This window comes from Danio rerio, chromosome 2, assembly GCF_049306965.1.
Source record: "Danio rerio strain Tuebingen ecotype United States chromosome 2, GRCz12tu, whole genome shotgun sequence".
In the NCBI taxonomy this organism is placed as follows: Eukaryota; Metazoa; Chordata; class Actinopteri; order Cypriniformes; family Danionidae; genus Danio; species Danio rerio.
Genome location: NC_133177.1, coordinates 31291109 through 31435287, shown reverse-complemented (window position 1 = coordinate 31435287; position 144179 = coordinate 31291109). Strand labels below are relative to the sequence as shown.

Here is a 144179-nt window from a genome sequence, read left to right as displayed (position 1 = left end):
AACACTTTTCATATTGCAAATAGTAGGTACACTGTTAACAATTTCCTGTAGATTCTACAGTAACTTACTGGCTGCAGTTCGCCACTGCATTGTAACTTACTGTAAATCAACTACAGCAAAAATAGTGTATTTACATTTATAGCACATTTTATCTTGCACTATATATATAGTGGGGGTGGGGGGCTAATATTAGTCATTTTATTATATTTTTTTGTGGTCACGTTTTATTTTTTTTAGAAATTTGTAAAAAGAAAATGAAACATTTACAAACCTTAATTCTCTCTTCCAACTCGATTCAATAATAGTTCTAATATTAAAGCAAGAAAGTATATTAAGAAAGTCGTGACAATAAATGTTACATGCACTACAAAAAGATAAAACAATTATTTCTCAGTAGGTTTATTTTCCAGTACAAATTTCTAAGTATCCAAAAATCAAGACACATATAATTGAGATGTGAAATAATGAGAGTAAGTCTTGTTAAGTTCATGTTAAAAAGAAGAACAATTGTCTTTTATGAAAATGACTTAATTTCTGCTTAATGCAGTTGATTTTTCTGAGCCCAATGGCAGATATTTGTTGTTTTAAAAATTATTTCTGTATTCTGTCTTTCAAACCTCAAGCTATGTTTGGTAAAAAAAAAAAAAAAAAAATTAAATTAAATTAAATTAAAGCAAAGAGATTGGTAAAAAGTTGTATTCTAAAACTTGAAATTGTTACTTAGTTTTTATCCTTTTACATTTACAAGAATGGATATATTGTTTTTTCCTTGAAATATGTAAAAAAATATATATTTATTTCAGCAGTCTTTAAAGGGTCATGAAAGCCCTCACCCCCCATCTCAGCAGGGTGTTTTTCACACCTCTAGTTTGAAAAAAAGTCAGGAAAGTGGTTGAGTGCTGCTCAAGTGGCAAAAGAGGGAAGGGTTTGCATGGAAAAGGGAGTTTCATTACATGCACTACAGCTGATTATCAAACCGGCAACACAAACACAGATGCGGGGGAAAATAGACAATGAATTGCAGCATTTACAGTTGATCTGAGAGCTGTGTTGAAGTGGAGAATTTTCTGTCCATAATATTGTAACGATATTACTGTAAACTTAGTAACTTAATCATTTTGACTAAGGTATGTCCACAAAAACTGGAAGAGGACTGCTGACGATACTAACTTCCCTTGCTATCTGAATAAATATAAACAAACAACATTGAGTACACACTTACCAAATCTATAGAGACAGGACAATCAACACTAACTGGAACCGTGTCTCTCGGGTCAAAAATATTCCTTACAAACATATTATTGTCACATGTTAGTAAACTAATTCACACATGTGGGTCCACACGCAAACTGTGATCTTATAGCAGGGAAATGGAAACAAAACCTTCATTGCAGCACATTTATAAATGCAACGCAAATGACCCATATCTCCAAAAAATTTTTACTACAATACAACATGGCATCTCTCTAAATACTGTAACAGGAAAAATTTAGTCTTCAAAGCTATATCATGCATAATGAAGTTGCATCTGCTTCACAATATAGGGGAATGATTGGTTCGAACCAAGTTTTTCCTTAGAATTTATGAGCAGATGTCCTGAAAACCTAATGATGTAACTTTGTACCTGCCGGTACAGACAGCCAATCTTCACGCTGGGATTTATACAATGATCTCATTTCCATGACGTAGCTTAAAAATGTCTTTTTAAGCCGGAAGAACAAATCTGCTCCAAACAAAATAAAAACAACCAATTTTCACTTTTTAGTGAAGTATACATATAGTTTTTGTTGCAACGTGGGACATAAATATGACAGTCAACATCTCAAAAAATGTGTTTTGGTGTTTCGTGACCCTTTAAAAAGTAATATGATTGGTCATATAATAACTTTTAAAACCATAGAAATATTTTAAACATGACGTATCGGCATGTTTTAAATTTAAGAGTTATAAGAACAGAAATATTAATAATAAATATATCAAACAAATTGAAAATTTGTCTGAAAGTCTTTCAATGTTACTTCTAGTTTCTTTCTAGTTAAATGAAATGTTTCTTAGCCACTTTTCCCCCCCAGTATAGTCATTATTGGATCACCATGTTGAACTTGTAACCAATTTGTGAATGAATCATTCAGACTAAATGAACTGAGGTCAGCTGTCTTCTTTTAGTTTTTTGTACTTTCATTAGCCATGGGCAAGAGCACATAAGTACATTCTTCATATTTCCTCAGTTTGTTTTGAGTGGAAATTGAAAGTCATAACAAAAGCTATGAGAGTATTAACACACTGTCGTATTTTTTGGTTAAGCAATTGAACTCTGCCTTGAACTAGCTTCTTGTTTTTCAGGTACCTTTGTCACTCAAGTGACCGCCCAGGATGCAGATGATGAAATGTTCGGCTACAGTGCTAAGCTAGCATACAGTATCAAAGAGGGCCATCCATACTTCTCAGTAGAGCCAAATACAGGTCAGTCCATGCTAAACGCTCACAGTATATCATAGACAGAGATGGCGAAACAGACTGAGAGAGCGTTTGCATCTATATAATTTGATATGGGCCAAGGTTTGCACTGCAGCTCTGTCGTTCAAGCTTTTTAGCCGAGTAAATTCGCCCAGTGAGTTTAATCATTGCTAATGTGTGCGCTGGAACATTTCCCGCAGAGGTCTTTGTTTAAACAAAAGAGAAATAGAAACACAAAAGCTCCCATGGCAGATTAGTGTCCAGCTTAACACTGATATGCTTTAGCCCAGATGGGACACGAACGATGATGTTCATGAGCACATGAAATCCTAAGACCAAAAAAAGGGATATTCATTAGAGGTGGGGGTTAATCGGGGAGCAGTTGTGCCATTCGATGCAGCACAGCAGCAGCAGCAGGGTCAGGATTCTTCTCTATGTGATTTACTGGGTTTAACTTTTAGCCTTTTTTGGGTGTAAACAAGACATCAGGCATAGTGTGTTGAAAGTGGATGTGAATCACTGGTTGTAAACCTCTTTACCTCTGTAATGTGACGTAACAAGATGTTCCGTGAGGAAAAGTGAGGGATGGGATTTGATTTTACGCAGGACAAATTTAATGGGTCATAAAGAGTAGGTGGTGTAATCAGAAAGTGAGTTCATTAAACAATCATATAATTGGTCAACCTTACGCAAATTACATAAGCTTATATATTATGTTGATGTTAGCGGAAAAAGTTTAAATAAAATTAATAAAAATAATGTTTTATAATTTGTTAATAAGCACTCAGAATGTTTGGTCAGATATACTTTTTTTTAACATACATAATGGTGTGTGAGAGTGAAATGTATTTACCAGTTGTTTTAATATTTGTATATATTGTTATTTGTATATTAAAAATATATAAATATTATAAAATATTTTTATCATAATAAAATATATAATATAATAATATAATATAATATATTATCATATAATATATTATAATATAATATAATATAATATAATATAATATAATATAATATAATATAATATAATATAATATAATATAATATAATGTAATATAATATAATATAATATAATATAATATAATATAATATAATATAATATATTTTCCCATTTGTCGACCCCAGATTAATTAAAGGACCAAGCCAAAAAGAAAATGAATGAATAAATAATGATGATAATAATAATAATAATAATAATAATAATAATAATAATAATAATAATAATCAATAATTCATTAATAATCACACAGATTGTTCGGTCAAATCTATTGATTTTTTTAATTTACACAATGGGTGTGTGTGACTGTAACGTTTTTACCAGCTGTTTTAATATATATGAATATGTGTATATAATAATATATTTTAATATAATATAATATAATATAATATAATATAATATAATATAATATAATATAATATAATATAATATAATATAATATAATTTTTTTGTAATGAAAGCCCTCATTAGATATTAGACATATTAAATTTATGAAAAAAATGTAATCAAATATTTATTGACATTTTAGATTTATTTAAAGCTGGATTGTATTACAAATTGTTATTAATTTTTAAGATGTTATTAATTATTGATTATTAATCATTTATTACAATTTCAAAGTTGAATATCGTTTAAAATGCATATTTTGCTTACGTATAAATGTTATTAATTTATAAGATGTTATTAATGATTGAATATTGCTCATTTATTATGATTTTAAAAATGAGTGTAATTTAAAAGATATATTCTGCATACGTATGTCATTATGTATATTACACCACTTGAAAAAAAGCCAAGCAAGTCCAACACCTCCTTTCTCAGAAATTGCTTTATATCACATTTCAAATTGCTTTAGCTTGTAAAACACCAGTTTTAATAATCCAAGGTCTTGTTTCTTCTGAACCTGCAGCGATCTCTCAATCAGCAGCTGCCGCCTGTAATAATCTCTGCGGCAAAATGTCAGTCTCAATGCATGTACGCAATTAGTTCTGCACTGTTCAAACACAACAGAGACTCAGCTGCCACTGCGCTTTGCCGTCGTCCATTTCCTAGAATAAAGAACTTGGCCGCACTGAATGTTAACGAATTAAAATAAGGCATCTTTCCCCCAGGAATAATCCGGACTGCTTTGGGACCTACCGATATGGATAGAGAGCAAAGGGAGCACTACCAAGTGGTGATCGAAGCCAAGGACATGGCCGGCCAGAAGGGAGGCTTAATAGGCTCCACCACAGTCAACATTAGCCTTACCGATATCAACGACAACGCCCCACACTTCAAGCAGGGTGAGCATGCATTCAGTAGATACAAATATAAATACTGTATGTAAATATCACCAAACTGACGTTTGCGCAAGACTTTAGTTCCATAATCCCAATAGTTCCCGTTAAGCTCACTTATATAATAAATAACAAGAATACAAAGACTTCAAATAACAATGAAAGATACACGTTTTTATCGTTGTGCGAAACAAAAATGGTTTGGGGCAAAGCTTAAGCAACTGCGTGAGGTCTGTGTGTTAATCCTGATTAAATGGACAGTGTGGGCTCAGCTCACTTACTCTTTTGTGTTTCCGCTAATATAATCTATTCTTTTAGCCTGCATGCAAATAGAAAACGCTCAGAGTTTCTGCCATGTCAATGTGAGTAATGCAGAATACAAGCACAGAGTGGATTTATAGCAGGCAGTACAATATCAGCCTCGCTCTCGCATTTATTACAGTAAAGAGAACACCTAGAGCATCTGAAACAGCTCTTAAAGCCACTTTAATTGGCTACTGTGCTAGATGCAGGGATCAGATATGCATATTTACCAATGCAAATTGTAGTAATAATAATAAAAAAAGAAGATTTGAATGCTCCAAACTCTTCTTTTAGGCTCATTTGGAAGTGTAAATCATACAAGGCATACCTGAGGCCACAATTCAATTGGTAATGAATATACATGTTTATAGTAATTCCAACATCTTAAAGCCACAGTATGTAATTTTCACAGCTTGAGGGCATGTATTCAAAATATGTACCAAAGTTCTAGTGTTTGTTGTATTTTGATGAAAAAACAAACAAATTGTGCCATTAAGTAACCTATTGGGTAGACTTTATGAAAATAAAATATACCTCCTCAATCTTCATCCATCAAATAGTCAAAATTTTGGTCAAGTCATGGGTAGGGTGTCCTGATTTCTCAGAATGGAAAACAGGACGGGTATTCGGGACAGATTTTACATATCATTTGCAATTTTTTGGATGCTGAATTGCTCTCCTGGGTAAAATGCAAAGTGTTATGTCACATATACTGTAATTTATTCACGTATAGCAGTTAAAATACTGCTTCAGTGATTATTTGAGATGTGAAACTTTTCTGGAAGTTTTAGTTTCTTCCAAACTTGTAATGATCAGTCATGTTCATATCCTGCTATAGCTTATAGCTGACTTCATTAACCACAACTTCATATATAAACTGGAATGACACAATTTCAATTCACTAGAACTTGTATGTTAAGCTGCATTGACACAATCTACATTGTAAAATGGCTAAAGAAATAAAGATGAATTGAATTGAATTTTATTGAATTTTGTTGAATGTTATTATTTTTTAATTTAATTTAATTTTATTTTATTTTATTTTATTTTATTTTATTTTATTTTATTTTATTTTATTTTATTTCATTTTATTTCATTTTATTTTATTTTATTTTATTTTATTTTATTTTATTTTTTTTTATTTCAACTTTATATAAACCTTTTTTATAACTACAACTTCATCAATATAAAAATATAACCGAATACTAATTTTGCTCTTCAAAATATGACACGACTGGATAACATTGATTCAATTACTAATAGCACTGATTAATAAAGAAGTTGTAGGGCAAATAAAGTGCTAAACATGAAGTTTTCAATATAGGGCAGGCTATATGGGACTAACTCAGGAAATGTGTCCCCCTAGTCATGGAGCTTTTGACTATCAAATTGGAAAAAGGGATGAACCAGTGGTGTACTGTAGATCTACTCTCAAATAAAAAGCAGATTGCAGATATATTGAGAATTCACTGTTACTGGCAAAAACACTGACATTACCATTATGTTCTCCAGGAATATATCAGTTCAGCGTTCCAGAACTCACCAAGGTAGGATCATCAGTTGGCAGGATTGAGGCTGAGGATGCCGACATCGGCAGAAACGCTGAGATGTCCTACAGCATTACTGGCGGAGACAGTCTGGATGTGTTTGACATCAGCACTGACAGGAACACCCAAGAAGGCATACTAACTGTAAAGAAGGTACAGACGATTTTTCTGTTGTGCACTGAGTTTGAAAATAGAAGTTTCACCCATGCAAGGCTGAAATGCTTGTTTTTGGAATTAAACTAGAATGAAATCCAAAGTATACTTTAGTTGTTGGGCATACACTAGAGTACGCATACTGTACTGTGGGCGTGATGCAAATTTCATTATCAGCTCAGTATGTGTGTACGGTACACGCACAGCCTGATGTTTATAAACACAGATACAATATTCATGCACCTCACACATTTGCTTGGAACTGTTTTGCCTCTCTTAGTTTGTCCACAATGTGTAAACACAAAACCAAGCTGTTGTATCACAGCTGGAAAAGAAATGTACTGTAGGAGATTAAAAAGTAATGGCAAAAACTGTGAGTGTGAAGGCATTAAAACATATCCCCAGCTGTTTTTAAACAAGTATAAAAAGATTGTTTTTTACAAATCTAACTTTATTTTATAGCAGTACAAAGGCCTTTTAGCATGCTATCAAATAGATTATTGTCACATTCTGGTCAGAAATATTGTATTTTACGAACTGAAACCACATGGTAGTCGTACTGCTGTATAAAGTTGTAATTAATTGGAAAAACAAAAACTTTCAGTGAGAAAACATGTTGGATGCAATGGATCTGTATTTCTTTTCACAACAATAAGGTTGCATCTTTGGTATGATATAATTACAGTACAATTAAGATAGTATATTTAGTAGTATTGTTGTTTAGTATATTCTATATCAGGGGTACACAAACTTTTTCTTATGATGGGCCAAAATCCAAGCTTGTTTGAGAGCTGTGGGTCAAAAGTAAATATACTGTATTACATTAAACTTCCCATGGCTAATTTCTTAATTTATTTGATAAAACTTAAAAAAAATACTTAAACCATATTTATTAATGCATTGACATTTTTGAACTTGAATGAACAAACGTATTACAATAAAACCATACCCAAAATTACATTTATAAAACAATGGAGTTCAATGTGGAATACACTAGTCATGCTGAACCTGCCTTTTCCTTCATTTGCACACTAATGTCTTCTGCTTTGTCCAAAAATTCACTAAGTGACGATATGTACATTTGTAATAATAATCTTTATTATTTACAACATTTAATTGAAACATTTAATTTCAGGTTGATTTTTTAATTTTTTTTGTAACTCAATAATAAAACAAACAAACAAAAGGTTACATTAAAATAGAAATGACAATCTCTGCTAAAGGCTTTGTCCAACCCTTCTCAATCATTTTCCTTCTGGTGGGCCAAATCAAAGGATACAAAGTGCCATCTTTGGCCTGCGGGCCTAGTTTGGGCATCTCTGTTCTATGCTTATGTTTTGTCATTATTAACCATTGCATAGCATCACACATGCCTTGATTCAAAACAAATTAAATAATAATTCAACAGCAAAAGTTACAAAATTAAAATTTTAATAGATTTTTTTATGTAAAAAAAAAGTTAATCACCACCATAGACTGTAAAAGATAAGGATGTAGTATCTGTGATGTCACGCATAGGTTTCCAAAGAGCACAAATGAAGCTACAAGTAGTCATGCCCAATCATCGCCCTTTTGTTTGCACGTCATCACACTAAATAAGGGCAAAAAGGTGGAGTGTCAATGCAGCTACAAACGCCTGCTAGCATTTTGCTTAGATAGGCTTTTCTTTGGGAGAAACGATTAATACTTCATTACCTGCAATTCGTTTGTATTCTGACCACATGTGCTTGACTGTATACTATATCAATAAAGTGTTTAGTCTTTTAAAAACACTGTTGTAATGCATTGAGCCACTAGGCATTGTTCTTATGACGATTTTCTACAGGAGGAAAACGCAAATTACTTCCAAATACTTCAAAGTCTGTGTTAGTAAACGCAATGCTATTTATGAAATCCAGGCATAACACTGCATAACAACGCTTCAGATGACTGTTCTAGAACCTACAGTTAATCAATCTGTCAGATTCTGGAGTGTATTCCAGGTCTAAAGAAAATCATAAATGATAAATAATCACAAGTAAAATAATTGCATTTATAGATATGATATATAAGTATATAATTTCACTCACATTGGAAATGGAAGCAACCTGAATGGCTCGTGAGCACAATTAAGTGCACACAGCATTTCATATTATCTGATAATTGTAGGAAATAATTTCAAAAGGCAACTGACTGTGTAAAGCCACATAAAACAAAACAAAAATATGATGTATATGCCGAGTTCAGTGGCTAATCAGCCGGAATAAGCTGAGGTAGTGAGAATCATTTAAGTGGCCACGCCCTTAATTATGCACACTTAATAAAACCTAATAAAAACAAAATGGATGAGTTATAAAAAAATGTACCCCCCTCACAGTTGTCATAAAGGGTAATATAAGTTAGATGCACCAAAACCATCTTTTGTACCAGGCTATAAACATGTTTTTATCAGCTGTAAAATTGGCCAATTTACAATTGCAATCAGAGAACGTCAGATTTTTTCAGAGCCCCCAAAGGCGAGTCGATGAATTGCAAATTCAGTTACTTTCATATTGGCTTCACAAGCATACCTGTCAAACCTCCTGTTTTTCCCGGGATTCTCACGTATTTTACAGTTCTATCCCGATATCATCCCGTAAAGATATTTTCCTGTATTTCTCCCGTATTTTCAGTGTTTCTCTGAAGGGTGACAAATAAGTCGATCCTCTCTATACTCAACCTATACCGCCGAACCACCAGGGGCAACCCCTTGCTCTTAAATGCGAGTCTGTTCTGTGCATTCGCTTTGTTTAGACATGAAAACACTTTGAAATAAACATAAAAACGGCGCGATTCCCTTCATTTTTCTTACAGATGCCGTCGCCACTTCATATGCAGTCCTCAAAACAGTCATAGCACTGCATGACTGTCAGCTGATGCGCTCCATAGTGATAATTAGACGCTGTTTCAGCAAAAGTCTGGGATTTGGGTGTGTGATTGAACAGACATATACACATAATTAATAATAATATCTAAAGATGTTGATTTGGTGGTTTTGTTTTTTCAAACACAAGCAATTTCGTCCTAAATAAGCACAAACAGGAAAGCAATCAGATACTTTCATTATAACCTTAGATGTGTGCATTTTAAAGTGACACCTCTTATTTAATGTAATCAAACAAAAATAAAAATCTAAATAACTCATTAATTCGTTGCTCTTTAATCAGAATGTGTAATTACAGTGAAGAAACAGCTAATGAAATTTGATAGCTTGATTCTATTTCGTTATAATAGCTATTTATTTTATTAAGCTGAACTGTTTGCTAATGTATTTGCTGCTAATGTATACTATTTATTTTTTCTTTTGTAAATGATAATAAAAAAAGCATATTACTGACCATTTAACTGTTTATTTACAACGAAACAGCTCTAAATGAGCATATTTAGTAATTTGGGGATTTTTTTAAAGCGGGGTCGGGGGAATCCCAAATTATGGTGGGCATAACCCTTATTTTCACATCCCAATGTTGATAAGTATGTTCACAAGGGAGAGCAAGAGGTTGCCTCTTGCTCCAAACACTGTGACTTTAAAGCACCTGCTATTGTAATTTTCCAATTCTATAATTTGCCAACTTCTAAATACAGCACATACTCTCCAGGAGGACTTGAACATACTATTCATAATATGTACTGGCATAAATCTAAAAGTACACATTTGGATTCATTTATAGAGCATTGGCATAAGTGTGTGTTTTTATTTCTGTGAATGTGTTTTCATTGCAGCCTCTGGACTATGAGAAGAAGAAATCATACACTCTTCAAATCGAGGTTAAAAACACACACCCATACTCGCACTATATGAGCCAGGACACCAAAGACAAGGCGACCATCCGGATCAGTGTCGAGGATGTGGATGAGCCCCCTCAGTTTGAGAAAATCAGCTATATTTTGGAGGTGAAAGAGGACGCGGCCGTGGGCACCATGATCGGATCGGTTAGTGCCGTGGATCCTGACATGCGCCGCAGCCCGGTCAAGTAAGAGCTTTGCTTTAATATTATCCCGTCACAATGTTTCCATCATCTATTGCCATAAATCTCTTTAAACGCACATTGCCCACAATAGCTAGGCTAGAGCTTGCAAACATCTGCCCGCTTTCTCCGGTGACCTTTTGTTATCTATAAAACCCTGATTAATCTGCCTGAAGCTCTGCCGATATGAGCTCAGATGATGTTTCTAACCACACATACGACATATTCACAGCTGGCATGTGTGTTTTGAATTGTTTTTAATTAACACTTTAAAATAATGGTCCATTAATTAACGATAGGTCATGTATTTACTAGTGTGAACTGAGCATAAACTCTTTCACATAATTTATTAGTTCAACATTTACTAATGCGTTATTTAAGGTATAACTACCTAACACAACTATCCAAGTTGTGCTTGTTAACATTAGTAACAAGAACTAACAATTTTAACTTTTAATTTCATTAATAATGTGAAGAAAGATTAATAAATTCTGTAATAAATGTATTCTTCATTGTTTGTGCTTGTTATTAAATACATTAACTAACATTAACCAATGTACCTCTATTTTCAAGTGTTACCTTATTTTTGCACTACTTAAAATGTACACAGGGTGTAAAAAGGAAACCCCATGCCATCAAATTACAGTTGAAAAAGAAATGTAGAATTAGAAACAACATGAATTACGGAACACAGCAAAAACAATGCACAACTGTTAAAAAGAACTGTTGGGCATTAATACACTGTAAAAAAGTATCATAAATTTGTCATGACAGCATTTGTTTTTAGGTTATTGCAACTTATTAAGTTAATCATGCTCTAAATTAATTTTATAAGTTACGCAAGCTGTTCAATGGACTCATAAGTGTGATTTGATTCAGCTTAAAACTTTAAAGCATACATGATTTTTTTTTTCACGGTGTAGATATTCACAACTCTTAAAACAAGGCCACACTTTATTTTAAGTTACAATTTATTAACAAACAGCTAACTATGATGTAATAAACTAATTTGCTGCTTAATAGTTAGTAAGGTAGTAGTTAGATTTAGGTTTTGGGCAGGATTAGGGATGCAGAATAAGGTCATACTTTATACTGTACTAATAAACAGCCAATATCTTTAAAATAGACAGGTAATAAGCCAATGTAATTAAGAATTGGTATAATATTATAATTTTATAACCCAATAATATTTTGTCTCTCACATGTCATGTCAGAAAGATTGTATTTTTGAGCTGATTGTACATTAACCATTTCAATAAATTTTTGAAAAACTTGAGTTTCAGTGCAAAACATCTTCCATATCTGCATTTTAAATGTATTCAAATGTTATTTTGGTAACACTTTATTTTGAGGTGTTCTCATTACAGGTTGCATCAACTTATTATAGTAATTACAGTTAGGGTGCTTTCACACCTAGACTTTTGTTCCGGAACCTGGTGCTTTTCCCCAGTTAGCGTGGTTCGTTTGGCATATGTAAATCTAGCTATTGTGCTCAGATCCACAGCAAAACAATTGACCCTGTGATTGCCTGAATGAGGTGGTCTCGGCTTGCATGAAATGAACTGTGGAGCAGATCGATTGTAGTGAGAAAGCTATACGATCCGAACCAGGCTACTGTATATCACAGTGTATTATGAATATGTAATAGGCATATATGGCTAAATGAAGAGAGAATTATGAGTAGGGCGGGATGTCTTTCCTATTGGTAAATGTGCCTTTCATGTTAAATATGACAGTGAGAGCATGCTAAACTATTAACGAGAGCTTTTTCGTTAGGGAAATTGACCAAACTGCAGTCTTGGTCTATCTGTTATTTCTCTATATAATGTAAAGCCTGTAATGCATGATTCTAGCCAATGGCTATGTGTGAGAAAGTCTTATCTCTAATTTATATTTGGTGACTGTGTGACAACCACAATGTCTGTGGGTGTCACCATTCAAAATTAAAGTGCAGCTTTTTGCTTATAATATCTTCTTGCTCATTTTCATGAATATAAAAAGGACGCATGACTGGTGAGCAGGTAAACGGTGGAACTCCAATGTGAGGAGAGCTTATTCGCACATGACTTATTTTAGCTGTTTTGGTCCGTTTAGAAACTTTGCCATGTTAAAGTGATCCGCACCAAGAACAAAGTAACAATTTAACAGTCTAACAATTTAAATCCCTGTGTCTGAGCAAAACAATTGATCTCCAGGTGTGAAAGCACCCTTAATTAATTATTACTCTATCCTAATCTACATTTTAAGCCTAACCATATAGTAACTACACGTCATTAATAAATATTAAGCAGTAGTTAAAATATTTGTTTCACCGTAACAACACTGAATACATATTTTTGCTGTTTGTTCAAATAACTTTTTTAAAAATGAGGCAAAACGACACAATTTTGGAGATTTTTTTAAGGAAACTTGATTTTATTAAGTTCAACCTACTTATTATCTATCTTTTTATGCCAATCAACTTAAATAGAGTATGTATATCTTGATTGATTTGTGTTTGTGTTGGGACAACATGAATGAATTGTGTGGAACCCTGCATTTAACATAAAGTGCGACCATTATTTTTCATATAATAAAATAAAGTTGCATCTCCAAAGCATGTTAGCATTATACAATTAGGACGGCTTGCAAACATCTGCCCGCTTCTCAGGGTGACCTTTTTGTTATCCGCAGAAACCTTGATTAATCTTTCCGAAGCTCTGGCGATGTGAGCTCAGATGGACTGCTTCCTTAGAGCGTGCTTATTAAATTCACATTTAATTCAAGAGGTCCTTCAATCGCAGCATCTTTATGAGATAATTGTAATAAACTACAATTATGAGAATAAATGAGCATATTATCACTGTCCAAAGCGCCCTAATGATAAAGCTGATGCGGCAGGCTCAGGAGGACAATAAATGGATGTTTTTCCCTCCGGAGCCCACAGTAAATAAGGACGCCGAATGGAAGCGCAATTAAAAAGCCCTCCGCAGCAGAGAACAGGACTTCAGGGCTGGTAATTATCAGGGACATCAGAAGCACGAGCAACACTGTCACTCTGAACATCAGGAGGCTAATTAGGAAATTGAACAATCCCACTGATTGATTGCATTTGAAAGAGCAATATTGTGATCTTCTGGTGAAAGAAGAACAAATGGGAGAGCTGGCCATGTGTGGGCTTTGGGCAGTGAGATTTCATGCAGCGCATCAAGCCTTCTCGAGTGTCTCGTGCTTTAAAGGATCAGTTGTATTAGCGTTTGTGCGAGCCAGTCATGGGGAGGCACTTTTGTTACATGTTACAAGCTAATTAGAATTTGAAATTGTTAAAGTAGTCAATGCGATGCTTTGGGAAAAGTATGCTACGCTACAAAAAGAAGAAAAAGCTCTTTGTATGATACGGATGATGTCTTTTATATTTAATTTGACCAGAGCCGTGTTTGGTGTTAAAATCACGAGCGCTTTTTATAAATTACAGTGTGTACAAACACACAGATCAATTCATTAGCTTGTACTCTTATTGAAAAGAGCTTTTTGAAAACATTTTAAGGGATAGTTCACCCAAAAAATGACAACTTCATCACCATTTTTACTCATTCATTCACTTTCCTTCACCTTAGTCCTTTGTTTTTCAGGGGTCACCACAGCGAATAAACGCCAACTATTCCAGTATTTGTTTAACACAGCGGATGTCTTTCTAGGTGCAACCCATCATTGGGAAACACCCATACAGTCTTGCATTCATACACAAACTCGTACACTATGGCCAGTTTAGTTAATCAAATTCACAAATTTACATCTTTGTATTTGGTGGAAGCCAGAGCACTCGGAGGAAACCCATGCGAACACAGAAAGAACGTGCAAACTTCACACAGAAATGCCGACAGGACTTGAACCAATGATCTTCTTTCTGTGAGGCCACAGTGCTAACCACTGAGCCACCCAGCCACCCTTTCTCACACTCTTAAGATTTTATAATTGTCTGATTTTCTTTCTTAAAAAAAAAAAAAAAAAGATGTTCTGAAGAATGTTGGAAACCTGCAGTCATTGCCATACTATGAAAGTCAAAAGCTGCTGCTTTCCAACATTCTTCAAAGTATCTTCTTTAGTATTAAATGGAAGAAACAAACTCAAACAGGTTTGAAACAAGTAAAGGGTGAGCGAGCAAATGATTTAAGAGATTTGAATCACAAAATGCAATTGCTAATCAATCTGGTATCAAATATGATAAAATAAATGTTTTTTGGTACAATTTTTATTTTGGAAACAGCTTTTTTAAATGACAGTGGAATCCGGAATAAAGCCCTTTTCATATCCACAGTTATAATTATAAAAAATGGGAAATATGAGAACTGCAGAACAATATCAGTTTTTTTAAAACAAAAGAAACATTGACAGCCAATCAGAATGCATTCTTCTTTAAACAGAGTGTACACCGCGCTGGCTTATCATAAACCATCTGCTGGTGTTATTGCAAAAAGTTTTTTTTTTTAATAAACAAGCAAATAGAGTTATAGTTATATTTTTTATTTTTTAGTGTGAATGTGCCTTAAATCCTAATTTGTCTGAGATTGAATTATTAATGTACAACTAGAAGTTCTATTTAACTAAAAAATTCCAAAGATTTTTGCTCAGCCGCTCGATTTAGTTTGATGAGGAACCATCTGAACAATTCACTAGAACAAATTAGACTTTTGAGAGTGAAAGGGGCAAGTGTAGCAGCGTCGATCTGATTATTCCTCCCTACAAAGACAAAACAAAAGAGTGTGTCTATTTTTCCCTCTGCATTTGTAATGATTTTCACACCCAATTTTCTCTTAGAATACAGTAGTCATGGGAGCCAAACTTTCGAGCCAAAGCAATTTCAATCAAAATATGTAAATACTTTGTTTTCCATTTTGACATATCACATGAAAACCAGCCATGTATTGTTGTGTCATTCCAAACATCGCTTAGTTTGGTTCACTCAAAAAATGAAACTTTGTCGTTTACTCAGCCTCAGGGGCTCCAAGGTGACTATTTTTGTTTTCAGTAAAGCACTGAAGAAGATTTTTTTTTAGCTAAAACTGTGGTCCTTGGTGAATCATTATGCAAGTTAATGGCTACTGGCACAAAGAGAGTAAAAAACAAACAGGCAAAAGAAAATTATAAAAAAAATACGAAGCAGACAGATGAGTTCTAGAAAAGAGAAGAGATGTGCTTAAAAGTTTTTCTAATTGGTTTGTCAGATTCTGCATTAATATGCACTTTGAGTTAAATGTTTATTTTACAATATTACAATTTCTAAATAAATGTTAAATATTTTTTCCAAAAATTATGAACATGCTCATGACAGTAAGCTTGTGTGTGGCCTCTTATTATTTGTAACACAGTACGCTATGACATCTAATTGCTTTTTAATACAAAGACACAAACATTTTCGACCGTAAGTAACAATGTAAACAACAGGTCTCCGGAAGAAAGGGTAACATAAACAAGTGAATAACTATTCATAATTCAACCCAATTGTGTTGGTGGAATAAATGTTCGATGGTATGTTGTTTTGAGGACTCTCACCTTTAAAAATAAACCCTGATGTACAGTAATGAATGTGTGTGTGTGTGTGTGTGTCATTACGATGATACGTACACCATATCTAATTAGAGTTTTCTAAACAACTTTACAAAATTTAGCAAAGACATTATTTCTTAGATTTCCATTGAACAACAGCTAGCTACAATGGCTGCTTCAGGGTTGTAGCTTTATACTGATGTGTAGTAATCTATTTGTAAACACTAACATGTTAAAAAAAACAGTGCGCCCACGTCCTGATGCTGGCTAAAATGTTTTAAAGGTAAAAAATACTGTAAAAATTGTAAAATGTTCTTGGATTGTTGTTTCGTCATCATCATCATCATCATCATCATCATCATCTTAATTTAGTTTGCATATTTTATTTATTTAATTTAATGTTTTACTCTCAAAGTCCTAGGGTGGATTTTGAATGACCTGTGGATAAATAAATCAACAATTATTCGTTTGAACTATTTGTTTAAAAAGGCTATTTACTATTTGGAATATCATAAATTTTACCAGAAATTAGCAGAGTTGCAAATGGACTATAAGTGCAGCCAGCTGAGCTGAATGCTTTGAATTGCAGGTATTCCATCGACCGCCACACAGACGTGGACCGTATTTTTGGTATCTACGCTGGGAACGGCTCTATATTCCTGCAGAAACCTCTGGATCGAGAGGAATTCGCCTGGCACAACATCTCTGTGATCGCCAGCGAGTTCAGTGAGTAACTCCAGCCGCAGCTCATTTGGAGCAAATTTACTTTGCTAAGCTCAAGTCATCCAGCATTAAATTTCCTCAGTAAGATTTGCACATTTTCATTTAGCGTGACAGCTCATATTGACTAAATATATTAGTTTACTTTTTTTAAATTAGAGAGCCAGTTTCCTCCTGCAACTCTGATAATATGAGCTCCTATCATCTCAAATTGTCAACTGCCATCATCTGCCACATCTTTTTAAGGGCACTTAGACAACCCGGAGCAGACCAGCCGTGTGCCTGTGTATATCCGTGTGCTGGATGTTAATGATAACCCACCTGTGCTGGCATCTTTCTACGAGACCTTCGTTTGTGAAAACGCCAAAGCCGGTCAGGTAAGGAGCATTTTTGTAAAACTATACTGCTCAAAAGTTTGGGATCAGTAAGATTGTTTGAATGTTTCCAAATGAAGCGCAGGTGACCAGTGGTGCAGTGGTTAGCACTGTCGCCTCACAGCAAGAAGGTTCCTGGTTTGAGTCCCGGCTGAGTCAGTTGGCATTTCTGTGTGAAGTTTGCATGTTCTCCCCATGTTCACGTGGGTTTCCTACGGGTGCTCCGGTTTCCCCCACAGTCCAAAGACATGCGTTACAGGTGAATTGAATAAACTAATTTGGCTTTAGTGTATGTGTGTGCATGTGAATGGGTGTATGAGTGTTTCCCAGTACTGGGTGTCAGCTGGAAGGGCGTCCGCTGTGTAAAACATATGCTGGATAAGTTAGTGGTTCATTCCGCTGTGGTGACCCCTGATGAATAACGGGACTAAGCTGAAGGAAAATAAATGAATACATGAAGCATTTTCTGTTAACCAATGCTGCATTCATTTGATAAAATAATAATAATAAAAAACAATTATGATAAAAACATAAAGTAATATTATGAGATGTATAGTGAGATAATGTGTTATATCTATGTTAATATAATGTAATTTATTTCTATTATAAAAAGCTGATTTTTTAGCATCATTAACCCCTTTAGACCTGAATTATGTTTCAAGTAATCAAGTATGTCTAAATGTAAAAGTATGTTTTCACAGTTCTTGAGTCACCTATTAATGAGACCAAATTATAATAATAAAAATGTCAACACCCTTCACGTAATAATAACAATAATAATACATTTTATTTGTATAGCACTTTTCCAACATACATGCAACTCAAAGTGCCTCACAAACAACAACAAAAAAGCATTAAAATAGACCACATAAACTTGTCACATATACTCGGATAAAAGCATTCATGTACACAAAATATAAGCATATATCCACATATCCACATGATCACGCATACAATAGTCCTTACTTATGCAAGCACACACCATACATATACACATAAACCTACAACAATATAGATAAAATGCATACACCTTAAAAGCTTGTGTATTCATACGCAATTTTAAAAAGATGTGACTTAAAACGCTTTTTAAAAACATGAATACTAGGGGATTCTTTCACTTCAAGAGGGAGACAGTTCCAAATTTTTGGAGCATAATGGCTAAAAGAAGTGCCGCCAGATCTCATCAGGTTTACAGAGTAAAATTCTAAAAGTCCAGCGCTAGAAAAGTGTAGTAAATGGTTTAGATTATATTTTGATAAACAGTCGGAAATGTAGGAAGGTGTCATGTTGTGAAGTGCTTTATAAACCAATAAAAGAGTCTTAAAATCTATTCTTTAGTGCACAGGTAACCAGTATAATTCTATTAATACGGGTGTGATGTGCTCTCGTTTCTTCAATTTCATTAAAACTAAGTATATACTGTATGTATATTTTGTCCATTTCAATGGACATCAGGTTAGAACAGTTGTACTTCTCGAACATTATACCAACATAAAATAGCAAAAACATGCATGATTGCTATGGTATAATCTTGAAATTTACTATCAATATCACAAACATTAATATTGCAACATTTTTACTTTGATTATAAGGTTTTTGTTATCTAGATTGCACCTTGTTTATAGCAAACTTTATCTTCTTCTTGCTTTTTATTGTACTAGATTTTTCTTTTTCCAATTACAACATGCCAAGCCTTACGGCCATTTGATTGGATGACAATTGCCCACTCTCATGAACTGCTGGCTTTCAATTAGATGAAATGCTTAGGGACCACAAAAAACATGGGCTGACTTGTGATCTCTATTGTAATGGATCCAGGGTCCAAAGGGGTTAATCCAGTTTTCAGTGTCACATGATTTGGGGGGCTTGCCCTTTTTGGCTTATTTGAGTAGAAAGTTTCAAATAACTTTTTTTAATGATTAATTTTTTGATTAATTGATAACTTTTTTTTTAAATATTAAATGTCCATACTGTTTATGCAAAACATATCAAGCAGAAAAACAGATTTCAACATTGATAACCAGAAACAGAAATTTTGTGATACTGAATAAATGAATGCATGCATAAATGAATAAATAAATGAAACTCTCTTTTGAAACACAGGAATCAGTTACAGTTTATGCAACTTATTTTACTTTCTTTAAATTGAAATAACATTTTACAATATTAGTTTTTATTAAAAAATGTAAACAAATCAATGCAGCTGTGGCAAACAGATTACAATCATTTGACCAATACTGTATAGCTTTCCTATTTTATCTGCCACATTGTCAATGTCGATGTAAGATAAGCGAAAAGAAGTGTGGATTTAAATGCAGGGGCGTCTGTTAAACAGTGTGTGACCTCTGCCGGACTGAGATAGAGATCGGTGATGAGTATTTCTCCTTCATGGATTAGACGGCAGAGCCTTTTTCTGTCAGGCTTGATGAGATTATGTGTCATGGTGGATGACAGGAGCTGTCACATATCACAGGCACTTCATAATAACTGTCCACCTCTCCTCCATTTCCCTGACTCTTCAGTGTCCGTCATCACCCACATCACTGACCAGCCCACCCGCTCTTCAACCCGCTGTTTGCCAGAGGCTTTAGTTAGTGGCCGCTAAAAGATGTTAATGGTGGACATTGTTTTATATTTTTGGTCATTTTACAAAAATTGGAATAGGATTTCAAAATTGAGTTTATTAAGGATATACTGTACATTCAAAAACTTTTTTTTTTGCTTGTTCAAACTACTTATTTGAAATAAGCCAAATCAATACAATTGTTGAGATTTCATTGGGACAACTAAATTTTTTATGTTCAATCCACATAAATTTGTTAAAAGTGTTAAGTTAACCTAATTGATTTGTGTTGGGACAACATGAATGAATTGTGTGGAAACCTGCATTCTTTACTGTGTAGTGTATTAGTTTATGTTGAAGAAGTCTTGCAGGTTTAAAAAAAAATTGAACATAATTGATTTAGGGAGGTTTTGCTCAAAAAAGGACTGCTCAAAAAAATAATAAATTAGGGTACCTATAGGTCATGAAATTTATGGAATATCATGGACTTTTAAAAAGTCTATTTTTTAACCATTGAAAGTCTGCTATTCTGTTTATTATAGGCCATAGAACTTCAGCTTTTTTAGTCAGTGTAAGTCAGGAAGAATCTGAAAGTTTGACATTTAGCTAAGAATGGGAACCCCGAATATAACAAATTAAAAGTTTTAGTTGACAAAAAAAAAAAAAAAACCTATATAAATACATATATATATATATATATATATATATATATATATATATATATATATATATATATATATATATATATATATATATATATATATATATATGTATGCAAATACTAGTTTATTAGATATATTAGTTTAGTCAGTACTGAAGCTAAATCTGGAGCTAATCTAACAAAATAAATTACAATAATGGTTCAAAAATTAGAAGCCCAAATTTATATGTTAGGGAAAAATATTAAATCAGAATTTTCCAAAATAGAAAAAATCAAGAAAACTAAAAATAAATAATAGTTTGTTGAAATGTTGTAGGTTGTAATTTTTATTTAATTTTTATTTTTTGCAATATTTTGTATGAGTTCAAATGTATAATCTTTCCATTTCTAAAGATGCTCTGTGACTAAATATTATTTTAATAAATATATATAATTTATAAATCTGTTTTGTTCAATTGCACCAATATACATAACCCATATTCACTAAATAATAGATTAAATATTAATTTCCAAATTGGGTGTACTCAATTGCTGAGCATTGTACATACAATTTCTGTAACATTTACAAATGTGTAAATTATTTTTTTGTAATCAATGTGCTACAATAACTACAATTACTAAATAATAATGATAATAAATAAATAAATAAATAAATAAATAAATACAAATAAAAAATAATAACAATTACCATTGCTCTAAAATGTTATTGAAAATAATTTAGGTTGATGTACATGAATAAATGAAAATAAAATTAAATAAAAAAATGCAAAAACGATGCAAAAAAGTATATATATATACACAGACACATATATTATAACTAACCAAAAGTCTAATTACCGATATTTAAACTAATATAGAAATGAAAATTAAATTGTATAATTTAATTTTGAAATGTATATATATATATATATATATATATATATATATATATATATATATATATATATGTGTGTATATATATTCTCTGAAAACAAGGTTTAATATCTTCCAGTTTTTACAAGTGCGTCTGTCATCAACTATATCTATCAAACATCTACTATGTTTTAAACCCATATCTTCAAACTGATTATGTCTATATAAAATAAAAATTATGAAAAACAAAATGTATTGCAGAGCTATTTCTTGCGAGGTGAAATCAAACATCTATTAAAGAGCATTGCATTTATTAGCTGATCTTTCCGCAACGGCAGTATGAGATAAGTCTGGGATTCTGGTTCTGTTCAGCAGTTCTATTCTAACAGACTGCAGTAAAGCCCAGAGGAAAGGGAAGGCAGCCAGAAACACATGAAATCTGGCCGGTCCGTAAGCCTGGTAAAAAAGAAAAAAAAAACATGAAGTACACAATGGATGATTACATTTTTGTCACAGCGTGTTGCCAGCACACCCTTGAGAGTTGCATTTAAACTAAAATTGCCCTTGGTGACAACTAAAGATAACCATGAGCCTCTATCACTGAGCCAACATCTTCCCTCGCTGTAAACATGCTTATAGTGTTTACATGTAAACACTTGTAGGGCCTGTAAGGTGATATTGCGTTTGTGTCTTTTTTGTTACACAGGTCTGTCTCTGTATCTTGAATAAAATGGATGAATATGCTTTGGTGACGTAATAAGGAACTGGAAAGATTATGTAGTGAGAATTTGAATGTTTTAGATAATAACTTTACCTCATTACTGTAATGTTAAAACAGCAATGTGATGCTTAAGATATATAGAGAAAAGGTAACAGAATGAATGAATGAATTAATGAATGAATGAACAATTGCAGCCGCATCGAATGTTATCACTCGATTGAATGGGCATTATCAGTAGGTATCAGCTGATAGATATAGGCGCAGAAGGCTTTTATCATCCATCCACATGGTTAATCAGCTAAAGATCACATTTGGCTGTGGACGGAATTTAACGAGAATTATTTATATTATTTATTAAATTTCCCAGTAATTGTATATTATAGTATATTGTATATAATACTGGCCCATATCTATAAGCTGATAACCACTGACAACATCCATTCAATCAAGAGATAAAATTTGAAACAAGTGATAAATGAATGTATAAATGAATGGAGTGAATGAATCTTTTTCCATGTAACTACAGTAAATACTGCTTATGCAATTGATTTTTTTAGAAGTAAATGCACTTCAATAAGATTATTGGAGGATTGTTTTGTCGCTTATATATGCCATTATTTGAGTTTGGCCAAAAACTAATTCAAATGAAAAATAAAGAGATTTAATAGAATAAGTGTTTTAAAAATGTCAGGTTTTGATCTTTACAGTTGAAAAAAAAAATGGCAACTTCATCTTAAACCAAATTAGTTAAATATATAACAATGATATTAGAAACAAATATGATTTTAATATAATATAATGTAATGTAATGTAATGTAATGTAATATAATGTAATGTAATATAATATAATATAATATAATATAATATAATATAATATAATATAATATAATATAATATAATCAGGGCCAAATGCGGGAAGATTTCACCTGATACAACCTCACTAGCCACTTTGGTTGGTTGAAAATATTTTTTAATTGCCAGAGCTGCCTCATCCCTAAAGATTAGAATTTTAGTTTATGACAATATGTGTGCAAAGTGCTATTAGAATTGAGAAGCAGCAAAACTGATGTGTGTGCACGTGATCATTCCTTCACTGTGGCACAAAGAATGTTTTTTCACGTTCTTTCTTTTGCTTGGAGTTATTTATGTTATTATGGTTTAAATATGGTCCTTTATAACAACATTGCTTTAATAGGAGCTTAACTCTCTAGTTGTCTATAGTTACCTGGTGATCTGGGACCTTTAGCCTGAACAGACTGCTGTGTATAGTTTGGATATATGAGAACAATTTTTTTAATGTCAGTTGTTTTTTTTAAGAACATTTTTGTTGATTAAAAAGTGTATGTACTGTATACTGCTATATTTAGCTTGTTTTGACACATTATTTTAAATTTCCTTTGCCCTCATGTGAAAAAAAGTAAATTAACAAATTGGCATGTAGACATAATGCAGAGTTGTATCTGTCTTTCGACTGTGGCGGAAACTAGAGCAAACTTCACACAGAAATGCCAACTGGCCCAGCCAGGACTCAAACCACCAACGGTGTGAAGTGACAGTACTAACCACCGAGCCACCGTGTCGCCCATAATATAATATAATATAATATAATATAATATAATATAATATAATATAATATAATATAATATAATATAATATAATATAATATAAAATAATATTATATAATATATATTGATTTGTGTAAATAAACTGCTAATTTATTTATTAACTGCAAAATTATTATCTATTTATTTATTTTGATGATGCATTTGAATAAGATCATGTTATTTTTATATGTGTCAGTCATCATAATTCCCTCTCTCTTATTTTGCCACAGAAAATCCAGACAATAAGTGCGGTGGATCCAGACGAGCCGGTCGGTGGTCATCGCTTCTTGTTCTCCTTAGCGCCAGAGAGCTCAGTGCGAGCAAACTTCTCGGTGCGAGATAATGGAGGTGGGTGAACTCTCACATCGTCTGGCCTTCTAACTAGCCCACTGTCTCTCTTCATGACAACACAGAACAATCAAAGTGCACAGATCTGTAGGACACATGGCCTCTTTGTGTCCGCCTGTTTAAACCGAGCCGCCTCGTCCTCCAATATCCGTAGCTTTAGGTCAGCCGAGAGGCCAGATTTCCTCCATTCCTAATAAACTGAGCGCTCCACTCTCCACAGATAACACTGCTGGGATCTTCACCCGCCGCAGCGGTTTTGGCCGAATGCACAAGAGCACTCATCTGGTGGCTGTGGTGATCTCAGATGGACACTTTCCAATGCAGAGCAGCACTGGGACGCTTACAATTCGGGTGTGCACATGCGACCGGGACGGCAATATGGAAATGTGCAATGCTGAGGCGCTGACCAGCTCCGCGGGGCTCAGCACAGGGGCGCTGGTGGCCATCTTGCTCTGCATTCTCATCCTGCTTTGTAAGTAGTCTTTCCTTTCTGTCTTTTGGCTTAAAAATGTGCAGCTTTGGCATAATTTTAACTGAAACATAAAGATAGAGTAGTGCATATAACATAGCCCCACCCCTTTTTAACTAGCCAATAGCGTTTAGTTGTTAAAGCAAATGGAACTCATGAAAGACACAGCCTACAATAGCAGTGCTGAGTTTGTAAGTTTATTCTCTTTAAAGTCCACATGAACCGGAAGCTGAGTTGTGTTTTGTTTTCATATTGGGAGACAGTTCTTATAGAAATGGAATATTAAATGAGTAAAAAGTGGGCGTGGATTGTTTTTTTTCTACTGCGAGCTGATAAGATGTAGTAAAGTAGGCATTTCATTCAGAAAGATTGGGGAATGGGATTTAGAAGAGGTATTACAACCAAACAGACACCTCCTCCTCACCATTTCTTTTTGTTGTCAAAACAGACAGTTAGAGGGGTGTGGTTAAGTATATTAGCCACACCCATTACCACAAAATACCGTAATCTGAAAATTTTACTGAAAAAAAAAACGTGCATTTTTAAAATTAAAATTTTTGATTACAAGGGCAAACGTTTTTTTTCTTAATGACATACACAGATAAATTGTTCACCACAAAACTGGCAATATGAGCAAACAAAATCATATGGTTAGTTTTGATGTCATTTGTACTTTAAAAGTGCCATAGAATGCATTTATACAATATGTTTCTAAATAGAAGGTACGGTATGTATTTAAGGTATTGTAAGTTCAACAATCCTCCAGAATTGTTTTTCAGGTCCATTTTAAACCTGAGGAATTAGTCCTTATATGATTTGCTTGATTTTGGAGCCATATTTTGAAGGGTCATCAATATTATTGAGCCCTCCTATGTCAGTGCCTGATGGTAACAGGCATGCACATGCACATACAGAATGATGTACTCACCTGCAGAATTATCGTACTAAAGTTGTCAAAAATATTTTAGGAACTTGAGTAGATTCAATATTAAAGCACAATTTTTTTTACCATAAAAGTGGATAAGGTAATCTCTCTCCAATTGTACGTTTTTTTTTTTTTGTTTTTTTTTTCAATTATGACATATGTGAATATATTATATTTAATTAAATATTATATAAATTATGAATATATAGTTATATGAATATATTTAACTTAGTATGCTTTATTTATGACTTACCATTGTACCAATCTTCTGTCTTACTTTTCTCAAAATTTGGTTTGTTACCTCATAACTCAGACCACAAACATTTCTAGATACTAGTTTTTTTCAAAATGTCAGCAATTATTAATTATTGTCATAATTTAGACCTCCAAATTTATGGCAACATGAAAAATCAGAATTTCTAATTTCAGAATTGTACATTTTATATCATATCATAATATGATCACAATTATGACTTTAAAATAATTATGAGTTTATCTTATTGTGACTTTCCCCGTATTTATATGTACATTTCAACTTTTTGATTTTAGAATAATTAACTTTACCTTCATAATTTTAAGTTTGACATAGTAATTTTTGCCTTTACCCTAGGAGAGATCTAATCTATATTTATGTCACCAGAAAAACCAATTTGAAATATGGACCCTTTTCACATTTCCAGGTTTCTCATCAGCAAAACTCATCGTAGTTGTGTAAACTTAAGAGTACAGTGAATAGGCAAAGGTGGAATGGGAAAAAATAAGTTTTTTACAACCACATTTGCTGAAATAACAAAAGAAAAACTCCACAATGGTGTTATCAAGACTTCCAGAAAAAGCAAATAAAATAGTGTGAGAATAAAAACAGCATCCAGAAAAGAAAACAAAGTCAAATTTACTTTCCTGCCCATAGACGCTGCATTAGAAACACCTCATACAAGTGGTAGTTTGTTTTGTTTTTGTATTTTTTTAATGAAAATATGACATAATACACACATAAATACATATAAATGTGCGCATGTTTTTTATTATTTTTTTATAAAAATGTTAACAACTTTTTAAGGATTTAAGTTTGTTGACTGTTAAACACGTCGTAACAGTGTTGTGAAAAGGGTTCATAGGCTAAATTATTATCATACTCAACAAAAGGAACAGAGTATTTTTTATGTTTTGTTTTTAATGTATATGAAAACACAGGCAGGAATTAATATAAACCTCTATGTAAACAGATATCCTTCTACTAAAGAAAAATGACAGAAAGAGTGATATAACGGTGCATAAACATCCGTTTAACTCTTATACTAAGTAGTATGTGCTGTGCAAATTAATAAGTACTAAATGAATAAGTTTACATGTGTTTGTTACCTAATTACACAATTTCACAATGTACTATTACATTTTAATATAATATAGTATATTTTACAATATAGATGTTAAACTAACAAAAGAAACATTTAAACCAACCGTATGCCGCTTAAGAGAGAAGCTGAAGAAATATTTATCCTTATAATCTGCATTTTGCATTCTAAAATGCTGTGAACCGATGAGGCATTTGTTGTTATGCATGCCTGCTTCACAGAATAGGGTATATGCACACAGACTTTTAATTTTCAGTAAGCCAGCTCAAGCACTTCTAGTGAACTGTCATGCCATTACAAATTCACCATGTTTAAGATCTGCTTTCATCAGACCGGACTTGAAGCACTGCATTAAATTGCATTGTTCTGCGCCTTGTTTTTAAAATATGGAAACTTATTTTACTCCTGTATTTTCAATGGAGTTTCTGTAGACTAATGCTACTGACGGCGCCTGCCATTGCTTACCCTTCCTTAAAGCCTGACACAATTTTAAAATACGAGTCCCACATACATAGTAAGTAAAATACAAGCTAAGATAAACTTTAAAATAATGGAAACATATAATTATATAAAAACTCGCTATGGTAAACTTACAATAATATACATGTTGTTTATTTTGAGGGGAGATTTATGTGGGTAATACAAGCTTTCTTTTCATCTTTGCATCATCTCACAATTGGATAAAGAAGGACTCATGACTAGTAGGTGGTGAACTATTTATAGCCTTTTCTCACACAAGCTGGAATAATTAAACTTAAATGTTTCTTTATATGAAATTTACATGGTTTGACAATTAGAGATTAGATTGGACAAATTGAAATCTACACTTAACACTAATACACATTAGTTTAAAGTAGTCGTGCACTGCTAAAGATAGCCATCAGCCTCTATCACTAGGCCAACATCTTAGTTTGCTGATAAAATGCTAACCATTTTAGAAGAAAATGATAAATCCATTAATAATTTGCTATATAAGGTATAGAATAAGCAATATATAAAATATAAGCTATAAGCAATCATTGAATTTAATCACCAGTGGAAGTTCAGTGTAGTTTATTTTTAACCGTATCTCACAAATCTGAGTGGTGGATTAAAGTGTTCTTCCAGGAACATGTTTACTTCGTTATCCAAGTTCTGCCTGTGACTGACAGCGACACAAACTCCTTAAAACATCAGATTCATCCATGAGGAGCAATAACGAGGCACAAGCAATGTAAAAATATTCATTCTGCAAAAAACTACAGTCATTGGTTTCAAACAAAGAAGGTGACCAAGAGGCAATGCAGCTTTAACAATAAAAGTACGTCTCCTGCATCCATCTGTCTGATGGCGGCTTCCTCCATCTGTTCGTCCACTTTGAATCTGACTGTTTGCTGTTCAAGCCCTTTGTTTGTGAGACTTTTCACTTCATTTTCCCACCTGTCTTCCTGTCAGTTAGTGCTTTTGTCTGCGCTGCCATTTGATAAATTACGATTCCAGTGGTCTGAAGTGTGAATGCCTGATCTGCATGTCAAATCAGTCGCAATTAAAGGTGTAAAAAGCAAAATAAATAAAAAACTATTTCTGACAAGCTCAGATGGCTGAACTGATAAATCTCCCGTCTTGGTGCAATCAGGAACAAGGGCTAGATTTCAATTAAACTCAATTAGTTTCCAGCCTTGATTTAATTCAACAAGAAAACTCTAGTTCTAAACTTATATTAAATTGAAACACTTGTGTCTTCGTATAACTAACATGCTTGTGTAATTGATCACATGATTATCTGAGCTGCATTCAAAAAAGCTTGCTTATTTTATGCATTTGAATTCAGAAAAGTTTGCTTTTTGGAGTTTTGCTAACTGTTAACACCAGCTAGCTCTCACCTGTGAACTGAGCGCGGTGACTCTTTTAGCGACCTGAGATCTTTAGCAGGTGTCACCCACAGGGTAAAAGCATGCATCATGTAGAAAAATGCCTACTTCACTGAAGGGAGAGATCACTGATAAAAGCAACCAAATGGTATTGGAGGGGAGGATGGGTTTACTAAAAAGAAAATTGGGCAGCAGAATAGTGTGGTTTATTTGCACATAGTCTGGTTGTATGGTTATTTATAATGATCTTCATCATAATTTGATAATTTGTTTAATATATTTTGCATCAATAGAATATTTTTGATCATTGATGGATGGATGGATGGATGGATGGATGGATGATACATGGACATATACTTTAGAAAAGTCAGAGATGAATGAATTAATGAATGCATAAATGACCGAATGAACGAACGAACAAATGAACAAACAAATGAACGAACCAATGAATGAATGAATGAATGAACGAATGAATGAACAAATTAAACGAATTAATGAATGAATGAATAAATTAATTAATGAATGAATGAACAAAAAATGGATGGATGGATGGATGGTTGGATAATGAATATATAAATAGATAGACAAAAGAATGTGTTGAGGGGCATATTGAGATTAGATGGACATATAGAATGATAAATGGATGAATGAATTAATCTAAATGTAGATGGATGGATGGATGGATGGATGGATGGATGGATGGATGGATGGATGGATGGATGGATGAATGACAGACAGAATATGGATGTTGGGTGGATTTATGAATGGATGGAGGATACATGGACAAACTGTAGAGATGAATGATTTGTTGGATGGATGCATGGATAAATGGATGGATGGAAAGACAAATGGATTTATTGAGAGGTAAATTGAGATTAGACAGACATATATATGAATGGATGGATGAATGGATAAATGAATGGATGGATGGATGGATGGATGGATGGATGGATGGATGGATGGATGGAAGGATGGATAGATGACAGACAGAATATGGATGTTGGGTGGATTTATGAATGGATGGAGGATACATGGACATATACTGTAGAAATGAATGAATTGTTGGATGGATGCAAATGGATGTATTGAGGGCTAAATTGACATTAGACTGACATATATATGGTTGGATGGATGGATGACAGACAGAATATAGATGTTGGGTGGATTTATGGTTGGATGGAGGATACATGGGCATATACTGTATAATTATTTGTTGGATGGACGGACTGACGAAGAGACGGATGGATGGATGGATGGATGAATGGATATATAGATGGATGCAAAGACAAATTAATGTATTGAGGGGTAAATTGAGATTAGATTGACATACTCCATGGATAAATGGATGAATGAATTAATCGAAATGTAGATGGATGAATGGAAGGATGGATGCATGGATGGATGACAGATAGAATATGGGTGTTGGGTTTATTTATGGAGGATAGGCATATGCTGTAGAAATGAATGATTTGTTGGATGAATGGATGGATGGATAAATGGATGGATGGAAAGACAAATAGATGTATAGAGGGGTAAATTAATATTAGACAGACATATAGATGGATAAATAGATGAATCAATCAATCAAAATATAGATGGATGGATATTACATGTATTTATGGATGGATGGAGGATGCATAACATATACTGTAGAAATTAATGACTTGTTGGATAGATAGACGAATGGGTGGATGGACAGAATGTATTGAGGGGTAAACTGAGATTAGATGGGCATACATATGGATAAATAGATGAATGAATGAATCGAAATTTGGATGGATTGATGGATGGATAAAATATATGTGATTTGTTAGATGGATGGATGGCTAGACAGAAAATGTAGCTCATTCCTGTGAGGTGAGCAGCATGTTCAGCAGGAAACACAAATACATTATTAAATAATTATTATTAAATAGTAATTAAATAAAATACTGTTGTGATGCTCAACCTTTTTGGTCTTTTTAATTCTTATTGAGATTCTCAGTAATGTTTTTCTTTTCTTGTACCGTAGTGATCGTGGTGCTGTTTGCTGCTCTGAAACGACAGAAAAAGAAGGAGCCGCTGATCATCTCTAAGGAGGACGTGCGGGACAATGTTGTCAGCTACAATGATGAGGGTGGCGGCGAGGAGGACACGCAGGCCTTCGACATCGGAGCGCTTCGCCATCCGGAAGTAATGGAGGACAGCAAACTGCGGCGGGACATCCTACCATCTGAGTCGTTGTACCCCCCGCCACCGCTCCGCAGGACCATCGTGCCGGCCCGAGAAAACGCAGACGTACGGGACTTTATCAACCAGCGTGTGGAGGAAAATGACGGCAACCCTACCGCTCCTCCTTATGACTCTCTGGCCACCTACGCCTACGAAGGTAATGGATCGGTGGCAGAGTCTCTCAGCTCGCTGGGGTCTGTGTCTTCGGAAGGGGAACAGGACTATAACTACCTCAGCGAGTGGGGGCCGCGCTTCAGGAAGCTAGCAGACATGTATGGTGGAGAGGACAGCGATTGGGACTCCTAACGGACAGACTGTGGAGCCAGACTCATTTGCTGATCTGCCTCTACCTAAAGACTGGAGTGGCAGAATGAGGCAGCCTAATTTCTTTTACAAAGTGCCCTTTTATCCTTCTCTTTGTCCTATAATCAGGCAGCCGGTTTCTCTGTCCTGATTGGCTGTGCATTTTCTCAGAAGAGGAGACGAACTTCATGCTACTCGAGGAGGACGTACGCGTATATGCGCGCCTCTCATCGGAAAGATCATCTGCGGTGACATCTTCCTGCATAATCCCAGATTGTTCTGGAGATGTCTGCAGTTTATCACATCTGCAAGCAGATGCTTCAGATAAGAACAGATTTATCAGTTGACTGTGAGCCTGTGAAACACTTGAAGTGAACTCGAGCAGGTCAGCGACTAAAGGCTGAGTACATAATACGAGTAATGAAACCCCCGCCAAACTTACTTCAGCCTGTGAACTCGCCATCACTCCAGAGAGCTCACAATCAAACATCATAGGAGTTGTCTAATAAGGAGGAATTTACCATTTATCCATTTGCATAATTTTACTAATCTACTTACGCACTCAAGAAAAGATATGTTGTTCTGTTACCGGAATCAAGACGGATTGTATGAAGCCCATCTAGAAAATGGGTCAGAAGATGTGCACTGGTTTTCATCATCCACATGAAAATAATAAGAAAAAAAAAACCCTAGAAGCTTTCAACTATCTGCTGTGTGATTGGGCCTAAATGTGTTTCGTGTCCTTTAGCAGACTCAATTGAACTCAGAACTGCTTAGTATGACTTTCTTCTGGAGAGAAACACTTTCACACTGTCTCTTAATGACATGCTGCAAAATTTACATTCCATATTATTACCTTTATACATTGTATGCGCAAGTTTTACTTTCTCTCTCTCTCTCTATTCATCCAGATGAGACCTTGAGGTGAACTGCGATAGTCAAGCCAACCAAAAGAGAACGAAACTTTAACATCTATACATAGAATTGAAGCTTCCGCCTGTGGGTCGAGCAATCAAAAGCGAAATTGCTAATTAATCAGTTCGAAGCTGCACAGTTCGTACTTTTTGCTCTGACAACCTTCTGCCTTTAATAGCGAGCGTCAAATAAGCAGGGAAGTAATAAAAGCCTAACTGATTTATTCCTCGGCTGAATGTTAACCACAACAGTGTTGTATTGAGGTGCGAGTCAAATCTTCAAGTAAATCACTCCGCAATGATTGCGCCCTCTCTTCAAACCACAAAATGAGCCTGAGATTGCTTTCACCTCTTCGGTTAGGAGGGGTTGAGGCAATCCTGAAGGAAGCTCCAGCAGGTAAATATTTGTATTTTAAATGCAGGATTTTCATTCTTTGTCAGTGATATGCTGTAAAAAATGATGGAGAAGAAAAAAAAAGACGGTTACTCATGCTGTAAAAACTTGGTTTAATGAACAGTGCTTTGTACCAGTGGCTTGGGAGAGTAGATTATGTCCATGTACTACTTTGCTTTATATCTTGTGAAATTTTGTACCAAATATTTATATACCACGATGATGACTAAATATTCTTGAAATATGTACATTCGGTATTATTGTTTCCGTGTTTTGAAGGTGTTCAACTGTAAATGTGAGCTGGTTGCAGTTCAATTGATGATGTGCAAATGGAATCAAACTTTCATTCAAATAAATGTTCTTTTTTGCAGAAAAAAACAAGCATTTTTTTGCAATATTTAGAAATTGATTGTGTTAAGCTTGTGACTTTCCACATACAATTTGTATGTATTTATTAATAATAGAAAATTAATGTTGGTTTGCCAATTTGTAAGCTGCTAAATCACAAAAGTCAAGAAAATGAGCTTTACGAGAACAATCAGTTAATCAATAAATACAGTTAAAAATGCTATTTAGTATGATAACTAATTCCTTCAAATGCAGCGGGGAAAATAAGTATTGAACACCTCACCATTTTTCCCAGAAAACATATTTATAAAGATGATGATGACTTCAAAATTTCACCAGATGTTGAGAATGGTGTAGAAAGGCAGTGAAAGCACAGACAGCAGCTAAAATGCTGAAATCTCTCTGAAGTTATTCAGCAAACCTCTGCCCTTTGTCATTAGGGATGCAACAATTATAGATTTTGGTTGTACAGTTGTAGTCTGAGGTAATAATAATCACAATTTTACAGTTATCATAATTATTATGCATTCATTAACTTCAAAACATGAAAACCCTTTGTATTTTAAAATGATATTTATTGCTGCTCAGTAACCAAAAAATACAACACAAAATAATAAAAACAAACAAGTGTCCATTGCTCTTTGGACTTAAAAATAGGTGAAAAAAGAAAAAAAATAAGTAATAATTTTACACTGAAAATAAATTACAGAACAAAAATAAATAAATAAAATAGGAGTAAAAAATGTATTTGTCTAATGTAAATCTAAGCATCACATTAGCTAAGTATTTCCCTTTAAAAATTAAACAAATGTAGTCAAGGGTTACTGAATCTCAATCAACTTGATCAACTATATTACACAATTGTTTGGTATTTCCTTTATTTTTTTTTTTCCTCTTTGGAGCAGAAATGTGTATATTCCATACAAAGTATGAAGCTAAACGGTCCATTCTTATTACGTGACTCGTGGTGCGCTCACGACATTCTCCCTGAATTGCCTGAGCGTATTACTCCCAATATGCACAAGACCCTTAGTTATTAATTACCCTTATCCGTAGTTAAAATCAGCCTTTAATCCAGTGTGCGTGGGTATTAGTTTTGGTGTACAAGCTTCAAACTTTAAACTGACAGTTAGCATAACTTTGTTTTGTTGCAGCATTTTTCTTCCATGCAGAAAAAGTATTGAGAAACCCTTACAATTAATTAACCCTGACGAATTAAAGCACGGTTAATAGTGAAATTGGTTAATCGTTGCATCCCTATTTGTAATTGTAAATGAATATTAGCTGCTTCAGTCCAACATCTACATTAGCAGGATGATGAAGATGAAACCAGAGTGGACATTTCAACAAGACAATGATCCAAGCAAAGCCAAGGAAACTCTCGAATGGTTTCAGAGAAAGAAAATCAAGCTGTAGAATAGCCCAGCCAATCACCTGAACCGAAGAATCCAATAGAAAATACAAAACTAAAGCTAAGATTTGATCCAGAACTATCAAAATTTTTACAATGTTGAAGTCTGTAAAATTTACACCTGAGCAATGCATATGAATTTATTCTCCATATAAAAGTCTTTTTTTAAGCTGCCATCATTTGAAAAGTCTTCAGTGCTTTCTTGTGTCATTTCATAGTTATTACTCATTTTTCAGTTTTTTTTTTTTTTTTTTTTAATGTTTGTATTGTTTGGGTTTTTACCAAAATCTGGTTTAATTCCATGTTAACAGCTTGTGTAGAAAAAATACATGATGTGTATTATAGAGCTAATAATATGCCAAAAACAATCTGAATTTCAATTGTGTTCATTGGAATTATTAACAATTGTAATGTAAAAATGTAATTTTTATATGCTGTTAAAAATTTTTTTGAATTTAAATTTCTTAATTTGAATTTCATAACTGCTCTTCCCTGTTGATCACCGCTGACCTACCTTCTACTGAATCTAAAATTCACAACCTGAGTTTCTGGTTTAGAATTTTAGGATATTGAATTTGATGTTCTGAATTTCTTCATCTTGAAAATTTGAAAATGTATTTTTACAAACTGGATATCTGCAGTCTAGGAATTCAAAACACAAATAATCTAAAAGTTCGAAAATACGTCTATAAAAAATTCAGCCTTGAAAAATTCAGTTGTCTTAAATTTAAAATGTTCAATATTCAAATGATGAAATTCAAATTCAAATGAAGAAATTCAAATTCAACTTAAGAAAATCAAATTTAAAACAATGTTTTACGGCATATAAAAACTCTGATTTATTAAATTACAATTGTCAATAATTCAAATTAGGCGACGCAGTGGCGCAGTAGGTAGTGCTGTCGCCTCACAGCATAAAGGTTGCTTGAATTGAGCCTCGGCTAGGTCAGTTGCCGTTTCTGTGTGAAGTTTGCATGTTCTCCCTGCGTTCATTCCTCTGGGTGCTCCGGTTTCCCCCATAGTCCAAAGACATGCAGTACAAGTGAATTGGGAAGGCTAAATTGTCCGAAGTGTATGTGTATAAATGAGTGTGTGTGGATGTTTCCCAGAGAAGGGTTGTGGCTGGAAGGGCATGGGCTGCGTAAAACGTGCTGGATAAGTTAGAGGTTCATTCCGCTGTGGCGACCCCAGATTAATAAAGGGACTAAGCCGAAAAGAAAATGAATGAATGAATAATTCAAATAAACACAATTCAAATTCAGATTGTTTTGGCATATTATAAGCTCCATAGTGTTCAAAACCTATTAAAAAGTGCAGGTAAGAATAAATATTATGTTTTTACATAAAAATATGTTACTAATAATGGCGAACCAACATTTTAACCATTGTATTTTCATTAAAACTATATGTAACATTAGACAACTAATTGACATTTAAAATGCCTTCCATGTATATAAAAATAGCATGTGTCATCTTTGACCTCTATATATGATAGGATGCATTTTATACGATTATGTTCTTTGTTCAATACGGGAATGGCTTGAATATTATTCTTAGTGGCCAAATGTCATGATCGTTATCTGAAAAAGTCCCAGTGTCTGTCCCAGATCGTCGACTCATTAGGCCAATCTATAATGAAGATCTCGAAGCTCGCGACTGGATTTGGAGCGAGAGGAAACGGTATTCATTTTAAATTGATTGGGGATCAGCAGTTGTGAGGCAGATGGTGACATTTCAAACAATGCCCATGTTAACTCAATCACCCTGCCATCCAGTCTCTGCAAATATTTACGTAGACACCAGCCTCATCTGGTCCCTCCGTGCGCCTGTACAAGGCCATTAGGGGCTTTAGCAATGCTCCAGGATTTAGGTGCACTAACCTCATTTAGAAGGGTCAGTATGCATGTATTGGAAAAGAAGATGGGAGAAAAATTGTACTCTAGCAGAAGTGCTTTTGCTTCTAAGAGAAAATACTTATGGTTTATGAAAAAGCAGGAGCACAGATAAGGCTGAGCACTATATAAAGGACTTCTGTTTAAAAGGAAGAGCTCACTAGCAATTATGTTAAGGTAATAAGTTTATAAATAAAGCTCAGTTTCTAGCACAGGCCAATTGATTGGTTTATTATCATCCCAGTCTGAAAGGCAGGTAAATCAGCTCATTTTTTTACTTGATTTGCACTATGGCTGCACAATATATAGTAACAGCATCGATATAGCAATGTTAGCATTCAAAATAGCCACATTGCAGGATATGCAATGTTAATTCTGGATTATAATTCATCATCTGCATGCATTTTTTCAGGCATTCAGACACAAGAAATTGCACTAACTGTAACCTTAATAACGATCCTTTTTATTTAACTATTTAAACAACAAAGACTATTGCAGTATTATTTTACATCTAATTATTGTACCTGAATACTGTTAGACTCTTCAGAAAACAATAAATAATATATTTAATTATATAATTTAATTATATAACTTAATTATATATATATATATATATATATATATATATATATATATATATATATATATATATATATATATATATATATATATATATAATTTATTTATTATATATAATATTAATTATTAATATAATTATTTCATTCATTTTTCTTAATTGTATTTTTCTATACATGTAGAGCTTGTTTATTAAGTTTTATGCAGATGCACCTACGGAATTATCCTAATCAATCATAAAATGATCAATATTTTCCAAATAGAATTAGACCCAATACGAATACTAGCCCTTAGTCCTTGCCCTAACTGTACCTTTGCCCTTATGTGAACGTGCAAAACGAGGCGTAAGGGTGTCCCAATTCCCTTCATCTTGAAAGCTTGGGCTAAGAGTATGGGTTAGATAGTGCTTGAAACTGAGATTTTTCAGGACCACACTCAAAACCAAGGGGTACAAAAATTTCCTAGAATACACCAGCCACAACGGCAACATGGCTGCACACAGAAATAAGGAGATCCACAATTTGGTATTTTTATTTATTTTTTGTCATTATTACAAATTATTACTACAAACAAGCATATGTTTTAATACCTTCATAACCGTGTTTTACCGTCATGCTTAATAAAAAAAAAAAAAAAGCTAAAATAAAAAATGCTAATATTCGCTGTCTGTAATCCATAATAATACCTCCTGTATAGCAGTCCCACAACATACTTTCACATCTGTCACTCGAATACCCTATCAGAGGAGTCTAGTAGCTGGTAGGGGGTACAAAAACAGAATCGGGATTGGGCTTTTATCTGGAGTCATCTGGTGAAATTGCATTCATATCGCAATATATATCGCAGAATAACAAAATATCGCAATGTTAGATTTTTCTAATTTTGTGCAGTCCTAATTTGCACTAAACTAGCCATTCAAACTCCTTATAGGCCACTTGCTGAAATATTTATCAAACTGTGGACATTAAAGACTTTAGATTTTTTAACTTAAAAAAAATAAAATAAAACTAACCAGTGTCAAGGAATTTACCATTTATTGTTCCTCTCTATATATTACAAAAGGTTAAGTAATAATTACTCTGATATTTTTAGAGGTTTAGTTGCATAGCATGTTGTTGGTTGGCCACGACAATATTTGAAGAGGGCAGGGACATCTGTAATAAAATACCCACACTGTAAGTTTTGAATAGAATAAGATATCATCAAAATAACTCTAAATAAACGCGTATGAGCTCAATCTGAGGTCACAGTAAAAAAAATCAGGGTGAGAGAGGGTATTATTTTGCTTAAAACTTACATACAGTGTTTTTGTACAAATTGTCATTGACATATGAGGTTTTATGATGTAAAGTAGCTCTATCAAAAAGAAAAAAAAACATATTTCGTGAACTAGTCCTAGATTTTTCCACTCAACCCCCAAATGTTGTAAAAATCCCTGGACTGGTGAGATTAGTAAGTCTCAGTTAAAAAAAAAAAAATAATAAATAAAAATAATTAAAAAAACGGGACGCACAAATACACTACCTAACAAAAGTCTTATCGTCGATCCCAGTTGCAAGAGAAACAAATAATAACATAACTTCTTGGATCATTTAGAAAAGTTTCAGAAGATAGATTATCCCCATGAATCATCACAAATACTGCAGAAGACCTAATGGAATGTGCATGGATCCAAGATTCTTATAGAAATCAGTCAAGTTTGGTGAAGGAAAAATCATGGTTTAAGGTTACATTCAGTACAGGGCGTGCGAGAGATCTGCAGAGTGGAAGAAAACATCAACAGCCTGAGGTGTTAAGACACTTGTGCAGCTTATTACATTACAAACCACAAGAGAGCTATTCTTTCGCAGGATAGCACTCCTTCTCATACTTCAGCCTCCACATCAAAGCTCTCCAGGATTGTCCAGCCCAGTCATGAGACATGAACATTATTGAGCATGTCTGGGGTAAGATGAAGGAGGAGACATCAAAGATGAAGCCAAAGAATCTTAATGAACTCTAGGAGTCCTGCAAGAAAGCTTTCTTTGCCATTTCAGATGATTTTATTAATACGTTATTTAAGTCATTGCAGAGATGTATGCAGTCCTCCAAGTCACACACAATATACGTTTTTTTCCCACTGCACCATTACTTTATACTCTATACTGTGCATTTTTTTCTGTTAAGTTACACAACTTTTTTTTCTAAGCAAAGTCAGACCTTACTGTCTTAATTAAAAATAAAGGGATGATCATATTTTATTTGGGTAAAATAAGCATAATCTAGAGGCCTTCCTTTCATATAAGCCACTTCTGATACCAAATAATCAACTAGAAGTCAAGTTATTATATGTTGTTCCTAACACTTGAAAAGGCGACAAGACTTTGGTCAAGTAGTGTATATACATAGAAATATATAGGGGAAACAAATGTCACCCAACCTCCAAATGTTCAAATGTAAAAATTATAAATCACTAAATAAAACAAAATCCATTTAAAAAGTACTTCCAAATTTGAACAGTTTCTGGTTTTATTTATTTATTTATTTATTTTTTCAAGCAAATTTATGAGGCAGAGAATGATACGAACATAAAAAGTGCTGTATTCCTATTTCAAATGACCCATTTTTCATAACCAATTTCAGTGGTTATAGTGATACGAAACATTAAAAAATATGTTTTTTAAACAGCCTGAACTCCAATAACTGCTGTTGAATCTTCACTGTATGTCAAATATTGTTCTGAGAATAAAATATAACAGGCATAATATATAGATTTGAAAGACATGAGAATGTAATTGCCCAGAGAACTATTCCTTTAACTAAAATGATCAGTGACGAGGCACAGTTGTTGTACATGTAATAAAGAAGACTGGGCAAAACCAGAAGAACATTTACCTGATATGAATAAGACATTAAGTTATTTTGCACTAAAATGTTACAAACTCCCTCTAGAATTATGTTCATTACAAGCGCATATCTCGAATCAAATGTGGCTGGTAATCATAGGATAAGCCCCGAAGACAAGATTACATGAACTACATGGTAATGAAAGCAAATGCGGCATAAAGCAGGAGAAAAATGTACACTCAAGTGTGTTTTAATCTCTGTAACGTTAAGCCGACTAAAGGTTAGTTGCGCTTGAGGCCCGCGCTGTACACTGGGGATCCCAGAGAAGTAGAAGAAGCTGCTGGAATCAAGGGCAGTCAACATGTCACCGACTGCTGAGGGTTGTAACTCATCATGGCCGAGGCTTAAAACGCTGCGTCGGTTCCCATTAGCCTCGCCTGTCTCTTTAGCCTTAATCTTTAATGGGCATGTCATGTTAGGGGAAATGCTAAACACCAATCTACCTCATCTCGGGCTTTGATTTCTTTCGCTTTTTACCCCACGCTTTCACGGGGTTGTCGTTTCCTCACTTCTGCCGTCATCGCTGACAGGCAAAGTTTACATTGTTATTCACAAAAAAAAAAATGTAACATTTGTGGGATTAAACTTTACTCCGAAGAGCTCTAAAAGCACCATTCGCGCTTTCCTTTGTGCCAAAAAATGATGTTCATATTCAATCTGTCAAGCTGCAAATGTTGTGAAGAGCACTGAAAGGTCTGTTGTCTGTGTTATCTAAGCGCTCCTGATGTTGTTTTGAACGCGCTGTGTCATGGCCTATTTTCCAGTCATTCACCGAATGAGTCTCATTCACTTGCACGCTCATTTCGGTTACTTGTTGTAGTTCTGACTCATTTAGCAAGCAATAGGCTGTTTATTTGCCATACAAAAGACATTTAGCTAGGGCTCAAAATAATCTCCCGAACAGCATGTTTAGTGATACGTACACCATCGTTCAACAGTTTAAGCAACAGTGACGGGTGAAACTTTTACATCGACTTCATTAGACTCTGATACAGTGAGCGCTTTTGATGGATTATTCTAATTAATATAGACTTTTCTTGGAATGGTACTGACGGGAAGTCTCTTATCACAGAGTCCAACACATCTCATGTTTCAAAAGCGTCCAAACTTTCTGAACTTCTAAGTCTAATATATAAGCATGCATTGATAAAAAGTCTCTGAGTCTCTGAAGCAAAAAAAAAGTCTAGTCAGCATTAATGCAGAATGATCTTTATCAACTGGGGTGTCTTTCTTTCTGTTTCCGATACATAAAACTGAAATTAAAAGCTAGTGGGCAAAATTATGAGACTCTGTATGTGATGAATTAAAAGAATAAACCAGTTAGAAAAAAAAAAACTATGATAGAAATACGAAGAGTGTTGCATATAGCTTTTAGGCTGAGAACTGGTGGCGGTGGACATTGATGAAGTCATTTCACTGAAGTGCGTTTCCAAATAGCTTCCATATTATCTACTTTCTCTACTTTTCAAAGTGCAATATCCTTCTACTCACTATATTTCATAAAAACACACATCATCTTTGATATTCTGAAGCTTGAGGTGCAATTGCAACATCTGAGTCATGAACAATCATTCCTGTGAGCTGATCCTTTAAAGAAATAGATATATAAACTGTTGAATTGGTGTACAGATCACTCTGAATGAACCATTCAAGAATTTGATTTGTCTGATTGCAGCTTTTCAATTGAACAATCTGGTTCAACAAAAGTCTCACGTAAACTTCTCTGGCTTAAAGAATTATCTACTGGTACAAACAAGTAACTCTGGAATATTTTAGATATAAAATGATTGTGGTTTATATGTGTACTAGAACCAAAAACAAAAAAACAAAACACCAGACTAAACCAATTAGGGTTAGGTACTGAAACCCGGTGCCATTATAGCACCTGTACCTTTGTAACCAATATGTACTGGACTAAATCAGCTTATGAATTTCGGTTGCTAATTTCGGTGCCACTGTTGCTGCAACAAGGACTTAAGAAGCATCAAGGGGTGCATCAAAGGCACACATTGGTATGCGTTGTCACACCATCTCTAAACATTTAATTCTAAACAACTTTGAGGAATATGGACGGGCGATGCCAGGCATTTGTTCTTGTTGCTTACGGAGCAGATGCATGCAATGAACGCAGTACAGCGCATTCGGTGTGCGAGAGGAACTCTCTTCAGATCAACACGCATAATCGCGTTTATCAAATTTGCTTAAACTAAGCGTTCTAAATCATATTTTACAAGCAAGGATTCGGACACAGCAGCATGAAGCAGATGCTTTACAAAGGCTGCGTGTAAGATGGTGAAACACGTCAAACTTAATGACACATTTGAGGGCTCATGGAATCAACTTAAAGGCAGAGGAATGCACTGTCTCTGAAAGCATGCAACATCATCTGGCACTTTCAATGTGTACGTACATGGACACAAATGCTTCGATTTTGATATGATTAAGACAGTACTTTAAGAGTCCAGACTACTATGTAAACATTGATTTTTGATTACCTTAAAGGACCATAGACACCTGTGTTGCGAAATGCGGAGGTTTTTTCTTTACATTCAACGTGCGGTATAATTTCCATTAAAAGAGCACTCTTCCACCAGTCCTTACATAATGCTTGCATCAAATACCTGTTTGGGACATGAGTAAATTGTTCATGAATGAAAGTGAAAGTGCAGTTTAAGTCGAAAAATTTAAATTGAAACACCTGAAATTACATGAAACTGAAATTACAAGGAAACATAAATAGCCGGGTGACGCAATGACGTTAATCAATCTACTGTATGTGCTATAACATGTAAGATGGGATCATGAAAGGAAGGTAATTCCTTTGAAGGGTGGCAATAAACATCAAAGAGATAAGCCTCCCTATACTCAACCAATACTGCCGAACAACCATGCCCCTTGCTCTTAAATGTGAATTTATTCCGTGCTTTTTTTTTTATTCAGACATGAAAACACTTTGAGGGGCGGCAAAAATGGCACAGTGGGTAGGGCTGTCACCTCACAGCAAGAAGGTTGCTGTTTTGAACCTCGGCTAGGTCAGTTGACATTCCGGTGTGGAGTTAGCATGTTCTCTCTTTGTCTGTCTGGGTTTCCTCTGGGTGCTAAAATGCATGTCTTTCCACTAGTCCTAAGACATGCTCTATAGGTTAATTGGTTAAGCTAAATTGTCCGTAGTGTATGAGTAAATGTCCTGGTTTTCCAGGTTGGGGGTTGAGTGTTGAGCTAATGACCCACCTCGTAAAAATTACATGATACGAAACACCAACATGGTGTGGCTAAATATCAACTTCAAAATGGCCCTCAGAGTAAATATGAAAACACTTTGATGGAGGATGGGGGGTATCCTTTATTTTCTCATTCTAATGTTGACAGGTATGCATCAAACAAAGGTAAAAACAGCATGCCAACATCATATGTCAAAAACATTTTTATCGGAAATCTTCACCTTTGCAGGATGTTCAAAAAGTTTCAGTTACCTGATACTGCATCAGCATGCAGTCAAAACCCTGAGGTTTTAAAAATAGCTGCATTCATCTGGACAGGGCTTTAGTTTCTAAAATACTCAGACTTACCCATCTGTCATCTGATGACAGATGTTCATCTGCAATCTATTTAAAGTTGCTCAATCACTTTTCTTTCCCATTCTAACATTTAGTTTGAATTTCAGCAGATCGTCTTGACCACATAAACATACCTCAATGCTGCCACCTGACTGGCAGATTAGATATTTGTTTTTACAGGTTTAACAGGTACTCAGTAAATGTGCTGTTTCTACTCAAATTTGGCAAAATATGAAAGCACCCTATAACATATTTTATCCAAATTTGACCTAAAATTGTATGAGATTTTTAAATGTCAATGACCAGATGTACGGTAATGACAATTTTCAATCATTCACAATAATGGTTCAAGTCAAATTTAAAGACCTTTTAATACATTATTAAGACTGTGAAGAATGAAATTTCAGACTTATATAAGGCTAAATGCTATACATTTTTTAAAAATTAGCCACATATTTTAAGTAACGTGTCAAATCAAGCAAACCCTAGTTCTATAGATGAATTTTTTTCAACATAACATAAAAAACTCTTTAAATCTTTAAAAAACTAAATGTATGTACAAGGTACTGTTATATTGTTAGTTAAAATAGAGTTTTGCTTAAAGTTGTGTCAAAATGTACATGTATTGTTGGTGGTGATCGTATGCATGTTGAATTGATTGGGTAGCTTTACATAACCCATTTAAAAATTTATAAGATCTACAAGATGATATTTAAGTTAATTTAAGACTTTTTAAGGCCTACAATAATGTTTTTGAAATGTAAGACATTTTAAGACTTTCAATAATATTAATAATAGTTGTTTTGCTCAGTGGAAAAAAAATTATTTGTGCATTTCACGCGTGTTTTCCTGCTTTTAATTGGTTTTCTCTCTTGTCTGTCTAATTTAGTTCATATTGTGTCAATACTGTTCACGTGAGGCTTCAGTGTAATGCACGTGTGCTACAGAAAGTCACCTGAATGAACAAAGTCAATACCCAGAAACACACTGAAGTGCACAAGGCCACTGATCGGCCAGTTATTTACTGCAGCTCTGCTTCTTCATTGGACATAGGAGAACTCATTCTCAGACTAAGAACTGCTTCTCCCAAGGTCTTTTTTCCACCATCTCATGGCAGTTGGGTCCTTAGGCCCTTCTGGGGTCAGTAGAGCTTCCTTACAGGCCATCACATCCTTTAGCAATGAGATTCATACTGAACTGAACTGAATCATCATTGAACAGACTCAAACTGAAACTTCGTGACCTTTCTGATATTGCTTCTTTAAAGCTGCTTTGACACAATCTATAGCTATGGATGCTCACAGGTAAGTTAAAAATGGTGACTTGACTTACTAGTGGGCGAGAAAGCAAGGAAATAAAAATATTCAGATGGCAGAAATCATTTCTAACATAATGCATGTGGGTTGTTACAATGGCAAATTATGCATACCTTGTCTTGGTGCAGGGCAGCATGGTGGCTAAGTGGCTGGCATGGTTGCCTCACAACAAGAAGGTTGTTGGCTCAAGTCCCATCTACTGTAGATCAGGTCTGTGTGGGCTTCCCAACGGTCTAAAGACATGCAGTATAGGTGAATTGGATAAACTTAATTGGCTGAAGTGTGTGAATGGGTAAGTGTGTAGGTGTTTCCCTCTCTGAATGTTAGGTTATGGCTGAAAGGGCATGAACTGTGTAAAATAATTGCCAGAGTGGCTGTTCATTCCACTGTAGCGACCCCTCATAAACAGGGAATAAGCTGAAGGAAATAAAGTAGGGGATTGTTTTGGTGCACTTTCTCATAATACACCCCATAATATTGCATGTTCAGTTAGTAGGCAAGAAAGTTTTAGCTGTTTCACAGTTGTTGAAACACATTCGGCCACATGAGTGTTTACTCAACAAATGCGATCCAGTCGAAAAGTGTTTCCAACTATCTCTGTAAGTGTTTGAAAATGGACAAGCTCAAAACGTCATACTGTATATCCATTTTACACCTATGCTCAGCGTCGTCCACTTGCGATCTGATTGACATAAAAGCATCCTAATACCAGCCCTAAATGGGAGCTAAAAGTCTGAATACCACACCAAAGTGTAGCATTAGTCACATCACAAGGCCTTCACTTTTTCTGTCCTTTCACCCTGCTTATCTGAGTACATGACAGGTATTTGGTAATCACTGTCTGCCCATCAGAACAACAGCGCGCGTTGAAGAGTGAGTGGTCTGGAAGACAGCTGATGTCAGGAAGGCCAGCGAAAATTCATTAGAGCTTGAAATATTGAACCTGTAAGGCACCGAGTAACAATCTCCCACTGGGCTTCATGTCTGGTTTTTCATGTTTGTAGCGAATGTGAAGCCATGCACAGAGGATCTAAATCTGTAAGGACACCCCCAGTATATTGTATGTGCGGAGGAAGTCGCAGCGCTTTTCTTGTGAACTCCTGAACCTTTGCAGCCACATTAGCCAAACGCTGTTCCCTGCTAGAGAGGACATGAAGGTTCGCTTCAAAACAAGGCAAATCTGAGGTGCTAACATCTCTCTCCAATGGGCCGGAAAATGCAGCACACCGGTGGAGGGGAAAGCATTTATTGGCCCCACAATGTCCACCATCACAAGCCAATTCGAGAAAGCACAGACGGCATTAAATTTTTAGCCCAAATTCCTATTTTCCCACAGCTTAGCGCTTACCTGCCTCCAAAAGGCACAGCTATTGCTTTGTCATCAGATGGTGGATTATCGGCGGAAACGTGAAGCCGTTGTCAAATCCAGATTCGTGAATATGCCTCCATCTACCAAGTCTATGACTTTATGTTTACTCTGAGGAGGGGGATGGAAGGGTCCGAATGTGAAGAAATGAAAGATCATGGGGTCTGCCGCATCTCATCCGCTTCTCTACATTTCATTTCACCCTCAGCATTCATTTTGCTGCCCCTAAAATGATCAGAATAATTCATGTGCTCTGGCGTTGCCTGTAGAATGTGATTTCCACTTCTCGGCCCTCTCAGCTGAACAACCCCACAGAGGCATTGGACTTTGAGGTCACTCGGCTCCAGCATAGATGATGCCCATATCTATAATTCAATGGACAGGAAAAAAGGGATGAGTACAGATCACAGACTACTTAGAAGACATACGGTGGTGCGAAATCTCCCTCGTGTCCACAAGATTGGACCCGCATTCCGATGGGGGGCATCTAAAAGCAAAGTCCATTAGCAGGAACCTTTTCTTTAAAATATTCCTGCCCTCTGAAATGTTTGTTTTGGCCCTCTAAAGTGAACTTTTAGTTTTAGTCTATTTTCGGGTCTTGTGCGTTTGCACTGTAGATGTTTTCTCTTTTTTTCAAATGTAAGTGTATCTCCGTTCTCAATTCATTCGTCCAAATGTCACTGAATCCACTTTAGTGGCTAACACATGGCAATATGGAAATGGTTCCATTTTCGTCTTAGATGCACTTAGCTTTACCAAGTTTAAAACTCCAGTGTACTAAACAGGCTTTTTGCTCAGAAATGGGAGACATAAAAATTGCACTAGTTCAAACAGGATTACAGACCTTTTCATGTGAAGTGCTAGTCCTTTCAAGTTCGATCACAAGTGGCCATTAGGTCTTCTTGCATAGCTTCCCTCTCAAGCACTTCATTGATTTAGCTCAAGGGCCTCTCTTAACCAGTCCAGTTACCTATTAATAAACCTTGTTGTGAACAGAGAATGACACATATGCTTCTGCTGAGTCCAGCTCATTTTGAAGACCTCATATGACACCATTATAAGAAAACGACACATAACAGAGAAAATTGAATACTCTTTTGTGTGTCCTTGAGATGGAAATGTAGAATTGGAATAAGTACAGATTTCCGATGAAATGGTTTGAACAATAAATACTGTTCTTCGTTGTTGATCTAAGGGAAGAATGAGTCCTTGATTTAATCTGTGCGCTCTCCCTATGGCTTAACTGTTCTCAGCGAAATCATTTTCTCCGCCGTGCAACCACATGATGCATAGAAAATGCCAATAAAATGGTTTACAATCAAGCAGAATGAACCCGTGAAAAGCCTTTTTCTTGGTCACATTAGATCCTGTCTGTCATTTGTAATGTATTTTTTCTAGCTTAATATACCACGTGGAAATTTTATTCTCTCAGAGAATAGTTTTCCTTGATTTTCTACTGATTTCAAAATCATATTTAAAAACAATGATTAACTGCTTGTATGGATTTGTTACCTATGGATGCACCACTGTAAATATTCATTCATTCATTCATTCATTTTCTTTTTGGCTTAGTTCCTTTATTAATCTGGGGTAGCCACAGCGGACTGAACCGTCAACTTATCCAGCATATGTTTTACGCTGCAGATGCCCTTCCAACCCATCACTGGCAAACACTGTAAATAAATGTCATATATTATATTCGCATAATTGATAAAACTTATTGATTTAGCATGATGCACTATTTAGCAAATCTCTGGAGATTTTTGCTCTCGGAAAATAATTTTTTCTAATGATTTTATAATAATAATAAATATAATAATATAATGATTAAATGCTTAAATATGTTACAGTATAGTCTTACAGTATGTCCTACAGTATAGATGCACCACTGTCATATAATATACTCACATAATGAATAAAACTCATTCACTTACACTTTAAATTGCTAAAATAAAGAATGACACTATACTTTTTAAAAGAGGCTTAAACTAATTATGAAATAACCTAGTTTTGCAGACCTTTATGTTTCTCTCTACAAAATATTACTTGACTTGTTTTTATTTTTTATTTCATTTATTGTTGTTGTTGTTGTTGTTGTTGTTGTCGTTGGACCAAACTTGACTCCAACTTTATAAGATTATAATATTGGCTGGACTTGTGTTTATTTTTTTCTGGTAAACATTAGACATTCTGAGTGTTGAAAATTATTTATTATTTATATATTATTATATTTTATATATCTACTCTGACAGATTTACAGTAATATAGTGTGTCATAAGTAAGCCCAAGCATGAAAATGTGTTCAAATTTAGTCTCTTTACAGTGTACCCAAAATAAATTCTCAAAATGTTTCATTGCATGATCACCAATACCCTCTCCAAGAACAGCTACGTGACATGCTTAGAAAATCTACACCAACAAAATATCAATATGTTTGAATATCCTGACATTTAAGCACTTCTTGAAACCTAAGCAGAAATGCTAAGCATTGTGACATTATTATATCCAAAAACCTTCAATTTCAGGCAGTCTAGCCCTGTATATACCTGGAATCAGGATGCATTTTCTTTACACAAATCTCACGATGACCCATAGAAAAGCACATTATGTGCCATTATATGTTTTCTAGACAGAGGTAATTTAAAGCTTAGTGCACATAATATTTTTTTTCTCAGAAGTTGATTTTTGTGTGTGTGTGTGTGTGTGATGAAAATAGATGCAGTTTTGTAACTGAAGGCCTTGAGCTTTACAATTATTTGTCTAATTGTAGGTAATTGTTGTCATTATTTAAGTCATTATTTTTTCATTTAGAGATTAACTTTAAAAATCAGTTAAAAAACCTTAAAGGTCTTCCTAAACTGTTCTGCAAACAGGCAGTTTTTTTCTAATTAGATCTTAACCAGGGTTTGCTAAATGTTTTAAGTAATCAATTAAGTAATTGTAAAACGAATTTTAAAAGATGTTTATGCTAATACTAAGTTAACATGCCTGCAGTATATACAGAATAAAATATTTACATATGCAAATTTCACAACACAGGCTCATTAAGTAAATGTGTGTGTGTACATTTTTAGAACCGACAAATAATGTGCTTATGGTTACATATGGCTGCACGCTATGTGTGAAACGAAAGATATGAGGTGGTACTGTACCCCTGACTGCTAAGTATGAATGTATGAATAAGTATGAATGGCTTTTTGGTAGCACATACGGTGCCAGACTTTGGAGGCGGAACAAACTGCAACAGTGTTCGAGTTCAGGGAAGGACAATTCCAGATACCAGCTAAACCCCAAAAAAAGCACACGGCTGTGGTGGCTTTTCTCTTCTAGTCTTCTTTTAAAAATCGGTTGAGTTTAGAAAAGGGAGTGGGTGGGTCAGTCGGTATCAAGCTGATATATTATGGACAACAACACTCTTATGCGTTCTCTCATGCATGCACACAAGAAAGACGTTAATATTCTCTGAAATGTATACCGCTGCCTCTGGTGGATTTATGAGAAATAGCACATATGAGAAAACAAGCCAATAGTATCTGGATGCAGACTTGGATTTGCAAGCTGAGACTGTCAGACACAATGCACTCAATGGAGCTAGTGAAGTCGCAGTAAGGGTTAGGGGTGTGCATTAAAAAGCATTGCATGCAGCTCAGATTGCAACTCCGCTGAGTCTGAGTCTGCATCCAGACCCCTCGCAAACAGCCTCTTGTGGATTTGTGGAAAAAAATAATAAAAAAAACTGCAAGGCAAGGCAGTTAAGGGAACATGTTTGATGGTTCTCATAAATGTAGTCATATTTCCAATGAGCCTGGGTTGAAATTTCAACAATTTACTTGTTTTAAGGTATGTTCCTGAGAAGGATAAGTTAAAAAGTTTGAGGTTACCATTTGCTTATGGCAAATTAAATAAAAAAGAACTATTAAATCTGCTTGCAGGGGCTAAAATGAAACAAAAAAGCAAAATACAAAAAGAAACTGCCAACTATAACCAATGGAAAAAGAAATTGCTGCCTATGAGTCCGATACCAAATTGACAGCGATAAATGAAGCTGTAAACAGGCTCTAAAACATTTTGACCTTGGCCACTTCCGACCATTTCCAGAGGTAGTTGAAAACACATTTTATCAAATCGTTACAAAGTGAAAATTGATGTAGAGTTTGACCAAAAGAGGGAAGAGTCTCAAAGAAATATCAACACAAGTGGTCACAAGACATTAAAATGCAGTATTAATATGGAGCTACATGGAAAACAGCAATGCATCTTTTCTGACCACTTATACAATAATTGGTTCACTGAAAAAAAAAAACATTAACATTAGGTTAAAAACAAGGCCTTGGACATGTAATTTCAACCTTTCATTTTGATCTAAGGTTCTATTTAGGTGTCAGTGATTAGATCTCCACCCTCACCTTCATTCATGATCATTTCACAAACTAAGGGCCCTCTAAATAATCCACGCTACTTCAGCCACATCTGCTTTGGTCTGAAGGAGAGATGTTCCTTCTCATCTTTTTTTTGGGGACTAAGATGCTCTCAAATGAGGGGTCGACGACTCCACCCGCATCACTTCAACCATTCTCCATTTTAAGGGCTTTTAAGAAAGAAAGGGAACATTTTTGCTCTGTTCAATGAGTGCCGACTTGTTTCGAGGGTTTCTCCAGATTTCATCTACATTTGTCCAATTAATAATATATCAGTTTTTAAGAAGAATTGCCTTGGTTAGACTATAATGACATAGAGGAAGCATATAAAGTAGTATGCTTCATATGCATTTCACATCCCATCGGGAATGGCCATAAGTGGAAAATGCATTGAAATTGGCTGCCATAAAGCACGGCTGTCCCACTTTCTTGGGCACATTTTGTTAGGCTCCACATTTAAATTTTCAACTCTCGAAAGACACACACCTCATTAGCCATGCTGTGATGCCAGGAAAAGCAATGAATGGAATAAGTCCGCTGATACATGAAAAGTCCCCTGATAAAACATCACCATTAGATAGCTTACAAAAATACTTTCTTTTAGAGGACGTGTATTATTATTTAACACAGCAGGACTATACTGTTAGTGATGGAAACAAACAAAAGAGCTCTACCTTTTCGATATTGATCTTTGTGCCCTGGTGATCTTGCACATCCATCTGAACAGGCTGGACAGCCTGCTTCAACTCTTTTGCTTCTTTTTCTTGCTATTTGTAAAGAAGAAAAAAAAAGATTTTTAGTATCAGAGTGCTCCTATATCATACGTTTAGGGTAAATGTTTCAAACCCAGCTGTTTCTGATAAGTTGATGTACTGGTAAAAGACAGCGAGCGCCCTGAAGGGAAATCAGGCTGAAATCAAGTTTACCTGCCTCTAGTAACAGTAAATCAAGAACAATCCATCGAGCTGTCGGCAATGCGACATCAAAAAGATTCACATGTCATGTTTATGAATATGTTGAAACATCCTCTCCAACGAAACACATGGGAAAATTGCATCATATCAGTGGTATGTTCAGATGTATTTGTGTCACACTAGAATGATTATGTGCACAGTGTATGAATCCTGCATGTGATCAGGAAAAGAAAAGGAATGAAAAGAAAAGACAACGACATTATTAATATTATTATAGGCGTCATGGTGGCTCAGTGTTTAGCGATGTTGCCTCAAAGCAAGATGGTCGAGTTAGAGTCCTGGCTGGGTCAGTTGGCATTTCTATGTGGAGTTTGCATGTTCTTCCCGTGTTGCGTGGGTTTCCTCCAGGTGCTCCAGTGTCCCCCAGAGTCCAAAGACATGCACTATTTGTGAATTAAATAAACTAAATTGGCTGTTTGTGTATAAGTGTGTGTGTGTTAATGAGCGTATATGGGTGTTTCCCTTTACTGGGTTGCAGCTGGAAGGGAAAACAACTCAGCTACGTAAAACAAATGCTGAAATAGTTTGTGGTTTATTCTGCTGTGGCCACCTCTGAAATAGAGACTAAGCCGAAGAAAAATTAATAAATGATTATTTGTTGTTGTTGTTGTTGTTATTGTTATTATTATTATTATTATTTCAGAATTCAGAAATGTAATATTCCTGCAATAGTATTTTTGCAATACAATAAATTTGCATAAAAAGGTTATTCATTGATAATGGTAAAGAAATAACAATAATGTGTACAGTATTTTAACAAAAAGGATGTAGCATGTACTGTTATTTTATGCATGCAAAAAGCAATTAGTTAACTTTACTTAAAAGTAAAACAGTTGGCTGAGTTTACTTTTCAAAAATTAAAGTACACCTGTTGCCCTAAGATTATTAAGTAAATGCACTATTAATTAAAGTAAGTTAGGTCAACCCATATACATTAAGTTTACTACTTACTACTTGCATCTCTTCTCTGCCATTTACAAATTGCCTCTTGTGGCTTTAGAGGGTAGTAATGTTTCCAACAGAGTTGGTTCTAAGGAGATCTGTTGAAGATGCTTAATCAACCCCATCCCTGTAATTTTTTACAGTGAACGGCTATATTTATTTTTATAGGCACCTGTGTGTTATTCTGGTGTTATTTTCTAGTATTGTTAACTGCAGACAGAAAAAGCAACTGTGGGGCAAAACAAAACTGTTTAGAAGTCTACTGTACAGTATATAGTGCAGGAGTTTATGAGTTAGTCACAATGGTGTACTCAGATACCTGTAACACTTCATTTTGATGGTCCGCTTTTGTCAACTGTGCAACTATAGAAGTAAAATCTGAATAAAATCTGCAATTACTTCACGTTGACTCCACCAAATGACATTCCACCAACTCTGTGTAACCTTGTAAGAGCATATCGGCTAACACTAAGCTAACAGTATACTCTACTAGCACCATTAGCCGAGTCGCAGCGTTACATAAAGGAATTGAAAATGTCGATGAAACTTTACAATAGGGTTCTGTTTGTTATTGTATTTACTAACATGAACAAATGATGTAAAATGAATTTATTACACTACTTATTAATCTAAGTTAACATTAGTAAGTGAAAAAATGGTCCATTGTTGGTTCATGTTAACTCACAGTGCATTAATTAATGTTAAGAAGCACAGATGTTGATTTTAATAATGCATTAGTAAATGTTGAGCTATGATTAAGCATTGATGTATTATTTTTTATTTGTTTATGTTTGATAATACATTAACTAACACAAACTTATGAAACCTTATTGCAAAGTGTGACCAGATTTTTCACACAATAGTTTCCAAGTGTTCAACTTGTCACAGGTCCTGGAATTAAAGAAGTCACAGTTTCTGTTATATATATTTTTTATCACTTCTCTAGTCTGAGTTTGTCACGATCTCTCTCTCTATCTTGGAAATGCCAGTATTGATTCTTGTTTTACCGCTCCTCTTGTCTGAGAATTGTCTTGAGTTGCTTGATCTATCCATATATTTTCAGTTTATGGAGATGTTTTTGGCAAACCAGCCTACAGCAAACAATAATAAATGAGAGGATTGCTGGATGCTACAATTACTAGTGTTCGCTTGCTTTTCCTTAGGGCATATGGTTGTGTTTTCTAGGTTTTTACTTAAGTAAACCATCATCAAGGTTAAGTAAGGGATAACTGATGATGGGTCATTGAATTATTCAAAAAAACAAGGCACAATTAATTAAATTGAACATAGTTTATGCAAATTTTTGCACACTTGACTGAATTATTTTGTCTCTATTTTCTATTGTATAAACTTACTTTTATAATTGCTATTATTGTTTTTTAAAACCAAAATTCAACAAAAACAAGGGCCCCAGGGTTATTTTTTATCTCCCCTTCACTATTTACTTGGATAATCTTCTCTGTATGCATATGCACAAATTGCCCAAACAACATAGTACTTTTAATGTTTTTCTATGAAAGCTTAAGGAGGAAACTGTGTTATATTTTGTGTTTTGTCTTAAAAAAAAAAAAAAAAAAAAACATAAACTAGCTGACAAAAGTCTTGTCAAGAACAACAAATAATAACTTGACTTCTAGTTGATCATTTGGTATCAGAAGTGGCTTATATGAAAAACAAAGGAATCTAGATTTGTTTCTAGGTAAAAAAAAATGCCTTCATTTTTTAATTATTTAATGAGTACAGTAAGGTTTGCCTTTGCTTTAACAAAAGTCTTGTCACTTGACAGAAATAATGTACAGCATAGAATGTAATGTCATGACGCAATGGGAAAATAGTTAATATGTGTAATTGTGTATGACTCCCATGAGCTTGGAGGACTGCATCCATACATCACCGCAATGACTCAAATAACTTATCAATAAATTCATCTAAGAAAGCAAAGAATGCATGGCAAAGAAAGCATTCTTGCTGGACTCCCAGAGTTCATCAAGATTATTTGGCTTCATCTTCAATGCCTCCCCCTTTATCTTACCCCAGACATGCTCAATAATGTTCATTTCTGGTGACTGGGCTGGCCAATCCTGGACCACCTTGACTTTTGATGCGGAGGCTAATGTATGAGAAGGAGTGCTATCCTGCTGAAAAATTTGCCCTTTTCTGTGGTTTGTAATGTAATGGGCAGCACAAATGTCTTGATACTTCAGGCTGTTGATGTTTCCATCCACTCTGCAGATCTCTCGCTTACCCCCATACTACATGTAACCCCAAACCATGATCTTTTCTTTACCAAACTTGACTGATCACTGTAAGAATCTTGGGTCCATGCAGGTTCCAATAGATTTTCTGCAGTATTTGTGATGACTGGGATGTAGTTCAACAGATGATTCAAGGGAAAAGTCTACCTTATGCCACTTTTCCAAATGATCAACTAGAAATCAAGTTATTACATGTCGTTCTTACAACTCGGATGGACAACTAGACTTTTGTCCGGCAGTGTACAGTGATGATGTATGCATGTATACAAAATGCCTAAAGAACATTTTGGTGGCTGTTATTTTTGAGATTTTTAAAAGCACAATTAAAAGTGGCAGTGCTTTGTACATTTTATTTTTTATTAATGATATAAAGTAAACCCGATGTAGCCAGGGTTGGTGAGTGATGTTATCCTGCGGTTCCATTTAAAGACTTTCCTAACTTGTGTCCTCTGATCCAGAGGAGTTCGTTCTCCCTGATCAATCTTGCCTGAACTTTTAACAACACAAGTCTGAACTTTGCATACTTAATAAGAAATGGCTGAAGAAACAGGAGTTTAACTCTCATTAGCAATAAATATCTGTTTACTGTATGTCGAAAAAAACAAAATATGTTAGTTTAGTTTATGTTAGATTACCAGTTACTTGAGGGATTCTGATTACATAACTTGTATGACTTGTAATAAATTATTGCCAAAACTTATACAGTATGTTATTTCAGCAGCTAGAAGCTGTTTACACTGGACGCAAAAAAAGCAAACGTCCACATCCTTTTGTCCTTCATGTCAGAAGAAAATGAAGGGTTGGAGTAATCAGTTAGTCAGCAGTTTGTAGTTTACATCACTGCCAGTGTACATAAAATCACAGATTTTATTGGGTTTTAAGTCGTGTCATGTTGCATCCCTTTTGTGTGGTTTAGACCAGTTTTAACAAATCCTTCTGCCAAAATCTTCATGGAAAAGAAAACTCAAAAAACAATCAGAGCAGTTACTGAATCAGCACATCATCACAGCTGCCATGAAGAAAGTTGTGTATTCACATTTCTATGCTCACGATAAGATGTAATAGAATAAATCTGTTCTCTAGGCTTGTACTCAATTAAAAGAAATGACAAGAAACAACTAAACTAAACAAGAATCCCATTAGAGCTTAAATGGTTGTTGATATAATTATACATCATGTGATAAGAAACACTCCAATAGTTGTTAGAGTGAAATACCAAGATGAAAATTGATATTAATTTCGCTGTACTGATTTACTGACACTAAGCCTAATGGTTATATGCCAAAATAAAGAAATCAGAGTGTCCACTATTAAGCCATCAGCTACAATTTACTGCAGTTCACATTAATGTAGCTCTATCGGCAAAGTTTTATTTACATCCTCTCTGCCATCATTGAATTCAATTTGAGGTGGAAAACTGGTAACGGATAGCTTAATAAAGCTGCTCCTCTCCCGGTGCATTGCTGCAATGGGCCCGTACAAGCAGAAGAGGGGAATGAGAAAAAAATCCTCTCTCTATTACCCCGGAGGACCACTTAAAACATCTCCTATAGAAGAGGAAATAAATGAGGGCACCAATCTCTCATCTCCACAAAAGCTCAATGCGCAGGCAGGGCTACGGAGCCTGGGGTAACGGAGGAGGGGGCTGCGAGGTGGAGGCTCAAAGAGAGCAGAGGAGCACCTATCAATCTCCTTTGACAACCTGTCCTGTTTTCTTCCTTTATGCCAAGCCAGAGAGCATCCCTCATCCGTGTCCACTCCACCCCGGCTCCTATACTTTTCCTCTGCTCCTCTATGCCGTTCAATCTCTTTCTCTCACCCAGAAGGGATTCTGTCATCTACTATCGGCTCTGTCGTTAACAAGAAGGGAACACATCAAAGTGAGGCTGAAACCTCAGGAGGGGAGAGATCAAAGTTTGGCTCTAATCTCATCAGGAATGAGGCAGATTGATGAAGATTTGAAGAAGGGTGGTGGTCCGCTCAAAGACAGGATCGGCAGAGGGGAACCCGGGATCTGTCTTTCAATCAGCCAGACGCTTTATATGGACACCTAATACTGTCAGGGAACGAGACTGTGTCCTGAAGTTTTCCTGCTCTTTGATTATTTTATTACCATTTCAAAAGAATATATGAATGACTGCAGGTGAACGGCCAAGCAAAAAGTCAAATTAACCTGCGTCACCTTTTATATGGCAATCTTTATACTCCTCCGGAAGCCTCAATCGACTTTTCCATCTCCTTTGCCAAACAGTTTCCTGCCATTTGTGAGGGTTAGCACAACTAGGGTGCTCTCTGGAAGCGTTTGCGTGCCTCTTTTTGCTGCAATCAACCCTATCCGATATCTCTATATGATTGTAGCACACTCTGCTGGTTACTGCAGTTGACACACAAGCGTGAGATACGGCTTATCAGCTTTTAGGCAATAAATCAACCACCTTAGAATGCATGTAAATGCAGAATATGTAGATTTTAGGCTGTGTTAATGGTAGCAGTTTGTTTCGATGGGCTCCTTCAAACATTCTATTGACTGTAAGTAACTGCATGTTAACTTGAAGTGATTAAAGTATAAGCAGATTTAAGTAGACTATCTGCTTAAAGGGGTAGTTCACCGTAGAATTAACAAGTACAACATTATTACTTTTAAACTGTACTGTAGCTTCATCAAATGATCATGAGTGTGCTCATGACAGCCTTGAGCTTGAAAAATAATGATGTACATCAGATACTGAGAATATCTGAAAGAAATCCTAAAAGAGAATCTATTCTTACATTTTAATATAGGCTACAGATTCCAGAATAAGCACAAGTACCACTTTGACGAACAACACATCATGACTTTTCTATCCATTGTAAACAAACAGCATCAGCTCCTGTGTGAATTTGAGCCTATACAATATATATATATATATATATATATATATATATATATATATATATATATATATATATATATATATATATATATATATATATATATATATATATATATATATATATATATATCAGCAATATCACACAAGTAGCTGTGTAATATGGAACAATATTGCAATATTGCGTGGATACAAGCAACCCAGGCTCATTCGGATTACGTACCGTTATATACATTTCTAGAGGGAGCAAAATACGTGCCATTCGTGCCTGCTCTTCTCACGTAAATCCACCAGAGGCCACTGTTAACTAACTCGCTGACTGACTGACTGACTCCACCCTACCCTCCCCCTTCCCTTAACCCGACCAATAGTACTTTGAAAAGCACCAATTGACCCACCCACCTTTGAAAAGCAATCCAGAAAAAGAACGCTTTACTTATTTATTTTATTTTTTGGCTCGTTTAAAAACAAAATGCAGCCATACGTGGCTCCAACTACATAATTCACAATCTCCAGAACTGTATAAAGGGCTACATATTCAGATTGAGCCTATGTTGGATATAAGTGTGATATTATGTTTATGCAACAGTTCAGCAACACAAACGTGTAAATAAAACATCAACCAATAAAAACAGCCACCATGTTCTTGAAAACACGTTTGTGTGAGGAACTATGGTACTTTCTTCTGCCATGGATTCAAGTTGACCATTTTACAGCTGAGAAAAACCCTAAGTAGTTAATTGAAAATGTCACTGTAGAAACAGTTAGAAAGGAATATCTAGTTGCTCTGTTAAAATAATAGCATACTTTATTAAGTGGCATAGAGTATTATTTATGAGACAGAGAGAGAGAGACAGAGTAAGAGAGAGAGAGAGAGAGAGAAAGAGATGGAAGGAGGGTAAGTCTCAAGCGGTTCATACTAGTAAAAATATTAGTTTCAATGTCAGCTGTGGAAAGAAATCATTCTAATAGTAAATGGTATTTTTCTCAAATATTCTTCCCATGACAACATTGCTTACATCTTGTTGTAGAAAAAAAGTATTTTTTGCTTGTTCCTTTTCAATAAAACAAGTCTTTGCTATTGACTACAAAGTCTCTTGGCACCATCTAAAGGTGTGACAATTTAGCCAGCTCTGAAATCAGTCACATTAGCACACACACACACACACACACACACACACACACACACACACACACACACACACACACACACACACACACACACACACACACACACACCCACTGTTTTACATAATTTGAATAATAATATTTAATAATCAGAAGCGTTTATAAAAATCACTACAAAAAAAAAATGAATAATAGTTTAGTTAGACTAAAGACTGACAGATATATCTAAAAGAAAAAAATCTTGTTTAAAACCACTTTATAGACATACAACAGCAGTAGATTCCAGAAGAACTGTCCGAGGTAAGGATGCATGGCTAGAAGGCTATCTGTCCTTAATTGCTCCAGAGTGTTGTTGATGAAATATAGTCTAAATTATAGTTCAACTTGACAAAAGGGACAGTCAGAGAAGTATTTAAACTTAATTATGTAACCCGCTTATTAAGTGTGATGTCACGCGAAGCAGCATTTGGGTCCAATACAAAGTAAAGTAATACTTTAGAAAATCACGTTTGCAATATATATATCCATGCCTAATATCTGATGGCCAGAAAGTGATTTTTTTTTTTTTTTTTATAAAATGCTAAAATATTGATTTCTGATATTCACCAAGTCCAGAGACTGCTGTGTACACCATGATTTTATATAAAAATTCACTTTAATGTGTGATATAACTAAAAAGTGGTCATAAACAAATATTTTCCTAATTCAAATGAGTAGCGGCTTGGACCCGGAAACAGTATTTCATACATCACCGATATGTCACGACTTAACAAGCGGATACAAGCTTTTCTCTGTGTTTGATTGTATTTTTTATTTACACGATTAAGTTGTTAAACTGTTGTATAAATGCAATATCACATGAGTAGCATTATGATATGGCTGTATATAAGTACTGTTGGAAAAGTAACTATGGACTACTGTAGATACTGTGCACTAATGCTACCCATGTGATATTGCAATATACAAGTATATGCAATATATACATTTTTTCTTTTAAATTGCCGATACCCATTGTGTTGCATTGTGAATCACCATGATCCATAGTAACTGGTCTGTTCTACTGGAAAACATCATGTCACCACCATTTTGTATGACCTGAGGATAAGTAAATTAACTGACTTTTATTTTGGGGATAAATGTTTTATTTTGGTCAATTTCCCCCAATAATCATTCTTCTGGGTATCAGTAACTTGACAACTACATGTCAAGTAATTACTAACCCAATATCACTTTCAAAAAAGTCTAATTAGTTAATGTTAGTTAATGTATTTTTCTAATGCCGAGTTCAGACTGTATGGTTTTAGCCCTGATTTTGACTTGCCAAATGGTTTTTAACAATCGCCATTCGTTCATGTGAGCTACGATCACACAATATGAACTATTAAGGACGCGATATGAGAGAATCGCTGATGACTCACCGATGCCTGTGAGATATTTAGCATGCTAAATATCTGGTGCTGTTGGTGATTTAAATCATGCTGTGAAATGAGTTTTGACTGAAAATAACATCAGCGATCACCCACAGCCAATGAAAGAGCAGCATTTACTAGTACGGGTACCTGCGGGAGGCTGGGGAGAAGTCAAAAGTGCTCATTTTCAGTTTACTTGGACCCAAGAAATGGAGGAAAAACTAGTGTGAATTTGTCAGGAGAACTATGTCTGTTTGATGTGTCATCTGATCAAGATCACAATCAGGTCGAAAAGTAAAAAAAAAATATGTTCAGGAGAAATTGCTAATTCCAGGTGAACAACACAAGTTTCTAAAGCTAAAGCCTTCTTTTTCCATTATGTACTTAGTAACGAAAGAAAGATTACGTGTCCTCGTGTTGTTTTCATGTAACTTCTCACCTTTCTTTGGTTGTGAGACGATGTTTGGACAGAGTTGTCTGTGATTCTTCCTATTTTAAAGTTATGCAGTGTGAACTCCCCTGTCGCCGAGCCATCCTACAGTGTAAACATAACACAGACAGAACGCTAACCCAGATAGTCATGCAGTGTGAAAACATCCGTGATACGACTACTTTGAAAATCATGCAGTCTGAACTCAGCATAACATGAACAAGACATTTATTACAGCATATATTAATCTTTGCTAACATCGGTTAATGAAAATAAATGCTGTACAAGTATTGTTTATAATGTACTTTAAATACATCAGCTAACATGTACTGATGAAACCTTATGGTAAAGTGTGACCACTACACCTAACCTAGCCTGTATCAAAAAAAAGTGTTTCGTCTTATATAACTGCTGAAATTATTACTAACCATGACGGCATTTGACATTTGGTCCTAAGTAGTCATAAATAAGCACGTGTCTTCTCTGGAGCTGTTTAAAAACAACAAAGAGGCGCTGAACTGTAAAGAAGGGGTTAACGTAATGTCAGGGGTAAAGGGTTTGTGCCAACAGGCAAATTGAAAGGCTTCCTGCTGTTGTCTTAGCAACAAATGCAAAACCTTAAAATGCAGGCGAACATGACAGACTTTTTTTCAGCATACATTTTAAAACACAAAAATATCAAGCATACCATTCTCAAGTGTTCCTAGAAATAAATCTAGAAAATAATCATCATATTGTGGTGTGACATTGGAATCTATTGTGCAAAAAAGATTGCTTGACTTCATCAGAATTGACTTCTACTGTTAATTAAATCTTTATTTGAATGTCATATATTTTTATAACATATAGCCTTGACTGCTGTAGCTGCTCTGGTAAAGTACGATTGTACAACTTGTCTCATTGTATACACATAGTAACATTAACAGCTACATAACGTTATTTTTTTTTGCATAGGATTTGATACGTTCTGAAATGTAGAATTTTGATGTATCGAAACATTTACAGCCTAACCATTACATAGTTACAGCTAATTTTTTTGTTATTATTTCATGAGGACACAGATGCACTAAATCAATATTAAAAATCTTTCTTACAACAAAAAATCTCTAATATTAATATTAAAATTACATTAAGTTTGATATTTGTTGACAAAATTATCATTATTATATAATTGCTTATTATTATAAATGTCACATAAGGCTTAGCTAAGCAAAAAGTTCTCTATAATGTAAAACCCAACAGTCAACTTTATCAAATGAAATGAGTGTAGTTAACTCAAAATTGACTAAAAGTTAGTGTTGAAGGAAATGAGTTAGTTAAATGCCTCACTACTTCAACTTAAATAAAGTAAGTTCACAGTACTCATAAAGCTTAGTTTTTATAACTAAAATGGTTTGTTGCAATCGGTTTCCTCAAACAGTTTGAGTTGCCTTAACTTATTAGGTTTTACAGTACTCAGTTGGTTTGAGTTCTTTTCATATATTGGGTTTTACTTTGCTCAAATTGCTTCGTTTACCCATATGGATTAACTTCACATTACTCATTAGGATTAGTTTTTGAACTTAAATGGTTTGTTGTAATCGGTTTTCCCAAATGGTTTGTGTTACCTTAACTTTTTTTTTTTTTTTTAAGATTGTATTTTTGGCCTTTTTGCCTTTATTAGATAGGACAGTATTGACACAGGAAGCGAAGTGGGAGAGAGAGAGGGGGTAGGGTAGGGAAATGTCGTTGAGCCGGGATTCGAACTCGCGACGCCCTGACATGCTATTGCACCATATGTCGGCGCGCTAACCACTAGGCTATTGCGCCGACGAGTTGCCTTAACTTTTTGAGTTTTACAGTGTAAAAATTGTCTCATATGCTTACTTATAACCACCATAATTAGCCCTAGAATGTAAATTTTGATTAGACCATATAGAGAAAGATTGAATATCAATGAGTTTTGCATCAACAGAGTGTTTTAATCTCAATTGGACAATTTTTCACCAGGATTTCTCACAAATTTACAAGTAAACAATGGTGTTTGAGGCTCACTGTGTTACATTCATGTACTGAACTCTGAGCCTACACTATAAAAAATGCAGGACTCCACACAATTCATTCATGTTTTCCTAACACAAATCAATTGGCTTTTGACAAATTTATGTTAATTGAACATAAAAACAAATATGTTGTCCCAATGAAATCTTAGGAATTGTGTTGTTTCAGCTCATTTTAAATTAACATATATATATATATATATATATATATATATATATATATATATATATATATATATATATATATATATATATATATATATTGAGTGTATAGGACTATCCAGATTTTCATTCTATGCCACATTTAGTTTAATTTAAATGTCTGTAAAATGGTATTGAAACGATTTATTGTTCATAATTTAATGATGTTTGAATAGGTTTACAAAAAAATACTGAGTAGGAATGTGTGTGTGTGTCTGCATGAGTGCGTGCGTCTGTGTGTGTTTGTGTGTTTTGTGTCTATTATCCCTGATCTGCAGTGTTGAAAGTTCTATTCTGTTCCCTGTTATTGACAATCTCCACTAACAAGCATAATATGAAACAGATCACAGACTGTCTCTAAGCCAAAAACACTGCATGCGACACTCATTTGTCATCTGCTGATTTGGCCACAGCCTTCAATAAAAGGCTGTGACTTTTGAGATTAGATCAAAAAGGGTAAGCACGGGTGGTCACCCGCAGATGCACAAACCATGGCGAATACAAACACCCCTTATATCCCTCTGTTTGTGCAGCGAACCTGCTGTGGCTTAAATATTCCACCCCCCTCCCTCCCTCCATCACTGTCATGGTAGTGGTCCACCTTTTAAACCTCATCCATCAGGACACTAGCATATCCTCTTCCCTAAATACGCTCTTGGCATCATATCCGTGTTTTATGTATCATCAGCAGCCCAGCAGTTCAGATGCCCTCTTGTTCTACTTGGGATAGAGTAAAGCTTGGACAAAAGGATGGGCGTCACTTTGGAAGACCCACATGTGAGTCAGCCATCAGCCAGGTTCATGAATCTACTCCGGGTTGGGGAGACAAGATAATGTGTGTCCTCACTGAATAGCCTTGAGTGACAAAACAGTATCTTTCAATAGGAGAAGTCCCATCAAATAAACAACTCGTAAAGCCATTGAATGATAAAGCGGAGCGTGATATGCCCACTCAATGGCAAACGACACAAAAGGCAGAAGTCGACAGCACAGTTCATTCCCACTGAGTGGGTTTGAAAAGAAGAAAAATATAACTGAGCTACTGCAGTTTGTCATGCAAAGGGCAAACAGATGTTAGAGGGCATTAGTGTATGCCCACTTTACCAGTAGAGCTCTTTTCCATTCAATTTCTGCCATATGAGTTTTATAAAGTCCTTGTTAAAATGTTCTAAAGCCGCTTTTTCACTGCACACAACATTTGGACACGACTGTTAAAATACGCCCCTTGTTGCTGTAGCACGGAGTTTTCAGTTTTGTCATGGACAATGGGAGAGAAGCTGTTGTCGCAGTGTCCGAAATGCCCGAGTCCGAGTGCAAAAGCAAGAGCCTTTATTCTCTGTGTGTTCACCATTGTTGAATGAATGCAATACTAGAAACAATACATAACGTAGAATACCGCACAAGGTACTAAACCAAACTAAAGGGTATAAATACACAAGAACATGATGACACTGATTATACATGGGAGGAACACAGGTGGAGCTAATGAACATTGAGAAACGGTGGGAAACAAAACAAAGGAGCACATGGGGATGGTCACGTGGCGAAAACATAAGCACATGGAACACAGGACCTGACACACATATTGGTGTGAAGGCAGACAGCGTTGTCACCAGTGTGGCCAGAGCAAACTTTGACGTTCTCACCGCATTCGGTGTGAGCGCATATTTATGTAGAGATTTGCTTGCTGTTTGGAAACATGTTTGGTACAGTATAAATTTTTTCTATGCATAAAACAACACATTTATGTAAACAAATGTATTCAACAAAAGCAGAATAGTCACTTAACTAACTCATTTTTTTGAACTCATAATGTTTTCTTAGCAATTCAAAATTTACAGTAAACTAGGGCTTCCTGAGGTTGCATTGTTGCATAAATAAATACACAGATTTTGTGAAAAATCACACACAAAATGCTGCTATAAGCAACTTTACATTTTAGCGAACGCAGTATCTGCATCTGTGCAATTCAGGCTTGAACCCTAAACCAGAGTAAATCTATTTTGTTGGTGGTGTTTTTTTTTTATGACTCTAAACCTAATCTGCCATTCTCATCTGCAATAATTCTACTTTTTGGAACTCCTTCGAGCCATTTGTCAGATCCTCACCAAACTTTGCATATGCCAGCTCTAGATCCTGCTGGTTTCCTGCAGCAGAGTTCATTCTTAAATTGAGTGGGTTTGCAAAGCAAAAAATACAACTGTGCCACTGCAGATTGCCACGGGTGATCCACGCAAAGGCTAAACAGCTGTTTGAAAGGCCACGGCCCCTATAATCTTACCCAAGGCATTGCAGTACAATATTGCAAATATCACCACTGCCATATGGGGCATCATTCTTCCGCAAATGTGGGCTTACACAGTCCTTATTACCTCTGACATTAACATTCATCCAAAAGCATTTCCTATTCCTCATCTGTCCCACATCCCGACTCTTCTAGCCTCTAATAACCCCATTTATAAAAGTATGTAATTTCTATCATTTGTTTTAATGGCATTTTGACTTATGTAGGTCAGCGGCTTGGTGCGAGTCAGTCAAATTTGAACCACAGAGTTTATGTAATCAGAAATTAGTCTTGCACATTAAAAGGGCAAATGAAGCGAAAGGAATTCATTTACCAAAGGGTGGTATTTGGATGGAAGATGAAAGCGTCGAGGGCCTCTACAGGGCACGGCGCATGCAGCCTCTTTGACACGGGATCTTGTTCCAACATTTTTCTGCATTACAGCATTGAGTGGATCCGAACTGAAATACTTTTACTCCGGCTGTTCGAATACTTGAGCGGTTAATTGAACTGACCCTGCGGCTTTGTTTTGGTAATGATTTTAGAAAATACAGGGATCATGATTAGGTCTTTGGTTCAATATATGGAAGGAAAATTTACTGCGTTTGAGTCTCGTCCAAATGATTTTCATCACTAAATGAATGGAGGCAGCGGTGCAGCCATTTTGACCATGCTTAGCTTAATATGATTTTGTAAAGTACTATTATTTTTTTTTTTGCATTAATTAATTAGTATTTTAATTAGCTATTTTGAATTAGCTTTTTTATTGTGGTTTTACATTTAAGTGTGTCATTTTTCATTACATTCAAGTAATTTTGTATTAGTAAATGCACTTTTCATTTTATTATTCCTATTTTGTTCGTCTTCATTTAAATTTCAGTGTTGGTCATTCATTCATTCATTTTATTTTCGGCTTAGTTCCTTTATTAATCAGGGGTTGCCAACTTATGGAGCATATGTTTTATGCAGTGTATGCTCTTCCAGCTGCAACTTATTACTGGGAAGCACCCATGCACTCTCATTCACACACATACACTACGGACAATTTAGCCTATTTAATTCAATTATATCGCATTTCTTTGAACACTTTGAGCACCCAAAGTAAACCCATGCGAACACAAGGAGAACATGCAAACTCAGAAATGCCAACTGACCCAGCCGGGGTTCAAACTTGCGATCTTCTTGCTGTGAGGTGATCGTGCTACCCACTGCGCCACACTGATGGCCAGTGGTAGTCATTTAATTAGTAATTTACGTATTTCAGAAACTGCTGATCTACTAGGGTTTTCATGCACAACCATTTCAAGAGTTTGCAGAGAATGGTCCGAACAAGGGAATATATCCAGTGAGAGGCAGTTCTGGGGGGCAAATGCCTTGTTGATGCCAGAGGTTAAAGGAGAATGGCCAGACTGGTTTGAGCTTGTAAAAAGGCAGAGCATTTCTGAACGCACAACACATTGAACCTTGAGGCGAATGGGATACAGCAGTAGAAGATCACACCGGGTGTCACTCCTGTCAGCTAAGTACAGGAAACTGAGGCTACAATTCTAATTTCCAAAAATTGCACAATAAAAAACTGGAAATACGTTGCCTGGTTGGATGAGTCTCGATTTCTGCTACAACTCGGATTCGGATGGTAGGATCAGAATTTGGCGTCAACAACATGAAAGCATGGATTCATCCTGCTTTGTATCAATAGTTTAGACTGGTGGTGGTGGTGTAATGGTGTGGAGGCTCTTGGCATACGTTGAGCCCATTGATACCAATTGAGCATTGTGTCAACGCCACAGACTACCTGAGTATTTTTGCTGACAATGTCTATCTCTTCATGAAGCCATCTTCTGATGGCTACTTCCAGCAGGATAATGTATCATGTCATTGAGCGCGAATCATCTCAGAATTATTTTTTGAACATGACAATGAGTTCATTGAACTCAAATGGCATCCACATCACCAGATCTCAATGCAATAGGATACCTTTGGGATGTGGTGGAATGGGAGATTCGCATCATGGATGTGCAGCCAACAAATCTGCAGCAACTGCATGATGCTATTATGTCAAAATGGACCAAAATCTCTGAGGAATATTTCCAGTGTCTTGTTGAATATATGCCATGAAGGATTAAGGCAGTTTTGAAGGCAAATGGGGGTTCAACAAGGTACTAGTAAGGTGTACCTAATAAAGAGAGTGTATATATACACTATACAGAAAGAAAGAAAGAAAGAAAGAAAGAAAGAAAGAAAGAAAGAAAGAAAGAAAGAAAGAAAGAAAGAAAGAAAGAAAGAAAGAAAGAAAGAAAGAAAGAGATTGATTTGTACAAGTTACCATGCTTTTATTTCAATTTTAAATCCTGATGTTGATCATGACTCCCCTTTCTGCTTGCAGGGAGATACTGTATTTCATGCATTTATAAAATGTTTCAGACTTGGATCTTTGTATACTGTTTTACAGAACTGTTGTGTCTTTTAGAGAAACCTTTTCCACACAAATCTTTATTTGTGGATTTAAATGTGTTCCAAGGACACATTTTAAATGTTAACTTCTTAACCTTTAATTAGCAAAAGCTAAAATGGCAGTATTTAGAACCAAAAAGCAAAAAAATTAAAATTTTATTTGCAGTTTTTTTTATTATAATTATTCAAAAATATTTTATTTTATATTTTAAAAGCTTTGGATGATCTTCCCACTTTTGAGTTAATGTGGTGTTAAGATGGTGTTCCGTGTGAGGCTTATGAAAGTTATTTGTTTTTTTTTGCTCCCATTTTTTAATCTTTTTTGTGAAATAATTGTTCAGATAATTATTAATATTTTTGTAATAAAGTGTTTTGAAAAGAAAGAATTTATTTAAAAAGACAACATTTATGTAATATCTTTTTTTAATTAGTTTTATCTGAGTGTTATTGACTATCATATAATAGAAATACTATATATACTATACAATACTATACTATACTATAAAGAAAGAAAGAAAGAAAGAAAGAAAGAAAGAAAGAAAGAAAGAAAGAAAGAAAGAAAGAAAGAAAGAAAGAAAGAAAGAAAGAAAAAAAAAGAGTTTCTTTTATGAACTCATATTTCTATGTTGTTTATGTTGTCATTCTGTTATTTCCCCCATCACACCAAACCTGTATGTCTTCCCTCTGTGGAAGATTCTGTAAAATAACACACAAGCCTACATTTGTGGAAAACATCTCAGCAGTTATTTTTTACGAGTTTATTATTTGGCCCTGAACTTATAGTCAGCAAGATCTACAAACTTTCACTGCAACAAAAATAAAAACAGCTCTCCAAAATAACTTGTTTGCATGAATACAAAATATAAATATGCCAAGATAACTAATGCATAACGCAGAGAAAATATCGGAATAGATTTAATTTTATGCAAATAAATATGTGCCTGTGAGACATAGATTTACAGCCCATTCTGCTGTTTGTCAGCGGACTGCACACCAACCCTTCACAAACTGGATTCTTCCACATGAATTAAATATGATGTCTATACATTGGCCAGGGTCTGTATCCCACATGCTAGTCTAGAAAAAGATGGAGATGAGAAATGTAACAGGTGTGCTATAAGGATGATGGAGACGGTTTAAAGTAGCCCTCTTCACCCTGCAGCTGAGCAGTTCTGTTAACTCATTTTGCAGACTGAGAAACTCAATTTTTCTAAAAAATTTTTCCCAACAAGCTTACTTAATGTTCATGGAGTGGTTCTTTTTTCGCAGCAAATGCATGAGAAGAGGCTTTATTTTACTGTGTGGCTGTGAATAAAACTGGTGTGACACATTGTGCATTCACTCTAAATTCAACACACCTTAAAAAAACTCAAGAGACAGAACACAGACTGCTGATTTTCAAGGATTTGTGGTATAAGGGAAAAAAGAAGGTTGATTTTTTTTGGTTTCAATAATAAACTCACAGGATAGATTAACCCTGCCACACCTATTGTTAAACATTCTTCTAAAACCTCAAAAATATATGCAAGATATGTACAAACAAATTATGTATTATGTATGGTCACACTTTATTTGGATGGTCCGTTTCTTAAATTTAAGTTACATTGCATCTACATGCGGCGATGTGGTGGCACAGTAAGTAGTGCTTGACTCACAGCAAGAAGGTCGCTGGTACGAGCCTCAGCTGGGTCAGTTGGCATTTCTGTGTGGAGTTTGCTTGTTCTCTCGCATTCCCGTGGGTTTCCTCCGGGTGCTCCGGTTTCCCCCACAAGTCCAAAGACATTCGGTACAGGTGAATTGGGAAAGCTAAATTGTCTGTAGTGTACAGAGTTTCAGTGCTAGTCTGCTGCTATTGACGGTGCTTGCAATTAAGCTGTCTTTCATCTCGTTTTACACTTGAACAACTAAATAAATGCTTAAGTCTATTTAACTAATTGTATTTTAATTACATTACAACATTGATGCTTTAAAAGGAACCTCATAAAATTGAAAATAGTCGCATAAATCTTTCACCGGAATTTTATTGTTGGCTGAAAAACATAAGCTGTGCATTTAGCCCATTGTTTGTGCATCGTGACAGAGGTGAACATTCTAGAAACGCTCATTGGAAAAACACTTTTTACGTAAGCTAGTTTATCCACCAGGGGGCAGAACATATGTAGAGGGTTTATAAATGTGCTTCCTGGAAAGTATTGATTATGTAAATGACTTAAAGGCCTTAGAAAACCCTGCTATTATATATAATGCATACCGCTTCATAGGGCTAAAATCATGAACAGCATCTGTAATCCCACCAGAAAATGCAGGCAAAGCTTGTTATTTATATTTCCCACTTCTTATATATCTTGTAGTTTCCCGATGGATTGCAGTATTGGTCATGGGTCCATCTGTGCTGTCTTTTCTGCATATAGCCAGTATTTGTGCCCCTGAGTGCAAGCATGAGTGATGCTTTAATATTTCCCTTCACCTTCTCCTCTGAATGTTTCCACCTCATTGGTGCTTATCGGCTCTGACTTAGTGACAGTGAATTTAAAAGAGTACATTTACGGGAACTGCACATTAAAAACCCTGCTCGCTATTCACTTCTTGTCTTTCAAACTGATTTCCTTCACCTTTTTTTTTTTCATTTTCGAAACCTCACAACCTGAATAACACATGATCACAAAAGTCCCTTGGCTATTGAATTTAGATCCAGGTTTTTTTTTTTTTACCGGGGGTACCTGAAGGTAACCCAGAGGGGCCATGGAGAAGATATTGTACATAAAATATTATATTTATGACTAATGATCCAATGTTACATACATTCCCCAACCACTTAATTAGGTTTAACTTTTAACTGCCAGTTAAAAGTATAGTTTGCCCAAAAATGAAAATAACCCCATCATTTACCCAGCCACTGTTTATAATTTAAAAATGTAAAATATTTCAGGTTTAAAAAACACATAGATATGTTTCATAAGACATGCATTAACCCCCGATGTATGAGTTAGTTTTACAATGGATTTATGTGCTTTTGGAAGCTTTAAAAAAAGCCACTATCCAACACTGCTATACAAAAAGGAAGAGGCAGGATAAAAAAAATTAAACTACCCTGACTTTGTCTGACAGAAAAATAGGATGACTTGAGAGTGAATTAATTATGGGACAATTTTTATTTTCGTTTGAATTAATCTTTTAATGGGGCGACGCAGTGGCGCAGTAGGTAGTGCTGTCGCCTCACAGCAAGAAGGTTGCTGGTTCGAGCCTCGGCTGGGTAAGTTGGTGTTTCTGTTTGGAGTTTGCATGTTCTCCCTGCGGTTTCCTCCGGGTCCTCCGGTTTCCCCCACAGTCCAAAAGACATGTGGTACAGGTGAATTGGGTAGGCTAAATTGTCCATGGTGTATGAATGTGAGTGAGTGTCTGTGGATGTTTCCCAGAGATGGGTTGCGGCTGGAAAGGGATCCGCTGTGTAAAAACATGCTGGATAAGTTGGCGGTTCATTCTGCTGTGGCAACCCTGGATTAATAAAGGGACTAAGCCGAAAAGAAAATGAATGAATGTATGCCTTTAATGATAATAATAAGACGAAGAAGAAGAAGTAAAAATGATTTGTAATGTGCCTTTCTTACACTCAAAACACTCAACTCAAAAGGCAAAATACTAACAATAACAGAAATTGCACAACAATAAAAAAAGATGCAACAAAACAATAAAAATAAGAACCATAAAATAGAATAAAAAAAGTTAACAAAAATGATCAACCTAAATTAAAAAGCAATGCTATTAAGGTGAGTCTTAAGAAGTTTCTTAAAACAGTCCAGAGAAGCGGCATTCTTAATGCAGATAGGTAGTGCATTCCATAGCTTAGGTGCACTATATGAGAAAGCCCTACCATCCATGGTCTTGAGTTTACAGCGTGGCTGATACAGTGTAAGCCCAGATGCCGAACAAAAACTGTGGGCTGGTTACAAATGTAATCAGGTGGTAGCCCATGCATTGCGTTGAAGGTTAAAACTAAGGTTATAAAACCAATCCAAGACATAATAGGAAGCCAGTGTAGTGGTTGAAGTATGGCCGTAATAGGTGGCGTGATGATGTGTGTGTCAGAACCCGTGCAGCGGAATTTTGAATATACTTTAGTACAAATATCTATTCAGCCAATCACGTTGCAGCAAATCAAAGTAGTAAGGCATGTAGATGTGGTCGAGACAATCTGCTAAAGTTCAAATGCTGGAGGAAAATGGGGAAGAAAGATCTTTTAATGACTTTAAATGTACAGTAGCCTGGTTGTTTGTGTCAGACAGGCTTGTATGAGTATTCCAGAATCTACTGATGTACTGGGATTTTTTCCATCTGTAGGGTTTATAGAATAATTTCTGCAAAGAAAGAGAAAGTACCCATTGAGGGGCATTCCTGTGAGCAAAATGCTTTGATAACGCAAAAGGTGATTGAAAAAAAGGATTATTTCTAACTGAGAGGAAAAACATTTAATATTTAAAGCATCATGCACAGCAATCTATAATATGTTGAGTTACAGCCACATAAAAGCGCAACGGTGCCACTTCTGTCAGCCCTGAACCAAAAATCCACACAGGCTCACCAAAACTGGACAACAGAAGACTGAAAAAGGGTTGCCTAGACTGATAAGACTCGATTTCTGCTGCGACCTTCAGTTGGCAGGGTCGAATTTTGCTGTAAACAACATGAAAGCATGGATCCATCCCACCTTGTATCAACATTGCAGGCTGATGGTGGTGTAATAGTGCTGGGGAGATTTTCTTGGCACAATTTAGGCCCCTGAGTACCAAAGAACCATCATTAAAATGCCACAGCCTACCTGAGTATTGTTGCTGACCATGTCGATGCCTTTACGACCACAGCATACTCAACTTTGATGGCTACTTCCAGCAGGATAATAATGAGCCATATAACAAAGCTCAAATCTTCTTAGCCTGTTTTTTTGCACATGATAATGAGTTCACAGATGACCTCCACAGTCTCCAGATCCCAGACTAACAGAGCAGCTTTGGGATGTGCTGGAATGGGGATACACATAGTAGTGCAGTTGACAAATCTACAACAACTATGTGATGCTCTCATCACAATATGGATCAACATCTCTGAATAATGTTTTCAAAACCTTGTTGGATCAAGATACCACAAAGAATTAAAGCAGTTCTAAAAGAAAAGATTCCTAATTTTTAATATGGAATATATGATAAGTTCCCTAAAGTAAATTCAGCTCTCTCTGTTTGTAAAGGTTTAAAACTTCTCTACTCCATTAGACAGATGAATAACAAACAGATTAAAAGCATGTCTCTTAGAAAAAAGAAAGATAAAATATCATGACAATATTCAGTACTAGGGAGGTAATCCTGTATTCTGGTCTTTTTAATAGGAAGAGCTTAGAATGGCATACAAAGCCCCACCATCTGCTCCGCAATGGCGTGGGCTCTGCTAGACTATAATCCACAGATCAGCTGCACACAGAAATTAGGGACATAAAGCACAGTAGAACGGACTTCTCTCTCACAGCGTTTGATGGAAACGAAGCTGAGAGCTTATCAGCTGTAGGGGCGTCTTAGGTGAAGATTGAAGTGAAACAAAGCAGAGCGAAGTTCTCTGAGGAGTTCAGCGGTTCACTTACACAGCCTGCGAGAGCGGGATCTTTTTAATTGGAGATGGGGAGATGGTGACCCCCCACCACGAGATCCATCAAGCCTTGACAAGATGATGAATGCAGTTCTTGCACATTCACACTGGTGCGCTTTGAAATTCAGATGAAGTCTGGGAAGGTGCTGATGATGCCACAGTTTGAGTCTTCAAGAAAGCTTGCTGGAGCTCCTTCATGAGCTCAAAATCAGTGCTGGAATTATCACTTCTCAAGAGTCCTATAATGGCAGTGATTTTCCAATCTCTGCACAATAATTCCAACTGTATGGGTGGTGTGATGTCATAGCGATCACCATGGGAAACAGAGCTGAGGGGAAAAATCAACATAATCACTTTCAGTGCTTCTGTACTTCACGCGAACCGCTGAGAAACCAGGTGTTGTTTTGAAGAGCGAGCTCTGTTCTGAATCCCATCATCGTCCAGACGGTTTCTTTCAAATCCCAATAGCACAGCGAGATGCCGGCGCTCTGTTTAAGTGATCCGAGTGTGACGTTGACAGAACGCAGTAGTGGTAATGTGGACGCTGCCTGGCCGCTGAGCGATGGCTGCTCCTGTTGTCAGCGCTTCCTGCACAGGCCTGATAGATGCATTCTTGCAGGGCAAGAAGAAAGCCTTATCTGTGCAGATAAAGCCTGCTTTCTCCGGGGGCTCTTAGTTTAAAGGTCGTATTACGTGGACACCAGTAAGACTGGGGTCTTTGGAGTGTACGCCGTATCTGCAGTATCTGTATATGAGTCACAAGCGTGCATGGTGCGCCCTTTGTGGCCAGCCTTGAATAGCATTTCAATATCAACCTGTGCCTGCAGGCTGTGCTCAACCCCTTTGGTGTCAACAGAACATCATATTAGCTTATCAAGCCCAGTTGGGGGTCAGAGATGGAGAGACAGGTTGACACTGTTTGCTACCGAAACTGTTCCTCGCAGTCAGGGCGGATGACAAAAGTGTCAGGGAAGAGGGAGGCGGAAGGGTGGGAGGTATCGGAATGAAACATCTCCCCCTCGGTCACGGATGCGCGAGCCACAGTAAGCCACCGCTATCGGGGAAGGTATTCCAAGTCAGTCCTCCATAGGATGACTTTTCTGCTTATTATTCATAGAGGCTGAAGGTGGGGAGATAAAGTGTGCATTGCCGCCACTGTGTCCTGTTAGCATGGGTAGCCGCTATGAGGAAGGGCCAACTGTGGAGATGAATATGAAAGAGCGAGAGAAAAAAGGTGGACACATGCTCTCACGCTGGGTACGGCCATCGCTGCCAAATGCCAACTTGTTATGATACAAAATACATTGGCAGTGGCCAACAAAACCTGAAGGTTTTTTTTTTTTTTTTTTTGAAGCAAGCTCTGACACCCACTGGCGTGTATGCGAATGATTGATCTTATCATCTGTTTCTTGAACAGATTGGAGTGTCGAGTAAGAGGTGTGATGCCTTTGTAAAGTGATGTGACACAAATAAATAAATAACGAGTTCTGCGGAAAGAATGTTAAAGCAGTGGTTGCACCTTTTCCCATGTGCATTGCGTTCCATCTGGTCCATACAGCCGACAGATGAAAGTGCTCTCGCAGCTCAGCTTGGGCCTCACCGAGCAGATGTTTCACCCTCTGTCTAGCTATAAACACAGTTAGCCAATGCACACAGAAGCATTTTCTGTCTGGCCCACATAAACTTCTCGACTACTGAAGGCCAAGCGTAGCCTGAAGACTCTGAGGCTGTCAGAGCGAGTGATGAGTAATGCTGGTTCACCTCAGGGAACGCTACTGCTTCCCTTTGCCTTTTACAAGGTTATTATAGTTTTGCCTTCTCAATTTTGTGTTTATTTTGGTGTCTGCATTAAATTAAATTACACAAAAGTCATCTCATATACATAAGGTCAAAATATGGCTGAAATAGTGTTCCGTCATCATTCATCGTACACGAACATAAATATTCATGAAAAATATATCCTCACAGCATTTTTACCTGTGCTTTATAAACAAATCAACTGAATATACAAAAATGTTATTATATGTGGTAGGTGAATAACAATTTATTGCTTACAAATTGGTAAAACATAGTGATTTCATCTATAAATATATAAAATAGTTACATGAATATAAATAAATCAGTATTTTGGAACTGTTAAAAAAAATTTGTCATATGTTATAAAATGACACATTTTGTAATGTGACAAGATGTAATTTGGTATAAACTATTATTGCCTTGAATGCCATTTTAATGTTTGCCCTTTGTAAATCAAGCAAACAATCAATAATAAAATATTTATCAGCCAAAAAAGACAAACGTTCCATATATTGTGTACATATATATTGTATATTACATGAACTGTGCAGGGCTGTGGCCCAGCAGGAAATGAGTTTGACACCCCTAGGATGGGATATTTGGCCAGTGGCGACAGGAATCGAAGGCTTAAAAAATTACCTTCAAAGTTAAAGAAATTAAGCTCTTATCAGTTCATATTACGAATAAAAAAGTTACAGTATGAAATAGGCTTGGGTGCCAACCAAGTTTTGATACCTTTTAAACCTCCTCCCTATTTTAACTTGGCCTACAGTATTACCGTGCAAAATTAAAAAAAATTTGACGTAAGGCTCAGACAGCGTCACCAAACTGTTGGATCGTGCCTAAACCATTCAGACACTGAATACTGTGTAACCTGGTTTGAGGTATCGCCATCTCTCACAGTCACCTTTTTGGCACAATTAGCAAATTGCCTCGTCTGTATTTACCATCTCTCTTTTCTCATTCAGTCGAAACCCGAAATACTGCCAAACAAGTTGTGTTCTTTTTTCGAGACTAGGTCACTTGGTGCATGACTCGATATCTTTCCCCACCTCTCACCTCCCCACCATGCATATGCATTTTTAAGCATTAAAAAATTATATTTAATGTTTAATCCTTATATATAATATATATATATATCCTCCTATATAAGTAAATTTTTTTTATGATGGTAAAACGGTATTGAAACTGATACCCTTGCCGTGAGTTACCGTATTAGCACCCAAGCCTAGTAGGACATATACAGAATGTCTTCATAGGACATAATCTTTATTTAACTGTTTAATGATTTTAGGCATTAAAGAAGAATCAATAATTTTGACCCATCCAACGTATCATTATATTTGCAATCTAACACTGGTTTTATGGTCAAGGGTCATACTAATACTAATTTTAAGAATGTGTTAGCATTCAATCTGCACAATATTTGATGTTATACAAATCATTAATAATATTAATAATAATTCCTTAAATTTATATACCACTTTTCTTGACACTGAAAGCGCTTTACACAATGAGGGATTCTCCTCATCCAGCACTAGTGTGCAGCATCCACCTGGATGACACGACGGCACCCATATACATCACACACCAGCTGATTGGTGAAGAGGAGACGGAGTGATGAAACCAATTATGATATGGAGATGGTTAGGAGGCCATTATAGAAAGAGGCCAGTGGGCAAATTTGGCCAGGATGCCAGGGTAAACCCCTACTCTTTTTCGAAGGACATCTTTGGATTTTTAATGACCACAGAGAGTCAGTTTAAACATCTCACCTGAAAGACGGCGCTCACTGAGCAGTATAGAATCCTCAGACTGCAGGTTAAGCACCACCTGCTGGCCCCACTAACACCACTTCCGGTAGCAACCTAGATTTCCCATGTGGTCTCCCATCGAGGTACTGACCGGGCACAGCCCTGCTTAGCTTCATTCTGCAGCCATGTAAGAGTTGCAGAGAGCTAACTGCCAGCATTGATCAACTACACAACTTTTTTCCGATCTCACATCCATATACATTTTACCCAAAATATTATTGTCAATGCTTAAAAAATCTTCCAACGCCTTACGACTTTCATCTGTGCACAGAAAGGAAAATATTTTGAAGAATACTGTGACCAAAACAGCACTGAACCCCATTGAATGATCTATCCCTGCGCTTTAAAATTGAATTGTGCAAACACTGCACTGATATAGAAGCGAATTCTGAAGCTGTAAGAAGAGATTTGGAGTGAGTTGCACCACAGCACGGTCTCTCCTTGTGTGGCTGAACCCCCCTCTGTTTGAAGCTCTGTTGGAAAGCTCATTAAAATATGATGGACACTGTCCTCTGCTGGTGAGACAGTGAACGCCTGCTTTTATACTGTAGCAAACACACTGCACTCTGATCTATATGTGTGCATCAAAACCCAAAAATACAACGCCCCATATATCAGCTTTAATCATCATGTGCATAGTCCTCAAAAGCAGTCTGCAAATTACTGTTACTTATCATGTTCCCTTTGCAAACATGATGAGTTTTAGAACAGACTACAAGCTTCAGCCTTCAGACACCCGTAGCTCTGAGGCAAACTTTACAGTTGTCAAGTTTTTAGGCTGCAACTGACGTTTGAAGAGTTTGATATATCCACCACCATCAAAGCTCAATGGATATAAACTCACATTCTCAGATAACAGCTTTATTAAATCCTAAACAGGAGAGGGAGTTACAAAAAGAAAAGAAAGGGGAGGGGCAAAGAAGCTATAGAGATTTAGATGTTCTTGAAATGAAACAAGAGTTCCAAATTCTTACCCTGTGGCAAAAATCAGACTGATCGGCAAAGACAACTATAGCTGCCCTTAAATGACTCTGAAGCCCTTACTTTTGGCATCCACTCCAACTTTTCTTGTGATCATTTTAAGCTGTGTTTTGCATGTAAATGATTACTAATATACTCTTGCATATGTTTGTTATGCATAATGATGATTTTTGAGAGATAATCGGTTATATATGTTTCAATTATGTCCAAACACTATATGTATTTAGGCAATACGGCTGTCTAATTAAAGGTACTGTTCACTTAAAACTGAAAATTCTGTCAATATTTAATTAACCTTCACATGCAGATTTCTGTAACACTTTACTTGAAGAGGGTGTTCATAAGACAGTCATGACGCCTTTACAATCATGATATGACACATTTTGCATGCTTAGGGATGCTCTGTTCAGAATTTTTGTAGCCGATACCTATTGAGTACTGATCCTTTGTCATGGTGATCGGCCGATACTGATTATGAAGCTTTAAGCTTTATAATGCATTTAACACAATTTGCCTCCAAGTATAATACTTAAGTGGAGATCTCTTCTTACCAAAGAGAATAACTTAAGGATGTTGCATATATTCCCTTTAATACATTTCTTGTAAACATTAAAGCAAGTATTTATTATAAGTAACTAACAGTGCAATTTGGAAACATTGCAAATAATGGAAGAAAAATTCAATGTTTAAATCAAGAAAAAGTTTGCATATTTGATGAATAAGAAGTTTAAATGCAAACCTATAAATCCATTACTTCTTTACTAAAAGGAAGTAGGTCTATAAAGTAGTGTTAATTGTATTATGTAAATTACACGAAGTTATATTTTCTAAATATTCATGTTGAAAAAAAAGATAACGTTTAGGTCTTTTTTAAAACGTATCTAATATTTTTAGCCAGGGTTTAGTGAACTTGCAATATTGTCAAAAAGACAAACCATTCAGTTCTTTTATGTAAAAAGGCCTAAATACATACAAGGCCATTTAAACATTTAGCTCATCTCCAATAAACACAAACACTTGCGCAGTTTGGAGCATTTCAATCCTACCAATTCCTACTTATAACAATTGTCATTAAGTGTCCTTTGCTATGTTATTTTAAATTAAAAAATCAAACTGCTTAAGATTTCATTGACGTTTCATAACCTTAAGTGCGGCATTTGACACCATTGACCACAATATCCTCATAAATCGCTTAAAGTCTACAGGTGTCCAGGGACAAGCTCTACAGTGGTTTAAGTCATACTTAACTGACCATTACCAGTTTGTGAATGTTAATAGACAGCCCTCACAAGTCAGCCCAGTAAAGTATGGGGTGCCTCAAGGATCAGTTTTAGGCCCTTTGCTGTTTACAATTTACATGCTACCTCTGGGAGACATTATTAGAAGACATGGGATCAGCTTTCACTGCTATGCAGATGATACTCAATTATATATTTCGACTAAACCTGATGAGATGTCTGAACTGTCTAAGCTAACTGAGTGTATTAAAGATGTTAAAGACTTGATGACCAACAATTTTCTTCTCTTAAACTCAGACAAAACAGAATTATTACTTATTGGGCCTAAATCCTGTACACAGCAGATCTCGCAACTCGATCTACAATTAGAGGGATACAAAGCTAGCGTTAACTCTACTATAAAAGATTTGGGTGTCATATTAGACAGCAATCTAACTTTTGAAAACCATATATCCCATGTCACAAAAACTGCCTTCTTTCATCCGAGAAATATCGCTAAATTACGAAGCATGCTGTCCATCTCAGATGCAGAAAAGCTCCATGCTTTTATGACTTCTAGGCTGAATTACTGTAATGCTCTATTTGCTGGCTGCCCGGCATCCTCTATTAACAAACTTCAATTAGTACAAAATGCAGCAGCCAGAGTTCTGACCAGGTCTAGAAAATATGATCATATCACCCCAATTTTATCCTCCTTACACTGGCTGCCTGTTAAGTTACATTGAATTTAAAATATTACTTCTCACCTATAAAGCTCTAAATAATCTAGCTCCTGTTTATCTAACCAACCTTCTGTCTCGCTACAATCCAGCTCGCTCTTTATGATCTCAAAACTCAAGGCTTCTGGTAGTACCTAGAATAGCAAAGCCGAGTAAGGGAGGTAGAGCCTTCTTCTTTATGGCTCCTAAACTCTGAAATAGCCTACCTGATAACATCCGAGGCTCAGACACACTCTCTAAGTTCAAAACTAGATTAAAGACCTATCTGTTTAGTAAAGCATACACTCAATGCATCACTTAGCGGGTTTCCACACAAGTTTCTACATATTGTTTATATACACTATGAACAGCAGCTACGCTAATTATTCTCTTTATTCTCCATTTCCACCTGGGGATACTCATCCCGAGGTCCTCAGATTATGCGGAGTCACTTTAGTTCGGGTCAAGAAAAATATTAATTATGATGTTATAAAATTCATGACAAAATTATAATGGCCTCATGACAATCATGTTTATTACAGATTTATGACAAGTAACGATGAATTTAGTTGTCAAGTTGTCATAAAAACATCTTAACATCACCTTTGCATTTAAAATGACATATCTTAATGTCAGGGGTAATAAGCATGCATCATCTCTTATATGTTATAGCTCATTTCTAAAATGCATGTGTCACGTTTTAATTATAAATGTTTCATGACAGTGTTATGAACACCACCTTCAAGTTGAGTGTTACCCTGGTTTCTAACATTTTTTCTAAATATCTTCTCTGTGTTTAACAGAACAAAGAAACTCAAAGATATGGATCCACTTGAGGGTGAGTAAATGATGAATAGATTTTTATTTTTGGATGAACTATCCCTTTAAGATAATTTTTGAATAAATAAGCTCCTACATTTTGCATACAGTATGTCATTCATCTGCTTGACAAGAGTCATCTAATACAGTTAAATTATTTTACAAATGTATGAAATCTGTACAATCAAGCATACACAATGGCAAATCACCCAACTACTTTTTTTTTCCCTTTAAATTCTGCTTTCGACACATTTCAGATTATCAAGCCAAAGCATTAGAGCTATTTTTAACAAGAATATAGCCCCGCAGTCTTTTTTTTTATGAGCTAAACAGACTATTTTAGCAAGGACGGATATCAAACCGCCATGTCTTCGAGCAGCTGACTATGGGATTTCCAAATCTCTCAGCAACAAAAATATGAAAAGATCCTCTTTTGTAGTGGTATGAGATCTTCACTTGATAAAGTTGTACAGCTGAATTATTCAGGCTCTCTGGGATGTCTCTGCTCCTATCTAAGCAGAAACTCGAGTAAGTACAAGCTAATACGAAAAAAGATGGGGAAAAGCAGTAATCTTGGCATAGGATTTCCTTTTTAACAACCAGGCACACAGAAATACTGCCCAGTCTAATTCCTCATGCATAGTTTCAAAAACAGATGTGTAAATGTAATATACTGTATGTTAAGATTAATGTTTCTTTTATTATGTTTTGTTTTTAAAATCAAAAATAAAAGTAAAGTAATGTTGTTGGCTTTTCTGTCACTTATTTAAATACATTAAGGACTTGAGGCTTAAAATGACACAGAGATGAGGAACACAAAAGAAAGCATATTTCGTAAGCTGAAATAGCATCTACATTAAATCCATGCAAAACCAATTATAAGAAACCAACGGCTAACCTTTGTGCTGTTTTTCTCCAATACACTGGCATAATTTACAGCGCCCTGTGATATTAGTGTTTTTAGCAACCAAGACCTGCATATCAAACACAAGTGAATCTCAAACCACTGCAAAACCATACTGTTCATATATTTTAACATAATAATATTTATTATTATTATTAACAATTTCATTATGTTTGAAACTGGAAAGCATTTACTATGATCCGATGATAATACCTGTCATAATCACCAGCGATCTAATACTTGCAGATTTGATGGAAAACTAATGATCTGTCACTAAACCGGACTACAAATAATATCATGCCTCATTTGGCCACCAGTTGCTTATTATCTCAAATTTAAAATTTTGAAAAGTAAGTGATGAAGTATATGGGTATTTCCTTGTGTTGGGTTGCGGCTAGAAGGCCATCTGCATAAGTTGGCGGTTCATTCCGCTGTGGCGACTGCTGAAAAAATACGATTTTTTTTCTTACCCCATTGGCAATTTTTATTTATTTTTTAATATTTAAATATATGCATTTTTAAGCAAACAATCATTTAATTTTGGGTGTTTTTTTTCTTCAGAAGACAAGACATAATTTTGTATGCTTTTCATGTGTCTTTTATTTATCTTGATTCAATATTTGGATGTCATCTTTACTAGCACACTAAATACTGTGGTACCCATCAAATTAAAAAAGGCTAGAGAGAATAAAACTAAACCATGGTATAATAGTCATACTCGTGCTCTCAAAACAGCAACCCATGCCCTGGAATGTAAATGGAAAAAAACTAATTTAGAGGTCTTTAGAATTGCGTACGAAGACAGTATGTCCAGCTATAGGAGGGCTCTAAAATCTGCCAGGGCTGAGCACCTCCGCAAACTGATAGAAAATAATCATAACAATCCTATATTTGTATTTAACAATATTGCTAAATTAACAAATAATCGGTCATCTTTGGAACAAAATGTCCCACCGCAAATTAGTAGTGATGACTTCATGAATTTTTTTAGGGATAAAATAGAAGGCTTTAGACAGAAAATAGAAGATGTTAAACTTTCTGCCCTGACTTATACTCTAAATCCTTTAAATATTTCACTGAATCATAATAATAACCAACAGTGCTTCCAAGATCATAGAACAGGAAGAGCTAGATAAAATTATAAATAGCTCTAAACCAGCTACATGTATGTTGAGCTCAATTCCAACAAAATTACTGAAAGAGCTGCTACCTGTTATAGGAGAACCTCTTCTTAACATTATCAACTCTTCTTTATCTTTAGGCCATGTTTAAAACTCTTACAAGCTAGCTGTTATTAAACCTATTATTAAGAAACCACAACTGGACCCCAACAACCAGGGCCGGATTAACCAATGGGCCTTATGGGCACAGGCCCAGGGGCCCGTGCGCACTAGGGGCCCCTGCGAGGGGGGAGAAAAAAAAAGACAATTTTGGAGTGTCTTTTTTGGCTAAATGCAAATAGCGCATCTAGTTGGAATAAGCTATTCAGGGATTACGGCCATCGATGCCTGATTGATAGAGACAAGATGAGTATAGAGCTGCTGATATAAACAGTCTCAGTGGCGCACCTTGTAAGGCGCCCCGCATCATCTTTTGACGCGATTAATCATAACATCGGTTCGAATCCATCAGCTGAACTCGTGCTACTTTTTTTTCTCCCCATTACATATCAGATTGGAAATGTATTTATTTTTAACAGGAATGAAACATTTTTTAAAAACAATGCAAACGTGATATAAAGTCACAAGTGTCTCGTGGGTATTTAATAATGTTTAGCCTTATTATAAGCGCCTGTTGCGCCTCCCTCTCTGCAAAAACTATATTGCTCAGACAACTGTATTTCCTCTGAGCAAAAAAATCGCGATCACACATTAATATTATTATTATATTTAAACTGCATTTTTTTCTTTAACTAAACAGAATGCTGTAATTGGTCAAGCGCGGAAACGTCAGTTTTGTAATAACCCGCACTAAACTGAGCGGACTGTAGTGTAACGTTATATCTGTCATAGATCAAAAATGAGAGGACAAGTGGATTTAGCAAACGCGAGAGAAAGAGGAGAGGAGGCATCTTTATTGAGGCATTTTCCATACACACCATATTTAAACAGACCCATGATCAGGAGAATGAGGGTACAGAAGAAGACGTTATGGTAACTTTAAATGATGAGATAGCATTAACCAGGCGGAGGAGGCTAACGGCAGCGCAGCGCGGACTGGATTCATCGTGTGAGAGACAGACAGAAAAGGAGAGAGAGAGGGAGAGAGAGAGAGAAAGGCCCAGAAGAGGAGAGAGACGGGAGAGAAGAGGTATAGTGCGTGTGATTTCGGATACTTTTAGGTTTATAATCAAGTCTTCATCACGAGAAGAGTAGAGAAAATACAGGGAGAGGAGGAGAGAGACAGTAAATCAGTGTTTGTATTATGAAAGACTCAGATTCATAGAACTGGATTGGAGAAGCATTGTGCGTTATATGCCATGGAAATAATATGCTATATAAGTTTGTAAAAGCAATACATTAAAATAACCTTAAAAAAAAAAAAAAAAAATATATATATATATATATATATATATATATATATATATATATATATATATATATATATATATATATATATATGGCCAGTTAGGGGGCCTTACAAGACAATGTGCCCAGGGGCCCCTGAGTTCTTAATCCGGGCCTGCCAACAACTTAGCTAACTATAGGCCTATTTCATATCTTCCATTTATGTCTAAAACACTGGAAAAAGTTGTTTCTAACCAATTATGCCCCCTTCTGCAGACCAACAATATTTTTGAAGTGTTTCAGTCAGGTTTCAGCTCATCACAGTACAGAAACTGCATTAGTGAAAATAACCAATGATTTACTCTTAGCTGCTGAAGAAGGGTGCATCTCGCTATTAGTTCTACAGTGCTATCAAGCTCTACAGTGGTTTAAGTCATACTTAACTGACCATTACCAGTTTGTGAATATTAATGGACAGCCTTCACAAGTCAGCCCAGTAAAGAATAGGGTGCCTCAAGGATCAGTTTTAGGCCTTTTGCTGTTTACAATTTACATGCTACCTCTGGGAGACATTATTAGAAGACATGGGATCAGCTTTCACTGCTATGCAGATGATACTCAATTATATATTTCAACTAAACCTGATGAGATGTCTGAACTGTCTAATCTAACTGAGTGTATTAAAGATGTTAAAGACTTGATGACCAACAATTTTCTTCTCTTAAACTCAGACAAAACAGAATTATTACTTATTGGGCCTAAATCCTGTACACAGCAGATCTCGCAACTCGATCTACAATTAGAGGGATACAAAGCTAGCGTTAACTCTACTATAAAAGATTTGGGTGTCATATTAGACAGCAATCTAACTTTTGAAAACCATATATCCCATGTCACAAAAACTGCCTTCTTTCATCCGAGAAATATCGCTAAATTACGAAGCATGCTGTCCATCTCAGATGCAGAAAAGCTAGTCCATGCTTTTATGACTTCTAGGCTGGATTACTGTAATGCTGTTTGCTGGCTGCCCAGCATCCTCTATTAACAAACTTCAATTAGCACAAAACACAGCTGCCAGAGTTCTTACCAGGTCTAGAAAATATGATCATATCACCCCAATTGTATCCTCCTTACACCGGCTTCCACACAAGTTTCTGCAACTTGTTTATATACATTATAAACAGCAGCTACGCTGATTATTCTCTTTTTTCTCCATTTCCACCGGGGATACTCATCCCGAAGTTTTCAGATTATGTGGAGTCACTGATTGGATCCAAGACCAGCGACGTGATGATCCCAAGGTTTCCATATCCGGGACCAGGCCGTATCCTAAGCAGCTTCTGCGCTGGTCATGGAGGAGTGGAGAACATGAGACTGATTCCAGTGACGCTTCAGGGACAGACGAGTCTTCGCTGAGGCCAGCTCCCAACCTCCACCGCTGAGACTGCAGCTCTGCACAAGACTTTTGGCCAGCGGAGAAATTAAAATAGCTGTGCCCAACTGAGTCTGGTTTCTCTCAAGGTTTTTTTCTTCACTCACCTCTGTGAAGTTTTTTTTTATGACCATTTATGTGAAGCTGCTTTGACACAATCTACATTATAAAAGCGCTATACAAATAAAGCTGAATTGGTATTTGGATTGAAAACAGGACAAAACTACTAAATTCGATTCATTGATTCATCGATTCATCGAAAAATAATCCGCAGATTAATCAATTATTAAAATAACCGTTAGTTGCAGGCTTGCAGCCTAAATTACATGGACTATATAGACTCCGGTTTCACACACTCTTTCCTGAGTCTTGTTACTGTTTATGTGCATTTCAAAGCGTTTACTTGTGTTAGCCTGTCTGTGTTTTGATCCCTGGACTGTTTACCCCGTTTTCGCCCGTTCTTTGCCTGCCCTGACCATCGCTTATTTTCTGGATTACGTTTTGGATTTTCCTTGTTGTTCTCTGTGCTCCGGTTTACCCTTGCCTGTACGACCATGCCATTTTATAATAAAGCTGTTAAACACTTATATTTAACCCTTAAGCATAATTTGTCAGATATTTTAGGTATTCCTAATTTATTTAATTATAAATCATACAGAATACCATAGAAAATAATATTATATAATATAAATTTTATTTAATATAATATATAATATAAAATATAATATAATATATAATATAATATAAACATTTCTGCATTCTAAATGCCATCTGAAATCTTCTTCTAAAATAAACATTTTTACCAGGCACCTGTGTATAGATTCAGCAATTTTTACTTTCATGGCAAAGAAAATTTAATCATTCATTTTCCTTTGGGCTTAATCCCTTTATTTATCAGGGGTCGTCACCACAGTGGAATGAACCACCAACTTATCCAGCATATGTTTTGCGCATGCCCTTCCAGCTGCAATGCCGCACTGAGAAACACTCATAAACTACAGATTCACATGCTTAAACAACAGCATGTCTTTGGACTGTGGGGAAAACTGGAACACCCGGAAGAAACCCATACGAACACAGGGAGAACATGCAAACTCCACACAGTAACGCCAAGTGACCCAGCCAGGGTTCGAACCAGCAACCTTCCTGCTGTAAGGTGACTGTGCTAGCCACTGAGCCACCATGCCACCCAATGGCAAAGAATCATTTCTTTGAATTTTAGTAAGTAAAATAACCCAACATAAGCATAGGAGGATGAAATTTTAGACAGCACTTTCAGAGTTTTTTTGCAAAGTACTGAATATTTTGCCAGAATGAGAGAAAATTTATTTTATACTGTATATACCCTGTTAATCTGGATCTAAATAAAAGCAAACGCAAACTATTAGATTTTAGTTTACTCCAAGCGAAGCATATTATTGCTTTAAATTGGAAAAAACCCAAAGGCCATCCTGTGGCCAGCGGATTAAAGAAATGACAATCTTGCTCTGTGGAAGCTCACATACACTGTTAAAGGGAAACTACAAGATTTTTTATAAAATATGGACCCCCTTTCAATACTTTTTGAACCAGGTGGACCATGCAACATTTTATGATGTTTAAGAATGGGTTTTAACCACAGCGGTTCGAACTGTAGTTCTGCAGAGTGACTAAAAAGTTATCAGCATGATGGTAAAAAAAACTGTACATTTCTAGTCAAACCATTCTTCTGCAATCTCAAACCAAAAACGGAAATAAGGGCAGTATTAATAGCTTAAAATGTGGGAGAGCATTGATATTATATGATTGTATAGTATTGCAATATGACACAATTAAGTGTTGATATTAAATCAAAAGTAATTAACAAATACTTGAAAATGAGATGATTTAATGACAATAACTTGCTATGGTTATGACTGATTTAGTTACAAATAACTGTGGAAAATGATAAAATAAAGAATGATAAAACATATGATATAAATTTTTCCCAGCTTAAATGTAAAATTAAAGTTACCAGAGGTAGAAGGAGAGACAAAGGGGGGGAGAGACAAAGAGAGCAAGTAGGCCTCAAAGAGGCAGAGAAGATAGACTCCAGATGAGAGGAGCAGAGCATGAAAAGACAGGCCAGGAAAAGAGAGGGCAGGAAAAGAGACAGAGCAGAGTTTTACACCTATTTTGTATCTTTCTTGACTATGTGACTAAAGCCCAAATGCTGAGACATTCAAACGGACCAATCAACATGTGACCACATCATAAAACCCCCAAAGTCCACATATCAGGCCCTGATCTTATCAGTATCTGCCTTTGGAGTCAGTTTGGACCTTCCAGAGTCAAAAAGACATGTTTTGTCAAATAAACAAATGCATATTATAATTTAGCCTCTTACAGATATTTGAGTTTTCAAACCCTTGTCGGTGTCTTATTGTATTGTTTAGATGTCTTATATTTCAGCAACAATCACCAAACTTGTTTAAATATTGGAAAGCTATGAAATGCAAGGTACAAAAAAACACTAAACATTGCTATTCATTCATTCATTCATTCATTTTGTTTTAGGCTTAGTCCCTTTATTAATTTAGGGTCGCCACAGTGGAATGAACCCCCAACTAATACAGCACATGTTTTACACAGCGGATGCCCTTCCAGCTGCAACCCATCACTGGGAAACATTCACACACATACTGTACACCAGGCGTGACCAACCCTGTTCCTGGAGATCGACCTTCCTGTAGATTTCAGTTGTAACCAATATCAAACACACCTGCCTTTAATTATCAATGCTGTTCAGGTCCTAATTAATTGGTTCAGGTGTGTTTGATCAGGTTTGGAGCTGAACTTTGCAGGAAGGTCGACCTCCAGGAACAGGGTTGAGCACCCCTGCTGTACACTATGGCCAATTTTAGCTAACCCAATTCACCTGAGCTGCATGTCCTTGGACTTGTGGTGGATACCGAGCAACATAGTTTTTTATTTATTTATTTACTGTTATTTGAATTAATGTTGTTATATATATATATATATATATATATATATATATATATATATATATATATATATATATATATATATATAAAAAAAATTGAGTATAATGAGAGAATGACATTATTCCTATCCATATCGACCTAAAATATATCAACATTTATCATTTGTCTTAATACACAATGTAACAACAGAAGAGTCTTGCTTTAAATATAAGTATCTTCTTTTCTGGGTGTGATGCTAATGGTCTAATTCGATTCAGCGATTTATGCTAAGCTAAGCTAAAAGTATTCCCACGAGACCCAGAGATCGGCTGAATGGATTTTAAAATGTTACAACTCAACTGCTTCCAAAAGCCTATTTCCAAAAATAAAAGTGCAGTATTCCTTTTAAGAATCAATACTAGATCATCAAAATAAGAATAGATTAAAACTGAGAAATCAATCAACTTCACCCTATACCATATTATCCACTGAAATACATCAAAACAAATAAGCTAGCTAGAATTAGCCTCCGGATACTATGTGCATGGGGCTGACGGGCTGCAGGAGGATAGATTTGACAGGGCTGAGGTTACCATAGTGAAACATTCACAGGAATCACTGTGATTGTGGCTCAGGAAAAGAAGTGTTGAAGCTCTATACTTCAAAAATTCTCTGGGACTCAGTCGTGGAGCCCCAGCATTTGAGCACAGTCTCTGTGCTGTCTGTCGCACTCCCTCCAGTCACACCGCCACCCACTCACCTACACTGGACCCTTTGAAACTTCAGCCAATCAGGATGCCCCAGGAGGCATGTGTCCTCAGTGCTGGCGGATGTGACAGGGGCATTCATGCGATATGGGAAGAGCTGTAAAGCAGAAAATAGACAGAGGGAGAGGGGGACAGAGACACAGAATATAAAGAGAGGGAGCGATAGCATGAAAAGAAATTGCCAAAAAAACGCAGTTAAAGAAGGGAGAGAGCATGACTGTGAAAGAGGGAGAGAGCGATGAAAAAGGAGGAAGGAGAAAGGGGGAGGGATGGGAGATAGACAGAGAGAAAGAATGGGAACATTCTTCCTTCAACACCTCACTGTGTTTCTAAAAATAACCCCAAACCTGCAAAGATTCTGGGACCTTCTTGACATTGATAAATTTTCCCTGCTCTTCAAAAGGGCACAATTTGCCCGAGCAGTGGGCCATGATGCAGTCTGCTCTTCGGAAAGCCTACAGAAGCAGCCCATTAGAATGTAAGAAATCTCTTTCTTTCATAAAACAAATCATACGTGCCACAATCATCAGTAAGATCGATGAGAAGGACGTGATAAACAATGCACATAATTAGCAGAGAAGACCTCCCCAAAATTACAGAACCACTAACATTTCAATGTTGTTTTCAAACACTTCGTTAAGCACAAATGTGTGATTGCAGGATAGTATGTGTTTTCAAACAGACACCCAAACTGAAATCGTTCGTATGAGGATGTTGCCATAGCAACAGTACACTTCTCTGATTATATATCGACAAATCAATACTGTAGTAATTGTTTGCGTAATTGTAGATTTAACAACCATATATGAAGTCGATATTCATCATAGTTGACCTAAAAAGACAATCTGGTTGGTCCAGACAAACCTCAACAGAGTGTGACCTTTTTTTTTCCATTTTAATATTTAAAAACAACTGCTTGGTAACAGTAGGTTGGTTGATTGATTATTTTAACATGCTCTCTAAAAATGTTTTCTTTGGTTAAATTGTGTTTCTGACACCACTCTAAATAAAAATTTATATATATATATATATATATATATATATATATATATATATATATATATATATATATATATATATATATATATATATTTTTTTTTTTTTTTTTTTTTTTTTTTTTTTTTTGCTTTAAGTTTTTTTTTTTAAGATCTTTTTTTTTTCCCTTTTATGATAACCTGTTTACAAAAAGTGAACCATGCCTTTTAAAGCATTAAACATTATTTAAACATAAAATTATAGACAAATTACCTGTTTGTAAACATTTAGGATGCACAGGCAGCGAGGTTATAGAAAAAACGGGAGCACTAGCATTTACAGCGAGGGAATGGCATCCGATGTGATAGTTTGTTGTTGTCTTAGAAATAAGTTATATTGATTACACATTATATATATTACTTACAAAATGCTTTCAGCTCATGATAACAGTTTTTCTCCCAGTAATAAAAAGCACAGTTATTCTGCAAAATTAACGTTACAGTGAGCGGCATTCGTCTGACAGGTCTATTTGTGATAGCACCATCCCAATGGTTGTTGGATAAGAAGAAATGGCTAAGCATCCAGCCTGAAATATACAACTATCTTATTGAAACTCCAAGTGATTTTACAAGAGAGAAGTTAAAAGGCCTACAAGTAAGAGATCTGCACGGGACAAAATTTTGAATCCCCTTCCCGCCCTCACCTCAGGTTTTAACCCGAACCCGACCACTCCCGCTTTTGTTCAGCAATCGTTGTCCTGCTGCCACGCCCGTTCCCGCTACTGGGCAGGGGGAGAACAAAACCGAAAACCACCCAACTATACAGAGTCCAGACAGCCTATAACACACTGTCTGTATAAACAAACACACACACACACACACAGCACCAAGCATGCCAAGCAAGTGACACACACAGACAGCAGCATCACGCTCTCTCATTTACACACATACACACACACTCATAGCACAAAGCTCTCTCTCTCTCATTCGCGTGCACGGTCACACACACACACACACACACACACACACACACACACACACACACACACACACACACACACACACACAGAGCAACAAACAAGCTAAACGCAGCATCATGCTGTCTCATTCACACACATACATACGCGTGCTCGCTCGCTTGGGAGTCGGAAGCGATATTAGACCACCCGCTCCCGTCCAAAAATACACCTGTTACCAACCGCTCCCATGCTTTATTCGGAAATTTATTCCCACATCAAAAGAAATCTGGTCGGGTCCCGCAGCTCCCGAGGTACAGCCGCAGGAATGCAGACCTTTACAACAAGTCTCTGGATGGCTACAATTTTGTTCTTTTTGGTCATGCGCACGAAATAATGTTCCATGATTACCAAATTCAAAACGTTGTAGTGCTAAAAACCGAGTTTCTGCCTAGCCAAAGACAAGGAAAGAAAACGGAACTGTACAAGCCCTGGGTAATCATCAATTCCGCAGATTTTTAGCCCATCATTAATTCTTTTTATGTACTTGAGTAAACATGTGTAAATCTATTTTTATTCAGTTTTTTTAATTAATTACAGTACTATTATTGATTAATGTGAAAATGTTCATCTGATTCATGTAACATGCAGTTTGTACAGTAATATTTTCAGTTTTTTAGTAGATATAGTTAATGACACACTTGCTTTGTTTACTAAATAAAGTGAATCTAATTGGATTTGCATTTTAAACGTTAAATTAAAGTTAAAAAGATATATTTTTTATTTCATACATTAAGGTTTTAGTTATGATACTCCCAAAATAATTCAGCAGAAATCTGCAGATTTTTACCAAAATTTTCCGCAGAAATAGCAAAAAACGTCCGCAGATTCCGTCTGGCCCTAGTAATCATCAACAAGCAAAACAATGTATGTGAAGGTAAATCTTTAAATTTCATTCAAAGTCCGCAGTTTAACTAACCATATATAACTGTTTAAATGCATTAACTGCATTAAATATGCAGTGTGGTGTATGGTAAAATTAACTTTTAAATTTTTGGACAATTTGGCATCGTACCGCACAACACAACATGTTTGATATTGCAACTGGTCTTTTTTTGCAACCGGTATGAGCAGTTGAACCCATGTGATGTCATGTGTGACATGGGTTAGTAATTCCCCTATTATTTAAATAAAGCTAAAAACACTATTACTATTATATTATTGCTATTAGGGATATGAATTTAGGGTTAGCAGATTAAGTTGTAACTTACAGTACAGTCAGTTGAATGTCTGTTGGGAGAGCATTGAGATAAAGTGTTAACAGATATTAAGCAGACAGTCTGATTATATGCTGAAAAATTACACATACAATAGAACGTCCAAAGAAAATCATAAAAAACATCTACAATGTGAAAAATGTTACATTTACTTTCCAAAGATCATATTTGCTGACACAATTAAAATGATAGAAAATTAAAGAGTCTTTTATTGGCAGAATATTTTGCCCTTGATTTACATAATGTTAGCCAATGGTAGCCGTCCTTCTAAACATTACAAAAAAGCAAATCCCACCAGTGGCTTCAGACAATACATTGATATCTTTATTCATTCATTCATGTTCCTTCTGCTTAGTCTCTTTAGTCACCTTTATTCACCACAATGAAATGAACCGACAACTTATCCAGCATATGTTTTACACAGCAGGATGCCATTCCAGCTGCAACCCAGTATATACAATATTATTGCCTTAAACCCCTGCCTCAGGTAAAAAGTCATAAAATTGCTCACACATTTAGACAAAAAGGCTCAAGCACACACAGAAAGTTTTCAAAAATGCCACGTATATAGTACTTAATATGAGCAAATTTACTGGTGAATAAGATCATGCTATGCCAACTCATTCAGTGCAACAGTTGAATGAACTGAGGAAACAAAGAGCATGAGCGCAGTTTGCACTTACAGTATGTGAACTGAGGTCTTTATGCTTGCTCATGGTAAGAGATATGAAAAGGTGATTTTATTCATTTTATCTGCTTTAATTCTAAAAAATGTTATTAATTAAAAACATGAATTGTGCGTTATATGTCCTTATGGAGTTATGCAAACAAAATGGTGAACCAATCTGCTTGATGCTGCTGATTATAGTACAGTTAGTAAAGTTGAAAATAATGCTCAGATTCTGATGTAGATCTACTGTTTTGCTTAGATCTACCACAGTTTTGATTAGATCTTGCTTAGACCACAGATATCATTAGGAGCCACAGGTATTAATTGGTTTTCTCTTGTATGTTTTTTCCTCTTTTACGTATTAACCATTGACTTACATTATATTTATCACCGGAGCAAAACATCATTTTTAATGTTCTACTGATAAAGAAAAAAGACCTAAGGGTCAGTAAATGAACGGCATTTTTTTAAAGTGATTTATTGATTTAAACATTGAACACTGAATGAACATTGAACACTTATACTTAAAATATATAGATCATATTGATAGTATTAGTGTGTAACAAGATAAAACAAATAATCTATTTTTGTGTCATCATAGATCTTTTTGAGCATCAAAAAAGATTCTCGAAAAAAATTTTATGTCTGTACTTATGAGTGTTCTGCAGTTTTGTAGTTCTGTATGGTATATGAGTCTGTCTGTGAGTCTAAAAACAAAGTTAATGAACCAGATTAAAATCTGTTCAAAGATAGCAGAAGAGCCTCTTGAGAAATTATATGACCGTTCTTTGGCAGGGAACATCATTTTGAACCCTAGTCATTTGTTGAAACATGAATTTATACCATTAAAGTCTAACCGTCGATTTAGAGTCCCAGGTTTTAATAAAGTGAAATGAAAAAAGGCATTTGTACATCAAGCTGTCTTAGAGCTGAATAAGGTCAGTGTAAAATGATTTTTTGTAGTCTTTGTCTCTTTGTAAGGAGTATTTATCATGTTGTTATGCAAGAAAAATTTCAAAAAGTCTGACAATAAAGTGTTTTGTATTGTATTGTATTGTATTGTATTGTATTGTATTGTATAAGCAATACCCATACAGTACAAATACATTTTCATATATTTTCCTTCGGCTTGTCCCTTACAGTGGTGTAAAGTCACAAATTACAAATACTCAAATTTGTGTACTTTTACTTTCCCTTGAGTTCATTTTTAGTGCAGTATGAACCTGTAGTCACTACTTTATTTTTTCTTGTCTATGGGAATTAAAACAATCAGTCCTGCGAGTCCAATCAAGTCGCACACAGAAGGTAAATCGCATCATAATGACCTACCTCAAGACATATGCGATTTATAATTGCAGCAAACTGTTAGGAAGCATTAAAAGAGTCCATAAAGATGTCCAAAATCTTTCCACACATTGACCCAGAGACATGCATGTCACTGATGAGAAGGATGTTTACTGTATGATGACCAAAATGGTCTTAAACAACAAGCAGGCACAAGATGTCAACATGACATCAGATTGACCTTGTACACCAGCGCTGTGGGGATATTGCTTCTTGTTTGGATAAAAAATCGGGTTGACATCAAAACCCAACGTCAGGCCGACAATGTCAAACCTTAAAGCAACCAAATATCAACGTCTAATGATGTTACAGCTTGACGTTGTATGGACGTTACCACTTTGACGTCAGATGTTGGATTTTGATTGCCATACCTGACAAATAAATTAATACATTAGATGTCAATATGACGTTGGATTAAGATATTGGTTTGACGTTGGATTTTGGTCTGTTTCTAACAACAACCTGATATCAACCAAATATCAACATCATTTGATGTTGTTATTGGGCTTAAAAATAACGTTGTCTTTAGATGCATTGAATTTTGGTCACCTGACATCAAAACCTAAATCTTAACGTCTTATGACGTTGTGTGCCTGCTGGGCAATAACTAAATGCACTACAGAAGGTTACGTTTACACACATCCACATTTTAAGGCAAGTAATGGTACTTTTACTTAAGTATGACTTTTCACTACTCTTTCCACCACTACTCTCTTATTTATCAGGGTCGCCACAGAGGAACTATTCTGGCTTATGTTTTAGGCAGTGGATGCCCTTCCGGCCGCAACCCAGTACTGGGAAACACCCATACACTCATACATTCACACACAAACACACACACACACACACATACTCTCACACACACACACACACACACACACACACACACACTCATACATTAAGCGAAGTTAGTTAAACCAATTCATCTATAGGGCATGACTTTGGACTGTAGGGAAAACCGGAGCACCCGGGAGAAAAATCCACGTTAACACCAATACATTTTGCATTGCTAATTAAAAAAAATAATAATTCTACATACAAACCCATCCATATTTCCTTTGTTACTTCACATTACTTGTGAATGTTTAAAAAAATAGTAACAACATGGATATACTGAATACATCTAGCTAGAACACATGCCACTAGGTGTCAGTAAAAGCTCAAGACGATTGTTGTAGCAAATGGTGAAAAAAAAAAATACACCAAAGCATAACCATGACCTTTAAGCCAGTTGACTGCCCAGAATGTCATATTTTTATCTTATTATTATACAATCTTGTGCAGAAGATGACACAATGTACATAGCAAATTGAAGCCTTTGGCAAGGCAACAAAAAACAGGACGGAAGAACGCCTCAAGGACTAGCTCAGAGCCACTGTACATAGAGAGAGTCAGAGGGAAATAGAGAGAGAAGGGGAGAGAGAGAGAGATGAGAGGGAATAAGGGAGAGGCCAAGAGAGACAGCAGGAGCGAACAGGAAGAGAACATGGAAATCCATCAAGCCATCATTATTTATTCAGCAGAGCCCTGACAGAGAGTCAGAGCTAATAATCCAGCTGAAGTGAATGGAGCACCGTGTGTCCTAAAGAGCAGCGAGCAGCACAGCACCGCTTCACTCGGCGAATGAGAGTGGCACAGATCATGGTGCTGAGTTGCAGATGAACTGACTGACTGACTGACTGACTGCAACAAAAGTTTCCACCTTCTTCTTTCCACCTGCCTCACCTACTGTGAACTTCCCGGCAAAAGTTTGAGTGAAAGGGGCTGGAAGCCATATAACCCGAGGAATAATTCAACAAAAGAGCTCTCCACAGCGCCTTCTGCTCCAGTTTGAGCTTTCCACTAACAAACTCTCGGCAGCTGACGTGAACCCGGGGCCACCAGCCCGACGGGCGGCCCCTGGACGTGAGGAGGGATGAGTGGCAGTGGGCTCAGCGTGCGAGACGTGCGGCCTTCATCCTTAGATTGGGTCAAAGCCAAAGACCCGTGCATTAATCATGGAGGAGATGGAGCGCTGCATCTCAGAACACATGCGCATCTATATATTCCAAATGATGTGAGTCCTGCAGCATCTCTCTTAGCTCCCAATTAGCGACGGTTTGCTGCTGTAGCATGTGAGGTATGTTGTACGTGTGCTAGCACGCTGGATTCTAATTAAAGAGTCAAGGCTGAGCATCGGCCCTCATCAATGATTCAAATGAAAGAGAAACTCACTTCCTCTTTGTGGAGGAGGTGACCAAAAGAACATCACTGATGGAGAGTATCAGGGTGATGCTAACAGATTTGCATATAAAATTTACTGCCGATTTGTATTGTATGCATACAGTATGCTTAATTTACTAATTACGGCATAGATTATGCATATAACACACATACAAATCTAAAGAAATTCATTCTTAAAGATATTCCAATGATTTTAGAGTACTCTAACTGAGCGGCCACCTGCATTGGACATTTGCATAAAGCATGCCCAAACCATCTCCATATAAGTGTTTTTTGCACAACCAAAAAGGCTATAAGACTTTTGTCAAACATATGATGATGCCGTCTTCCCAGCATTTTTATTCATATCTGTCTTGTTATGTGATAAAATATATTTAAGATTAAATATATAATTTATAATACAAAAAAAATATTTATAAACATAATTAAAGTTGTGTCAGGTTTAAATCCAACTTAAAGCTCTTTTTACACTTGCACCGCCATGCATTTGTATGCGTGTAATGTATCTGCATGCTTGAATGAACCCTAACTCAATTTATAATTTGTCACTACTGCTTTGTCTGTATACATATGTTAAGTAATTATATGTTTGTAAACAAAATGACTCATAATGTTTATAGTGCGTGTTTACTGCCTTCTTGTGTATTATACAATGTTCAAAAGAGTTTATTTCAAAAATAGGATATGAAAAAACTCTTTCTAACATTTTAGGTGGACTTCGGAGAACATTTAAAACATGCAGTTTATAGTACCTATATCCAAGGTAACAGAATAATTGTTTATGTCCGTACATTAAGTCTACATTTACATTAAAATGCATTAGAAGTAATTCTGGATTAGGAGTTGTGCAAGACATTTTACATTGAGGAGATGGTAAGGACAAACTGCATTTAAAAAATGACCATGATCGATATATACAGTGAGCCTCTCACTGAGAATTGTGCTGCTCTCAAGGCTGATTTTTTGCACGCATATTTTAACATAATTTGAAGGCCATGAAAAGTGAATATGTATGGTTGTAAATATATATATATAGATAGATATGGGACATCACAGTGGTGCAGTGGGTAGCAAGATTGCATCACAGCAAGAAGGTTGCTGGTTCGAGCCTCAGCTGGGTCAGTTGGCATTTCTGTGTGAAGTTTGTATGTTCTCCCGTATTCACGCAGGTTTACTCCAGGTGCTCCGGTTTATCCCACAAGGCCAAAAACATGCGCTATAGGTGAATTGGGTAAGCTAAATTGTCCATATTTCATGTGTGTATTTATGTGAATGAGTGTGTATGGTTGTTTCCCAGTGATGGATTACAGCTGGAAGGGCATCTGCTGCGTAAAACATATGCTGTATTATAATATATATATATATATATATATTTTTTTTTCTCCATTACATTGGTGTGCAGAATTAAGATAAACTGTATATTGTGTATCTATATATTGTATCAGTATATTGTAATAATAAACATACACAATATTGATATTGTGCGAATTTAAAAATGCTGTGCATGATTTATTGTAGAATACGAATTCGTTTAAGAATATTCACATTGTATTTGCAGTGGTAACAGAGCCAAATGCTTGGAGACTTAATTGGTTGATTAATATTTGAGCATGAACATTTTCAAATGGTAATTGGCCTACTACTAGCTAAAATATTGGCTGAAAAATCTGTGACTATTTATAGGGCTGTTTCTATTTTTTAAAAAATCACAATAATGCACCCTTTTACCATCAGATTATTTTACTAAACTCACAATCATAACAAAAAAAAAATATTATTCTTAGGTTACTATATGTTAATGTATTGGCTAATGCCCAATAACGCATTTAAATCATAATCGTAATTTAAAATTGCAAGTCATAATTGTTTGCATCAAATGAAGTAATCTAATAAAAGTCAGATGTATTTTTAAACTTATATTAACCCAGTAACAGTAATAAATCTGTATTTTTCGCGTAGTTGATTTGAATCCATTGACCAATATTTACTAATGAGACTTTAATGTGATGTGTTACTTATTGTAATTCTTCAAGTGGTTCTCACTGCAGAGCCACTTGGGCAGAGCTGAGCCCCAGCAAGGGGGAGCTTGAGCTCTAGTTCCTCCTTGTTGCACTTCTTCGACAAGTGATGTCAATGGTGGTTGGGGTTTGAGATAGGGTGGTTGTACGCATAAAAACAGCTTATAAATAAATAAATAAAATGTACTTATTTATTTATTTTTAAGGTCACGGGCAGTTATATGTATATTATGAAGTATAATAAAATGTAAGAACAGACTATTTTAGATATAGAATATACATTATTGCTGTAGAAAATATTACAAAATACAAATAAATATAAAATCTATTAAAAAATTAGCTATACACACAGACGAGGAAAAACTTTGAAGTGTTTCTAATAAAGTGCCTATGCATAGAGAGGAAAGTGTGTATCTTACAGGTGGTTTGTCAAGCCCCCTCACCTGCATGGAGCACACTCAGAACTATACAATATATGACCAGGGTGTGTGCAAATATGATAATATTGTTTACCGTGATAAAAGTTTCAACAATTAATCACACAAAGAAAAGTTTATATCATCATCAGTCTAGCAAAATTCTAGAAATATAAGAAGTGGTTGAGCAGCAATCTCCAATATATATTCAGAAGTGCAAGCAAAGAAAACTTCAAGAAGCATCTGAACTGGACTTAACCTCCCCAGCCGCTTAAATCGCAGCCTAAACAAACTACCTACGGGTCTGCAAAGGCTTTACATGAGCAGGCAACTGCAGCAGACCACAGGGACACATGCTTTTCCCTCCTGTATTCACTTAATACGAATAACCGCGCCAGCTTCATATAATGCATCAGTGAAATTTCAGATGAAGCCTCCCTGGGCTTATCTCTGAGGTGATGATGCAACAGGGCCTAGAGACCCGAGCAATGCAGCATTGGTAATTTACTTCAGCACACATCCCTTATCATTCCTCTCCATGGAAATAAAAGATCGCTCGTCAACAAGGTCACATACGTTCAAATTCCTGGCCATTATTATTTTCGAAGCTCTCAGAAGGTACAATAAACAACATTTCCATTGCCAAGAGAGAGAGAGAAATGCAGGTAAACACATACTGTAGGGATATTTCCCCAAAGACACATTCATTCTCTTTAACGCAATCCTGAGAAAATCCATTAGCCTTATTAATCACTGTCTTGTATTGGGGCTGTACCTGTCCATTCCGAGAGCGAGCTGCGGTTTATTTAGTCCAATGCCTCACACACTTTTTAGTAATGATCTGCAAGGCTTCTGGGCAAGAAAGCATGATGATTGCGGAAGACTTACATGATGCCACAGTCACTAGTTTGGCTTCCTTCTGGCAAAACAGTTCAGGTCAGTGCATACAGAATCAGCAGCACACTTCTAAATTCTTTCCAACAATGCAGAGCTGCGTACTTTATTCATGACGACGGCAAGAAGAGTGCTTATATTGTGCTGATCTTAATAACAGGCCTTCAGCGATGAAAGGAAGCTTGTTAATGCTATAGAATTATGCGTGGCGCTGCATTAATTCAGTCTAAAATGTGGCCTTACCCGCGGGCAGAGTTGTATCAACACATTTGGGTCATACATTTTCATGTGGTGTTTGCAAACTCCAACACATTTCTTATCTTTCTTAGAAAATCATACACACGTGGATGCTTAATACTTGTAAAACAAATAAAAATAAATAAATAAAAAAGAACATTTTGGAATATGTTAGTACTGTAGTTACTATGGTTTTAACATAATAAAAAATTGAATGTAATGTTGTCAGATGGGTTTTTTTTAAGGATTTTTAAGCAAAAATACAATAAAATACAGATATTTATATATGTAATACAGATTTTTGTCTTTTCATGTGCATTAGAATTAGTCCTTTTAAATGTTATTTTTGACATTTTGGGATACATAGAAACCCCAAAATACTCTACAAGACGCAAAAGTAATACACTCAAAAATGATATTTGCTATTTGTTAAAAAAAAACTTCTTATTTTAAATAAGTTGAAACAACACAATTTTTTTTTTATTAGTAAAAACTTAATTCCTTTATCTTGTCTCAACACAAATCGAACCCAGCATTTTTTACAGTGTACAATAAACATTGATTAACCAACTTTACATGTGGATGGCTAAAGACAAAAATGTTTTGTTAAGGCTATTATTTTTGCTGTTAATAATCAGTCATTTGGCACAGATGCTGTATGTTTACAGTATTATAGTGTTTATGTTTTTTTTCTTCAGTAAATTCCACTAATTTGTTTCTTTTAAAAACATAGGATATATTTCATATAGACACTTAGGGCACTATCATACACCTGGCGCAGTGTGGCGCAAGGCGTGACGCAGTAGCCTTTTGGTAGTTTAAGCTTGGCGCAAGAGTCGTTTTGAAGCGTTGCACTACGCTGTTTAAATAGCAAATGCATTAGCGTTCATTTGTGCGCCCATAGGCATTCTGGTCTAAAAAGGAAGGCATTCTGAGGCGGACCACTGGCGCGTTGCTATTTTGAGAAACTATAATAGATTTTTCATTAGACCAAAACTAACCCGGTCTAAACTCCGGCGCAGAGTTGCGCCTCGCTCACGCACTGCTTAATACGCACAAGTGAGCAATAGGCAAATATCTTTACATATGAAAAAATGTAAATATTAAGGATATATATAAGATATAATAAGAATAGATATAGAATATAAATATAAAGGATTAAAATATTACAAAACATATTATTTTCTAGCCTACATAAATATGAAAAACCACTGCTTTTATGTCTTCTTCATCTCGGGAGGCTTTTTCAGTTCATTCATAACAATTTGCTTTTGTATAATGTTATTATTAGCCGTATTATTTATTATATCCATATGTATATTTGTTTGATTAAAACAAGCTTAGATTTGCCCACCTGCAGGTTTTAGACCAAATGGGGCAAAGCATGTGTTTTAGGATATAACTCAGGTTTTTGAGCACATTTTGCTATTATTATTCATTTATTCGTTTGCTGGAAATTATAACTGAATTTAGAAATAGTTTTGAAACGAATATTTGCGCTTAACAAACAATAGTATTTATTTATAGACTAATTGATGTCTGTGCGTAAAGTTTTCCATATCCAAGAGCGAAAGTGAAAGTGATCCATTATCTCTCATTCTCACGCAGTAGATGCTCTGTTTAACAGTTTTCTGTTAAAAAAAACTGTTAACTGTTAACTGTTTGCTTGTGAAATGCTCATTTTTTCCACTTAGACTTACTTTGCGTCCTGAATGCGCTCTTGGCGCGACGCAGCTGACTCTTAAAGGGAATGGGAGATGAGACTGTAATTGGTTTATTCTTAAAACACACCTATAACTCATTAAGAAAATAAACCTAACACTTTTAGACCATGCGCCGAAGCGCAAGGCAGATTTCCCTTCCTTAAATTAGCAAAAACGCGCCCTGACATGCCCTGAAAGCATTTGCGCCCTAAGTTTTGCGCTTTGCGCATGGACCGTCAAAATAGAGCCCTTTATGTCTATATATGTATATTTTAATGTCTAGGCGCAAAGTCTAAAGCGCATGCAGAAAAAATACAGATTGAGCCCTGGCGCATGGTTTAACGGGATCGTTCTTATTCTCTTAATGAGTTATGGTGTATTTAGAGCAAACCATGCATTAAATCAATTAGAGTCTCATCTCCCATTCTCTTTAGGAGTCAGCGTTACGCCATGGTGCATTTACTTTTTACATGGCAGACTTTATAAGTCAGTAAAACTGAATGCTTCACTAGCAAGAAAACAGAGGATATAGAATGAGCCTCCTCCATTTGGCCTCTTTACTTTCTCTTTAGTTTAATTTTACTCTTTAGTTTACTCCTTTGCTTTTGTGTATAAGGAAACAGTATTGTACACATTACACTGAAGACATCCATAGCAAACTAATAAATGAACACTAATAACAAAGTATGTTAAAAAAAAATTAAATAAAATAAACTGTTTCATCTAAACACATGTCCTATTTTATGCTTCATATGGTGATGCAATCATCTCCAAAACATGACAGGTGACATGACAAATCTAAACTTGTTTTTTTCTTAAAGCAAAAGTAAATATGCATATTATAAATAATATTGCTAATAATATTAGCATTATACAAAATGTAAATTTTCATGAATGAACTGGAAAAAAAAAGCATGGAGGCTTGAAGAAGACATGGAGGCAGTGGTTTTTATATTTATGTAGAAAGCATTAAGCAATGTGTAAGCATTTGGACTTGCATTGGCGCATAACTAAGCCGCTCTGCGCTGGACTTTAGACCAGCTTTTAGTTGGTCCATGGCACAGCCAGTTTCTTAAAATAGCAATGTGCCAACAATGCGCCTTAACACACCTCCTTTCTAGACCGGAACACCAAGAGACCCCAAAGTGATGCAAATGGACTTGCTATTTAAACAATGTGGTGCAAAACATGAAATTAGGTTTGCGCTGGTCTGAAAATAGCAACAAAACGCACCATACTTGTCTTACGCCAGGTTTATATAATGCCCATAGTGTTTAAAATTAAATATACAGTGTTTTTTTAAATATTTGTGTAATACTGGATGTACTCAATTGACAAGCATTTGTAGTGAACTAAAGTGTTTTTCAATGTCTTTTCTAATGAAAATACCAATACATTTTATTTAATGAAGCTACAGTTTAGTGCATTTCCGATATATAAACTTTATATGTATTGCAACATTACTTAATAAATTATTGATTAAATTATAAATGATTAAGTTAGCCAACAGATCCAAATGAGTGCACTTCTTTAGAGCATGACAAAAAGATTTAAAACGTTAAACTTACAAATTGACAATACAAAATGTATGCACTTTTTAAAAGTTCAGCGCATTAAGAAATCGACTTTCTTTAAGTACATTTGAGGCTTTGGAATATATATTACCTTCCAGTATTTTTTTTAAATAGACTTTTTAAGGTATTAAGTACACTACACATTCAATAGAGTTAAGTGCAATTCTTATTCACAGGGGAATAGCTGGAATCTTTATGCATTGATTCTGATATTGATTTTAAGCAAACAAATACCATTTTTGCAAGCATTTGTTAATCAGAGATATTGGTCTATTTCCCATAACAAAACTCATTAACAGCACAGTGGCCATAACAAATAGGTGGAGGTAAAGCTCACTGACACATCCATTGAGTTTGAGATTTACTTATTGCCTGCAGATGTAATTCACACCACGCTGATTGCTTCTTCTTTTGCTGTTTAAAGCATTTGTTAATCGGATTTATTTTACTCCTGTAAAAGTAATTTTCTTTAGTAGTCAAACTTTAAAAACTCTGAAAATTTGTTTTGGATTATATTGATATGTATTCATGCAACACGATAACGACCAGATTTATTTTGAACATCCTGATGTTTAAATGCTTATAAATACCACTATCTAAAAACAACAGATTACTAACCAAGACAAGAGTTCAGTCCTACTTTCAGGAATAAAACTACATCTGGGAAATTAGCAAGTAGACAAGAAGGGCAATTAAAGGCATGGTTCACTCAAAAAAAAAGCTCTTTTAGTATTTACAGTACTCACCTGCAGGTCATTCGAGATGTAAGTGACTTTTTAGCTCCTTGGTGATTCATGATGCAAGTCAACATCATCACTATGAGGGAAAAAAAAATAAACTTTACTGGAAAAATATTAAATACCCACGGCTCCTAATGAGGACTTATGAAGCAAAACAATCAGTCCTTGCAGGAATAGAACATCATTACCTTTAATCTACAGACAATGATAAAGAAGTCCATTCACAGTATGGAGCTTTTATAATCTATTGTCTATAATCTATATTAATTATTTTATTAACATTAACTGTTATCAACATTAAGCGAATTTAATTGCAATGAATTTAAAAAAGAAAAGGGCTAAATGACATTATAATGGCACCATCACTTTCTGTTTAATCACTCTTAAAAACATACCTGTTCAGTTTGGCTTTTTAATACAAATATTATAATAGTTTCTGTTGTTTCTCTTGTTGTTAAAATTGTCTCTATATTTAACTGTCTTATGTACAGAATGTTGGTCAGTCTTGTGGCTGTTTTAAATGTGCTTCATAAATAAATAAACTTGAACTTGATTTTACAAATTGACTGACCATGACTCAAGGTTATATTTGACTGTAAGTTTTTGTTGTTGTTTGTTTGTTTTTATGTTAAATTATTTTGTTATGGTGGTTAATTCCATTGTGGTGACCCCAGATTAATAAAAGGGACTAATCTGAAAAGAAAAAGAATGAATGAATGAATGAATGAATGAATGAATGAATGAATGAATGAATGAATGAATGAATGTGTTACTGAAGAAACAAAAATACATGTGGAGTTTCAAATTTACAAATCTAACAGAACAAGATGGGTGAAAAATGCAGGGTTCCACACAATTCCTTCATTTTGTCCCAACACAAATGGAGTAAAATTTGTTGTCACAAATTTAAGCTTATTGAACATGAAATAATTAAGTTGTGCTCCCAAAAACTCAAGAATTGTGTTGATTCAGCTCCTTTTAAAAAGTAGTAGAAGTACTAGCAGCAAAAATAATTTTTTGAGTGTATATGTGAAAATCCAAGTGAGTGAAGTGAATAATTCCTGAAGACGCTATACATTTAAGCTTGCCTCTCTTAAAACTTCAGCTCACAGAATATAGAGGTTGCTTTTCTGGAGTAAAAGTTCTCAATGCAATATTGATATACTGTACAGTATAACTGACAGATGCCAATGCGAGAGTCGTCTGCAGATCCTTATGGATTCTTCACTGTTCATGTCATGTTGAAGAGCAACAGACCTACACTTATTTTTCTTGGCACATTCTTAAGTGTAAGCATTTTGGGTTATTAGTCTACATTTTGAATGACTGTGTTAGCAAGAAAGTGAAAAAATACCTGAGAGGTTTAAATTTTAGAGTTACAGCCAGGAGAGTTTGTGAAAATTGAATGAAGTGAAGTGAAAACTTTCTGAAGGAACTATACATTTAGATTATAACCATTATTAGCCTTCAGCTCATGGACAGCCAATTCATATTCTGGAGTAAAATTTGCCAATGCAATATTGATAAGCGACAGAAACCACAGCTTGAGTTGTCTGCAGATCCTTATAGCTTCTTTGCAGGAGTTTTATGACCTCCTGAAGACCTGTAGACCTTTACTTTTTTGGCAGTAAAGTTTTATTTGGAATATCATACCTATGAATAGTAATAGAAGTGCTAAATTGTCTTCATTTTTTACACGGCATTCGGACCTTAACCAAAACAAATCAAAATATGATCTTTAAAGAATAAGACTATTAATTCAAGGACATAAGGACTTAGATTGTATTACTTTATAATACAGTGGTTCCCACGGCGGTTGTTTATAATACAGCGGGTCACAGCCCAAAGGAGGGCCTCAGCCAGTAGGGGGAAGGGGTGGGGGTCACATAATATCACAGGGGGTGGGGGGCGGGGAATCACATATTATTTTTTAAAAATTGCAGTCGACATTTAGGAGAACAATCATGTTGCCTTAGTTCATTTTAAAAATGCTATAAATGTTTGTTTTTGTGGTCACATTTTACAATAAGATTTTATTGGTTAATGTTAAATAATGAGCAATACTTGTAGGCGTACAGCATTTATTAGTCATAGTTCCACATTTATAAATATTAAGAAACAAATTCATGCTTGCTAACAGAACTAAAAATAAACAATGTTAGCATTATTTGCCTTCACGTTAACAAAGATGAATAAATACTACAATTTGTGTATTTTTCATTATTTGTTCATGTTGGTAAAACATTAACAGACATTAACTTTATTTTAAGGCAATAAAAATGTATTTATTTTTGCAAAAGGTGATCAAAACTGCAAGGGTTTCATCTTTAGAAAGGAATTCTGTTTAAAAAGTTGATATTGCTAATTGTTGTTATTTCATACCATATTACCTCATCTATGCTATCCCTTACCTAATAGTTTCTTTCTTCTGTGGAAGGAAAATGTTTGCAAGTTGATCCACTCCCATTTCATCGATTTCAGGAAAAAATATATAAAATACTTTACAGTCTGTTTAAAATCTTTTACAGTCTGTGGTTAAAACAAATTACTCTAGCTGTCGTAGGAATCCAAAACGTATTCTAATCTTGTTTCCACCCGGTCGAGAAACAAAGACGCACAGTGCACCTCTTATAGCGGCATATCATAACATTAATAAATCTGTCAAATGCTATCGTAGCTTTAGAAAAGCATAAGAAATCTTTAAAATATGAACGCACCCCCTCAGAAACGCGTTTATCCTAAACTGCCCGTATGGATTGTGGAGGACCATCACGAGGTAGACAAAGGACGTCATTTCAGTTCATGTTGATTTAACGCGAACTAACTAAGTTACCAACAAATTCGGCAAAACGAGTAAAAAATTATGATGAATAAAGCCAAGAATTAATAAAAACAAAACTGGAACTTTCAATGATAGATCACTATTTAAACATGTAAACAATTACCATTTAATTGTACTGTTACCTTTTTTCTGTTTTAGGTTGTCCAGCACATATATCGTGCCATTGGGTCTAGACATATTCCAATGAAGGGCATTAAAATGGTTCATTTGGACTCGCACCCTGATCTCCTCATTCCTGTGAATATGCCTGCTGATACAGTGTATGATAAAGAGACTCTGCTCAGGTGAGTTTAAGGATTTCAACAACTTTGGACACAAGTATAGACATTTATAATAAACATTAAAAGTTGTCCTTATTTTACTAAGACCAATTGTCCCTGGTTTTTCCCAATATCTGAAAATAATGTGTTGTTTCATAATGATTGTTTAATGGTGATTTTAATTTAACAAATTAATATAAATTTTTCAATATATAATGTCTGTTTTCATATATTAATGCTGTAAAAATTGACAGTCAAGTTATAATTTTCATTCATTCATTTTCCTTCGGCTTAGTGCCTTTATTAGGGGGTCACCACTGTGGAATGATCCCTAACAACATTAGGGATGGCTGACGTGAAATTGACGTTTCGACAAAGTGTCGAGATCCCGAAGCGCAAGTGTTTCGAAACACTGCACCGAAGCATGATCCGAAACACCTAGGTCACGTGACTAAAGTGTTTCGAAACACCTGCGTGTGCACGTGGAAACTGTAATTCAAATTAATTTTGAGTTCGAATCCCGACTAGTACAAACATTTTATGTATTTTAATCATGTTACTGTTTTATGGTGTAGTCTAAGTCTAGATAGGATACAGCTGCGGATACACCATCAATTTAGCATCATTTTTGTAACACTGTAAAACAATAATTAATATTTTTACAGTACAGTGATGGGGTTAGGTTTTGAATAGTCGTTAATAAAATACAATGGGAAATTTAATTAATAATATAAATAAATATTGTTATCTTCTGGCCACAACTTTATCTAGCAAAAACCCTTTTTTATGACCAAAACAATACAAATTTATTTACAAGGTGTTTATTCGGATGTCAGAGCAATGTCGAAACAAAACGATACAAAAACAAAGCATTACCAACTGGTATTAAAGCATTTTCAAAATAACTTTATCAGCCTGGATTCGGACCCACTATACCCAGATGGTAGTCACAAACTCTAACCGCTCGACTAAACCACTTGTAGCTTCATTGCTACAAAGTGGGTTTTAATACCCCAATCTGCTCAACTGTTCTTTGCTGAAGCTGTTTCAGTGCAATACAAATAAAATGACCACTAGGTCGCACCGTAGACTGGTGTTTCGAAACGTTTCGAAGCTTCGACACAGTTGCTTCGACTGTTTTAGTGTTTCACGAAGCCTCGCTTTGCCCACCACTAGACAACATTTGATTTTTAGGCTATAACAGCACATTCAACATGCAACTCCTGATGGAACTGCCAAATATCATGTAATTTCAGGGCCGTGTTAGTTTCAAATTTCAGTTTTAAGTGTAAAAAGTAAATTATCAAAGTGGTTCTTTTTCCCTGTTACAAGTTTTGTTTTCATGTGTCACAGAAATGTTCAATCTACAAGTTATTTAGTGCAGTAACACAAGTAAACATGTTTAATCGACAGAAGTTCCTATGGGGACAAAAGTAACACAGTTTTTTATGTCCCACTACTAATAGACCTGCCTTATTTTTCAATTCCACATTAGTTGTCAGTGTTTTGACTCATATGTTTTATAAGATTAATGCACATTGCCCATAATAATAAAAAATAAATAAAAATATTATAGAAAATGTTAACATTTTGCATTGGTGGGTTGCTTTTGAAACATTTGATGAAAGTGAAATTTAAAATGAAAATGCTGCTTAATTGTTTTTGCAAAAATATAGGACAAATATGTTTGCAGTTAAAATTAACAAGGTTATTAGCAGATGTATTTAAAATAAAGAAAATTAAGACAGTAAATTTAGCAAATATAGTTTTATTAATATTTTTGTACCCACTTGTGTGTTACTTTTATCCCTGCTGATGGGGTCAAAAACAACTATGTGCAACTTTTGTTTAAAGTGAAGTTATATTGGAGTTGTTCTGCATTGATACAAAAAACACCTGATTTAGATAGACCACTGTTGTGAGTTAGCAACCACAGCAAAAAAATATATATATTTCTGCTAAAAACATCATCTTTTAAAATGAGATTTTTAAGAAAAAATGTACTTTCACCGCTGCTCTCCCCCTCGCTCCTTGTGTTAATTTGAAAAAAAAGCACAATACTGATGTTTTTCCAAGTGATGGGTTGCAGCAGGAAGGGCATTCGCTGTGTAAAACATATGCTGGATAAGTTGGCAGTTCATTCCCCTGTGGCGACCCCAGATTAATAAAGGGACTAAGCCAAAAATAAAATGAATGAATACTGATGTTTTAACTTTGGATGATTTAAAAAATGATGGAATAACTCAGATTATCAATTATCTGTTCTTTTTTTTTTTTTTTTTTTTTGTTACATTATTGACAGAAAACACAACAGAAACTGTATGGTCCTCTGTTGGACTGTGTTTTGAAATATGTGCCATTGTTGCTGAAGCAAAGCCTGAACAAATTAATAGTCTGCATAAATACTCCTCTGTCTTTGAAAGACTGAGGAACTTTAAAAGGCAACTCATGCTGCTGAGACTAAAGCCTGCTGATATTTGCTCACACCAGTGGTTGTAACAGTGAATATGAGACTTGACATGTTTTTGTTTGCTCTTGCAGAGAGCTGAGCATTGAGAATTGGATTATGCCAATGGTGTATGCTGGACACGTGTCCCACGTAGCCTGGCTGCATCCATACTGGGCTCAGCAGATCAGAGAAGGACAGCACTGTATGTGTGTGGGGAAAGATTCATCCACCACCACCATCAGGTCAGGAGACGCACAGCAGCATGTAGCCATGAGATGGCAGCAGACATTCACTCATGACTACTTTAATTTACTTTTAATAGGGATGAGATCTCCACACTGTCAGATAACACTGTACTGTTAGAAACACTCATACATGGGGTCGTTTACATATCCTGATGTTGAGCTACTGTCCCAAATATTGTTGCATATAAACACAATAAGAGGTAGCACGGTGGCTTAGTGGTTAGCATTGTTGCCTTACAGCAGGAAGGTTGCTGGATTGAGTCCCGGCTATATTGTCCGTAGTGTATGTGTGTGAATAAGATTATATGGGTGTTTCCTAAAGATGGGTTGCAGCTGTAAGGGCATTGGCAGTGTAAAAACAAATGCTGGATAAGTTGGTTGTTCATTGCACTGTGGCAACCCCAGATTAACAAAGGGACTAAGCTGAAAATGAATTAATTAAACACGATAAGCAGACGTGTTTGACCACAGCTTTCTCTTTTTTTAGAATCTCTCCCATGGTACTCAAACAGGGCAAATAAGCAGTTTAATTATTTAAGGAATGAAAAACCTAAAATGAAAATTTACTCATCATTTACTCACCCTCAAGTTGTTACAAACATTTTAGATTTTTTTTTATTCTGTTAAACACTAAAAGAAGATTATTTGAAGAAAGCTGAAAACCTGTAACCACTGACTTCCATAGTAGGGGAAGTACTGTAAATACTATGGAAGTCGATGGTTACAGGTTTCTAGCTTTCTTCAAAATATCTTCATTTGTATTTAATAGAGGGGGCGACGCAGTGGCGCGGTAGGTAGTGCTGTCGCCTCACAGCAAGTAGGTCGCTGGGTTGTTGGTTCGAATCTTGGCTCAGTTGGCGTTTCTATGTGAGGTCGTTTCTGCTGTGGCGACCCCGGATTAATAAAGGGACTAAGCCGAAAAGAAAATGAATATGGTATAGCTGGAAGGGCATCCGCTGTGTAAAACAGATGCTTTTCCAGGGGTCAAATGCTTGTTCCTGGAGGGCCGGTGTCCTGCAGATTTTAGCTCCCACCCTAATCAAACAAACCTGAACAAGCTAATCAAGACCTACTAGGTATACTTAAAACATCCAGACACGTGTGTTGAATCAAGTTGGAGCTAAACTGTGCAGAAAAACCAGCCCTCTAGGACTGAGATTAATGACCCTTGCTTTAAGCTAAATAAAATAAATGATAAGGCCTTGGTTGGTCAAAAATTCCAAAAATGGTCCTGGAATACATTTTATTACAAAAAAAATTAAGTTATTAATATTAATTTTAACTATGTTTACTTTGAATTATACAAATAACATTTTAAAATAAAACTTCTTACATTCAAATTAGTGTTATTGGTCATCCAACTCAGTAGGTTATGTCTAGGCCCACACGGAATCTGCATGCGCAGAAATCTGCAGATTTCTGTAGAATTTAAGCCCGTTATTGAGTCTATTTATTTACTTGTGTGTGAATGGTTGTTAGTTTATATTTAATCAGTTTTTCAATTAATTTAGAAATATTATTGACAAACATGAAAATGTCCATATGATTTATTCACAATACAGTTTGTACTTTACAGTGCAAAGTAATATGTTCTGTATTTTAGTAGATATATACGATACTTGCCTTGTTTACCAATTAAGTTAATTTAATTGGATTTGCATTGTGAACATTTAATAAAAGTTTAAAAGGTATTATTGTTTTACAAAATTCTCCGAAGAAATAGCAAAACATGTCTGCAGATTCTGTCTGGCCCTAGTTATGCCCTTTCACACACACACACACACACACACACACACACACACACACAAACACACAAAAAACTAGGATCTTAGAACTGTGGCTGTGATACTGCAGCCTCCATTATTGCAGGATAAGGATTCTATTCTTTTTATTACAAAAAAAAAAAGCATTTTCTCTATTCCAAATAATTCAGATCTTTTTTTAACCTATAATTCAGATACATTTTGCCTTTTTCAATTAATTCTAGTTTATTTGTATAGAGCTTTTCACACTAATTGTTCTGAAGAAGCTTTTTTTTAAAGTACATTACAATCAGAATCAAAAGCAAAAATTGCTTTTCCACTGCTCATGTCTTAAATTTATAAAACAAAAAAAAAAAATATTTTGTTTTAAGGACCCTCGTGAAATCCCTTCTCACTTTGCAGGGTGACAAGCAAAGACGATTACTTTTTGAGTGACGCTCTTTACGTTCCTCTGGATCACCTGGAAAACCCAAAGGAGTTACATTTACACGTCATTCGAGTGGATCCTGTCGTCAGCTCACAGACAACTAAGCTTGAAAATGGACAAAGCGGTGCTAAAATACCTAAAGCAGCTCAAACGCAGGACGACATGCAGTTAAAAGCAGACACCCCTTGCACTTCCTCTTCTCAACCGCCTGATGGCAGCGCTGCATCAGGAAACATCAGCGAGACAGCCAAGAATAAAGCCGATGATGGGTCAACAAGCTACATCACAGACAAGCTTTTAGCAGTCATTGAGCAAACCGACCCTTTCATACTTGACATTGACTTGGACTTTTTCTCCTGTAAGAACCCTTTCAAGGACATGTTCTCGCAGGTGGAGTGAGTCAGCACAACCATTGTTAAATGTAGCCCATTTTGTTTCTTCAGACATGAATTACTTCTCCATACATTTGACACACTTAGGTTGTAACTTACTGATATAGAAAACACTAATAGAAAAAAATGGAAGACGTTGATTATTTTGTTTAATTGAAATCTTCACAGCTTATATGGAAGCTATATCTATTTGTCTGTTTTCCTCTGCTTTTTTTACAGGAAGAGTTTACACTCCTGAAAGAATTATACAGTTTCAGCAAGCCACAGCAGGATCCTGATGAGGTAATTAAGATTGTTAATCAATTGTACTATTAATTCATTCTGTTAATTCATCCACAACAGACAACATTCTGGTAACTATGGGCCTGTTTACAGGTAGTATTAATAAGATGCAGTTTTGACAATCAGATCACGAGTAAACAATACTATACAGTAGGGCTGCACAATATTAAAACAAATCGGACATTGCCATGTTTTGTTTTTCTGCGATATAGTTCAAGTCAGAATTATTAGCCCCCCTGAATTATTAGCACTGTTTATTTTTTTCTCAATTTCTGTTTAACAAAGATTTTTTTTTTCAACAAATTTTTAAACATAATACTTTTAATAACTCATTTCTAATAACTGCTTTATTTAAAATTTTCCATAATGATAGTAAATAATATTTTACTAGATATTTTTCAAAACACTTTTATACAGCTTAAAGTGATATTTAAAGTTTTAACTAGGTTAATTAGGTTAACTAAGCAGGTTAGGGTAATTAGGTAAGTTATTGCATAATGATGGTTTGTTCTGTAGACTATCGAAAAAAATATAGCTTAACGGGGTTAATCATTTTGACCTCAAAATTGTTTTAAAAAATTAAAGATTGCTTTTATTCTAGCTGAAATAAAACAAATAAGACTTTCTCCAGAAGAAAAAATATTATCAGACATACTGTAAAAATTTCCTTGCTCTGTTAAACATCATTTGGGGGAAAAAAGAAAAAAAGAAAAAAAGAAAAAAAAAAAAAATATATATATATATATATATATATATATATATATATATAGTTATATGTATATATCAAAGGGGGGCTAATAATTCTGATCTCAACTCTATATTGCGATATGAATGCAATTTCACTAGATGACTTAAATAGCGGTACAGAAATTGAATAATCACATATAGAATAACACTACATGGCATCTTCATTGTATAATTATTTCACTAAAATATGTTTAGGCCTTAAAACAAGACATTTTCTACATTATGGTAAAAATTCCCAATGACTTCATGTTCTGAACTGTGACTCCTGGTCAAATATAATCCCAATTCTACACTGCAGATCCTGCTATGTGACTATTGTGGATGCACACATTGTGATATCGCTGTTAAAACAATACATTGTGCAGCCCTACTAAACAGTTTCAAAAAGGATCTAAAATGTTTCGAGCCTTTCCAGTTTCACACACTTCAAAAAGTGCATTTGGCTACTGACTGAAAATGTGATTGTTAAGGGACATCTTGTGATAAAGCACTCAAAAAAGAAGATATTCATATTCATAATTTGTTGTGTTGCACTAAAGCAACATTTTTATTTAGCTTGAATTTCTGCTTAAAGATGAGCTGCATAACTTGCAGGATTTCTGTGGGATTTTAAAAAGTCTGAAAAAACAACCTAAATTTAGGGCCTTAAAATCTTTTTAATTCACTAAAGTATTGGGCTCTACAGTATGTCTTAAATAATTAAAACATTTCTCTTTAAAACTTTTAATTTCCCCAAGTACATTCTAATGCTCCCAATTGTCCTCCAATGTTTTGCTGTAGGTTTTTTATTAAGTAACAGTTTTGTTTAGTTTTTTAATATATTTATTTTATTTAAAAAATAAATTCCGGCACTCATAAAGCTGATTTTTAAGTAGTCATTCTTCATTATTGTTATTCTTCTGGTCACATATTGATGCTGTAAACATATGGGCTGCTTGGTTGGTTTATAGAAACCGTGATGCATTTATAAATATTATTTGATCAATAAAGACAAATAATATTAGTAGTCGACATGGGATAACAGATTTTAAGGTTTACCGAGGTTTGAAAAAGTCAAGGTTTTAAAACCGCAAAAAAGTTCTGTTATACCGCTTCCCAGGCATATGAAAGTTTTGTTTAATGTGTTGTAAAGAAATCAGTGTTTTTGAAACTAATGAAGAGAGCAGATATTAGTGATTTATTTGAATTATTTAGCCTGTCATGTTTACTGTTTTAAAATATTATAAATGTTTGCTAAAATAAAATGTATTTTGTTCAATAGGGGAAAAAGTTTTTTTATTTATTTTTTTATTCAGACATTCAAAAAGAACTTATTTTAGAGCAATGATCACAAAACAAAACAAAAAATGGAATTGTAAAAAGGTCTATTGCAGACATTGAAAGTCAGGGAATTATTGTCCAAGTCATGGAATAATAGGTACTTTTGTTTTGACATTTTACTTTCAATTCATCAAAATAATATTTATTGCATTGTCTCACATTCTTTGCCTGTTGTTATTGTTAGTCTATTTTTCTTCAGTGACAATTTATTCTTTTTCTGCTTATCAACCGGCATTCACTCAAGTCAAATGCAGTCACCAGGCTGTACCTATTAAAATGCTCCATTGTTTTGTACCTGCTCAGTGCTCATCGCATCAGCTGCTGTTTTTCTGCTCATTATTCACCTTATTTTGCAGTGTGGAAAGTTAGCTCTCTTTTTTTTGCAAATGTGTTTGGACTTCCGATTCATTTGGCATTATGGGTAAATGGCTAGAAATAACAAGTGTCAGCAAATGGCCAAACTACCTGTGCTTCAAATTCAATACATGATAATTAAATAATTAGAAAATAGCACTTTGCAACATCTAGCAGCATAACAAGCTGTATGGCTCAAAATGAGTACAAGTGATTAGACTAGGGGTCACACCACGTTTATGTGAAGAAAATTAGATGGATGGGTCAAGGAAATTCAGCTTTTCAGGAGAAAGCCGGGGAATTTGACATTTGGCTTAGAGTGGGAGTCCTGCAAATAACAGTCTTTACACATCCATGTGTGTTTGGTTTTCAGGAGGAGCTTTTAGAATGTGTGGAGAGACGCACGCGTCAGCTTGAAGACCTGGAGGCTGCGTTCGCTGACCTGCTTGAGGATGACGGCCAGGAAACTGTTGAACGTTTAGCAGCAAACCCAGGGTACACGTTACTGCTGTCACTGACACTGTGTTTTGTGTTTTTTTTTTTTTATTATTATGGCTTCATATCAGTACACCACTGGCCTTGATTTATTACTGTACATTGTCCGTGTTCATTTGATCAAGCAGAAGATGGCATGGCTTAATGCATTGATTTTTTTTTTTTTCATTTTCTTTGCAGAATGAAATCTCTTTTCGGACTTGTACACAGTCTTAAGAATCGACCATCACCTCCGGACTATGAAATGGTGTGTTTGTTTTATATTTTAGTGGATATTTTAATCATGCTTTTAGTGTATGTCATTTCATATATCCCAAATAGTGTCTTTTTCTTTATTTTATTTGAAGAAGAAAAATAGTATCTATAACTTCAGTGACCTCTTGTTTAACCTTCATATTCTTTTAATAAGTTCCTCTGAAATAATCAGAACTCAGCCGGCAGCTGATATTGAATCTTTATCCCTCTTTTACAGTAGAGTACACATTCATTTTTCAGACATTTACCTCACATCTATTCTAGTCACGTTGTTTCAGCTTGGGGCCAATTTGACACTGAACAATGTTGAAAAATACACTAAAAGAAATGAGAATAAGCATCTGTTGGGAGTGTATTGCTACATGTAAACAAATTAGAATTTTAGGAATTAGTTCATTTTATGAACTATTAACATAAAACTAGTAACAGGCATGCTTTAAAGTTTGAAGTTAACAAATCATAATCATCAAAGTTTATAAAGCTAAGAATATTGATTTAGGTAATGTCTTTGTTTATGGTTGAGCCCAATTACTCACATGAAACGTTGAATTGAGGGAATAAAGGTTTTATTTGTATTTCTTTTACAAAGGTGTTCTAATTTAAAAGGTAGAACATAAAACTACCACTATCCGTTATCAGCAGTATATCACTCTAAATCAGAGATGTCCAAACTAGGGCCTGTAGGTCAAAGTTGGCCCATGGTAACCTTTGATTTGGCCGGCCATCCCATCTGAGAAAAGAGGGAGGATGATAGGGATGGTTTAGATATTGTCATTTAAATATTATGTAACCTTTTATTTGTTTGCTTGTTTTATTGTGAAGCTACAAAAATCTAATTGAAATTAAATGTTTTAATTTAAATGTTGTAATTTAGTTTAAAATGTGCATACTGTCACACGACTGATAGAGGACAGTGAAGAGACTTTGGTGTGTGAATTAAGGCAGTTCTTATTCTGCTTGACTAATGTATTCAGCATTGAATTCCACTGTGTTATAAATGTGATTGCTTATGTTTTTGCAATAAGTTATAATTGAAAACTATGCTGGAAAAAAATGTACTGCATTAGATAAAATTGTACTGTATTAGATAATAAAATTGATAGTAACCCTTTCTATTTATTTTAAAGTATTATGAAGAAAATTACCCATGGCAACTTTAATGTAAAATAGTTTGGTATTTATCTTCGACCCACAGCTCTCAATAATATTTAGTTTTTGGCCCTTCTTTTAAGAATGTTTGGGCACCCCTGCTCTAAATAATCTGGTGTTGGTATTATTTAAGAAATGTAGTAATTATCATCAGTATTTTCTTTAGTATTAATCTTAGGCATATACAAACCTAAAAGTGTTTTTCTTTAACTTTTAGTCTTATTATATACAATACAGTGTATTTAGTTCCCCATATTTTAATTAACCAAACGTAAATCACCACACTACCAGATAAGTTTTATGCTATGACCAATTTACTTCAAATGAGTCCCAAAGAAGGTCGGCACTTAATAATTTACTAAATAAAGCACAGGAGAAAAGGAAAAACAAACATCTCGGCTGTGAGTTTTCGTCAGTATGTGGTAAGCGGCAGGCTAACAAAGGCACACAGTGATTTATTTAATAAATTATTTAATGCAGACCTTTCTTTTTGGTACTTTCCATATTTTAATAAAGAATATGTCAGCAACAGCAACCCTATGGTTGATGAAATCATAGCTACTGCATAAGTTTTAATGAAAACGTCTGAAATGTTAATCTAATTATTGAAAACATCTACAGTTATTAATACCCATATTACTTACATTAAGAATTAAATGTAAAAAAAACAACAGTATAGCAAACATGCAACTTGATGCTTTCTATAATAATTATGTAGGCCTATCTTTCCTTGAATTCTTATTTTACCTTTTCCTTACTTCACAATAAAGACTATAATTTGTACTCCACATATCTAAAAACACTGATGTGTCCACAAACACAAAAAATACACACAAGCGACTCTAATGTTGAACATCAAAATACTAAACCATAGATAACTAATTTCCTAAAAATGCACAATAACACACACTGCTCATTGACTTATATTAGAATGTAAGTCTGAATTAAATGCATGTAGTGGGTACAGAAAGTATTCAGATCCCCTCAAATGTTTTACTCTGTTATATTGCAGCCATTTGCTAAAATCATTCTAGGTAATTTTTCCTCATTAATACAGACATATTGTTTATGTAAAGCACTTTGAATTACCATTGTGTATGGAATGTGCTTTATAAATAAACTTGCCGTTCCTTGCCAAACTTACTATCTGCAAAAATGTCAACAATTCTGTGCTTTTCTGTCAATATGGTGAGCTGTGTGTACATTAATGAGGAAAAAAATGAACTTAAATGATTTTAAAATAACAAGATTGAAATTTTAAGGGGTTCTGAATACTTTTCGTACGCACTGTATTTTTTGAAAGCTGCTGAGTGTCTCCAAACAGAACATGAACGATAGCAATTTTGCCCCTCTGGGTTTGTAGTGCTGAGGCTCGTCTCACCTGATTTATTTGTGCCTGTGCTGTTGAGTCTAGGTGCATCAAGCAGGCTTGACCTGTGATTACTCCGAACTCCCACACCACATCAGCAGTGACGAGGAGATCCAACAAATGATCACGGCCGTGCAGCTCTTCCTAGAAACCCTGCCGAAACCCACCATAGTCACTATATCAAGGTACATCAGTCATTAGAGCACATATAGACATCTGTTCTGCAGCTTCTTCTCAGAAGTACATCTGATCATTTAAACTTTCACTCATGCTTTGTTATGTCTCCAAGGTTAATGGAATCATTCAACCAGAAATGAACCTGTCATGATTTATTCACCCTCCGCTTGTTTCAAATCTTTGGAGTTTCTGTCTTCTGTTGAACACAAAAGAAGATACTTTGAAGAATGTTCAAATTCAAATCAGTTCAATTCAAGTTTATTTGCATAGCGCTTTTCATGATGCATATTTCATAACATCACTTTGCTGTAAGAAAGCATTATACTTTTCGGTAACACTTTACAATAAGGTTCATTAGTTAATGCATTTACTAGCATGAACTAATCATGAGCAACACATGTACAGCATTTATTAAGCATAATTGAACATTTACTAATGCATTTTTGACATCCAAGTCCATGCTTGTTAACATTAGTTAATGCACCATGAGTTAACATGAACTAACTATGAACTACTGTATTTTCATTAACTAAAGTTAACTAACATGAACAAATACAGTAGTAAATGTATTGTTCATTGTTTGTTCATGTTAGTAAATGCATTAATTAACATTAACTAATGAACCTTATTGTAAAGTGTGACCTACTTTTCAATTAGGAAAAGAAGCGGTTATCAGAAGTAATGTACTTTTTGCAAAAATGTAAAGTTATGGGATTTTACATCACATAGGTACAGTAATGATGGTATTCAAGCAAGATGAACATGATAATAAGCAGTGATTAAATTCTGTTAGGGAAAATGTAATGTTTCTTTTTTTTTACTTTATTGTAAGTACATTATGAGGTCCTCACTGGTACTGTCATTCTATATTTGGTTGGTACTAGAAGGGATACAGCTGTGGCCGGAGGTTAACGAAAGTACTTATACTATTTATTAAATTACTTTTTAATCATATTTTATCATTGCCTACCCCAAGCCTAAACCTAGACCTCACTCTTTTGTAAAAATATAAATATGTATATAAATATGTAAATATAGATATGTAATAATATAAATGTTCTTCTATAATTATATTTTTTGATTCTATAAGACTAAACTTTTTCTCGATTTTGTAAGGTAGGATTATCAAATTTCTTTTTGTTATGTTTAATAGCAGCATAACGAGAGAGATATTTCGAGAAATTGTTATAACTTTTCTTGAAAGTCAAGTTTACATACAATAAGATTATTATGCCTCTGAAAAAAACTCAGATGATAGTGTGTGGTTTTGGAAGTTTCTGATTGGCTAATTGACAACATTTGAGTTAATTGGAGGCACAACTGTAGATTAGTATTTAAGGAAATCCTCAAATACACTGCTTCCTTTTGTGACAACATGGGAAAATCAACAAGCCAGAATCAACATCACAAAAAGACCAGATTACAATTTGCTAAATTACACTGGGAAAAATAATAATTTTTGGTGACATGTCCTGTGGTCTGATGAAACTAAGATTGAACTGTTTGGCCATAACAACAAGTGTTACATTTGGATGATAAAGGGGAAAGCTTACAAGCCTAGGAACACCATCCCAACTGTGAAGTATAGGGGCGACAGCATCATGTTGTGGGGCTTTTTTGCTGCAGGAGAGCCTGGTCCACTTCACAGCATACATGGCATTATGAAGAAAGAACATTATGTAGAAATACTGAAGCAACATCTTAAGACATCAGCCAGAAAATCAAAACCTGGCCACAAATGGGTCTTCCAAACAGACCATGACCTTAAGCATACTGCCAAATCATTTAGAATGTGCTTTCGTGACAACAGAGTGAATGTTTCGGAGTGGCCATCACAAAGTCCTGATGTCAATCCTATAAAAAATTTGTGGGCAGAGTTAAAAAAGCTTGTGCGGGCAAAACAGCAAACAAATCTGACTGTCAGTTCTGTCAGGGGGAATGGGCCAAAATTCCTTCAAACTATTGTGAGAAACTTGTGGAAGGATACCCAAAAGCTAGAGCTAGAAATGGACAGCAATTGCTGTGCATATAGCCCATTGAGGAAGTAAACCATTTAAAGCTTTATTAATACAGGTACACAGTAGTATTTTTAGTTAGCCAGCAAAGAGAAAATCAAATTGTGGGTGAGATGATCATATTTTCTGGACCTGGTATTAACTATAAAGCTGCATTCTGGTCTTACTTTGATTCTTAAAGATGTAGGGCTACCAGCTAATAGAGCCTTACAACAATCCAGTGTCAGATTCATGATCACAAGAACTAGCTATTCAGCATCAGAAATGAATAACATATTCCTTTTTTATCACCTGGCGATGTTCCTAAAGTGACAGCAGGCTGTTTTTGTAACATAAACAGCCTTGACAGCCATAAGCACCTGGTAGCTGTTGACTTCTATTGTCATTTGTTTTGTCAGTGACTACCAGTTTCCAGCATTCTTCAAAAAATCTTTTGTGCTCAACAGAAAAACAGGAAGTCGTAACTACTTGAGGGTGAATAAACAATGGCGAACCGTCCCTTTAATAATATTGGCTGATTTTAGAGATTCAGATTTCTTGTTTTGATTTTGGTCTGCATTAATATTGTAAATTAGGATGTAATGAGTGTTTGCAGACTGACTGCTGGTCCAAAAGCAGATGCTTGTATGTGTGCAGTTGAGACAGATGGTGTTGTGTGAGGCTTGTTTCTCAGTGATCTGTTAGCAGGGTTTTTAATGAGTAGACTTAACATCGCCCTCATCAATCACACTCTTATCTGGGGGAAGCAAAGGGGAAGCGCAGCCCTTCATGGAACATGGGAAGGTTTTTTTCATTTTCTAGTCTTTTAATACCCAATGTAGACAGCACATCACCAGGGCCAGCATGCACCATTTTGATTGATATATTTTGGGAGTGCTAAGGGTGTAGAATGTAAAATATTCATATATGGTTTTGCCATTAATATCAGGATCCTAAAAAGACTTTAGACCTTAAAAAGCTTTTGGCCTTAAAAACTCTTCTTCACTGAAATATTGTATTGAAGGTCTTAAATAATTTAAAACAGGTCCTAATTTTACTTTGTCCATGTAAAGCTACACTCTCGGGTCAACACCCATCTACCAATGATCCCTCTCAGAAAATATTTTAACAAAACTCTTATTTATCGACTTGGTTTAATTATCTTTCTCACAATAACATTTATTCAACAGTTCTCTGTGTATTTATAGACCATATATAATGAGGACGCTGACCTGAATAGACTGTTGTGCATACATTTAAATTATTATGCATGTTTTTTTGTTGTTGTTTTTTTAAAGAAAACTTATGTTGAAAAAAAAAATACAACTAGCATTTGCTTGTTTTGACACATTCTTCAAATTAGAGTGATTCAAAATGAATACCACAACTTTGAAAATCTGTAAGTAATCAAAGAAACATGATGGAACCTTTTGTAATTAATCAATGTGAAGAGCACTTACAATTTTTTTTTTTCAGTAGAAAACAAGTTCACAGATGTTTAGTATGACCTCCTCCAGAAACTCAAGTGACATCAACCCGATAATAAAATTCGTTCCACACTCTCTGTAGCATCTCGGGCACAACAGTTTGGGTGGCTGCAGTTATTCCTTCTTTTAGTTCCTCAATGTGAAACTTCGGAGCTTCCTTAAATCGACGACAGAAAGAGCTTTGCTCTCCTTTTCTTCCTTGCAGAGTTTTCGATTTTCAAAGTTGTGGTATTCTTTTTGAATAACCCTGTATTTAAGAAAGTAACTGATTTTATTATTTTTGATAGGGCAAGTAAATATCTTTTCTGCATTGTTTAGTCTTGTATAAGTCTAAAATGTGATTCATAATGTTCTTAAAAATGACTTAAAGTCTTAATTTTGGCTTTGTAAAACCTGCAGAAAGTTGATGTTTGTTTTTTTTTTTTCTAAATTACCGTAAAATGTCTTTACAGATATTTTATTATCATTTATACAGCTTAAAAATGAATGAATTTAAGAAAATGATTTTTTTGAAGTAATTTTAAATATTTCGTTTACATCTATAGATTTATATATTTATACATTTACCTATTTTTATGCATACACAAATTGGTTTTCCCAGTTTTAACTTCTGAAAAATGTCATTTTTTTATTGCCAGCATATTTCATTCATTCATTCATTTTTTTGTTGGCTTAGTCCCTTTATTAATGCGGGGTCGCCCCAGCGGAATGAACCGGCAACTTATCCAGCAAGTTTTTTACGCAGCGGATGCCCTTCCCAGCCGCAACTCATCTCTGGGAAACATCCACACACGCATTCAGACACACACACACCCATACACTACGGACAATTTAGCCTACCCAATTCACCTGTACCGCATGTCTTTGGATTGTGGGGGAAACCGGAGCACCTGGAGGAAACCCACGCGAAGGCAGGGAGAACATGCAAACTCCACACAGAAACGGCAACTGAGCCGAGGTTCGAACAAGCGACATTCTTGCTGTGAGGCGACAGCACTACCTACTGCGCCACTGCATCGCCCGCCAGCATATTTTTAAAACATTATTATCACTGGTGCAGCTGGAAGGGCATCCGCTGCGTAAAACATATGTTGATAAGTTGGTGGTTCATTCCACTGTGGTGACCCCTGATTAATAAAGAAACTAAGCTGAAAAGAAAATTAATGAATTAGAGCATATTATCACGGGTGCACTTAAATGCACATAATAACTCAAAGCATGCAGCATTGTCTTTAAACTGCGACATTTAACACATCATGTGCTTTTACTGTGAAAGCATGACAGTTCCTGTACCTTTCAGAATAAATACAGTATTTGAGGATTAATAATTGCGCTAATCTAGAGATGCCCAAATTACGGCCCGCGGACCAAAGCTGGAGAAATTATTTATTATTAATTATTTATTGTCTATTTAAATTTAATGTAACCCTTAGTTTTATTGTTTAAAGCTATCTGGAATTAAATGTTTCAGTTAAATGGTGTAAATGAGTCAGATTTTGTTTAAATGTAGACTTTATTGAGCAAATGAAGCCAAAGGCAGATTCTGTTTTTCTAGTGTATTCAGCACTGAACTCCACTGTTATAAATGTCATTGTTTGTTTTTATTGCAATAAGTTATCATTAAAAAAGTTATACTGATTGGTTAATATTCTTTAAAATAATGTTTTCTATTTATTTTGAAATGTTAAATAGGCCTAAATTACAAAAATAACCATGGCAACATTAATTAAATATAGTTTGGTATATTTACCTTCGGCTCTTAATGACATTTATTTTTTGGCCCTTCATACGAAAAAGTTTGGGCACCCCTGCACTAAAGCATATCATATTTACCTTTTGTTACCTTCCACTTCATTATCAGTTTTTCATATACTGTTTCAATGACTCACATTTGGTGCTTGGTGAGCATTTATTTTATGCTCTATACGGTTCAATATAAACGTTTTCAGTTGTAATAAAATCAGAAAAGTATGTAGTAGTATCAAGGTGTTTCCTGAACTTCTATTTGTTCTTGTCAGATCCAGTTTGGATGAGTATTGTCCAGCTGAACAAGTGGATTCCATCCAGATCAGAGTGCTGAACATTCTAGAGTCCCTCTTCGGCTGCTTAGATGTTCACAGAGATTACGAATCAATACCAGCAGAGAGCACATCACACACCGCATGAGGAGAGAGGTTAAATTCATCATCAGCTGCAGCATCTTTTTTTTTTTCAATGACTGTTTTCAGATGCTGAACCATGCTAAGATTTGCCCTGCACTATTTTGCGGTTGAGTGCATATCTCACAACGAATGTATGGATGTGAATGGAAAAGAAAATTAATTTCCAGCTGGGAAATGGGCTTTTAATTCAAGAGGTTTTCGTGTATATGTTTGAAGTGCATTCATTCATAATACGAGCCCCTGCCACTGTAGAGTGGATATACTGGAAAACCTTGGTAATAATGTATCTGTATTGTCGCCAGAACAACAAAATAAAAAGCCCAAGATTTCCATATGAATTCTGTGCTGCAGTCATTCATCCCCAATGCATTCAGGCTTCAGTTTGAGAATAGCAGATGCATTGATATAAGACAGCACTTTTCTCCTCTTCCTGTGTGGCCGCTGGTGTTTCTGCTGTCTTTGTCTGAAGCCTGATGTGGATACCAATTCATCTGAGCTTTGTACTGCTCCACACACACAGACTTCTAAAACGCCCCCCCAAATATCCCTGACCTGACTCTAAAAACACTGCATGCTGAGCAAATGTGCATGCAGAGGAATATTAAAAACCAAAATTTAAATGCTAATGTTGCTTACTCAATTTTGTGTTGATCCGAATTTGTATGGCCTTTTTCCTCTGTGGAACATTCATAAAGTTCAGTATTGTCTTGGACTCAATTGACTTTCATTGGTTGGACAAACTCAAATGAAAGTTTTTTTTTATTATTATTGATTAAAGACCATCAAACAGTTTTAGAATTATATAAAGATGAGTAAACAATGATCTTCTAACAGTCAGAGTGAAATCAAAATTGACAGTGTTTAATTTGCTAGATCACATAGTTATTCTTTAGGTAAACAATTAATCTGTGCAAGTAAATCGACTGTAAACATTTAGTGGCAGTTCTTCTCTGTTGATGTCAGTTTGACTGCTTCAGCCACAATATTCTTAGCCACGCCCCTCTTACCATTAGTTTGCTACAAGATAATGATGTGCAAAAAAGAAAGCCCCGCCCACTTCTCATTACTCCATTTTTGTTGGAAGTATCCATCTATCCATCTATCTATCTATCTATCTATCTATCTATCTATCTATCTATCTATCTATCTATCCATCTATCTATCTATCTATCAAGATTATATATTTATTTATTTATTTATTTAGAAAGATACCAACAAGTGATAATTGTAAATTATCTGTGCATACAACACTTGCCCCTCACCTTGTAAAATTTTGATGATACTAAAGCAAGGTTGCGACAGCCTGTCAATCACATGAAATCAACCAATGGGAAACAACAATGTTCAAGTGACAATTCCTGAAAAATTAAGTCCAACTCTCATCCTGCTTTTTTATTACTTTAAAGCCATATATTGGCTATATGTAGGGTTGCCAGATATGGGAAACAAAACTTGTAAATACTGCATATATATGAGCAATATCACATGAGTAGCGATATGGCTGTATATCGGCACTGGTCGGAGGCGTGCATTAACATAAGACCACAGGCCGAGTGCCTTAGTGTCCCACCAGAGTGGCTTACCAAAAGGCAGATTGGTTATACAAAGAGTGGCCAAGACAAAATACATACATACATGGTATAAATACAGCACTGCAACATAAAGAAAAGAGATCGACTTAGAATGTCACCAGTTTAGTAATGATTTGATCAGGTGTAGTTTGAAAATATACTTTTATAGAGTTTATAGAGTTTTTCTCCTCTACAGGCTTATTATGCAATCTCTGTCGCTATCTTGCAGCAGAACATCATCCATCCTTTTTCTGCTCTGTATCAGTATGACTATCCTTATAATTAAGCAACATAGTTGCAATCTAAACTACATTTTTGCCTGAAAAAAGCCTCAAAATAACTTTATGTTATCCAACAGCAACATTATTTGTCAAACTGTAGTGAGTTTATTGAGCTGCTGTCACTCTATGTGGGTGGAGTAATACACAAGGGTGAGGAGGCTGTACGAGTCCTGTCATAACGGAAATATCGCACGGCTGTCAGCCAATCAGACTGTGTGTGTAAATTTGATAATTACGAGTTGCAATTATCTACAGTAATCTACATCTAGATTTAGTAAAATGTACAGCAACTTTTTTTCATGACGACCCCAAAAAATAAATATTGTCAACATTTACGCAATGCGGAAATGCGCTCCTGTTTTTATTCCTGTTCCCAATTTTAGAACTTCCGATTCAGTTGCCTATGAGAGAAATGACTACACGGTAAAACCCAACAGTCAACTTTATCAAATGAAATGAGTGTAGTTAACTCAAAATTGACCAAAAGTTAATTCTACTCGTTTGAAAAAAAATTTTGAACTCAGTGTTGAAGGTAATGAGTTAATTAAATACCTCATTACTTCAACTTAAATAGAGTAAGTTCACAGTACTCATATAAAATGGTTTGTTTTGAGTTAAAATCAGATTCCTTAAATGGTTTGAGTTGTCTCATTAGGTTTGACAGGGCTCAGTTGGTTTGAGTTCTCTTTATTTACTGGATTTTACTGTGCTCAAATTGCTTCTTTTACTCTAATGGATTATGTTCACATTACTCATTAGGTTTACCTAAATGGTTTGTTGTAATCTGTTTCTACAAATGATTTGAGTTATCTTAACTTTTTGGGTTTTACAGTGTAGGAATAAAAAAACAAAATTGTCAAACTACTAAGAGAGTTCATGATAAAAAGTAGAACAACACAATAGGAAAATATCTGTTTGCAACATGAAGCAACACAAGCTGGTTTTTAGCGTAGAAATCAATGGAAGTTAATGAAACCAGAATTCTCAAGCCAAAAAAAATTTGAGCCCACTCGTATGTGAAGAATAAGGTCAATATTATTCCAAACCCATAACATCGTTCATCTTCAGAACATGATCGTGGATATTTTGACTCAAGATCTGAAAGACTTCAGTTACTTTGCGAAAGGTCTCAAATGTTTAATCAAGCGATCAAATGTAAATCCATATGCAGCTAGTGGTTTAATCAAGGAGATTGTATTTGGACTGTTATTCACACACAGGAAAAACTTTCATCACAAAAATACACAGAAGCTCAAATACAAGAACAAACCTCACTAGTACAGTCATGTCTCTTCTGAAGAATTTGATTAATTCAGCCTTGGCTTAATATATAAAGATTTAGTTTTTGATCTCTTTATAAACATTTTGAAGCATCCGTCTAGAGTGTTGGGTTCAGCGGAGACAGAAATCAAATTGTACAAAAGTCTCATATGCTCGAAACAACCTGAGGGCAAGGAAACGATGGCAGAATTCTCATTTTGGGATGAACTAGCCATATTACTGTCACCAAGCCTTTAATATCACAGCGATTTAACACTCTAGTTCTTTTATAACCGGTAAGAAGTGTGGGATGTAAGCGTTTGACATTGTTCTGTTCCACAAACACTGTCCAGGACTCTACAGAGGGCATAAGAGGAGACACCGGTCTCAATTACTCCGACCAGTCACTTAAAAAGCACCGACTGATCGGTTGCTCCACTAATCGGTGGTGACAGAGGCTCTTCAACAGTAATTGGTCTGAATCCAGTGAAAAAGAGGCCAATGCACTGCCTTTAGAACTCCAGCATGAGCCTACACAGCACGCTAGTCGATGAAAATCCATTCTCAACACACTCTTTGTTATTAAATAAAGCCTTAAATGAATTCAATCAAATCTTTAGCATGCATTGACTCGGCTGGATTTATGTATAATGTGTTCTTAATAAATGCTTTTTTATGCACGCCCGCGAACATCAGCACAACGTCTCTGCGTGAACTGATTTTAATGTCTGACAGGCAATCATACACGTAACAAACGCTAAACAATGCAACAGTTGACATCAATTTGTAGGTCAATAGCAGACCGCCACCAAACTGCTTTGACTTGCAGAAAACGGCAATTACTAATGTTCCATCACTTTTACATCTTGCATATAAATTGCTTTATTCGGTTTACTTCAGATAAATACAAGCTTGCATGATGCATTAATACGAGCTGCCATTTTAGATGCTCTCGGGAGATCAACTATGACGCATTTGGGCTTTCTCTTTCCTGCTAAATACACACCATTAACAGTAATCTCTGAGTGAATTATGAGTCCTAGTATTGGTCGGAGTAAATGGTTTGCGGAGAATAACAGCGCATCGCTGAACGTCTAAATTGTTTTGACCCTGAACTCGACCTGAAACTGACAAGTTTTTTTTTTTTTTTTGGCTCTTTACTGACTCATGCACCCTACAAAAATCAACAGAGCCTCCTCAAAAGTGCTTTTTAAATCATACTTGCAATGTTTTCAAGTCTTTCCTAATGTGGATAATGTGCAAATAATAAAGATGGTTATTTTATTATTATTTCCTTCCGTGCACTAATGCTAGAAGCTCCAGTGCAAACTGACCAATGACAATGGATGTCCAATGCATGTACAAGTCAAAATTATTTGCCCCCTTGTAATTTTTTTTTTCTTTTTTTTCAGTATTTTACAACTGATACAAATTAACTAAAAAAAAAAAAAAAAAGGAATTTTTTACAGTATTTGCAATAATATTTTTTTCTCCTAATTACCCTAACTTGTCTATCTAAACTAATTAACCTAATTAAGTCTTTAAATGTCACTTTAAGCTGAATACTAGTATCTTGAAAAATATCTAGTCAAATATTATTGACTGTCATCATGCATGGCAAAGATAAAAGAAATTAGTTATTAAAACTATTATGTTGGGGCGAGGCAGTGGCGCAGTAGATAGTGCTGTCATCTCAAAGCGAGAAGGTCGCTGGTTCGAGCCTCGGCTCAGTTGGTGTTTCTGTCTGGAGTTTGTATGTTCTCCCTGCGTTCGCGTGGGTTTTCTCCAGGTGCTCCGGTTTCCCCCTAAGTCCGAAAACATGTGGTACAGGTGAATTGGGCAGGCTAAATTGTTTGTGGTGTATGAGTGTGTGTGTGTGTTGATGTTTCCCAGAGATGGGTTGCGGCTGTAAGGGCATCCGCTACTTAAAAATGTGCTGGATAAGTTGGCAGTTCATTCCGCTGTGGCGACCCCGGATTAATAAAGGGACTAAGCTGACAGGAAAATGAATGAATGAAAACTATTATGTTTAGAAATGTGTTAAAAAAATCTCTCCGTTAAACAGAAATTGGGGGGCAATATACAAGGGGGCTAATAATCCAGTATATATATATATATATATATATATATATATATATATATATATATATATATATATATATATATACATATATATATTTTATATACATATATACATATATATATATAAAATATATATATATATATATATATATATATATATATATATATATATATATATATTTTTTTTTTTTTTTTTTTTTTTTTTTTTTATGCTCAATATATTTTTATGTACCAGGAAACGGCAAAAGTTTATCTTGTTAATGTTTAAATAAAAGATAATAGAGAAAGTTCTTCAAAAACACAAACACAGTATGTTTTCTTCATACATGGTGGTTTCATTAGTGATTAAAAATACAAAATAAACAAAAAAAAAAGGCTTTAAAAATAAAAATCGCTCCTTTTGCACACAACTTAATAATTGTATATATATATTTTCATTACAATTACATTGAGCTACAATTCACAATAATAATAAAAAAATCTTGAAAAAAAATAAACCTCAAAAGAGAAATTAAATATTGCTTTATCAAAATATACTTCATTATTATATTAGTAGTAATAGTAGTATTATTTGATCATGGGTGCATAATGAATCAAACTATTGCTTACAAAAGAACAATTAAAGAAGAATAAATAAAGTTACAAGTCCATTTAATCAGTTCTATTTCATCTGCTTTGTCTCAGTGTCAGTATATTGTGCACATTCACAGGCATTGTGCACAGTTGTACACTGTAAAAAATGCAGTGTTTCACACAATACATTCATGTTGTCCCAACACAAATCGATTAAGCAAACTTAACACTTAACAAATTCATGTGGATTGAACATAAAAAAATTATGTTGTCCCAATGAAATCTCAAGAATTGTATTGTCATGTCATGTCATTTTCATCTGCTTATCCGGGGCCAGGTCACAGGGGCAGCAGTCTAAGGAGAGAACTCCAGACTTCCCTCTCCCCAGACACTTCCTTTATTAATGACTCAAATAACTTATAATAAAGTCATCTAGAATGGCAAAGAAAACATTCTTGCAGGACTCCCAGAGTTCTTCAAGATTATTTGGATTCATCTTCAATGCCTCCTTCTTCATCTTACCCCAGGCATGCTTAATAATGTTCATGTCTGATGACTGGGCGGGCCAATCCTGGAGCACATTGACCTTTCTTTCAGGAACTTTGATGTGGAGGCTGTAGTTTGTTGATATGAAAAAATGGAGACAGTTATCAGGAACAATAGGCTTACTTTATTTTAGCTTTCACGTGCTTGGCTGCTCATAACATCACCAACTTGTACAACCACCCGGATAGGGAAAACTGTGTTCTTCCGGGCACCGGAAAGACCATATATGAACATAGCAGTTATCTACATCCCCTTTCTTTAGTTTTTTTGTTCTCCCTCTAAGAGAATACTTTTACAACTTTACAAATGTCTTGGTAACTTATAGAAATAGCAAAACTTGCATTGCAACTGAAAATAACAATAAACTATCAGAATTACTCTCTGCAATAATATGTTCTTTATGTTGATTTTAACAACATTTAGTCAAAGTACTTTGGATTAGGCTTTGAAACCCGACCATATCTAGTACGATAAGGCAACTTTTGATCAGTTGGCTCAGGTGGAATGTTCTCTTCCGTACGCACAGCATCTTTAGGTGGGCTGTTGCTGTCTGGCATAGAATGAAGTTGTGACAACAAGTCCTCCAGATCGGCCTGTCTGCAGTGTGGTAGTGGTTCTTTTACAGGAAGCAGATGTCGACGATTTCTCCTGTACTCTTTGCCATCGGACTCCACAATATACGATCTGGGCTTGACAAGAGGGGTTCTGACAACTCCAATTTTGTCGTGTCCTTTTGTTGTTTGCATCCTTACAACTTGGGATTCATGTAGTGGGGAGAGCGGCTTGCTCTTTTTGTCGTAGGACATTTTTTGCATTTGTCTCTTTTTTGAAAGTTGTGTTTTTACCTTCACTGTGTCCTTCGTCCTTGGTTTCAGCATCTGTTTGCTGATTGGCAAATTGGTACGTGTTACCCTGGACATCAGTCTCTGTGCTGGTGAACCCAGGATCTTATCCCGAGGAATGTTGCGGATGTTTAGCAAATTCAAATACAAGTCCATCCCATCCCTCTTGGTAGTTTCAAGCAGGCGCTTCGCACTACGAACAGCTCTCTCTGCGAGGCCATTCGCCTGAGGGTATTCAGGACTACTAGTGATGTGACAAAAGTCCCATGAACTTGCAAAGTCTCTGAAAATCTGGCTTGTGAACTGCGTGCCATTATCGGTGATAAGCTTTTGGGGAATGCCATGCACAGAGAAGTGCCTTTTTAATTTGCTGATGATGTTTTGTGAGGATATGTTTGTAAGTGAATTTATCTCAAACCAGCCAGAGTATGAATCAACTAGCACTAGGTACTGTTGACTGTTCCAGTCAAATATGTCAGTGGCAACAACAGACCAAGGCAGTTCTGGTATTTCGTGTAGGTGCAATGGCTCTTTTTGTTGATGGGGCTTCAAAGCATTGCATATGCTGCAGGACTGTACAAAATTGTCTATGTCCTGTGTTATAGTCAACCAGAAAACAGCATCGCGTGCTCTGCGTTTGGTCGCTTCTGCTCCTGCATGGCCTTTGTGCAAAATCTGCAAATATTCACTCTGCAGGCTGTGAGGAACTAGAACTCTTGTTCCCTTTGTGATGATTCCATCCCCAACACTGAGCTCATCCCTGAAAGGAAAGAAGGGTTTCAATTGCACTGGAACACTTTGAATTTTTCTTGGCCAACCATGCTTAATGGTGTTACATAGAATTTGCAGAGAGCTGTCTTTTTCAGTGTGTTCTCTGAGCTCTTGTAGCCGGTTTACTGAAATCATCTGAACAGCCAAGACATCAAACTCCTCCTCATCATTTTTTGTTGTCACCTTTCTGGGAGCACGTGACAGAGTGTCAGCCAAGTAAAGCTGTTTTCCTTTTTTGTAGGTAAGGGTCAAATCGAACTTGTGCAGCTTCAGTATCATTCGCTGTAGTCGTGCTGGAGCTGATTGTAGAGGTTTGTTCAGAATTGTAACAAGGGGCTGATGGTCTGTTTCCACCAAAACCGGTTTTCCATAGATATAATCGTAGAACTTTTGACAGGCAAAGACCACAGCCAATAGCTCTTTCTCGATTTGTGCATATCTCATTTCAGTCTCAGTGAGAGTGCGTGAGGCATAGCTAATAGGCTGATCATCCTGTAAACATGCTGCGCCCAATCCATATTGAGAAGCATCACACGTGATAGTTACAGGTTTGCTTACATCAAAATACCTCAGCACTGGTGGAAATGTGATGCACTTTTTTAGCATGTTAAATGCCTCCTGCTGTTGATGCGACCAGCACCAAGCTACGTCCCTGTGGAGCAGCTGTCGTAGTGGTGTTGCCAGTTCACTAAAATTTGGAATGAATTTGCAGAGGTAGTTAGCCATGCCCAAAAAACGTTGCAAAGCAGCTTTGTCACTTGGTGGTTGCATTTCTGTTATGGCCTGTATTTTGGCTGGGTCTGGTTTTAGTCCTTGTTCTGTGAACAGATGGCCCACATAACTGACTTCTCTGAGCTTGAACTTACACTTCTGTGGGTTGAGTTTTAGATTCACCTGCCGTGCCCTGTTTTGAACCTTCTTTAAGTTTTCATCATGCTCTTTTTCCCCTTTTCCTCCGACGATGATGTCATCTACAATTATGGCACATGGAAATCCTGCAAAGATCTGTTCCATTGCCCTCTGGAACACCTCAGATGCCGAATTAATGCCGAAAGGCATGCGCAAAAAACGATATCTGCCAAATGGAGTTGCAAAAGCAGTGCAAAGGGAGGACTCGTGATCTAACTTAATTTGCCAGAATGAGCTTTTAGCATCAAGCACTGAAAAGACATTGGCATTGGACATTTGTGAAGCTACCTCTTCTACTGTGCGCATGGGATGGTGAGGGCGCATGAGGGCTTCGTTTAGATCCCGTGGATCTATGCATAAACGAATCTTGTCAGTGTCTTTCTTATGTGTGGCAACCATTGAGGACACCCACTGTGTGGGCTCTGAAATGGGTGTTATTACCCCCAGCTTTGTCATGTTTTTTAATTCAGCTTCCACTTTATCCCGCATCGCCACAGGTATTCGGCGAGGGGGGCGGACCACAGGAGTAATGTCCGGGTTAATCTTCATCGAATATGTCACTGGTAAGGTGCCTAGCTTATCATCAAAGAGGTCAGCATATTCTGTAAATATTTCTTGTGGCAAATTTGGATTTTTGTTGAGATCAATTCCATGCACTTCTTCCTTAAGGGATATCAAGTCCATTTTTAAACAGTCTGGCAGGCCCAGCAATGATTTGACATTTTTATCAACAACGTGAAACTCCAACATATGTGATTTTTGTTTGCTAGTCCAGCATTGCATCATCACCGTTCCTTGTGTTTGAATCACAGTGCCTCCATAAGCCACTAATGTTGTTTTTGACTTTTCCTGGATTTTCTCATCATGTCTCAGTGTTTGGTATGTCTCAGTTGAGATGACATTACACTTTGCTCCGGTGTCAATTTTAAGCTCAAGTGGCTTGCCATTTACTGTCAGGCTGCAATGTATTTCTTGCTTGTTTATCCTGTTATGACTAACTGCATCTATTTCACTGGCACCCAGACACAGTCCATCGATATGAAATGACTCTTCGCTACTGTCTGTGTTTGCGTCAGTGATTTGATGAATGGATTTGAAATTGTCGTATGACGCAGATTTGCATTGGGACATGAAATGATTAAACTTTTTACAACGGTGACATTGTTGTCCAAAAGCTTTGCATTGATCACGTTTTGCTGGATGATTTCCACCACAATTTTTACAGTTGACAATGTTCTTTGTCCCACTCTTGTGTTTTCGCTGCTGGTGCTCAACTGCCTTTTTTCTCCCCTTTGCATTGAAGTGTATTGCGTCGACGCTCGCAAGCCCGCTACGCGGTGCGGCCAGCACTTTCGTGTGCTGTTCGGTCAATTCGCTGATTTGGCATATCTTAATCGCTTTTGTAAGCGTCAGATGACTTTCTCTGAGCAGCACTCTTCTCACGCTATCATTGTCTATGCCACATACTAGTCTGTCTCTGATTAATTCGTCTGTGAGGGCACCAAAGTTACATGTTTTTGCTTTATTTCTAAGTGTACTCACATAAGCTTCGATAGTTTCTCCTGGTTTTTGATTCCTGGTATTAAATGAATGTCTCTCCATCGTCACATTTGTCTCCGGATTACACACTTCTCTGAATTTCCGTTTTAAACATTCTGGATCCTCTCTTGACTCCGCTGGCGTGATTACATCTTGACCATCGGCTGCCAGTAACGCTGGAGCGTATGTGAACGAACGCTCTCTCTCTATCGCCTCTGGTCCCGCAAGATTGAGGAGTATGTAGGCTTTGGTTTTTTCTGGCTTATCGCTGTGAGCTGCGGCGATGAATATGTCGAACTCCAATTCGAATTTTCGCCAGTTTTCAGCTATATTGCCGTCGAATATCAGCGGGTCTGGTCGGCGAAATCCCTCGGCCATTATTTCTTCTTTACTTCTGACACCATGTAGTTTGTTGATATGAAAAAATGGAGACAGTTATCAGGAACAATAGGCTTACTTTATTTTAGCTTTCACGTGCTTGGCTGCTCATAACATCACCAACTTGTACAACCACCCGGATAGGGAAAACTGTGTTCTTCCGGGCACCGGAAAGACCATATATGAACATAGCAGTTATCTACAGAGGCTAAAGTACGAGAAGTGCTATCCTGCTAAAGAATTTGCCCTCTCCTGTGGGCAGCACAAATGTCTTGACACCTCAGGCTGTTGATGTAGCCATCCACTCTGCAAATCTCTCACATGCCTCCACACTGAATGTAACCACACAAAACCCTGAATTTTCCTTCACCAAACTTGACTGATTACTGTGAGAATCTTGGGTCTATGCACGTTCCAATAGGTCTTCTGCAGTGTTTGTGACGATTAGGATGCAGTCATGACATGAGGGTGAGTAATTAATTACATTTTTAATGTGAATGTGGGTTTACTGTTCCGCCATCGAATAAGATATTCACACTTACAATGACAGCTGTGAACCATGATGAATGGCGCAGCATGATTTTTTATATTCATTTCCTGTGTTTACAAGTGTTGTGCCGGTAAGCAGAAAGATTATAACCTATCATTTATAATCAGGGTTATTTTAACAGTTTGGAATAAGATTGTCTGTATTTACAGAAGTATAATTATCAGCTGAAATATGGGGGAAACAGTAGTGTTTTGTGCTTTCAATGTAAGGAGAGCAGGTTCGATCAATATTCATTTACACTTCAGCCTGCCTGGAAGATTCCCTCACGGTAGATGCACTCAGATCAATGCAGTGAATTTGCATTTTTTTCGAAACACACTTTTGTCCAAGGCACTTAAATATATTGCGTAAATGAATATCATTAGTCTAGGTAAATTGGGAATCAAATCATTCACCTTCATGGCGATTGTCAATCAAAATCCAGTAAAGGGACACAAAATGTGTTAAAAAGCTCTGGTATTGACTCGATGTCATTTGCGAGCTGTTGTCCCATAATGCTAAATGACACCTGCATCTCTGAGGTGCGTCATTCAGCTTTTGGCATGATGTGTAAAGGGGTTTTGTGCCAGACTGTGAGTGTTCTCATCTGCACTAAATATGACTGTGATGAGATGCACGCAGGCGGCTCACCGAAACACAGAACGCACCATTCCCACAGCGTGTACGCTCCCTAATGGATACATTTTATTCTCATCTCATTCCCTATTCTTCCACAAATAAGCATGTAAGGCAAAAAATAGACTTGCCTCAGCAACTCACCGTGATTGTGAATATGATTTTACACCATTAGCCTCGTTATCTTGGAGGTGTAATTGAAACTGGTTCCCACATTCATGCTTCAGCTGGCTTAGGAAATGATTAAATATATTTTTGCCATGGTTTATTTTGTTCCCCTTCCTGCATGACTCTTAAATTTTAATTTAATTTCAGTTTCCATTCAAAACCATATATAGTTCTAGATTGTGAAATACAGTACAAAATGTACAAAATAAAGTGCAAACTCGCTAGTTTAGCCCTGTTCAGGGTGGGATTCCAATCACATGGAGAGGTGTTAGTAATTATTACCAGAGCTCAGTGTTTATGGACAATGTCAGAAAAGATCATAGTGGCATTTACTGAAAAAGTAAAAAAAAAATTCATAATTTCTTGTTTAGAAGTTATTTTGGGGGGACGTTCAGTTGTAGTGAGAACAGAAGACTTTTGTTTTCTGCATTTTTATATCTTAACATTTTATTTTTACTTCTTTAAAATTTTGATTAATATTTCTGTTTTGGCTATTCCCACAATGGTTGCTGAATTCAGCAGTTTTATATTAAGAAATAAGCTTTTTGATATGTTTGGACCCAATCCCAAATCTACCCCTTAGCCCAGAGGTGTCCAAACTCAGTCCTGGAGGGCCGATGTGCTGGAGAGTATAGTTCCAACCCTAATCAAACAAACCTGAACCAGCTAATTAAGCTCTGTCTAGCTATACTAGAAACTTCAGGTGCAGGGGCGTTGAAGCAAGTTGGAGCTAAACTCAGCAGGACATCAGCCCTCAAAGACCTAGTTTGGACACTCCTGCCTTAGCCCTTCCCCCTACCCCTCATTTTTGCGTGTTCACGAGAAGCGGTGGGGGAGTCCCAATTCTCTTTAGCTTGAACGCGTAGGGCTAAGGAAAGGGGCTAGATAGCCCTTGAAACTGAGATTTTTCAGGAACACCCTCGAAACCAAGGGGTACAACAATTTCTCAGAATACACCAGCTACAATGACAACATGGCTGCACACAGAAGTCAGGAGATGTACGAATTTTTACAACAAACAAGCGTAGGTTTTAATAGATTTATAACAATGTTTGTGTTTTACCATTACGCTTAAAAAACGCTTTGCTATCTACAATCCATAATAATAACTCCTGTATAGTAGTCCCACAGCATACTTTCACATCTTTCATTGGATGTCATTCAATCCCTTGTCAGAAAAGTGGTCGGTGATTAGCTGTCTAGTATGATGTTAATAATGTTTTCGTGTTTACATATGAATATGGCCATGGTGTAAATGCACAGTACAGTTACAAGCTTATTGCCACATTATATCATTATGATAACATGATATCGTTGCCTTCAGTGATTTCCTAAAGATAAATAGCAAAAAATAATACAACCGGACTAACTACAGCAGTCACCATCGTTGATCTCATATGAAGAAAGAGACTGCAATGACATATGATAATGAGTGCAGGTGTTGTAGTGCTGTCCTATTTCTTAGGGGTAAAATTTGAAGCCTTTTCCCTTCACCCTCTATTTTAAGGGCCAATGGGAAGGGGTAGGGATAGGGGTAAAAAATAAAATTTTAATTGGGCCTAACCATTAGTTTGCTAAAAGGGAATGATGCGTAAAAAGGAAGCCCCGCACCCTGCTCAATATTCCGTCTCAATTGCAAAGTACATCACCATACTTAAATAATAAAAGACCCAGCAACTTCCAGTTCATGTAGACTTTGTCACCATGAAGTCATATATATTCAATATTGAAGTCATATATGTCAAATTATTTGGCACAAAGTAATTTGCCATGATTCAGCTTTTGCTTGTAAAGCCTGAGATGCTACAGTACAGTACCACTTCATCTGCTTAATTAAAAAGTAATGTTAGATGCTTGTTTTTTAGCTACTTGTTTAAAATGAGCTTAATCATCACTTTTTTGGGGTTTACTTAAAACTTAACTGTTTTATGTTAAATGTACTTAAATTTGGTAAAACGATTAAGTTAACTTAGTCTGATTGTGTTGGGACAACATGAATAAATTGTGTGGAACCCACTATTTTTGTTACAGTGTGTGGTGCACTAGCTCAAAACAGTCTAGTAGTCTATAATCGTATATTTACCTCAGGCCAAAGTGTGTGGGAGCCATCCAATTCTAAATTTGTTTATAATCACAAAAATACTATCAAGTTTGTTTGCAAAAACATTGGATTATTTTTCATTGTACTTTTTTAAATGGTCAGTCCGGTCATTCTCCTCTCACCCTTGGAACCAGTAAGCAATTTTTGCCCACAGAACTACCGCTACTTTGTTAGATTATCAACACAGTTGTGTGTGAAAATTCCAGCCATGGCATATTGAATGTCAGAGAAATTATGAATTTGGAAAAAACATTGCAGAAATTATTGTTTACTGTTTACATGGCATGAAATTTTAAACACAATTTAATGATACATCCAGGCTTGTGCCTTCAACATAGTTGTTTTTTCTGTCAGTCAGAGCGCAGTCATCAGCATATCGAGTGATGATGCCAGTTGGCTCGGCGCTTGTGTATGTCATCATGCTGAACACATCGCCTGAGCCCAGATGGATGATACTGTTATCCCACAGGTTCAGTATATTTATCTACAGCAAGATCATTCATCAAATATACGTCTGATCAATCAGTTCAAGAGATCTATGCTCTGCACCCAGCAAAATTTAATATAGTCTCTTATCAGCTATTCAGACAGCTATTAGTGACGCCATTTATTGAGGTGGGTTTGTCATTTGAGCATAAAAGCAGAGATTTTTCAATTTTATTTAAAATAAATCTAGGGAAAAAATCTTACGGATTTCTTCCAAATGAACTTGCCTGTATCTGGCTCAGGAAACGGGTTTTGGATTTTGCTGTGTTTACAATTGATTTATGTGTCATATTCCTGTCTGCATCTTTCTATAAAAATAGTTTGAAAAAATAACCAACCAAAAAAAATAAATAAATAAATATTAAACTCTCCCTTTTTCTGGCTCAGAGACAAAGACAAATGTAGAAGGTGATAATAAGAATTCCTTCAGAAAGTATGGTTAGGAGAATGAATGCAAATTGCATTTTTGTAGTTCCTGCCTACATATCTGAAATGTTATTTTAAAAAAAGTATATAAAAAATTTACCTCGACTCTCCAGTTCTTTTATACAATATATAAGTGTATTCCTATGTAAGGGAAAATAACATAGATGACAAATTATGTTTAGATACCTTCTTTATCAGGAACTAAAGTTTTTTATGTGATCTTTTTAAAATAATTAAATGCATTTTTGTTTTGTTTTGTCTAAGGCTTTTGCCTACAGCTATATATCACCTACAATTAAATCATCTTTTGTAAGCTGTTTGGACAGAAATGTGTGTATGTATAGTGTTTCCACAGTCATATTGGGGTGATATAAACACAAAAAGTCTATTTTATTTTTATTTTCCTGATGTTAAAATACGATCCAAATCCCTTCTGTTTTGAACCGAATTGATTGACAGTCGCATATTAACATGTCTCTGTAGTAATGCGTATAATCATATCAACAAGACAGAACATTCGCAAAGCAACTGGGATAAAATTATCTGTTCAGCTTTCTGTGATCATAAATCATCATCAAATGCAATCAAGAATGAGTTTTAAAAGTTTAAAATGTTTTTTTTTTTTTTTTTTTTTAAACAGTGCATGTTTGTAATGATGTCTTTTATCAACAGTCGCATGTCAGTACAATTATAAAAGAAGATGCTTCAATCCTGGTTTGTGGACATTAAATCAGTTTATTTTGTACATTAACAGCAGGGGATATTAACGTGTATCCTGTCACATTTGGCGTGTAAAAACAGTGCAAAGTTAAATGCATGCACTATGTGTTTATGTCTGTAGCTATGTTTCCATCAAAAAATGTGAATTAAATTTTATGCGCAAAACTGGAATATTGCATAAAAGATATGCGCATAAAGCAGCATTTCCATCCAACGAGTCAAATCATCGCTTGCAAAATTAAAAAAATAGTCAATTCCTGATTAACTGGTGCCAAATATCAACAGTAAAAACATAATTTGCTGAGGAAGGAGAAGCTGTGTGAATCTTTTCTTTATTTAATAAATGACTTTCACCTCAGAAGACGATGCCTACAAGCAAGGAACACGTGGTGGCGTTTGAAGCCATGGGACGCAGAATGCAGACGCTCTTGACAGTTCTGGAAGTATTTAATAATACAATAACACTAATACTGAAATAGTTAGGGCGCTTTAGAATGACCAAAACAACCTTTCAGATATTTCACAGTGTGGTCAACCTGCTGGTTTGTCCATTCACACACATTTTTATCATCACATGATCTTTTATAACAAGATCACATGACCTTTTTAATGTGTAAACTGGAATTTGTTCTGTAAAAGTCTTTCCATCGTAGTTTATGTGCATATTTTCATACTGAATAAATAGTTAGAATAGGTGGATGGAAACGTAGCTTGTGTGTGTGTGTGTGTGTGTGTGTGTGTGTGTGCGTGTGTGTGTGTGTGTGTGTGCGTGTGTGTGTGTGTGTGTGTGCGTGAACTTTGTAACAGCATTGTGTGCGAAAGGCTTGAATAAACTGCACAACAAATACATCAAATAATCATTGAAAGTTCTTACTGTAGTGTTTCTCACAAACGTTACGTGACATCTGCTTCCTTCATGTCTGTCACTGTGCTGTTTATCTGGCGCTGCATTAGATGGAGGCACACTCTGACAGGCACGTGGGAACTAGCTCATTTGCATTAAAAGAGCAGGCAACAAAAACAGCTACAATGTGGTCAGAGCTGAAAATTCCAATTTTCTGAAAGGTATATCAAATAATCTGATAGGTGTTTTGAGCTGAAACTTTATAGACACATTCTGGAGGCACAAAGACTTATCTTAAAGCTTGAAAAATGGTAAAATAGGTGCCCTTTAATGCATTCTTTATTTTCAAGACAATCGTGATAGTCTTAGATTTTCTGCTGTATTCTCTGCTTCTTTCTTTACCCAATAAAAACCAAGCTTTTCCAGCCTTTGCCGAGTTAATTGCTAAAAAGAAGCTTTTCACAAATAATTTCAGGCTTTTATAAGGAAGCCTCGTTTTCCGAGATCCAATCATGGTGTACAGAGCTCAGATGTCAATGCCTGTGCTCAATTAGAGCCAATCCATCTGAATGACCAAACAGGAGAATTACAGAAAAAAGCCTTTCACATTTCCTTTCCTGTACACTACCAAATGAGATCCATTTTACACATTTACATTTCCCAATGTTAAGACTGCTTTTCATGCAGAACTACACAGCATTTGCAGTGCAAAATCTTACAAAGCACTTTCAAGGTCACGTGTTCACATAAAAGATGTTTTTTTTCACTCAGTGATGAGATGAGACTGCGACCTGAGACCAGAAAGATGATTGTTAAACCACTTATGAGGCAGCAAGAGACACTCTTTTTCTTGGAATTTATACTCAGGAGATTTTTACATTTGAATGGATTGTAATGTAAGACCAAAATGGCTCACCATCAGCAGCCTTCAAATAAGAAATCTCAAACACGACCTTTGTGTCACATGTGAACTGATCAATACGTTATGTAGAGGTGACCTTTTGTTGTCCCGATGATGTGTTAGCTTTTTTTCTGGGACCAAACAGAAGGGGAATAGTGCATTTATGAAGGTCTCGGTCTCCAAGAAAACATAAGGTATATTTCTTAGCATCTGTTTTATATTAAGTTGAAATTTTAAGTGGATGCATGGACTAATGTTTAGCCTTTACTAATTTTTTTATAACTGGAGGGACTATGTCTCTTGGCTGGCCTGAGTGTGTCTCAGAGTCCACCCGGAGGAGCTGAAGGAAGTGTTTGGGGAGAAGGAAGTCTGGTTCTCCTATAAGACTGCTGCCCCACGACCCAGCCCTGGAAAAGTGGCAGAAAATGAATGAATAAATGAATGAATAAATGTTGATATGGAATGTGGAAGAGATTTATTTTTCATTAGCTTGGTAGCAATAGTATAGATTTCCTTCAGACTGGCTGGTGCATTCATAGGATTTCCAATGAGCTAAAACAGATTGCTGAACCAGGAGGATCCCTGGGGTTTACAAATGGTAAATGGCTCTTAATTAGGCAGCTGTCCAAGCATGTAAAAGGGCAGGAGGGTAATTAATGGGGAAGATGGTCTGATTCAATAAGAAATGTACCTGACTGGAGAAGTGTGCAAACCCTGGCAGTTTGTCTAGCTGTCTTAAACTCTGCTTCAGCTTAGCGAGTGTGTGATTCCTTTAGATCTGGATCTGTTTGAGTTCAGATCATGTTCTCACTATAGATAAACCACTTGCTTTTGGTGTGAAAGCACCCTTAGGGTATGTGTCCACCGAGGGTGTGTCCACGTTTCTGCGCTGAAGGTTTTGTTGGACACACACCAAGTCCGGATTGGCTAATCGGGAGTACCGGGAGAATTCCTGGTGGGCCGGTCCGTTTTTTGACCTCGATGGCTGGTGTACCTAGCTGCTTGCACTTTCAGCAGTTGCACTCTATTTATTTATTTATTTACTTATTTATTTATTTGACCATAGCCTTACTCTTTTTATTCATTCTTTTGCTGCAGCCCCGTGAGCAAAATGCAGCCTGCAGGTCATTCGACCACAAACAGCAGCACATTGGTTAAAATAAGAATTCGAATAATTAATATTAATGAATATTACACCTGCTCACTACATTAATAAATCTGACATGACTTGATCAGAAATCCAAAAAAAGGAGACAAACAGTGACAGTGCAATACTTCTTTTTTTATTTCAGTTGCACAACCATAATAGTGCCATTGTGGTCCAGTTGTCAGCACGTTGCATTATGATGCCTCCGACCCGTGTTGGAACATAACCTGAATCATTTATTTTTATTTTTTTGTGTTAAAACATAATACTGTTTGGGTTACTTATGTAGGTGTACTTTTTTTTTTTTTTTTTTTTTGCAATCACCATTACAAAAGACTGAATATCAATAAAGAATTTTGCACAGAAAATATATTCAGATATGGCAAATGACATTATGATATTTTAAGAAGTGTTGGAGATCTGGCTACCCTTTAATCTTCAAATTTTTATGAAAAACATTTGAAGTTCCAAAGCAGCTGTTTCCTTGAAAAAGACGTGATAGTGTCATTAGAAACTTAATTGGAAATGCAATATTTAATAAAGTCAGTAGTGAACTGAGGTGGGCCGGTCTAAGGCTTGAAATTCCAGGGCTGAAAAGAAGTCCCACTCCGGCCCTGACACACCCTCAGTGTTTATGTACCAGAAAGAATGTCCATGCTGTATATGTTAATATAAGTTTAATTCATGTTTCAAGTTAAAGTGTAAGAGACTCAGAATATTCTGTGAGAGATTAGTTACTGTATGTCCTCTGCGAGACTAGTGATGTCTGTGAGAGACTAGTGTCATGTGAGAGACTACTGTTGTCCTGCAAGAGACAAGCGATGTCCTGTGATAGAATAGCGATAACCTGTAAGAGACTTGAAATGTCCTGTGAGCAGGGGCGTGGCTAGGGGTGGGAAAGTTAGGACGATTCTAAGGGTCTATGCCATTTTGGGGCTCCCAGAGATATTATTAGGGGCACGATAGAACCAATCCCTCCAGTACCCCCATGAAATACTAGTGATGTCCTTTGAGAGACTTTAAGAGGGTTGCAGCGTAAAAAGCATCCGCTGTTTAAAACATGTGCTGGATAAGTTGGCGGTTCATTCCGCTGTGGTGACCCCTGATTAATAAAGGGACTAAATGGAAAAGAAAATGAATGAATGAAATTTATGTTATTCCTTTTAACTGTTATACTTTAGCAAATATTAATTATTTACTTTCTATGCATGTTGATTATCTCTTCATCAGTGATGGGGTGACTAATATTAATCTGATTAATCCTTTGTCATTTACAGTGAACCATTTTCACCACATCCAACAGTTCAAGTACAGGAGGAGACCACCGACTGGACAACTGTGTTAACAAGACAAGTCATAGTACTCTTCAGAGTTGATGGGATTTACATTTACATTGGACGAATATAAATATTTGACAAATCTATCTCAGTTGAAGAACACCTTGATGTTTCTGAGAGGGAATGTTTTGA

General features: G+C 35.7%; 2 protein-coding genes and 1 long non-coding RNA gene across 8 annotated transcripts in view; 2 read left to right on the top strand and 1 right to left on the bottom strand.

Annotated features, from left to right (window-relative positions):
* cdh6 (cadherin 6) overlaps nucleotides 1–32897 on the top strand; it is a 53563-nt gene extending 20666 nt beyond the window's left edge. For both annotated transcript variants that reach the window (NM_001013520.1, XM_005163632.6), the window contains 9 exon segments: nucleotides 2344–2463; nucleotides 4573–4746; nucleotides 6556–6743; nucleotides 10485–10735; nucleotides 16845–16981; nucleotides 17222–17352; nucleotides 23981–24098; nucleotides 24319–24570; nucleotides 30709–32897. In NM_001013520.1, coding sequence (NP_001013538.1) covers nucleotides 2344–2463; nucleotides 4573–4746; nucleotides 6556–6743; nucleotides 10485–10735; nucleotides 16845–16981; nucleotides 17222–17352; nucleotides 23981–24098; nucleotides 24319–24570; nucleotides 30709–31214 — 1877 coding nt within the window. In that variant the 3' untranslated portion in view covers nucleotides 31215–32897.
* Nucleotides 32898–43041: 10144 nt separating this feature from the next.
* Nucleotides 43042–106432, bottom strand: LOC137487827 (uncharacterized). 5 transcript variants are annotated; one of them, XR_012392353.1, is made up of 6 exons: nucleotides 106243–106432; nucleotides 103838–103907; nucleotides 60307–60402; nucleotides 50964–51056; nucleotides 44619–46236; nucleotides 43042–44520 (listed from the first exon to the last, which is right to left on the bottom strand). It is a non-coding gene; the product is annotated as an uncharacterized lncRNA (long non-coding RNA). The 5 variants fall into 5 exon arrangements; XR_012392371.1 differs by lacking the exon at nucleotides 60307–60402 and adding an exon at nucleotides 46716–46841; XR_012392367.1 differs by lacking the exon at nucleotides 60307–60402 and having other exon boundaries at nucleotides 44619–44738.
* Nucleotides 106433–106491: 59 nt separating this feature from the next.
* On the top strand, nucleotides 106492–124330 carry zgc:56556. The gene is given in 9 exon segments (NM_200331.1): nucleotides 106492–106607; nucleotides 106812–106957; nucleotides 109475–109624; nucleotides 111793–112207; nucleotides 112429–112491; nucleotides 115286–115407; nucleotides 115588–115654; nucleotides 118226–118365; nucleotides 123857–124330. Coding segments are annotated over 9 exon segments (1320 nt in total). The 5' UTR covers nucleotides 106492–106538; the 3' UTR covers nucleotides 124005–124330.
* Nucleotides 124331–144179: the final 19849 nt, after the last annotated feature.